Source organism: Pinus tabuliformis, chromosome X, assembly GCF_031772625.1.
Source record: "Pinus tabuliformis cultivar Carrire ecotype Pingquan chromosome X, CPIR1, whole genome shotgun sequence".
NCBI classification, from domain to species: domain Eukaryota; kingdom Viridiplantae; phylum Streptophyta; class Pinopsida; order Pinales; family Pinaceae; genus Pinus; species Pinus tabuliformis.
This window is the reverse complement of record NC_142308.1, coordinates 194,668,404-194,812,582: the sequence shown is the minus strand read 5'-3', so window position 1 is coordinate 194,812,582 and position 144,179 is coordinate 194,668,404.

The window sequence follows — 144,179 nt, the reverse complement described above, 5'->3', positions numbered from 1 at the left end:
TACATATGTGAAGTGCGTAGTTAAGGAAAGTTGGATGAGGTTAGGTTACTAAGCAAACCCCGAAATTTGGCTAAGTGTTGGATCAATGGAACTGATGTGAATAGTGACAAAACTTTACTATGATCACACACTTGAAAACTTAGGGATACAAAATAGACCATCTATAACATTTAACATATACTTTTCTTAATGCAACAACCTTTGTGGCAGATTATGACAATTGCGGCTCCAATGGTAGACTTTCGGAGGATAAAGGTGACACTTCTATAAGATTGTGTGAAATGAGTATGAAACATGTCTATGTGGTGAGGACAACCCATTCTCATAAATATTTCCCCTTGAATAAAAACAAAACACCCTTTGAATGACTAGCAATAACCCCCATGCCCAAAGATGACACATTCTATGTAGATTTAAAAGCACGAATGACTCTTAATATCGGAAAGGGGAGCTTGAGATCATCAACTTAAAAACAAGTGAGTAAGCAACGATCAATGTTAGGTCCCTATGATACTATTGATTACCCCATTACTATTGTAGTTGTATCCCTTATTAATATTTTTGTGCCCCTATTGTCCCCATATTTTTATTACTGTGCCCCGTAGAATCCCTTTATTGTTATTTTTGTGGATTTATATTATTATTGTTAGGTTAGTTGGGTTATATTGTGACTCCTTAGACTCCTGTATATAGAAAGGAGGTTTTGTCATTTGAATCATCCAAGAATTGTTCATTTGTGTAATGTAAAGGAGGTTTCCCCCTCGAAGAGGCTGAATTCTAAGGCGTTGATCTCTCTTTTCTATCTTTTTGTGAGCTAGTTTCATAACATTTGGTATTAGAGCTTTGGATTCTAGGGTTTCGCTGCTCCAAATAAGTCATCGTGGCATTTTCACTATAAATTTTTTTTTGCGATGTTTCAAAAGCGAAAAAGAAACCCATTTGAGAGGAAATCACACTAAACCTCAGGTCCAAATTCACAAGATTTTTGCACTATATTTGTGGAGATATGATACGAGGAAGTTGGTCTTTTTGCAGACCCTTGAATTATATTCCAAACAGGTGACCTGGGGAAAATTATCATAACTTTCACTCTGAGCATCAGATTGAAATTTTGTAAGAAGGTACATAAAGAGGATAGACTGTAGTTTCTTGTATATATTTTTCAATGGAAAAGGTTTAAATAGTGACATGTGGAACTTCATACAAGTTTGGTCTTCTCGAAATGTCTATAATTAGGTCATCTTGGGAGATTGTGCATAACTCCTTTTTCGAGAATGCAATTTGGATAAGACTGGTGGCATTGGAAAGAGGACGTAGAGGGATACTACAGGTCGCAATTTCAAAACTGGATGATACGGAATTATAGAGACACATCAAATTCAGTATCAAGCTCCTACAATGTGAGAAAAGGTGTGTAATTGTTTTTTTAATTTTTGCATAAGATTGGTTTGAAAAATTAGTTCGAAGGAATTCAAAGGGCATAGTAAAGCATTATTATCAGTAGTTGATGCCCCGAGGAAAGAAAATGAAAACACCTAGTAAGCAACCTAAAATCTCTGACATGACTCATGAAGAAGAGGAAGAAATTAAACATGATATATCAAAATTATGAGACCAAGTGCAATAAGTATCACTTAAACAAAAAGCAAAAAAATCTTAGATGGATGGTTTAAAGAAATATGTAGGAGCTGAGATGGATGGTTTAAAGAAAGGTGTAGAAGCTAAGATGGATTGTTTAAAGGAAGGTGTAGAAGTGAAGATGGATCGCATGGAAGCTAAGATGAATGGCATGGATGCTAAAATGGATGGCATGGATGATAAGATGGAAGAATTGAAGATAAATATGAATAAGTTGCTAGAGGACATGATTACTAATGGTGAAAGGGTAGTAAAGGAAACTCATGATGAGAACAAAAGAAATTTTAATCATGATTTCATAGACTCTAATACTGGATCGAAGAGCCACCATATTCTGAAAATCAATATGAGATAGTTTGACGGCAAGGATCCCGCAACATGGATATTACAGATGGAGCAATTTTTCGATCTCAATAATGTGCAAAGCACACAAAAGGTACATATTGCAACTTTATAATTGGAACGAAATCAGTTTGTGTGGTATCAATGGATTTGCTCTCATAAACAAATTATCACTTGGGCATTTTTTATGGAAGAATTGACAGCACATCATGAGGATACAAAAAGCAACACTTTTTTAGCTAATTGATAAGTCTCAAACAAAAGGGTTCAATAATGGAGCACATTGAGGAGTTCCAAAAATTGAACATAAGGGTAAAAAATATTCCAGAGTGGCATAGGATTGATGTGTTCATAGGGAATTTAAAGGATAATATCCAACATCAGGTTCGCCTTTGGAATCTTGATTCATTAGAGAAGGCATTCAGGTTAGCAAGAAAAATGGAAAGCAAAATTATGGCAACCAGGAAGCATACCAGTCACAACTATAAAGATGGAAGTGTTGTTACCCGTAGCCTTCCACAACTTATAAGGTTGACACCACAACAATTGGAAGAAAAAAGAGCAAAAGGGCTTTGTTACAGTTGTGATAGAAAATACACTAAAGGTCATAAGTGTGCTGAGAAGAAATTATTCTACATAGATTGTGAAGAGGAAGAAGAAAAGTAGCAAGAAACGTCAAAGGAAGAGGATATACTCCAGGAACAAAGCCTAGATAAAGAGGAAATGAGTCTGACCATATATTGTAATACATTGGTTGGAATTACCACTCCTCAAAGCATCAAGATGGAACGACAAATCAAGAAGAAAAAAGTAATAGTGTTGATTGACTCATGAAGTACCCAGAATTTTATTCATTGTAAGGTAGCAAAAGAATTGAATTGCTTCCTAATCTAGCACGAGAGTGTCAAGTGACGGTTGCAAATGGAGGAACGATAAATTTCTCTGGAAAGTGCCATAATATCAAGCTATCCATGGGAGAATATGTATTGACTAGCCCAATGCTTTTGATTCCAATGGGAGGTGCTGATGTTGTACTAGAAGTCCATTGGCTACAATCCTTGGGTACAATAGCTTTTAATTTTCAAGAAAATTTCATGAAATTTTCAATGGAAGGAAAGGAAGTTGAATTAAGGGGTATTGGAGGGAAACCGGGAAAGATAATCATCTCCAATGGTATGACAAAGCTTCTAAAAATTGAATAAAGATGTGTAACTACATAATTATGTTCACTAGATGTTTCCACATCGGAATCATCTATTTCTCTAGATCTCCAAAAAGTGTTGGACAATCATTCGAAGGTATTTGAGACTCCCAAAGGTCTCCCACCTATTCGTGATCATGATCATGTTATTCATCTAATTCGAGGAAGTGTTCCTCCAAACATCAGGCCGTACAGATATCCTTATGCCCAAAAGAGTGAAATTGAACGTATGGTTGCAGAAATGCTAAAGGCTAGTATAATTCAACCTAGTCAAAGTTCTTTCTGTGCTCCAGTAGTATTGTTGCACAAGAAGGATGGATCATGACACATGTGTCTGGATTATAGGGATATCAACAAGCTCATTATTAAAGATAAGTTTCCCATTCCTGTCATTGATGAGTTACTGGATGAATTGCATGGATCAATTTACTTCACCAAGTTGGATCTTCAATCAGGATATCATCAAATCAAAATGAAGACTGAAGACATTATGGAAACAACATTCAGAAATCATGAGGGTCATTATGAATTTTTGGTCATGCCTTTTGGCCTTACCAATGCACCTTCCACATTTCAAGGTTTGATGAATTCCATTTTAAAACCATTCCTGAGAAAATTTGTGTTAGTTTTTTTTGATGATATACTAATCCACAACAAGTATTGGAAGGATCATGTTGAACATGTTGACAGGGTGCTACAACTATTTGAGGAGAAACAATTATATGCAAAAAGATCCAAATGTTTCTTTGGAGTACAAGAGGTGGAATATCTGGGTCATATTGTATCTCATGAAGGAGTTAAGGTAGACCCTAGCAAAATTAAATCCATTAAGGAATGGAAAATCCCCACATCCATAAAGCATATTCGAGGATTTCTCATGTTGACAGGGTATTATTGCAAGTTTGTCAAGAATTATGGGAGAATAGCAGCTCTTCTAACAACATTATTGAAGAAAGATGCATTTTCATGGACTCCAGAAGCAACAAAGACATTCTAACATCTTAAGGAGACAATGTGCCAAGCATCGGTTTTAGCTACATCGGACTTCACAAAAACCTTTATTGTGGAATGTGATTCTTAAGGAAATGGAATTGGTGTTGTTTTAATGCAAGATGAAAGACCCATTGCTTTTGAAAATCATCCAATCAAGGGAAAGTTTTTACAAAAAACTATTTATGAGAAGGAAATGTTGACAATACTATATGCACTTAAGAGATGGCAACGCTACCTAATAGGAAGACACTTCAATGTAAGAACGGATCATGATAGCCCTAAATACCTTTTAGAACAAAGACTATCCTCCGAAAAGCAACAAAACTAGGTCACAAAGATGTTGGGTTATGACCTTGAAATCATCTCCAAAAAAGGGAAGAAAAATATGGTGGCAGATGCACTCTCAAGAAAGGATGAGGATGTGGAAGGATTGTTGTGCACCATTTCTATTATTCAACCAGATTGGATAAACAAAGCAAGGGAGGAATGGAAGAATGATGAAGAAGTGTGGGCATTTATTTAAAAGTTACAACAAGATTCCAGTACATCTGATACACTTAGCTGGAAAAATGATTCGTTATGGTACATAGATCGTTTATACTTTATAAGAATTCACAACTCAAAGAAAATATTCTTATGGAATTGCACAGTTCTCCCTTAGGAGGGCACTCAGGATTTTTAGAAACTTACCACAAGGTTAAGAAGGAATTTTTGGGATGGCCTTAAATTGGATATTCAAAAGTTTGTGGTGGAATGTTTGGTTTTCCAACAAAATTAAGTTGAAACAATTAAGACCCTAGTTATATTACAACCTTTATCCATTCTAAGCCAATGTGGGGAGGAGGTTTCAATGTATTTTATCACAGGTTTACCCAAGTCTAAGGGAAAGAGTGTCATCATGGTGGTAGTTGACAGACTTACCAAGTATACACACTTTTGTGCATTATCACATCCATTTAAAGCCAGTACAATTTCTACTGCATTTATGGAAACAATTCAAAAGCTACATGGAAACCCAAAGATTGTTGTAACTGATAGAGATCCCATTTTCACTGAAATTTTTGGATAGAATTATTTTCTTGTCTTACTACTCAGTTAGCTCATATCTCATCTTATCATCCTCAATTTGATGGGAAAACTGAGATAGTGAACAAATTTTTGGAAAGACATGCTAGTTTATTTGTATCTGATAAACAACCATAATGGGTCAAATGGTTGCCTCTGGCTGAATGGTGGTATAACATTTCCTTCCATACAACAACAAAATTGACCCAAATTATGGAACCTTATGGGTATCAGCCACCATCCATCACATCATATTTAAGAGAAAATTCTAAGGTTCAAGCAGGGGAACATCACATCGAACATCAGCAACAAGTCCTCCAACTCTTAAAGGAGAACCTCATGTTGGCACATAATAGAATGAAACAACAGGCAGATCAACACCGCAGTGAAAGAAGTTTTCATGTAGGTGATTGGGTATTCCTATGGCTACAACCATATAAACAAATTTCCCTCAAGCAAGCTAAGAAGGATAATAAATTAACAACAAAGAATTATGGTCCGTACAAGGTGTTGCAAAAGACTGGTACTATGGCATACAAATTGGAGCTTCCTGCAGCGTCTGGACTGCACCTAGTTTTCCATGTTTCATGTTTAAAGAAGGTTATAGGCGACAAGCTCCCAGCTCAAACGATATTGCTAGAACTTGAATAGGAAAGAAAAATTATATTGGAACTGGAGGTAGTCACAGAAACAAGAACTCGGCAGCTACGAAATCAATCAATTTCAGAGTATCTCATCAAGTGGAAGAACTTATCCACTGAAGATTCCACATGGGAGGATGAGAATTTTATACAGAAGCATCCAGAACCACTCAAGCATTGAGGACAACACTTTTTTTGAAGGAGAAGAGCAGGTTAGGTCCCTATAATACTAGTGATTACCCCATTACTATTGTAGTTGTATCCCTTATTAATATTGTTGTACCCCTATTGTCCCCATATTTTTATTAATGTTCCCCATAGAATCCCTCTATTGTTATTTTTGTGGCTTTATATTATTATTGTTAGGTCGGCTGGGTTATATTGTGACTGCTTCGACTCCTATATATAGAAAGGAGGGTTTTTCATTTGAATCATCGAAGAATTGTTCATTTGTGTAATGTAAAGGAGGTTGTCCCCTCGAAGATGATAAATTCTAAGGCGTTGATTTCTCTTTTATATATTTTTGTGAGCTGGTATTGATAACAATCAATCACAATATCCATAATAGGCTCCGAAATTCAAGTGGAAGGCAAAATTTTGGAGGGTGTCGCAGCTACTGCAACAGAGCCTTCACCTTCTTGGTAGCTTATTTTCCAACCAGTGTCTTGAATTCTATGAACTTGGAGAATGTCTCATCTTTCTTCCACATGAACAAGATCCAACACTTCTGTGAGAAGTCATCAATAAAAATGACAAATTATTTGTGTGTGATAGTGGAGGTTGTCGAGAAAGGTCCATAAACATGATAGTGGATCCTTTCAAGGATTGTATGTGCTTTTTTGTCCCAATCATGGAATGTGGATTTTATGTACTTCCGCAACGTACATCCTTTGTATACATCCTACTGCTTAAGTGCTCCTTTAGGGAGGCTACTGGTTATTTTTTGTATAATATTTGAGGTACCATGATGCAAATGGCCAAGTATTTTGTGCCAAAGTTCATCAACATCCCGACCTGCACTTTCTCTGCCTTAGTGCTTAATGAAACATAGTCTTCCACATCTAGCTTATATAGGTTCTTCACACGAACCCCAATATGCTTCACCTGTCCCGTGGCTATGTGTCTCAGGAATGATTTTCCTTTGATGAATATCACTTCACAACCATTGTCTTTCAAAACTGCAACAAAGATGAGATTTTTCTTTAGGCCTAGGAAAAACACGACATCCTCGAGCTTAAGAGGGGAGCCTAACTCCCTCCAAAAGGTGACTATACCAATACTAGTCACATTGTACCTTTTTTCATCCCTTAGCTTATTGTGAATCTAGAGATCTTTCTCCTCCAAGTCACTGAAAAGATATTTACACCTTTTCATGTGGAACGATGCAGTTGAGTCCAAGTACCACACACTCCCCATCATTGTGTTGGACATGCATACGGTAAGGGTAAAGTGAAGCTCGAACTATGAAGCCAAGGTTTCATATGTTGCTCCTCCTAAGGTCTTCTTTCTTGCATTTTTGTGTGGACACTTCATGGCATAGTGCCCGCATCCATGACAATGGAAGCATTTAATTTTTTACGGATATTTCTTCCTTCCCTCTTGATTGGATTATAGTTTGGTTTGAGATTTATTCCCTTTTCCCTTATTTCCCTTTGAAACCAATCCAAATTTTTATTTATCCTTGTCCTTGGATGAGACCCCATCTCTGGTATTACACCTTATTTCCTCCTGTACCAAATCAGACCATTAGTGTTCCCAATTCGATAGTTTCTCCCTTTCATTCACTAAATCTTGGTAGTTATGCCAGCTCTAGGGAAGGCCCAGAAGGGCTAGGCTTACCATGTCATTATTTGAAACAATAACACCAACTATTGCAAGCTCATAATGAACTTGTGTGAACCTACTCGGATACTGCGGGATATTTTCATTCTTCTAAATCTTGATATTTCAAAGTTTATCCTTGAGCTCGAGCTTCCTGTGGTTAGTGCTATTCTGGAATAGATTTGTCAGTGTGTAACAGATTGCATAAGTATTTTCTTTCCCATGGAGATTGGTGACAATGTGGTCTCTTACTCCCTCCAATAGGTCTCATTCATACTCCCTCCAATATTATTCTCCTCACCTTGGTTACATGTTTCTTCCACTGAGCAAGGTTTTCAACATCATATTTCACTAGTTTTGCAACATATCCCTTGATGTATTATAGAAATCCATTGTGATCGAATACATCCTCCATGCGATCCTTCCATGTAATGAAATTAGAGTTGCATTCCAAGGCATACTCTAGCCTCAACCCATTGAAAGTCATATTCTCAGCTTTGAGGAGATCCTGCTACACTGAACTGCAAATTTGAACCTCACGAGGAACAACTTTGAAATTCCTGCTCTAATGTGAATCTTGCTCTAATACCATGTAGAAATTATGGTATATATTTTCAACTACTCATGAAGTTTTAATCAAAATTACAAGACAAAAACCTAGTCTACTAAATTATGGAAGTTAATTCCCAATTTAGAACACAAATTTTATACATGCAATAAGAAATAACACATATGCGCACTGTATATTTCTTTGGGAAAGAAATATGGTAAAACCCCCAATCTATGCTTGCATTAATATGATGAACATAGATGCATTACAATTGCTTTCCTCAACTAGCACAACCTACAAGTGAATAACTTCTCTCTCTACTCATTGAGAAACTCTGACCCAGACTTAGTCAATTTATGACTTTTCTTGAATCCCTATTTCGTTGCGCAATTCCTCGAGAAATTTATACCCTATTATTTAGGAAATTTTCCAAAATGGATTGCGGAATTCCCAAGGTTGATCATCTGATTACATGCAACAATTGTACACTGAAGAGTAGTCTACAACTGATGTTACACTACCTTGGAAACTCTACCACAGCTAGGGAACTCAAATTCTTTTCATGCACTAGTTATTTTTAGATGATTGATTAGTTAACTAGATGATCAGTGAGTTTCACTGAAGTCCCACTGCAAAACTAACCTTCCACGAGTTCCTCCAACAATTAGAACTAGTTTACCTGAATGCAGCTCAAGATAACAGACAATGATTGATACAAATTAGCAATCACAGATGCTTAACTAAACTCTAACTCCTCTAACTAAAATTTAATTAGTAAACTAGGTGACACAAAGCATGTCACACAAGTTAATTGCATCCAAGTTGTATGCTGATGTGGGAATTCATTTTTTCTCAATTTATTAAAGGAAAAATCAAACTAAGAATTTATTGCTACATTTTTCAACAATCCTTTAGGTGAATCTGATCCATGTTGTCGATGATAGTCAAGAGTTCAAGAACAATAATGTGCTTATAATAGCAACCAACATATAGGAGTAGCATTCAAAATAAATGAAAGAGTAAAAAAACTCATATTAAAACAAAATTGATGGAGACCCGAAAAAGTACTCCAACTATGATACTACTTATCCACATTCAAAAAAAGTTCCTCCATCTCTCCTCTCATGGAGCACACCTTTATTGTTGGCCTCCATTGCCCTAAATCCCATCAGTTTTTGTTGACCTCCATCACTCCACTTCCTAAAGAAGCCATCAACAATGTAAACATGGACCTCTAATCCTTTACCTTTAACTTTCTTCCTAGTGCCTCGTATTGAAAATTTGAAGACAAAATATTTATTTTCTCTTCAAAAATTGTCTTAAAATCCCCATCTGTGTAGCAGTCTTGAATGCAATGATAGACAAGTTGTCTCTAATCACATCAGTAGATATGAAAGTAGCAAAATAGGAATTGATGTCTAATAAATCGTGTCAGTAAAGTTGTCACGTTCTTCTTAGTCGACTACCCCCACAAAACAAGGAGCTCAACAAATCATTGTCTTTATATGAGAATACGTGAATTGTAACTAAAATTAACAACGTCGATATAGGTGTAAGACCGTCGTTTCCTGCAAACTGGCAGACTTATGGTGCATATTGAGTGTCGATTTTGCAGTTTTTGGATAATATTGATTTAAATTGATATGTTTATGTCTTACCTGTTAATTTTCTTAAATAGGTTTCATCTAAAGTGGCCATAGTCTTAATATAAATTTTGTCTTTAAATATTTTTGTCTTAAATATAAAGTTTTGTCTTAAACTATTTTTGTATAAAACTATTTTTGTCTTAAAGTTTATATTGAAGACAATTCAATTGATATTAAATTTTAATGTAAAATAACTAAAATAAAAAGTGTTTTTTTAAGAAAAAAGATTTCTTTTGTCTTAAAAAAATGCCTTAAAAGTGCGCTGGGTGTAGTAGTGGTATATAATCTTCCCACTTGATGGGTTGGTTCATGACATACCTGCATAACATGTCTTTAATGACCTAGTTGACCCTCACTTTTTGTTCATCGGTTTGTTGATGGTATGCAATGTTGAAGTTTAGTGGTATAACCATTCTAGAAAGCAAGGCTTTCCAAAAATTTGAAGTGATCTTTGTGTCTCTATCTAATATCATTGTCTTAGGTACACCATGAAGTAAAAAAATTTGCTTCCTGAAGACATGTTCTTCTTGTCCACCTTTGTAGGTATATTTTAAATGCATAAGATGGTTATCTACAACTACCATGATAGAGTTATGCTTCCTCATTCTAGGTAATCGGGTTATAAATCAATCAACATTAACTGCCACTTCCACTATGGTATAGGTAGGGGGTCCAACAATATTATTGGATGTTGGTGCTCTACCTCCACCAACTGGCATCCTTGACACATTTCCAAGTATTCAACAAATTTCTTCAATCTAACTAGAAAATTTCCTACTTAGGAGGAGATATCAGCTTCTAATGTCCTAGATGTGTTGTGTACAATATTTTTTATATTTATTCAATATTAATATTTTAATTTCATCTTCACTTGGAATAAAAAATATGTTTTAACACACCATGAATCCTTTTTCATTAATTTTGTAATCCAACTACTTTATTTGAACACTTTCATTCCTGAAGTTGTTGTGCATTTGATGATAATTTTGATATATTATCGCTTCCTTTTCTATTTTTTCAGCATTGAAATTTGTTTGAATTTTGTTTAATCTTAGCTCACATATCTATTTCAAACTTGGCTTAGAACACTGTCCACCTTGTTTTCTTCACTCTTTATTTGTTTGATGTCAAAACCATACTCACTTAGGAATGCAATCCATTTTGTGTGCCTATCACTCATGTCAGGTTGGCTAAAAAAATATTTCAGGCTTATATGGTCTTTTACTAGAGTAAAATTTTCACCAATCAGGTACCGACTGTACATCTTAAGTCCATGGATAACCAATGCTAACTCCAAATCATAAACTGCATAAAACCCTTCATTTTCTTTTACTTTTCGATACTCATAGGCCACCATGTGTCCATCTTACATAAACACCATTCCAAGTCCTCCAAGCAAGCGTCAATACATACCATCAAAGCCTTTGCTGGGTCTACTAGTTTTGACATAGGTGCCATGAGAAATAAATGTTTCAGCTTCTCAAAACATTCTTGATATTTTTGTGTCCATAAAAAATTCACTCCATTCTTCTGCAATGAAGTTATGCGATATGCCAGTTTTGAGAATCCCTCTATAAATCTGTAATGATACCCAATTATTCCTATAAATGACCTTATATCAATCACATCTTTCGGAAATAGCCAATCAAGGATGGTATTCACTTTGCTAGGATATATTGATATTCCATCTTTTGAAATTACATGGCCAAGATATTATATCTTGTCCTTGTAAAATTTGCACTTGCTAGATTTGGGATATAATCAGCGATCCCATAGGGTCCATAGAAACTATTTTGAAGTTCTTCTCATGCTCTTCTCGATTCTTGGAATAGATTAAATTATCATCTATAAAGATCAATTCAAACATATGTAGGAAATTATTGAACATATTTTCCATCAAACACATGAAGGTAGCAGGTGAATTCGTAATCCCAAAGGGTAATACTGTAAATTCATAGTGTCTATATCTTGTTCGGAACAATTTCTTTGGTATTTCTTCCTCTTTAATTCTTAGTTGTTGATAACTAGATTCGAGGTCTATTTTAAATAACATTGTCACCCCATTAACTTGGTCAAGTAAATCATCTATCCTAGGTAGAGGATATTTATTTTTAAGATTCATCTTATTTAGATGACAATAATCAATACACAACCTAAAAGTTTCATGTATTTTCTCAAGAAAAGGAACTACAACACCCAATGGTAATACATTGGTTTTCTGTACCCATTGTTTAATAATTCTTGCAAGTGCATCTTCATTTCCATAAGCTCTAACATGCTCATTCAATATGTAGCCTTTGATATTAGGGCTACCCCTCGTATAAATTCTATGGAAAATTCTATCTCCCTTTCTGGTGGCAAACCAAGAATTTCATTCTGAAACACATATAGGTAGTCTTCTACAATTTCTAATTCACTTACAGATTTGGTTGACCTGCTTTATGACTGGTCCTCTACTTGAATGGAAAAAAGTTGGCATCCCTTACTTCCAAACATTTTTAATTGGAATGTTAATACTCAGTCCATGGAAATCGTCTTTAGTATGCCCTTTATAATCCAGGTTTCACTATTTTTTGTTGTGTCGACAACGCTTTTCTCAAGGAAATCCACAATTTCCCAATGGCCTTCTAGCTAGTGAATCACTACCAAAACATGATAGGATATATTCACGTTCATGCTGGTCTTATTTCCATTTAAATTAACTTGGAATGTATTTACCCAATTTGTAAACTTCCCTTTTATCTCATGGAAAACTAAACCAAAGATGGATTTCTCTATTTTCATATTTCAACTTACACTATTCTATAACTTTGGGGCTAACATAACTTAAGTTAGAACCAGTGACCATTAGTATTTAAATAGATTGGTTAACAATAGTAACTTCTATTTCCACCATGGTGGATTGATGCTTTGCTTCATGTCCTTCGAAAGTTGCATTGAAGCATTGTATATTTCTAGCCATGGAATTGACTGAAGAGGCCTCTTTTAGGTTTTGTTGATTTTGAAGAAGCTGGGTATTATAGGGACACTTTTGTAATAGATAGATTACTCTACAACCAAAACATTTTAAAGGTTCCCTATATTTACCGTTACCTCCTTTAATGTTGATTTCTACCTGTTTGGACCCAACGTGGGGAATGTTTTGTTTCCCTGATGCTTGGTTATTGTTTTTGCTAAATTTTCAGTTATGATTACTTTTACTAGGTTGTTTAAAAGGCCCAAATTTTCGACCTTTTCCACAATGAGCCTTTTTTTCCTTCTTATTAGACCAACAACTCAGATTTTTATTTCTTTGCTTGGCCTATTACTAACATATTATTTCCTTCATAATTACTTCATCCATGGTATTTGGATTGGCATACTCAATTCCATCTTTGAAAGGGAGTGGAAGGAAGTCTACAAAGCACTACACCTTTTCTTTCTTGTCTTTTAGGTATGCTACATAGCCTAATAAAGGAATAAATTTGGATACTAGTTCATCCATTGGTATATGGCCTAGTTTTAAATCATGGAATTATTTAGCTCTATCATTAAAGTAAAATTCAATCGAGTAATTCCCTTTAAACAACCACTTGAATTCCTCCCATTCAACCTCCCTACCTTAGAAATTTTGAATTGCTCCCATTTCCCCCCACCACAAAGAGGATTTTCCCTACAAATTGTAAGTATCCATCTTCCCTTTTAACTATGTAGAATAATCATACACTTAGAAATATATGTTGATGTTGAGAAACCATGCTTAAGTGGCTTCTTCCATCTATTGATCAAAATTTGGGGGTTTGGTCTTTCTAAATTCTCCCTGGAGTTTTAATTTTGGTGTATTCCCTAATTTTTCCCACACTTTTGAGAAGCTATGCTCCTATACTTCTTCAAACATTTTCTCCTTACTTTCTGCCATCTCCTTGGCAATTTTTGTGCAGATGTTTCTCCCCAATTTTCTTCACCCTTCTCTATTTCTACCATCCTCTGATTTGATTTATCGATTAAATACTTAATGAGTTTCTTCTATTCTGCACTAGATTTTAGGAGTTATTCATGTCCTACATGAAAGTTTACCACTTATGTCTGCAAGTTTTTCTCACCATGTCTAACAACTGTCTAGTAGGTATTTGTGCTTGTTGTGCCAAATGCGCATAAACCTCTTCTTCTCCAATATGTGAGCCTCCTTTTCGTTCAACGATTCTGCTCACCTTTACAATTCCTCTCCTACTCTCTATAATAAAAAACATTTATTAATTAACAAAAGTGTAGTAAGCTTAAAGGCCATAATATTGTAGCTTGTTTTTCTTTGATACCATATGTAACATCTCCCTATTATAACTTAGAAAAATTATCTAATTGAATTGTAGTTTGATGCCTTATTTTGTTATTAAACAAGGTACCAGGTGGTCAATTATCTATTGGTTCTTGTATATAGTCATGGAAAACCCTTCACAAATCTTTGATGTATGTCTACCAAGTCCTTGTCATCATTTCTCACGTTGGAATTATTAAAGATATTTTGTACATTACAGCTTATCTTTCACTTGTATAAAAGTTTGTTTATCAATATTATCCTCCTCCATTATATTTTTATATCACTTTTTCTCTTACCTCTATACATATGAATGTGTTTAGTTTCCTATATATAGATATATTTATATATATCTACACACACACACACCCACACACATATATAGATATATATTCATTAACATTCACATATATTAACCCATATACATATATTATGCACTCCTTATGGACCATCACAACATTACCTCTTGGCCTTCACAACTATGTTTTATATTTACAATAGTTCCATGCCTTAGTCTCATGTCGTTCAACCTTGCAAAAATATTCCACATTACTCTTATATATACATGGGGCCTTCACTAAATCAACCTATCACATATTACATACATTAACGTGAGACTAAAAACACCCTTAATTTGACTACATATTGGAAAATACCTTTAAAAATCACATTATTTAACCCCTTACCAATATGAGTCCAATATACCTTCCCAATTTGGAAAATCTCTACATTGATTATATATTTTACGAATCTATTTTTTCATTAATATTTTTCATACCCCTTTGTATCTTTATGTTATCTTAGAGCACCATTTTCTATACCTTCCAATATAATAACCTTTTACCCCCTATTATATGATCAATATAATATGTCATTTTTTCCTCGATTGATACCCCCCAATATGAACACACATGGTATCGTATTTCTCCCCTAGTGAACCCACCTTATATATATATAACCATATATTGTTATGGGTTCCCTGCGGTCAGTTCATATTCATCCATTTTTTGGTTGACATGATGACAAACTTTGTTATTCTTAATAAAAATTATGATATAACACCATCAAAGATAGTTACCCATTAGAACAACATCACGTCATCTCCGACTTGTGGCTTGTGTCCCAACCGCTCTTATGGAACCCTAGCCAGTTATTGGTTTGAACCATGTAGATTGAATCTTTCTAAATGGATAATGTAGAGTATTTGAGAGATGGTTAGGGTAACTACCCTACAAAACCTCACCCTTGAGGTTTCATTGTGTTGATGGGTTTGTAATGAAAGGGAGATCTACAACTTCGTTCAAACCTTAATGCAACAAGAGGTATTTTCTTCAATTCCTGAAGGGTTTACCATTGATTTTTTATGTAGTGACTACTTAACATAGCCTCTCAAATTCCATAAGGGTTACATCTATGTCTACAATGATGCACATGGTCATCTCTTGTAATCTTTCTAGAATTTTGCATGATTCTTTGCTTTTCTGTTTCTTGAGATTCATTCTATTTTGAGGTCATTCTCCACTGTAATGCTAAGAACATCAGTTTGTTTTACATGTATTTCAACTCTCTATATAAATGAAAGGATTTGTTAGTCATGACACTTGTTTCTCCACATATTACCTTGAAAATGATTTTTAGCCTACTTTAGGGATTTTTATTGATTTCTTCTTGAGTGTGGGTTTTACAAAACCCTAGTTTAAATGCCTGTTTCTTAATGTTATTTTCACTCATTTAGATCTTTTTCTGACCTCCTTTCTAAGAATTATTATTATGATGTCACTTTGTTTCCCTAACAAGAGATATAATGACACGATTTTATCACCTTAAGTAATTAATTTTGTTGAAAACCCTTATGGTATGATTCTTTTATTGGTCATATTTTTTATGGAGATATTGAGTGAGAGTAATGCTCAATTTTATTTCCTTTTTCAAAAAACCCAGTTCAAATATCTCTTTTGTAATGTCATTTTCCCTCATTTAGCTCTTGTTTTGACCTCCTTTCTAAGAATTATTATTAAGATGTGACTTCGTTTGCCTAACAAGAGAGATGGTGACATGATTTTCTCACCTCAAGTAATTAATTTTATTGAATACCGTTATGGTATGATTCTTTTATTGTTCATATTTTTTACAAAGAGAATGAATGGGAGTAACTTTGCTCAGTTTGTTCTGTTTTTCTTTTTAATAGGTATGCATCTACAATGACTTGAGTATATAGTTTAGAGAGGAATTGGCTAAGCTTTTTCTTGATTTCTCATTCCACTCTAGAGTTACATTTTCTCATATTATATTTCTAATTTAGGATAGGTCATTTATGTCATCACAACCCTCTCCCTTAATTATGGTTATTTTAAATTATGAGTTAGGGTTTACAAAATTTGACCGTGGGCTGGACCTAGGCACACCTCCTATTGTTTAAAATTATTTTGGTGGTTACCTAAGGGGAAATTTCTGAGTCATAAATCAATGTGTTTTATAAACGGAAGACTAATATTAGTGATCTCGAGAGAGGGTTTCTCCTCATTGAGGGTTTTCTCCCTTTCTTTGATATGTTAATTTTATATGGCTAAATTATTTCGACTAGGAATGTAACACCTTGAACATTACAAAGAGAACATTTATGGGTTAACATATGTCACATGAAAATATATATATATATATATATATATATATATGGTGTATAGTTTTATTTTTCATTCGATAAGGAATGTGATCATTATTACAAACATCCATATTCATTTCTTTTAACTATTGCTCAAGCCTATAGTTACACTTCCCTTCTTGAAAATTTCTTCTTTAATAATGATTATATATGCTTCCTTCAATTTTTGATGTATAAAAATCATGTGTTGCACTTAAAAACTTTTATACATATTTCAACATTTCTACTCCAACATGCAACGTGTGTATTAGAAAGTTTATAATATATATATATATATATATATATATATATATATATATACGGCAGAGGGCCAATGGACTCTATAACAACGATTTCTTATATATATATATATATATATATATACACACACACACACACACATATGACACACGACAAGTGGGCCCTATCATTTGGATTGCTTCTCAGTCTTTTGAACCAAAAAAAATCACTTGTTCCTTGGAGGTCCGCATATATAAGTTGTACACTATCACCAAACACTAACCTTATTATTGCTTACAAATATAATTATATATTTATATATTTGTTTGTTTTTATTTCTATATAATTATATGTAAGATTTTATTTTTAGTCTACTGTTCTAGAACATGGTTTCTGATACTAGAAAACCCCAAAATTAGTACATGTATATCTATAAATGTCTAGTGTTCCACCTGATTTTACCTTTGTCTCAAGGAGACTGTATGGAAATTTCCCTACATAGTTTTTTTTCCTTTTCTTTTCAAAATTATCATTTAGTAATGCTAACAATTTTTATCTAAGACCCTACAACCATTATCATTGTTAGTAAGACCTTTTTTCTAACACCAATACGCATTACATTCAACAACTATTTTAGCTAGACAATAACCACATTTTCTAAACACTAACTCTCATATTCAACACTAACGACATATTCGTTTAGCAATTTATGATTTTTCAACCCATTAATTTCTACAATTACTATCTTCTTCATAATTTACTCTGAAATTCTCTGTTTCTCTATTTATACTACTTACTAATTAATTTCTCATATACTTATGTACATAATTTCTATAATATATTAATGTTCTTCATGATCCTCCCAAACTTGAACTGATTCTTTATCTTTTGCGCCACCCCTAGCTGTTAGGAAAGCCATGAAAAAGTCTGGAGTAGGATTCACCTCCTCAATCCTTAGTAGTGTTGTTCTAATCTTCGAGGTTACACTAGTCTTTCTCTCCCACTCGTATTCTCTCTTAAAGTTAATTTTCCAAGTCTCCCATGGTTCCATGTACAAAATCCACCACATGAAATTTTTCTCTAGTTATTTAAATTTTCTAAATAGTGGTCTATCTCTATCCAAAACTTATTTTCTTTCCCTCTCGTAAACATAAATAACAATAGCAAAATGAGGAATTTTCTTCCTTTTTTTTCTTCCCAACTAGGCATAGCTTACTTCAACCATTTTCTTAACAATTAGGTCTTAATCTATCATCTTATCCTTTAATGTATTTTTGAGAACATTAGTGCACCAAAAAAAAAAAAAATCATTATTGAAAATAGTATTTGCATCTATGTATTTTATCCCATTTCTTTTCATTTTTCCAACCAACAGATAAATAAAAGTCACATGGTAAATTTTCCAGGAGTATTACATGGATGATATTCTCAGCAGAGAAGGACCACGATATGATAAAACATTTCTTGGTTATGTGGGAGATATTTCATACAAATATCTTCCAATCCTTAAGTCACTAGAAAATAAGATTAAGGAAAACTATGAAGGTGATGCTAACATCATTCAAAGCCTCACCCAAAGTGAAATCAAGGGAAAAAAATTAGGATGAGATTGGAAGAGCTAATACACATAGATGTTATGTTTATGTCCTTAAGAGGTCCCTATACAATACAATTAGAATTAAACTAGCCACAAGGACAAAAAAAAGAATTGAATCATCTCCGAAGCATAATAAATTTACAAGAGCTACTTCAATAAGACAATGCTTTTCAACTAGTTATCCAACTATATTTCTTGGTCATTGCTTTCATGCATAAACTTTGGATATAAAGCAAGAAAGTGTAAAACATATGACAATGATGATTATAGAGGCACTTCCTAACCCTTTAGAAGAAAAAATGTAGGCAATCAAACTAGATTATCTAATGCCTCATTGCAACAATTAATTTAAGATGAAAGAAATGTTCCATCCAACAAATATAGTCAGAATGCATCTTTAGTTGTGAGAGTGGAGGAGAATAGAAAATATAGATATAAGAATTGCATTCCTCGTCAATTTGGGGCAAGCATGGATGATAGAAAACTAACCAGCCAAGATGGTCATTCAATTGATCCAGCTGGTTTCTGTGAATATGTTGGAAATATTTTTTGAATATTGTTCTTGTATCTATGATCATCATAGATTGAATGATAAATAATATGATATTTACATATCATATTGTAGGATGTTAAAAAGAGATGATGTTTGTTACCATTTCTTCCAAATCTCAATGTCTATTTCTCTTCCACTGCCATTCCAATGAATAACACAAGGTGTTTCCTTTACATGAATTGACATGTATTGAAAGCTTGTGGTTTTTTGTGTTAAATATTGTGTAGTGGAAGTAGGAAAGAGTAAAATCATCTTCTAAAGAAGGTTCTTATTGAAATGTGCATATCATTCAAAGGAATGCAGGGAAAAATTTTCATTCCATCCTACAAATTATTTCCATCTATTTTTGAATTATCTCACGAATTTTAACTCAAATGATCGTGCTCTTGAAGCCAACAATTTTCAAGTACTCATTGCATTTTCAAATTATTGCCATTATTTACAACCTTTGAGAGTACCTAGTTGGAATATTTCATACATCGAATAAAGTGGAAGAGAAACTAAAAGAAAATCAATGGTATTAGGATATGTGCGAAGAAGAACCTCCAATTCTTGATTTTGAAGAGCTAGTTGACCAAGATGGAAATATGAATGAGTTGTAAGTAAAACGTGATATGAGTGTGCCTAAAGAATTTCTCTTTGAATATGAACTTTTATTGGTTACATATCATGGTGACCATGAATTTCATTAGAATGAGGCTTTAGAGACGTAGAGGGAGGATTTCATCAATGAGGGAGATGGTTCATATAAACTACAACAATCATGATCCAACAACCTATTGTTCAAATAGCCTCTATGGACACACCTCCTCAATGGAATAAGGTTTTTCTAACCTTGATGACATTTTAAAGATACATATAATAGTTAAGTAGATTCAACATAACTACATTGGACAATATTCATATACATATGATTTTCTGACCTATGGAGTAGGATGGCCATATTTCAAATTGAACAAAAACCCTTAGTATGAAGATTAAGAGTGCAAAAAAAAACTTAGAGGGAGGAGTCTTGAGTGGTAGAAAAAGAAAAGCATTTGTCAGGAATTGTTGAATTTTTTTGACAAAGGGAGCATCCCACGCTAATGTTTCCAAAGGGGGAGAGAATGCATACATGGTGAGTAGTTGAAAAGAAGTATTGAGAGAATAGAGATAGGGGAGTAGCTATCATAAGAAGTAATTAAAGTATTGCCATCAATAAAAAAAAGTGAAATTATTGAGGATGGTTGTTTTATGTTAAGTTTGTCCAAATGAAAGAGAAAGTTACATAGTTAAATAACATATTTTGAGACCTTTCTAACGATATATGATATATTTTTTATGTGTGATTTAGACACAATATATTTAAATTCATTTTTACTTCAATTACCAATATCAAATATTGTAAAGCGTATTTTGATTACAATGATATGTGGCACTCCCTCTAACTTGTCATGTGTGGGAAGAAATGATATTTTGGATATTCATTATACATTATACCAATTTTCTATGTCAACCTAGCCAATAGATAAGTCAACCTAAGAAATGGGCATGCCAATCATGCTTTTGGGGCTCTAGTGTAATATATATATATATATATATATATATATATATATATATATATATATATATATATATATATATATATATATGCGTTTTAGATGGAGGAACCATGGGTTCACTCGCTTAACCTAATTTCAATCTATCTATTCAAGTGAAGGAGTGGTTCTAAGGTGCGGATGAACGAAGTGAAGAGAAGTTATGTTAGAGAGCTTTTCAATGGGAAGCATTTTTGGCACTCTTTGTGAAGGTTTTTGGTCTTGGTCAGAAGGAAAGTTGAAGAGCTATTATAAAGAATATGTTTTGTCCATATTTAACGAAACTTGTAGAACTTTCAAAGGCAAAACTATAGTCTCGTTGAGGACGCGTTTCATATACGTTATGGGAAAAAATTATACTATTTGATTTTTTACTTCAACCCTACTTTAAAGTTGAAATATTAGAATTTTTAAGGCAAAATCAAGGTTTAGTTTGAGTTCCATGTTGTAGTGCGCTGAAGGCCAAATTTAAGTCTAGTTTTAAAGCTTATTTTTGTTGTTCTGAATTCAAGTCTAGTTTGTGGCCAAAGTTAGAGTCTTGTTATAGACCAACAGTTTGGTTTCACTTTTTAGGTGGTTGCGTTGAGATGGAAAAATGTAATAGGGATCTTTAACGTTTGAGTCTATGTACCTAGGGATGAGTTAAGGGAGTTTTTAATTGAAGTAATTGTGTTGTTAGGGTGAAGATAGGGCCAAGCTCTACTGTGGACATTGGTGTAGTAGGAACAAGGGTATAATGGATAATTTGTGTGGTAGCCTTGTGGGTTATATAAGGTGAGTGTTTAGTATAGACGTTGATAGGTCATAGGAAGGAGACATTTAAGGTTGTAAAGTCTTGGTTTTTTCAAGTATGTTGAAAATCGTTATGTAGAAATAATACATATATAGTGTTGGGTACAGGCTGCCAAATGGGCATACCTTATCTTTGAAATATAATAATACTTATCAATGGAAATTGAGTAGTGAAGAACAAGAGTTAAAGAAGTTGAATTTTCATATGGTCAAACTCTTTTTGATCAAATACAAAGAACTAACATGGAGCAAATAAAGTCTAAAGAAAGAATTTAAATAGCCTAGTTGAAGAAAGAAAAGTTAGGGTGTAAAGGTCAAGTAGCTATAATCGAACTTTAAATCACAAACCTAAGAGCTACATGGTTATATGAAAATTCAATGAAGAAATTATTGAGGACAATAATTAATTAGTGACAGGAGTAAGGAACAACTTGAAGATGTAGATTGGTATATAGAATTTGTTAAGTTGGTGCTCAACTAAGGTGGATTGGTGTCCCTTGTGTGTTGGTGCCTACATTTCTTAAGTTAATTTTTAGCTAGGGGAAATGAATCTCTTGTAGGTTGGTTACTATGAAAGTCTTAAGTTGGTGGTTATTTTTTACAATGAATTTTACAAAATATTTAAAATGACAAAATGAATTTGTTTCTTATGTAAGTATTTGTGTTTCATAATTTATGTGTATCAAATGTTTTAAAAGATAAAAACTGTTAAAAATCATGAAATATTCATTCACATCGTGCCCCTTAGTATTTCCAAAAAAAACCTCCCTCCTACACATATACATCCTAACTTCATCCAACACAGACATATATAAGACAACATAAAACAATGCAAGATAGATCTAGAAATCATGAGAGTGTATACAAAATATAGAAAGTGAAAAAAATATAGGTTTGTGCCATGGAATTATAAGGAATGTACACCTATAGCATCAATCTAGATAACTATAAATTCGTAAATTAAATGCCTAAGTAAAATAATTTGTGTATCCCTTATGTAATTCAAGTGAAATTTATATGACAATTATGATCCAAACCCCACACATTGATATTTGATGAGATCCCATGAATCAATATTCAATCAATAAGAAGTGGGGTAGAAGAGATACTCTATGGTTTTTTTCTCATATATGCAACATCCTTTACACATGTTAGCCCTCGGGTAAGGATCAAGTTGAATTAGGTGAGTATGTCCAAGGAATATAACCATTTTCTGTATAGAAAAAACATTTGCATACCATATGCTATGGGATGTAGGAATTTTACTACCACTCTCACCTATACTGACCAAAAAAATATTCAAAGGTGGTATGCTCTATAATTAACTCAAATATAACCCAAAGTATTATCATATGTCAGATTATTATTTGATTAAAATCCCTTTGGTGAAGAGGACCCAGAAAATTTAGGTTACAAAACCGAGTGTGATTTGTGTATATAGATTTATTACTACAACCTTTATTACTTTTTATTATGATGACACATAGAAATAACTCTCACATAAAAAAACATTTTACTATCGTTTTAATTTTCAAGTGATCACAACTATAGATGAAAATTTTATCCTACTTTTTAAAGATCTTAATATAACATCTATGATGTAGTGATTATGATCATACTCAATAATGGAATCCCATATATTTGGATTAAAAATGGCATAAGCAACCACAATAAAATGGATAATAATCAGACACTAGTTATGTAGATACTCACAACCCCTTCTTCCACACATACTATATTGGAGAGGTTTATAGCTTTTTTCAACCAAGGACATAAACCCTACTTTAGAAGTTCTATCATAACAAGGATAATATAATAGATCACTACCTCATGATCCATCTATCATCATTATTTGGGAAGCATCATTTCTTTCAATCAATATCAACGCAACATCTTATGAATACTATCACTTTTGTTTCACCTTTTCATGTAATGGCTAAACTGGTCTTGAGGGTTAATCCAAATTAGTTATGTAGACACTCCCAACCCCTTCTTCTACACATACTATATTGGATATTCCTATATATTTGGTCAACCAAGGACATAAACCCCACCTCACAAGTTCTATCATAACAATGATATTATCATAGATCATTGTCTCATGATCCATCTGTAATCATTATTTGGGAAGCATCATTTCTTTCAATCAATAGCAACGTATCATCTTATGAATACTATCACTTTCTTTCACCTTTTCATACAATGGTGAAACTGGTCTTTAGAGTGAATTTACAACTCTCAAGAATAGCATAATAGTGAGTTACGATATTCTTCCCTTTTTTACTTTTACATAAGAGTTCATCCTCACCGTAATCCCTCCCCAATGCATTTCCTTTTCATTTCCATTAGTGTCTCAACAGATTATAGATTTTATTTCGAAAATACCAATGTATTTGTAAAACTATCATCACGAATAAATGGCATCATAACATGAAGTACATCAAGAACAGGTTTCAATTATATCATCAAAACTATCAATCATGTGACCATCATCATGACTAGAAATGATAGAGTCAATGGTAAGGATAGCAATGCTTCAAGGAATAGCACCATCATTAATATATAGAGCTTCAAGACATGAATAGGCATGTTAAATGAAAAGCATACATAATCAAATACACCATAAATACTGTTAATCATGCTAATTATCATAAAAAATATTAGTGTGAATTAAGTCATAATATAATGAAGTAGTTGAATCCTCATCATAGTCTATATAAAGAAGGGACACCATCCTGACCTAGAGCATAATCTTTTTACTAACATAATAGATAAGGATTACTCATCAAAATCCATTAAGGGTATCATCATAATCAGTGTAAATATGACATATGGGATCATCCTAGAAAGAATATTCTAGCTACCAACATAAATCACACAATGTATATCTAAATAGTATATAAGCCAAAGAGTATCAATCACAACAAGAAGGAAAGGTCGTGTTTAAGGACAACTCTTAAGCCCAACCTTCCCTTCTTATATAGTTTATGATGCTAAAGACATTTAGAATTCTCATGAAAAAATATTATTAATTATTAGGTACATAATATGCACCCACACACATATCACAACTATGACCAATTAGTAATTTCAAAATTAAAAAAATAGATATTATTCACAATTTTCATATATATATATATATAGAAATATATATAACATTTTTTGTTTTATTTTCAACTTTTAGGAATCTTTGAGTCATATGAGGATGATTTCTAATTTAATGTGGTAAACATGGAAGTGACATGGGTCCCTTTTAAAATAAAATTAAAATATTCTTTAAATTAGAAAATTTTGTTGATTTTAATCAAAATAAAAAACAAATATACATATTTGGTTAGTTTTACTTAAAAGTATTATAAAACGAAGTACCATGTAGTTGATATTACAACAAAATATAAAAGAGATATGGTAAAAGTATTTCACTCTCACTGTGATATATAAATAAAATATTTCCATGTCCATATGAAATAAGATCAATTTATATGAACTTTTAAAATTATTTTAAAATAATTAAAAGAAAAAACAAATATAGTTGATATTATTTATATTTTCAAATTCCTATTAGGCATTTTATATGAGGATGATGTGCAATTTTATACAACACAATATAAAAGAGATACGGTAAAAATATTTCAATCTCACTCTAATATATAAATAAAATATCTCCATGTCCATATGAAATAAGAAGAATTTATATCAACTTTTAAAATCATTTTAAAATAATTGAAACAAAAAGAAAATATAGTTGATATTATTTATATTTTCATGTTTCTATTAGATATGTAAATCAACTAGGTAACAAAGTATTTCAATGTGGAAAGAGAAGAGGTAATTCAAAATAAAAAGATTCAATTCCTTCCTTGTAACATTATTAAGAAATAGATATATAACTAAATCACTTCTTATATAAAATTTATATATGAGAGTTAAAAACTATTAATCATAAATAAATAAATGCAATGTACATCATAAATAAAATATTTGAATATATAAAATTAAATAACATTGAACTTTATTTAAAAATATATAAATAAGAAAAAAAAATTATGTGGATAATGAAATCCAAAACTAAAATATTTCAATAACCTTTTCTATCTTTTTAACAAATTTGATATTCCCGTGATCCGTTTCCATTACATCCACCCCCCAAAGTGCAGGGATAAGTGATGACTCAACGCCTTCGCTAACCAACAAGCCACACCTTAGAAGGTTAAAATATATTTCAATTATTCTCTACCTAAAATATTTAAATGTAAACCATTTACATATTATATCTAGTTTAAAATAATAATAATAATAATAATAATACCTACACAATATATAAAATAACTGATTTTTTTTTTACAGAAACGGTTCGATGATGTATTAATTTCTGGCGGAAAGTGTCTCATTGCAGATTACAAAAAAATAGACAGAATTCAGATTTCTCTTCAGATAGGAACCAGATGTTTTCCCCCTAGTGAGTCTGCAAATTCTTTGGGCTATCATACGATTGGTCTTCTCTATCTTTCCTGATTTCCATAAACAGACAAACTGCTCTAATAAGAAACAGTAAAACATATTGAACTAATAGTGAAGGTATGGGATCCCAACCTTCATCATCATTTCTTAGCAGGACTCCTGGAGAGAGGGGAGCCGCTTTGCTTGCTTCAGCATCGGCTTCTTTATTGGTATCTCTCTTTACATGGAAGAATTCCAGGTTCTGAAAGGAATTTATAAGAGTTCTGATTCTGTTCATCAATCTTGAGAGCCTTAGATCAGTAGGACGGGAGTTGTCAACAATGATCTTGATGATGGATTGGGAGTCCCCAAAAATAATTGCATCTTTTATACCCAAGGATATGAGTTGTTTAAGGCCCTGAAAGAGAGCCAGAGCTTCGGCTTGAATGCTTGTGTTGAAGCCCGCGGCCGAGGCAAACATTAGATCAGTTTTGTTTTCAGCATTTTTGATTACTCCACCTGCACCGGATCTGCCAGGGTTGCCTTCCACTGCCCCGTCAAAAAAGAGAATGTATCTTGCCTTCTTGCTGCAAAACTCAGTAAAATCTGGCATCCATTCAGATTTGCCAATTTTTGTGAAGAGGAAGGGATTTGATAGTATCAGTGAAATTGAGTTGAAGATGATCGCCCCATGCAGCATCTTGGTCACTTAAGTCTGCTCTGTCCAGCTGATCGCCCAAACAGTCTCTTAAGTGGAATTTAATTTTTTCCCAAATGATTTTAAAGTCGCTTTTTTTGTCTTTGAAGATACGCTGGTTTCTTTCCAGCCATATATGCCAGCAAATGAGTTTAGGGAGGATGAGCCAGGCGTCTTTTATGTGGGCGTTCTGGAGGGAACCTCCAGGAAACCTTGATTGCCAATTAGCAAACAGGTCAGCGCATCGATTTGGCAAGGCGAGGCCAGCGTTCCATGGTTTTAAGGCCTCGGTCCAGAGATCAGCAGAGAAATTGCAGCGGAGCATAAGGTGGGGGGCATTTTCCTCGTCAGTTCCACATAACGAACAGCGGGAAGGCCCGCTGTAACCTCTTCTGCGTAACCTGTCGTCTGTCAATATCTTTTGATGGCATAAAAGCCAGCTGAAGACATCAATTTTAGGAATTGAGATCCGCGACCAGATCCCTTGCCATGGCTTCGGATCAGGGGGAACGTGAGGTCGAAGGGAGAGAACTTTATAACCAAGCGCCACAGTGTATCGACCAGATGAGGGCCCCCATCCCCTGGTGTCGGGTTTCCTGGATTTTAAAGGAGCTTTGCCTGCTAAGAGAGATCGGAGGGAGGCGAAATCGCTGGAGAGGTTGTGGGGTACCTCTATGTCAATCCAGTTCTTCCAGTTGCCGTTTTCCCATTGAGAGATATCCCAAAGCATTTTTAGGCCCGCTCTGTCCATCCATTCTCTCAACAACAACAGTGAGCGGTCTTCAGAGAGGGGCTCACTGTCCATGATTCAGTCATCCCAAATGCTGATAGGCTTACCATTTCCAGGAATCTAGTGCGCGTGGAGGTTGATCAAGGGGGCCGCTTTGATGCACAGTTTGTGGACTAGCGTTCCAGTTTTTGGTTTGGGTTTGTCCAGGCAGCGGGTTCTCTGTCCCCTGAAATATTTCCTCCACATCGCAACCTGAGCCCAACCTGGCTTTGAAGATATAATCCTCCACAGGAAATTTGCACCCAAGGCAATGTTTTGCTTGCTGAGGTTCTTGAAGTTGAGACCTCCTTCCATTCTGGGCAGTGTGACTGTGTCCGAGTTAATAAGGGGAATTTTTTTCTCGTTATCTTTCCCACCTTTCCAGAAGAAAATCCTGATGTATTCCTCCATTTTTCTCATAATACATGTAGGTGCCATCATGACTGCAGCTTGGTAGGTAGGAAGGTTGTTCAAGACAGCTTTGACGAGCACTGTCTTTCCAGCGAGATTGAGCCAGTTGAATCCCGAGGATTGAATTTTGAGCTTGAATTTTTCCAATAACGACATCCAATCTTTGCTGAAGGCCCTATTTTGGAAAACAGGGAGCCCCAAATATTTAATGGAATTCTAGGCAGAGGAGGCTGCAAATCCAAGGAAGTTGGAAATAGCTTGGAGGAATCTGGGGGGAGAGTTCAAGCAGTAAATGTGACATTTGCCTTTGTTAATTTTGCTTCCTGAGTCTTCACAGTAAGCATCCAGCACTTCTTTGAAATGATTAGCCGTGGACAAAGAGGCAGTGCCCAGCAGGAGAGAGTCATCCGCAAAAAGGGGGTGGTTTATATTTTTTACACCTCTTGCAATGCTCAGACCAGTTATCTCTTGGTCATTCTGCTTTTTTATTAAAAGGAAGCTTAGGATAGAAGATTGAAGGATAAAGAGCAAGGGGGAAAGAGGACATCCTTGTCTCAGCCCTCTAGTGGCTTTAAAAAAGTCAGTTGCCATCCCATTTACCAAAGTGGCAATCCAGGGATCGCTGATACAAGCTTTGATCCAATTGATGAATTTGAGTCTAAAGCCAAATTTGTGGAGGACCTAAAACATGAATCTGTGTCTTACCTGTCAAAGGCTCTTTCCAGGTCTAGTTTAATGACCATACCTTTCTCTTTCCGAGTCAGACTTGAATGAATCGCCTCTTGGACCAGAATAAAATTATCAACAATCTGCCTTCCCTCGATGAAGCCTCCCTGATTCTCGAGGATGATATGAGGAAGAATTGTTTTTAATCTGTTTGCAATAACTTTTGTTATCAACTTGTATCCTATATTGCAGAGGGAAATAGGGTGAAATCTTGAGAAGGAGCTAGCTCCTTTTTCCTTAGGAATAAGGGCCAAGAAAGCTGAGTTGGTGCTTCCCCCAATTTTCTGGCATGTTTGAGACTTCCTCACCATTCTGCACAAGTCTTTTTCCACTATCTGCCAACAGCTCTGCAAGAATCTAGCTGTGAAGCCATCCGGCCCTCGTGCCTTATCTTGCTCCATTGCGAAGAGAGCTGTTTTAATTTCGTTATTGGTGACTTCTACTTCTAGATACTACTTCTTATTGGAAGTGATCAACGAGGGAACCTCGTTCACAGTATTTAGTGCAAGCCCCTGTCCCTCATCTTCATTATACAGCTTTTTGAAATGATGATATGTTGCCTTTTTTATACTTTGGATGTCTTTATGGCTTGTATTCTCTTCCTTGATTTTAGAGATGGAGTTGAAACTTTTCCGGGCTTGAACTTGCTTGTGGAAGAAGGAGGAGTTTTTGTCTCCAACCTTAAGCCAAAGCCTATGGGATTTGACCCTCCATTACTCTTCCTCAGCCAAACTTGCCTTGAGAAATTTTCCTTGTAGCTCAGCTTCCTTATCTAAAATTTCTTTTGTAATTTCGTCATTTTCCAACATCATATGATGGATCTCAAGGCATTCTTGGATCTATTTCCTTTCCACTGCTGGGTTAGGAAGAGATTTGGCCCAGGATTTCAAGGCAGATTTCACTCTCCTGAGCTTATCCTCCCATACATAGAAGGCAAAACCATTGACTGATTGCTTCCAAGTATCCTTTACCAGCTGCATGAAGGTCTGTTCTTTAACCCAGAGGGGGCTGAATTTGAAAGGAATGGGGCCTTGATTCATGTGTGCCAGCAGATCGAGCTTGATGGGTCTGTGATCTGAAACACTGCATGGGAGAATATGCATTCTAGAGTCTAATCCAAGGAGAAGAAAAAAACTTTGAACAAAAAAATGATCTAACCTTGCAGCGATTTGCCCTGGGCCGAGTCTTTTGTTGTACCAGGAGTATTTGCCCGAAGAGGGTTTTATGTCAATCAGGTCCCAATCCTGAAGCAGGTCCTCAACCCATTCTCACTTTGGATCTCTTACAATACTTCCTCCACGCTTTTCAGCTAGAGAGAGGGTTAGATTGAGATCCCATGCAATGATGACATTCTTTAAGTCTTCCGAGTCTGCCATATTTCTAATGGATTCCCAATAGCTCTTTTTCTCACCTGCACTGGTTGGAACGTACACATTGAAGAGGCCGAAGGTTTCATTTAAATCCATGTGCTATAGTTTGGTGAACAACCAGTGGTTGTTGGTGACTTCTTTGATTTTTGAAACTTTATTTGCATTCCAAAGGGTGGCGAGTCCTCGTGACCCACCGGGGCTGAAACAGCTTGCCCTTCACTTCTTTTCCACAATTTTTTGACTGAGTGGAGGAAGGACTTAGTCTCGTGGATAAGGAGTATATCACGAAATTCAGTTCTTATGAGGCTTCTCACAGCTTCTACTTTTGTTCTTCTCCTCATACCCCTACAGTTCCAGGAGACGATCTTCATCACTTGGTTTTTGAGTGGGGAGCTCCTTTAGAGCTCTGGTGCTGATTTCTAGTCATCTTCAGAGTTTTTGCCAAGAGTTTCTCAAGGGTTGGTTGGCTTCCTTGTAGTTTATCTTTATAAGTCTCCTGTTCTCTTTCTGGCAAGCTGATTTGGGGCCTCTCAATTATCTTCTAGGTGAGGAGTGTGGATCCCTAGCTCGGAGGAGTGTGGATCAAAGTCACCTAGAAGATAATTAACAATATTTTTTTTTTTTCATTTCTTTCCTTGAAAATCATCTTAATACATGGAATAAAATAGCTTAAACATACAATTCAAACAATATTTTCTCCACTAAAAAATAACCCTTACCAAACAAGTTAAAATGTAAAACAACAATACTTGAAATATTATAATAATAAAAAATTAATTTTTCAGAACAATAATTTTGTGAACAATTGTGATGGAGCTGTTGCTTTGACCTAGCACCCGCAGCGCTAGGGATCCACACTAGGGACTGGTGAGGAGTGTGGATCAAAGTCACCCGTCCACTTATTGAGATACAACCCTTGAGGGCCCATGAAATAGGGTCCATTGCAGAATATCCGCTCCTTATCCTCCTTTTCAAAATTCTAAGAGGAAGAAGCCTTTCCCTAGGAAGTATCAGGTGACTCTGTGGCTGATGAGTGGTGCCCAATTCCTTGCTACCCAGCTCTCCGTGGTTTTGGGGGAGGGCCAGAGTCTAATCCAGTGAACTGCCGGACCAAAGCTCTCTCTCACAATGAGAGTGCAACCTGAGTCTGTCCCTCAAGAGGGAGCTCTATCTCAGGGATATCATCTAATGGCTTAACAAATTTTGCAGCTTCAACTCCTTTCTTCTTTGGGAGAGATTCCAGCAGTTTAATGAACACCTCTGCAGCATATACTGCTTACTTAGCTCTGATGGGCGAGCTTGCCCTGGCTTTGACTCACATAGTCCACGATCCAGCCCAGAGAAGGGTGGCACCGGGCAGAGGGGAGTAGGGGATCCAGAAGAGAACACCGCACATGAGGGTGACCGCGCCAGGAGCCACCAAGGAAGCCAACACGGCCGAGTCTTGAACAGGCTCGGCGGGTGCTAGGTCAAAGCAACAGCTCCATCACAATTGTTTACAAAATTATTGTTCTGAACAATTAATTTATTATTATTATAATATTTCAAAGTATTGTTGTTTTACATTTTAACTTGTTTGGTAAGGGTAATTTTTTAGTGGAGAAAATATTGTTTGAATTGTATGTTTAAGCTTCCATGTATTAAGATGATTTTCAAGAAAGAAATGAAAAAAAAAAAAAATTACTGTTAATTTTTTTTAATTTTAGTTTCATATATATATGTTTGTGTGTTATTTTTCCCCTAAATCTTACAATTTTTTTTTGAATTTACATATTTAAATTATGTATTTTATATAGCATTCAAAAATACAATTTAAACATTTAAAAAATATATTTTGAATAGAATCACTAGAAATTCATTGAGACTTGATTTTAGTAAGAAAAACCAAATTATTTTTATTATCAAAAACAATTACATATTCCAAATATAATCCAATCCCCTTACATCTTTGTTCGCACATTTTACTCTTCAAAAACATATTTTATGTCATCTTTACAACTTAATCAAGGATATTTATCTTTGTCTATGTTCATAAATCATTCAAACATTGATTGATCCTATTACAAACTTCTGAAATCTCTTATCTCTGAAGATAATAATGATCTATCAAAAATAAGAGATAATTATTCTTCTAATATAAAAGAAATGAGCACCCAAAAAATGTCATCTTTATAACCCTGTTAAATCTCTAATTTATAACCATGTTAAATCTCTAATTAAAATGAATCTAGAGTAATTTTACACTTAGAGATGATTCTGATAGTGCTTATAATATCTATATATCTACGCGCATATTCAAGTCATACTTGCAATTTTTTATCATTCTTTATTACGTTCCAAACCATCAATTGCTGTTTCCCAACTTGGAGTAGAACGCAGCTTGCCCTTGTTGCTCTTTCTTGGCTGGAGGTGTTCATGTCCATTGCTTTGATGGGATTTCTCGACGTTTTTGGTTTGAGAACTAGGCGGGATCATTTGAATGTGACCGATCCCATTGCTATTACTGGATGTGGACAGCTGATGTTCGGTGACGATGAAATTTACATTCATGGCCTTGTTCGGCGCAGACGATTCTCCTTGATAATTCTTTGGAACGCTCGGGCTCAACCTGAGGGATAGTGTCTTCACTTTGGTGGTACTCTTTGCCGACGAGCTGCTTATCATCTCCTCGACGCAGTAGACCAGATCATTCTCCATAGGACCGTTGGCAGTGCGCAAGTCGGAATCATCGTCGAAAAGCGCATGGATATTGCGGTGGGAAGCGGAAAGAGTGTCGGGGTCGACCAGCAACCTGGCGTTGCTACGGCCTACGATGATAAGGAACGTGATCATAATCAACGGGGCCATTATACTGCTCCTCATAAGAAAGCTTGGTATTAGAGACAAAGGATATGAAGTGAAAGAGCGAGTAACAGTGTTAGAAGATGGAAAATGTGATATCTGATGTATTCGGCGGAGAAGAAAAAAACCAGTCGCGATGGGAAAACTAGGACTCAGAGAGCTACAAGAGTTGGGCTGTGAAACAAAGAAACGAATGCGAGTACTTATAAGGAGTGAACGTCTTCTCTGAAGTGCATGCATATTGATTGTCTTAACGCAAACCCAAAACCCGTCACGACCGAAATCCGCTAATGAAATCCTGAGTGTGAAAGTCATTGTGTTTTGTCGGGTTGGGTGTCGCAGACTTTAAGAACGCAGTGTCAAGGTATAAAGAAGCGCCAGCCCAAGAATGGAGGGAACCAGACGGACGGACAGTTCATTCATTCCGCCTGACTTGAATCATTTTACTGACTTTCACTAAAAGTGGGACGACTCTAACAGGGATGTTGGGCGTTAAAGATTCGACAACATTGTCTTGGCAAAATACATCACAACTTTGGCATTATTTTGGGGGCGGCCGACGCCACATTGGACCCTAAATTTTGATTGATAACTTTAGCTTCCTACTTGCATAGTTTGATTCCGCTAAATTTAGATCGGTAATTTTAGCTTCACACTTGTATAATCTGGTTCGGCAAAGAGCGAAAGAAAGGAAAGTTGAAGAGATAATTAACGTTAACATCTTCTCCATTCCATAACGTAAATGCAAAAACGTGGCTTCTACATTTTCGGGAAGAGAAGGAAAAGCAATTTCAATTGCAATTTAAAAGGTGAATGCGAAACGTAGGATTCCCTCTTCCAGGAGGACTTCCACCCACCAACGTGGGCTTCACACAAGTTTGTTGGGAAGGAATGACCCAATAATAATGATTTAGTTTTCAAAGTGGAGAGCCGAAATATTGTATTTTTTGGTTCAAAATCATCTTCAATATCATCGTCCTCATCCTCCTCCATATCAATCGATGTATCAAACACACGATCCGACGTTGTGGTTAGGTTATGATTATGATGTACCAAATACATGTTCCCTGGAGAATAACATAGTCAGAACACCTCTTTCGTAAGCATTATATTTTACCATAGAGATTACATTTAAAAACTGCGAATAACAAATTAGGAACTGCAAAGATGGGTGTAATAATGCATTAGAATGTTATTTAACACTCCTATAAAACAATGCAAAATAAGAGTATATATAAAATCTAGAAAGTAAACAAGGTAAAAGGTCGTGACATGGATAAGGAAGGTACACTTATAATATTAATACAGATAATATTAATATTAATACTTAGGGGAAACTATCAAGCTACTAGGCACGCTAGAACTCCACCATTCCATACTTCTATATAGAAATATGAGGCCATTGATTTCATTACATGTCTCCCAAAGTCCAGGAAACAAATGTCATCATGGTGGTTGCTTAGAGTCATCATGGATTAAATATTTGAATTGCATGGCGTGTCAACTTCCATTGCGTCTCATCGAGACCCCACTTTCATTAGCAATTTTTGACAAGAACTATTTAAGGTACACAAGGCACAACTCCAAATGAGTACTGATTATCATCCCCACATAGATGGTCAAACAAAAGCAGTCAACAAATGTTTGGAGACCTATGTGTGGTGCTTCACTTCATGAGAACAACATCAATGGGTACAATGGTCACATTTAGCTAAATGGTGGTATAATACTAACTATCATGAAGCCACCAAGATGATGCCATATGAAACAGCATATGGGCAACTCCCACCTTCACCAATTTATTATCTCCTAGGATCTTCCAAAGTACAGGGAGTTGATAAGCTCCTTAAGGACAATGTTGCCATGATCACTCATCTCAAACGTAATCTCCATCAAGCTCAAAACTGGATGAAGCAACACTCTCACGAACACCATTTAGGGAGATCATTTAAAATGGGTCACGAAGTGTTTCTATGACTCTAGACTTATAAGTAGACCACCCTGAAGAGAACGGTTTCCATAAATTAGCCTTGAAATTTTATGGGCCTTATCACACAATTCAATGTAACCACAGGGTAGCTTACACACTAGAAATGTCCACCACTTCATAAATCCACCTAGTCTTCCATGTATCCTACCTCAAGAAAGTTGTGGGGAACAATTTCAGCGCTCAAACAATTCTACCAAAATTGGATGAGGAAGGCTCAGTTTGGGTTATACACAAACATGTCCCAATACTCGAGAAGAACATCTTCGTCACTGCATAATTAAGGAAGCCCTCATGAAGTGGAAATATGCCTCTGTAGAAGATGAAACATGGGGACCAACCACTATTTTTCAGTAGTTTTTGCAGTTTCAACCTTGAGGTCAAGGCTTCTTTTGATGGAGGAGGGCATGTTAGGGTCCGCCCCTAACCCTTTTATTTATGTAATAAGCTAAAGGGGCCTCATTAGAGTCATAATTAGTTAGTTGAGATAATAAATGCCATAAAAGGTTATCCACATTAATAATGATTGTAAGTGGTTGACGTGCATTATGGAAAAGGGGCCACAATTAGTTATAAACAGGCCATAGTTAATAAATAAGTTCGTTATCCTCTATTATGAAAGGGACCGTGAGTAGTTAGGGTTTTGTATGTCAAGAAGATATATAAATCCTTACATAGAAAACATTGATATCATTGAATATTTACACATATAAAATATTTATTGAAAATGCAACAAAAATAATAAAGATCATAGAAAAGTAGCCATGGATAATAAACACAATATTTTTACCTTTAGAAACCCAACCATGGGAGAGAAACTAGTAATCATTTCTTGAGGAGAAATTGTCTATTAAACAAGGTTTACGAATACAATTTTCTCTAGAAATGTGAGCCAATATTACAAATCGAATCACTAGTCAAACTTGGTCAATATGCTCTTAAAACTATTGAAATCGTCATTAACCCATGTGAGAATGTATTTCTGAGGACACAAAAACATCAAAACTCTCCCTTAGCAAGGGATAGATTGTACATCAAGCCAAGCTTATCTTCGAAGTATGCTAACTCCCCCTAGATAGAGGCTTGGTGAGAATGTTTCCAGTTTTATCATTTCTAGATATGTGTTAGAGCTTCACTACTCCATGCCAAAATGAAGTGATATTTTATCTCAATGTGATTCAACCTATCTTGAAATACTAAATTCTTTAAAATCTTGAGAAAGCTTGGATTACGATAATATATCAAGTTCATCTCTAGAACCTAGTTAAATAGTCCTGCACATGAAAGCTTCCAAAGAAACATTACTTCTAGACTTACAATAGCGGATGCAAAATACTCCACTTCTATTGTACTCAGTGCAATATAATTGTTGTTCTTTCTAATATAGGATATAATAGTTGATCCCAAGCTAAAGCAACACCCCAAGGTGATCTTTCTATCCATAGTACTCGTATTCCAATCAAAATTAGTTGTTCCTTGCAACCTCACTTCAATACCTAAGACATATCTCAGATCATATCCATCTATAGCACACATGTACATTGACACATGCTTTGTTGTAACCCAATTTAAACGCCTCAGCTCAACCATAGACTGGCTCAGTGTGTTCATTGTAGAGCAAATTTAGGGCCAAGTTTTAACGACATACATCTTGGATCCAATGGATCATATTGGGTCATTATATTTTTTTCATCCATCTTGATTCTTTCATAGTGGAAAAAGTGGACGATTAAGCTCACACCACCATTTTCATTGGTGGGACACAGTTTCACAAATCACATTATAAAACCTTCAAAGAGAATTTGAGGCATCATATGATGTTATATGGGTGTAAAAATTTGATTCTTTAGTGTTGCACATTTTTTTATTTTTATTTTTTTATTGACAGGGGAATCGACAATTGGGACAGCGTCGCAATTGGCATAACACGGGGTCAATTCTGGCTACCAGCACCATAACCCCTGGGAACTGTGCGTGCGTACTATAACACATCTCCAGGTAAATTTGAACTCGTGACCTTAAATACATAGCCTGCTTTACAGACGAACTACATCGCAACACAATTACCAACTCGCCTACCCGGTGGCGTTGTGTTGCATATTTTCTTTCATTTTCTACACATTGGGACTTTTCCAATGACATAAGAATCACCTCAATTATTGTATGTATGAAAAAGTTATGGAACTCGAAATCTGACCTTCCTGTTTTCACCACCATAATTTGAGAGGATGGCATGTCAACCACCATTTTCATGGAAAAGGACCTATCCACATTAATATGATGAATAAGACTCTTGAAGAGTCCCTACTATATCTATATTTAATAGTTGGGGTAGTCAATCCTAGCCACCAACAGGCTATGAGGATGTGATATAATTGGGTGACTAGGAGGAAAATGGGTTCCATTCCTTTCAAGTGCATTTGTTCAATAGACGAGCAAAAATAACCGATAGAGATAAGATATAGAGCACAGAAAAAGGTTTTTTTCATTTTAGTAGCCCATGGTCCTTATGCCATCCTTGTTTATACATACAACCATTCTTTATTCAGATAAAGAGAGCAAAGTGACCTCACCTTATAGTTGGGTTTTCTCCCGAAAGGATTTCCGAGGTCATATCATTGGTCAATAAATCTATAGATCTACAAATATAAAGATATATAAAAATGTATAGTGTAAATTTTAGAATTTTTTAACTATAATTGATCATATTTGTTGTGACAAACTATCCAGTGGAGTATCGATGGTCATTTACAAATTGTCCTACGAACTTCTTATACATTATGGGGTCCACCAAATATGAATATGAAGCAAAATCACTCATCTTCTTCAGATTTATCACCATTGGTGTAGCGATGGACTTGCCATACCAAATATCATCATTATCTAAACTTTATACTCCCATTTTCCAAGGAATATCTTACATGGCCTCTGTGACAGCTCCAATCCTAATAAATAATGCATCAATCCAAGATCCTTCATCTCAAAATTTGAATCCAACACCTTCCTCTACCTAACAATGAGCCTATCTACCCTAGTAAGGAAGAGATCATCAACACAAAACATAATGACTAAAGGATCACAATTAAAAATATGTGGTAAATTTTAGGATCCAAATCACTCTTGATGATGACCAAAATCATAAATATCCATCAATCCTAGAGTACCGTTCCCTGGGTGTCTTCTAAGTCCATACAAAGCATTATTCAATCTTCAAATAAATAACTCCTTCCCATGTATCACGAAGTTATAAGGCATCTGATATATGTACACTTCCTCTTCAATCATACCATTGAGGAACATGGTCTTTACATCCATTTGATGTAGTCACCAACCCATAATTCAACCAAAAGAAATAATAGTTTTGATGGAATACTACCTAGTGACTCGATAAAACGTCTTATCATAGTCCCCTCCCTATTTCTAGGAGAAACCTATCACCAAAAACATTTATTTGTACTTCTTGATGCTGCCATATGTTGCATGCTTGATATTTTAGATCTACTTGGATGTCACTACTAACTTCTCGTCTAGTATTGGAACTATCTCCCACACAACATTCTTCACGATGGATTGGCAATCCTCTGTCATGGAATTCTTGCAAACATATTGGCATGCTTCCTCCTCATAGCTCATAGGTTTCGAAGAAATTATGTGGCTTATCAATGCCATATAACTCAAGAACCTCTCTTGTCACTTGTTCTCCTCTAAAGTACCAATAGGATTTGCAATATCTGGATATAACTATTATTCTAAACATAAATTATTGTGTTGGATACTTCTTCCCTTAAGAAAATGTAAATCATAGTCATAAATCATCACCTTGATAGCCCATAATATGGACTTGTTATTCCATTCCATAACCCCATTTTACTAAGGGTTGTAACGAGCTAAAACTCCCCCTTTATCCCTACCTCCTTACCCAAATCACTAGGGTCCTTAATGTATACTCTCCTCCATTATCTAGCCTAAAAGTCTTGATATTCTTCCTTCTCAAGATTTATACGTGTCCTAAAATCGTAGAAGTTGTTAAACACTTCATCCTTAGTATTCATTAATTAGATCCATGTCTTCTACGAGAAATCATGAATTACTTTCACATAGTACAAGAAAACAAAAAAAATATGATACTATCGTTAATCTACATAAATCTCAATGCACTAGATCCAATATCCCCTTGGACCTATTTTGTTGCTTGAAAAATATCCCTTTGCATTTTTTTCATGTGAAAAATCCTTGCAAACACAATCATGCTTGACTAAGAGCTTTTGAATATCTATAACCATACTATTCAAAGTTCAAAAATTCTTGTAATGTAGGTAAGAAAATATTTGATGTCATAAATCACATAAATTGACATTGTCACGTACTGATGGTTTGGCTAGACATCCTAACAATCTATACAACCCTCACTCTCAAGCACCAATCACTCATATTGAGTCTATGATCAACCCCTTAAGCCATACAAGAGCCTCACCATCTACAAATTCAACTATGTAACCTATATACTACAATGTTGAAATAACAAGTAGGTTATTCTTCAATATTGGTACAAACAATACATCTCTCATGCGTAGAGAATATCCAAAATCTAGTTGAAATGGTGTTGTCCCAAATTCTGTCAATGCATACTTGGAATTATTTATAAGTTCCATAAGCAATGATAAATTCTTCTCTATCTAATATATGAGAGAATATCATCAACCTATCACGTACATAGAAGAACCAATGTTGACAAAGAAAATCTCACTAATGTTTGAAATAGTGCATGAAAAAGTGGAGATAGATAAATATTATTTCTGAAATCCATATGAGATCTCAAATCTTATGTTATGAAACCAACTCACAAAAAGATGGAAACGAGAGATCAGTGCCTTAGAATTTAGCCTCTTCGAGGGGGCAACCTCCTTTACATTACATAAATGAACAATTCTTGAATGATTCAAATGACAAAACGTCCTTTCTATATATAGGAGTCTAAGGCATCACAATATAACCTGGTTGACACAAGAATAATAATATAAAGCCAAAAAAATAAAAATAGAGGGATTATATGGGGCACAATAATAACAATATGGGCACAATAGGGGCACAACAATATTACTAAGGGATACAACTACAATAGTAATGGGCTAATCTCTAGCATTATAGGGACCAAACATACCCCTCTCCTACAAAAAGTGTTGTCCTCAACGCTTGAGTAGTTCTCGATGCTTCTGTATAAAATTGTCATCCTCCCATGTGGAATCTTCAGTGTATAAGTTCTTAAACTTGATGAGATACTACAAAATTGATCGATTTCATAGTTGTCAAGTTCTTATTTCTATTACTGCTTCCAGTTCCAATATAATTTTTCCATCCTTGTCAAGTTTTGGCAATATTGTTTGAAATGGGAGCTTGTCACCTATAACCTTATTTAAACATAAAATATGGAAAACTAGGTGCACTCGAGAAGCTGCAGGAAGCTCGGATTTGTATGCCATAGTAGCAATCTTTTGCAACACCTTCTACGGACCATAATACTTTGGTGATAATTTATTATCATTCTTAGCTTGCTTGAGGGACATTTGTTATATGGTTGTAACCGTGGGAGAACCCAACCACCTACATCAAAGCTTCTTTCGCTATGATGTTGATATGCCTGTTGTTTCATTCGATTTTGTGTGAACACGAGGTTATCCTTTAAGAGTTGGAGGACTTGTTGTTGATGTTTGATGTGATGTTCCACTCCTTGAACCTTAGAATTTTCTCTTAAATATGATCTGATGGATGGCGGTTGATATCCATGCAGTGCCATAAATGGGGTCATTTTTGTTGTTGTATGGAAGGAAGTGTTATACCACCATTCAGCAAGAGGCAACCATTTGACCCATTGTGTCCGTTTATCAGATACAAAGCAACGGAAATATCCTTCCAAACATTTGTTTACTATCTCAGTTTTCCCATCAGATGAGGATGATAAGATGAGCTATGAGCTAATTAAGTACCAAGACAAGAAAATAATTATGTCCAAAATTTTCGAGTGAAAATGGGATGTCTGTGAAAATGGGATGTCTGTAGCTTTTGAATTGTTTCCATAAATGTAATAGAAATTATACTAGCTTTAAATGGATGTGATAATGCACAAAAGTGTCCATACTTGGTAAGTCTGTCAACTACCATCATGGTGACACTCTTTCCCTGAGAATTGGGTAAACCTGTGATAAAATCCATTGAAACCTCCTCCCAACATTGGGTTGGAATGGATAAAGGTTGTAATTCAGGAGTCTGCAAAAAGAACAACTTCCTCAGATCATATCTCCGCAAATATAGTGCGAAAAGATCTGAAATTCAAACTCGAGGTTTAGTGTGATTTCCTCTCGAATGGTTTTTTTTAGCATCTGAATGTCACAGAAAAAAGTTATAGCGAAAATGCCACGATGACCTATTTGGAGCAACGAAGCCATAGAATCCAAAGCTCTCGTGCCAAATGCTATGAAACCAGCTCGCAAAAAGATAGAAAAGATATATCAACGCCTTAGAATTCAGCCACTTCGAGGGGGCAACCTCCTTTACATGACATAAATGAACAATTCTTGGATGATTCAAATGACAAAACTTCCTTTGTATATATAGGAGTCTAAGGAGTCACAATATAACCCAACCAACCTAACAATAATAATATAAAGCCACACAAATAACAATAGAGGGATTCTATGGGGCACAATAATAACAGTCTGGGCATAATAGGGGCACAACAATATTAATAAGGGATACAACTACAATAGTAATGGGACAATCACTAGTATTATAGGGACCTAACAATTAAGATATTTTTGTTCTTTAGTGGTGGATGTTATAATCATATTTTACATTCCATTAGAGTGAGAGAGGCCCAAGTCTAAATTACATTAGTTTCTAGCTCAAATTCATCCCATTTTACCCTTACTTCTAGTTATATTGCTATTACAAGGAAGTTATTACATGTTCATAGGTTGAAATTACATAACTGAGTAGTTTCTCACAAATATTTTGTCACAATTTCATAATTATGAAATAAGAAGAAAAAGGGTTCTACAGTTTGTCATTCCCAAGAGGAACAACTTGACCCACTTTCGGCTAGGGGTCCATTATTGCAGAAATTTCCTAACATCTCAAACACCTAGGTGTGTAGATACAATCTCTCCAAGGATATAATGAACCTATATAATAGCACCCTATCAAGAAGAAATGTTCTAGACTTAGCTAGATGTAGTGTCCATATTATACCATGCGAGATTTGATCTTGTGGGAAGTTAGCCCTTTTAGGAGAAGGACACTAGGTTGTAAGGCAAAGCGGATGATCATCTCATGCTTCAGATATAATTTTTATATATTTCCATTTTTTCTATAATGCAATATCGATTCCACTTCTCTTAGGCTATATGCACTCATAGTACATGTTGTTCATGTTTTTTTTGATATCGGTTTATCAATGATCTTCATGTTAACATGGTCTTCAAAGAAGGATTTTCGACGATTATATGTTGGTTTCATATGTGCACGAGCTTCGTGACAATATTAGTTATGCATCCAATATATTTCTCAAAGTCGTTAGTCCTAGATATTTCTATAAGTCATTAGTCCTAGATGTCTCTCGAAATTATTAGATGTAGATAATTGTCGAAAAATATTGATGTATTGTAAAATGTATGTAGTGGTTGGAAGGAAACCTATGCCCCATAAGTTCCGAAATGGTTTTATTCATGTATATAATTTTGAGCTTTAACGTGGTATGAAATTCGGTGTAATATTATTCATAAAGTGGAGAGAAGATAAAGAGATTTGAATATTTTAATGTTATAACTAGGTTTTTCTAATTTTTTTAGTGAGACTACTACTACTAAGTAGTAAGAAAACCATTAATATTCTCATGATTAGTTTTCCATTAGTTTTAAAGATATAAAATACATCATAAGGGAGAGTTGTAACTACATTTATTGGTTTGTTGTCTCACACTAGAGGAAGCAAACAATGGTATCGAGAAGTTTTGTTTCCTCCCTAAAGCAAGTTGATGATATTGATCTATGTTGGAGTAGGTTAAAATTGTTGATTTTCTAATTGGTATATGTAGAGTTGTAAAATTGATTTCGGGTGTGTAGTTAAAATAATACTAGGGAGAGATAAAATGAAAATCCTCTTCATGCTATGAGATTTTTTAATGGCTTCCACAAGTAATCTAGGCCCTAGACACATGGATCAATTTGTATTGGCAAGAAATATGATCTTTTTTCTATGAAAATAAATAACTTCCTACGGGTATTGGAACACTGATAATGAATGGAATATGGCTCCAAAATACCATATCAAATCAACTTGCAAGGATGAAACAAAATGAGAGAAATGCCAAGTTTCAGATTGAAATTTAAATAGATGACTCAATGTTTTATAAGATAATGGGAGCAGCTAGTGAAAAATAAGCATATAATATTATGGAGTTAGGATATCATTGTAATAAGAAAGTGAAGAGTCTGAAGCTTCAAATGTCGATGAGAGAGTTTGAAACATTCAAGATCAAGGAGGAAACAAATATTGGTTGGTTCATTACCATAGTGATGGGAGTTCTGAACTTGATAATTACTAATGGATAGATGATAAAATATAAAGAAATTATGGAGAAATTTCTTAAGGAATATTCGTAACAAGTTTCATAAGGTTGTCCTTGTTATAGAGGATTCCAAGTGTCTGTTGAAAATGAAAGCAGAAGAATTGATACGATCTATTTGTTCCACGAATCAAGAATTAGCATGGAAAAAGAGTCTTTAGATCATGTCTTCAAGACTAAACATCCATTGGTGGAGGAAAAACAAAATTAAGTAGAGGAAGAGGTGAAATATTTAGGTGTAATCATAAAAAAGAAGGAAGCACTATACTAGAATAGTTAGGCCTATTGAACACTCAAAAAATTAATAGGAAATATTTAGATAACTTGTGTGATACTTTCAACATTGATAGAGGAAAATAAAAATTAAGTATAGGAATATGTGAAATAGTTAGGTGTAATAACCAATAAAAGAGAATAACTACAACAAAATAGTTAGGTTTGTTGAACACTCATAAAAGTAATAGGTAAGATTTAGATAAGTCATGTGACACTTTAAATTAAACATATCATACACATAAATATAATTATTAATGACCTTCAGATTTCATCTACCAAGAAACCTCTTGTACTTGCCATAGCTCTTGACATTCACTTGAGTATTTTTTCCTTTTTTCTCAAGCGAATAAGTCGAGTCTGCATAACCCAAGAGGATTATGCTTCCAATATTCCCACCCTTTATTCGAAAGGGTGTATATAAGTCCAAGAAGATAGCTAAAATAAAAAAGTATAAGTAATCCAATGGTTAAATGTGCTCTCTTAAATTATGGTTTAAGGAAGACCAAAAAGTAAATGAGGTATAAGAACCCAAAGCTTTCTATTGATGGTGATTTAAGGATGACCACCAACTCTACAACTAGGCTTGACTTATTTCCTAAAAAGGTGTGAATTTAGCTAGAACTTGAAGTCTTTTGAAAAGTTTAAGTGCTCCCTAATGATGGTTTACAAATGAACACACACTGAAGAGATTCATATTAGAAGTTGAATTATTCTATAACAGATGCTTTAAGGTAAACCACCAACCAAATCACTCTCATGAGCAACTCTCAATCTACCTACAACTATGCATCTAGAATTGGTTTATTCTAATTTTAGGCTCTAGCAACTAGCTTTGGTTCAAACTATGGCTTAAGATTTCTTGATATATCTTTGAGGCTAGTATATAACCATCAACCCATGGATTGCAACATCTATCAATACTCATGAAGGAATTTTGAGGCATGAACGCTATATCTTTTTGGACGTTGAGGAAAATTACCAAGAAGTGACCCATCAAAGGTTAATATTTTCCCTTGTAGGAATCTTATGTTTGGAACCTCTATTTGAATTGTGAGTATGATTTCCACAATTATCGCAAGGGTGAAGATAAAAACACTAATATTTCACATGGAAAACATGATCACAATGTTGGTATTTGACAATCCGACTTAGTGGTTGTGGGAGAGAAGAAAGATGTGGAGCAGGAAGAGATGAACTTTCCTCAAGGAATCTAGCACTCTGAAATTAGATTGGCTTGGAATATTCTATAATGTGAAAGGACATATCCTTTTCATATTCAAGGCTAGTTTTATGCCTATTATTAATAAATGCTTCCATAGGCCTGATGATGGGCGTGAGAAGTGCAAGCTCAAGTCCAACTGCTCCTAAAGTGGCGTCAATGATTTGACCAATTATTGACTGCTAATAAGAGTATTTCTCAAACCTAAAAAATAGAATTGTTTTAAATAATAACCAATATAATTTTCTCTTTTGTGGTAGTTCATTTCAATGAAGATGTGATTCAAGTTGAAGAAACTTGATCTTTTCATATGCATATTCTAAACAAATTCAACATTAGTGATGATGAATTTGTTTATCTTCATTATACCATCAACAAAAAAGACTATTAGAGTGTTCAGTAACTCTAATAATCCATTAATTTTGGCCATTTCGTTAGCAATTAAGGATTGGCAAAAGAAAGATGAAGGGTATCAACTTAAATCGAAAATTCATCCATAAACATGTGAAAGTATAGATAGCTCCTCATGCTAGAGAGATACAAGAAAATAGATCCTATTGGTTAATCCACTCTTGATCATAGGCCTAACCAGCTTTCCGTTGGTTATTTTAACATTAGAGGAGGTATTGAATTATCAAAGATAAAGTTTCATTGTATTCTATTTTTGAGACTTAAGGATCCAATACATTTGGGGACTTGCACCTTTCACTCTATTGCATAATTTTATATTAAAACAATTTAGAGATAAAAATGAAAGTTTGTAAGACTAATTAAAGGAAAACCATGTTTGAATATGAGTGATCACAATGATGCAGAAATTTTGTCACTACTAAACTCAGGACTATTTGTTAATAACTTAAGGAAAGATGACAGACATACACACGAAATCATTATGGATAATGTTCTCTTCTTCTTCACATGATGAATAAAATATGGTCTTGAATTGCTTAATAGTAGCCAAGCTTCTTGACTCATGAATCTATGCGGCACTACATCTCTTGTAGCTTGGAGATTAGTGAAAGCACATTAAATAACATTGAGAGTACAAACAAAAATGTGAATGTTGCCTAGAAAATACAATTCAAGGAATTTATAAATTCCAAAAACCCTTCTTTAAGCACATGGAAGTGGAGGCAACATAATGAAAATTTGTCCTCATATTACAAAATTCATTTGGATTTTAAGTCAAGAGGTATGCCCTTAGTAGAAGCGGACCATGGATATCACTCTTGATGAGATTTGTATAGATGAGTCAACTTATCATTATAGGAAATTTTAGCGTAAATGTTCCATTGAAATCTTCATATAATTTCCATGTCATAATATGTAAACTAATGAAAACCCTGTAAATTCAAATAGAGGTGCATGTAAATATTTTCGAGGGAAAATAAGAAAAAACTTTTATTTCAATTGTATTTTTGGTTTATCTACATATATGTTTACTGAAATTTCAGTCGTAGATACTTACTTGGTGATGAATTAAATTACACATCAAATGAGTACCAATTATGCAGACTTTTGAGAAGACCCACATTGATAAAATAATGAACATACATTAAAGAATCGTGTTGAAATGCATTTTTTGATGTCTCTTTCATTTTTATTAATGTGAGTATTCTCAAAAGTATGAATAGAGGGTACTCATTGGATGCGGAATTTAATTCCACATCCAACAAGTGTATGCACTTGAAATTTGAGTAATCCTATAAGGAGATAAAAAAAATACAATAAAAAAAATAGTTTTCATCTATTCACTCCAAAATTCATAACTCGTATTTTTTTATTTTAACTATTACTTTATTGTTTTCCATTAGGAGACCACTTTTAGGCGAAAATTTTCTCTAATGTAACCTGCTCTAGTTAATTATTTCTTCCTAGACCTAGAAAATTCTTATATGCTTCATATTAATTGTTGGAGGTTGTGTTTCATGTTGGAGAAACCATCTAAGGAGTTACACGATGAAGTGCTCCACATTAGTAGGTATAAGTCAAGTTTCATGTCTGATAAACAATCCATAGGAATACATGATACATCAATTCATATCAAAGTCCAACAAGATGTGAAATATGTTGTATTTTGGGAAAAATCTATGAGTAAGGCCACCATCAATGATCATGGCCTACCTTGGAGTGAAACTACCATACTTAATGGAGATAATGATAATCTTATAATTACTTAAGTTTGCATGACAACCATTTTCGTAACATCTAGCCACCTCTATACTAGGTGAAATCATGGTGGGTTTCCTATATCCTCTTGGTGATGTTGTCTTGTGAAGAAAAATATGTTGTACTTTTAGAAGTAGCACACAAGTCAAGGAGTTTTTGAAACAACAATAGACATCCCTAGAAGTTTCTAGGTTCAAATGTGAATAAATGATTTGAACTTCACCAACCCTAGAATAAAATTCCATGTTGGCAAATATTAAGGCACAAGAAACAAAATATTTTGGCTCAAATAAAAGGATATGATAAATAGTATTGTGGTGGTCCATGGGAAAGTTTTCAAAATCTTCCCAATGCATCAAAGGTTAGGCTTTTCAATGCCAATACCATATTCACAATCTAATGGCTTCCATTCCAGACATTTTGCAACCATCTTCCAAGGAAGGGGAACACATGCATTGAAATGAATATAGTGCCTTGCTGAAATCCTCATTTGTTTTACTATTCATCCTCTTCTAGTTCCCTTCAATTCTTTATTATTGAGGGCTGTATTGTTAAGGAAAATGACTTTGTGCTCTCCCATCATCTCTTATATTTCTTTTTTTCTCTAGTAATAGTGATGGCAACATCATCTAGTAGGCGGGCCTAAAATTAATTTGAAATTGGGAGAGAGACAAATAAAATCTAACAAATACAATGGATCAATTGGGTGACACCATGAAAATAACTACATAAAAAACTAGGAATTTCAATGGCATAGTCGTGAGCATCTAATAGAAAAATACCATAATATTTTATTGATATGACAATAGGATTTGTGTCGAATGACATTTGACCCCTTGATATATGGTTCACCAAATTCTTACCTTAGTCCATACAAACATAGACCACAAAATTCTTTACATAGTAGGCGAGTAATATAGTAATAAATAGAGTGGTGTCATTCCCAGTATTTAAGTGTAGGAGAATAAATTGTGAGGGGAATAAAGAAAAGGAGACATAGATTTGACATACTGGAGAGACACCACAAATGATATTAGTAGAGAATATGAATGCCAAAAACCCAATTAATATGAAGGAATTTCCAAACTACCCATTACCAATTAAAGATATAAAAGTTCCTCATTTTCTTAGACCCTCTCCCTTTTTCTCTTTTTTGGTTAGAAGCATAGGGTAATAAATGAATTTCCATAAAATTCTATTCAATTATTATAATAATTAATAACTTTGGACACAACAAAACAAACTAGTAAATGTGCAGTGAGTAGGGGCATTAGGTAACTAATCATTAGGACAGAAAGGAGGTAAATGAAACAACATGGTTATTTTACAAGGAAATATTAGTATTAAATATGAGAAATAGAGAGATAGGCTTAGAATCATGGAGAACAGAGGTGCAAAGATGACATGCTCTACTACCACTATTGAAAACACACCAAATAATAGGCTCATTTCAATAATCTATGTGATACTTTTACTTAAACATATGATACATATAAATACAATTATTAATAACCCTTGGTTTTCATCTACTAAGAGGTCTCTCATAAATCCAATGATATTGGAATTCTCTTAAGGTTTTTAACCTTCCTCTTAAGTGAATAATCAAAGTTTACATAACCCAAAATGATTATGCTTTTAACAAGGATAATTAGGTGAAGCTAGACACTCTTTGAATCAAAGCAGGACAGGTAGAATATGGATGGACAAGTCCAAGGTATAATGCTACTACTGCAAACAATATGGATAGTATGAAATAGTGCAGAAATAGGTAGTCATATCAAAATAAACGTAGAGATAGTTTCTTCAAAACTAAACAAGGGACATCTAAATAAATGTTCATCTCATTTGAAATAACTAAATAAGATCAAAAAGAGAATATTTTTTGGAATGTAGTGGCCAAAAAAATCACATGAATGGTAATAAGAAGTTGTTTCCTAGTCTTAATAGCTCTGTTCAATCTAAAATTAATTTAGTAAATTATCATCATGTCTACGTTATATGAAAAGGTGTTATTTCTATCCTAAATAAGAATTATGAGAAGAAATATATTATTGATGTCTATTATTTATCAAATCTTAATCATAATATATTAAGTATTAGATAGTTGAGTCAAGATGGCTATGATATTATATTCAAAGACTCCATGTACACAATATTAGATAAGTTACCCAGTATAGGATTTAATGTAAACACCAAAATTAGCAAGAATAAAATGTTCACATTGAATATGAAAAGTGTAAACATGTCACATTTATATGCACAAAATGTTTCAAGCATAGACGATACTAGGTTGTGGAATTTTTGGTATATATTCTTTTACATGTCTTAATATCTTGAAAAAATAGTTAATCGTTGAGGGATTTCCCATATTGAATGAGAAAAACATCGCTTGTTAAAATTTCATTCTTATTGAGAATAAAAAATATAGCTTTCCAAAAACCTCCCACAAAGCTAAGCAGCATCTACAACTTGTCCACACAGATCTATGTGGACCCATGCAAACTCAATCCATTGGTGGAATATTTTATTTGCTAGAATTTATTTAAGATTTTAGAAGAAATGTTTTGGCATATTTTCTCAAAAATAAATAAAAAAAACATTCATAAATTTCACAAAATTTAAAGATGTAGTAGAAAAATGAAAGTGAAAAGAGTAGGACACAAATTATTTTGTAAGATTTTGTAGACAACAAGGAATTAAAAGGAAGAACATCACTAGATATACTCCACAATAGAATGAGGTGGCTAAACATAATAATAGTACAGTTATGAACATCAAATGGAGCGTTCTCAAAGATAGAAATATTTCCAATGATTTTTGGGTTGAATATGTTGCTTGTTTACTCTACATATTGTATATAAATACAACAAATAGTGTCAAAGTTAAAGTACCTTAAGAAGCATGGAGTGACACAAAGTGTAATGTCCCTCAATTTACATGTTTTTTGTATTATACAAAGACTACATATTGTATATTGCAATCATAAGAACGTTCTCATGAGAAAATATGTGAAATTATTAGAGGACAAATATTATAGTTAATAAGTGAACGTCACAATGCATAGTAGAAATAAATCTCTCCCAATAATAGAAGGAAATTTTAGGACAACATCTCCCTCCACTAAGACTTAAAAGGTTACAAGTGAAAGGATAAGATGATAGATCTTGTTATATGGTACAATTATTATATTAAAGAGAAATTCGAGAAATAATTCTTCTAGCAATGAGTAAGAATATTCAATCACAAATCATAGAACAAGGAGTTTAAGGGAAATATATGAGTTGTGCGATGACATGCATTAGCAAGCTAAATTATCCATATTATCCAATCAACCTACTTATTTTGAAGAAGTAGTGAAATAAGAGATTTGGGTACATGGCATGAATGAAGATATTGAAGATATTGCGAGGAATGAGATATGGGATTTTGGGTGTCTCCTAATATATAAAACCAACATTACTATTAAGTGGGTTTCAAAGGAATAATTAAATGAGGAAGGAGAGGTAGAATAATATAAGAAAAGAGTAGTCTCTAAATGATTTGGTCAATAGCATTGTATTAACTATGATAAAACTTTTTCTACAATAGCAAGGATGGATAATACTAGGGCTATAGTAGCCATTACATCCTAAAACATATTGTTAGTTTACTAGATGCATGTGAGGTTATCCCCCTTGAAAGGTAAACTATAAGATGAGGTGTATATTGATCAAGCATTAGGATTTAAAGTAAAAGGATAAGAGCTCAAAGTTTACAAATTGAATAAATCCTTCTCTACCTTGAGATATTCCCCAAGAGATTAGTTTAGTTGGATTGACTCATATTTCCTGAATAATGGATTTGGTGAGAGTATTAATGAGCCTACTCTCTATACTAAATCCGAGCAAGGTTAAATACTTATATTTTGTATTCATTTTTATGACATGAAATATATATACAAAATTTGATGTTACAGCTTGGTTTGTCGAAGTAATTTTTAGAAATTGAAGTCATGAAATCTTATTAATGGATCCTCATTTCAATAGAAGCATACTAAAAATATCTTAAAAAGGTTCATGATGGGAAAATGTAAACCAACAAAGATCCCTGTTGCAATAGAAAAAAATTGAGCAAGCAAGATGATGGATTGTTAGTCTATTCAACATCGTATAAAATCCTTCTAGGTAACCCCATGTATCTTACTATACATAGACCTAATGTTATTTATGTAGTTATTTATATTTCCAAATTGATGGAGTCTCCCTAGGAAACCCACTCGAAATTTCGAAAAGAAATCATGAGGTATGTTTTAGGTACAAATGAATATGGATTATAGTACATAAGTTTTGAAGAAAACAAGAAATATACCAAAAAAAAAATAAAAAAAATTCTAGTGGTATTGATGGGAGGAAAAGCACGTCAAGGTATATTACTCATTTGGCAACAAATTTGATCTCATGGGTTTCTCAAAAACATATAATTTTCTCAATATTTTGTGCACACGTAGAATATGTAGCAACTACTACAAGATCATGTTGTAGTAGGGAAAAGGCCTTTGAATGAACTTGTACATGTTTATATGGTGAAAACCTCTATTTTCTCTCACTAATCATGAACCTCATTTGAAGGTTCGAAACATGGGCGCATCAAATTTTGAATGTGTTGGATCTAGAATGTGGAACTAAAAACGATTATGTAATTGGATCGTTAGAGAACTATGTGTTTCATAAGAAAAGAAAGAACAATGACACTGACTATCATTTGATTCACAGTTTTCAGCAATGGGGGAAATATCTCTTCAATTTGGTGGATCTAGTGATCAAGTAGCATATATCTTCACCAAGTAATTGAGAAGGATTCTTTTTGAGTTTGAGAGGAAACAAACCTACGTGTTATATAATAATTCATGGCTAGTATTAAATGATATTATTTCATATTCCAATAAGTTGAATCGACCTTCCTTTTGGAAGGTCAGTTATCTATAGTTGTGAATCACTCCTTAACAAAATATATTATTTTCTTATGCCTTGGTCCATGGGGATTGAAAATCTAACACATTCGCTAATCAAAACTAGTCAGAAAAGGGGTTTGACAATGTCGCCACAACAAGGTACTTCGGTTTGCTATAACAATGCTTTATTAATTATAAATACTAAAAATTAATGCTCTAAAGCACAACTAATATTCTCCACAGGTTTGGAAACCAAATAGCAAAGATCCATTAACAACCACACAATGGTTGGGCCTCCATGTGCAAACTTCCATTGTAAATTAACTCACCAGTGCTAGCAGAAAATATAAGGTATAGTATGGTTTAATTAACACTCAATTTCACCACACACCATACACACGCTACACAAACTAGTACAAACCACCCACACATAGCACAACTTATGGTCTTCACAGAGTCGATAATTTTAAACGCATTCAACACATACATCAATAACTATAGCACAGGGCGTAATTTTGGACAAATATATGAAAACTCAGAAACGCTCATGAATCACATACCACAGTACCATATATCAGTTGTGATTACACACATCCTTAGACTCTAAATCAAACATTTTAAACACTTCAACAACCACTAAAAAAGCCATGTGAAGCTATAACTTCGTAAGCATAGGGTTGAATATGTTCAACTCTATAATATATTTGAACAAAGAATAAATCTCCTTCCTAAGGCGTATAATCACCACATTTCTTGACACAGACATAGTTGAAATCAAAGCATACAACCATGACATTTCCTAACACGACCATATTCTCACTATAAATTGACTCAACAAGTGAAACCCTAAACAAATAAAATTAACATTTTAGACAGAAAAATGAAAACACAAAGGAATTTAAACATTTTGATCATTAATCAAACTCAACATAAATTAAAATGACCAAATACACCATATGGGCATGTGCAATCCAAGCCCCTCAACCTTTTCCTTTTTTCGTAGCAGTCGTGCTTCTCCTCTCTTCTCCCTTTCATGCACACTACCCCTTTTCTCAAACACTCTTCGTCTTAAAAAAGAAAGGTACATGGCATAACCAAGAGTCATGATCCATTTCCTCCTCTCATAAAATAAGGGAAACTAGAATTACATTTGCATTATGAAATATTTCCTCCAACCTATTCTGTAGTGAGCTCACATCGTAATGTAAATATTTACAAAAAAATTTAAAATTTCTCCTACCATCTCATGTGGCCATCCAATCACATTGACAAGGTTTAGTCCAATCTTCATCGGACTTTGTGCTCCATATATGCACCTGAATCAAATGAATGCAAAACAAAGATATAATGAAGCAAATGATATCATATTAGTTAGTTAAAATGTTTTGTGGTTTGTTTCTTAATTCAAATAATCATTGTCTCAATTTATAGCATATTAATTATATATTATAGAGACAAATAAAGAGAACAAAGACAATAATGTAAAGATTGGGAAACAAGGCTATAATCAAGAACAAACTATAATATCAGTTACTTACAGTTTGTCTCCTTTTTTACCTTATTATTTAATGATTTTTACTTTTTTCACAATTCAAAATTTTTTATATGTTTAATTTACACACAAATAAAGAGAACAAATATGACGATGATTTGCAAAGTTATAATTATGAATATAATGTCATAGCAGGTACATAATGTGTCTTCTTATTTTCCTTATTATTATTCAAACATTAATGCTTGTTACTACCATAGCATTCTATATTTGTATTATAGGAACAAATAAAAATAACAAAACTAACATTCAAAATAATTTATGTATTTATTTTTTAAGGTTACATTGCTAATGTTTTTTATCATTGTGAGATTTGTATTGAATATATATTATATTAGATAATTTGATCATAAGAAGTATTACTAATATTTAAATGGTGTTTTAATTACTCGAGTATTCATAAATATGATAAAATAGATTATTGTTTCATATATAAATAGTGGAAACAACACTCAAGGTAAGAGTGTTGTTTGAGTAGCTTTTTTAGTGATTTTTGTACCATCAGTAAATTGATTTGACTAGATTATTTTTTATTGTATTGCAGCTCAAATAACTAAAAGGGAATTATTTATTTTTGAATTAAAGTGCATTTTTTATCATAGGATCAATGATGAAGCAACAAACAAAAGACATATTGAGAAAATAGGAACTGATGCAGCTTACACAATAGAGAAAAACATATTTTGGATTCATCGACATGAAAATTAAAAATTGAAATTTGTTTCAAAAATGAATCTCTTGAACTTGTAATTTGGACAAAAAATGTGAAACAAAACACAACAAGAGTTCTAAAAACATTGGTTTTAGAAATATTACAAGATCCACTTGTGTTTATGTGGATTTATTCAGACTGTAAACCACAAAAGGGACATAAGTCCATTGGCAGTCCAAGAATACGTATGCACACTAAATCATTGAAAAAAGTGTAGGAAACGCATACTCAATATGATGCAACCAATACTATTATACTGGATTGTTCACTTGAGATAGTGAAAGAAAATCAAAAACAAAATGTGATTCCTTCCCCTCCATAGATGGAAAGAAATAAAGGAGATAATTAGTTGATCAGTGAGATATAAAGAAATAAAGGAGATAATTAGTTGATCAGTGAGATATGGAGAATCTTGAATAAATTAAATAACACAACAGATGTGTGAACTCCTTTGAAGGATGTTCAATCACACTTAATACTATTGTAATATGACTAGTATCTATTTCATGTTATTATATGTATGGCATCATGGATTATTACTATCTTTTTTAACACTTTTAAATTTAATTTCACTTCTATTTCATAATAATAATAAAAGAATTGTTGATAGGGTTTGTCATCAGTGGAATAAGATAATTTTATTTTCTTTACCTTTGGTGAGATATTGTGTTGATAACATTTTTCCTCTCAATTGTGGTTTAAGCTATCATCGTACCTATTAGAAATTAGTAATGTGAAGAATGATTCAGTACATTATTATAAACTTTTATATTCCATATATGTTGAAAAAATATTTTAGGATGTATGTAGCACCAACAATGGGCATTGAATTTTTACTGTAAGAAGCACGAGAAACAACTAAAGTAGAGACTCTAGAAATTAGCATATAATTAATCACCTTTTAACCTTAAAACTTTTGTTATATTGCATGTGGAAATTAATAGATAATTAGTTCTTTTACTTGAAACCATTGGAACTTTATTTTTCAATTGGAATTAAAAAAATCATTAGATGTCTCAAAATCAATGATTTAAATGGTGGGTCAATGTGATCCTATAAGACTTGCTTATTCCATACAAATTAAATACAGGTATTAGGTTGTATGTATAGAGTAAACATATCATTAGTTTGTTCACTTTAATCGGGCCATTGTAATTATATTCTATGATTACCATAAACTCATTGTAAAATTCCCTTTGTATACAAATGGAAATAATTCATAATAGATACTAACATCATTTGTCAATTGTTATGTTTTTATGTCCTTAAGCAATGAAGTGTTGAGGTGGAGATATGTTAATATCATACATGCGGTTGCAATGCAGATGTAGATGGGCATTAATATAAGTCAAAGGATGATGTTAATATTTTAAATGGAAGGAGTTTGCTTCCAATAATAAACTAAATATGAACAAATTTTTTATATTCAAAGAGAAACAAATTGGCAATTTTGTGATAGGTCCTATTTTTTAATGTCTTTTTAGCTAGGTGTGTTAAAGTGTTTCTTAAAAATTTATGATGTTGCAATATTGCCATTAAATATCACTCACAACTAGATCCTACAGGTAGTTGAAAAATCAAATATTGATATAGAGGAATTTAAATTCACATGAGAGAGGTCTCATTTCCATTCTCAAACAATATTAGACGCAGGGTTAACATTACAGTTTTATGAGAAAAGGTTGACTAATGTGTGGTCCCAATATGGAGATAATTATAAAAAAGAAAATGTATTGTTAATAGATATAAAAACGAATAAATATCAATTCATCGGATAACGATCAAACCACATGTTGGTAAAAGCCTATACAGAAAAATATCAAGATACTTGACTTATGGAGGTTTTATTCCTCTTTCTTATGGCACTTCATCATATCAAAGAGAAGCGTGGTACATTCAAATTTACAATAGAACATGTACTTCATTGTAATGGATGGAGGTAATTTCCTTTATAAATGTTTTCACAAGTACATTCCAATTTTTCAATACAATTTGGGCATAGTTTTTCCTTAATCAATTTGTATGATTTTAATTTTTTTAAATATATAGGAATTTTCAACTATATTAAAATATATTTTTATTATTATTTAGAACTATTTTTGTGATAACATTCTTGTTCTAATCTGTATGTATATGTGTGTTGTTAAATGAATTATTTTCCATTGAAATCATCTTACATGAGCATCGAGTCATGTTTTTATTTTTATTGACTTATATTTACTTATGTGCATCAATACTCATATATAAATGTGAAATATAAGCTTTGAAATAGAGCTCATTGAAAACAAAAGTGCAATTCTTTGTAAAGAAATTATAATAATTTACTTGATAAATGTTATGCACACTATTCACTATTCAGTGTAATGGCAAATGTGTCAAAGTTGAATACCTTGAACCTTTTGTGGCATAAGATATGTGATTTTTCAATCCATAATTTTCATAGATTTATATACTTAAATCAATTAATGGTTTTAATTTCAATCATACCATATTAAAAATCAACAAGGCGGGAAATTAGTTATTGACTTTTTACCTCTAGAATTCTTTCATATGAGTCCATTAATGTGATATGAATTTTTTTGACATAAACATTATTGTAGATAATTTTTCATTTCTTAAAAAAGACATAATTAATAATATTTAATGCTAATTTGACTATCAAGGATTGATTGGACACTCTCATAGATAAATTAGGTCTTTTAACTTTTTCAACTATAAGACATCTCATTTCGTTATTTAAAGATATTTTTTTGTAAATTTGTATTTTAAAAAAACAAAAATGATATCATATGTTCCAGAATTATATTATTGACTCTCACTTATTTATTTCCATTACTATGACTGTATAAATGTGATATATAATAAAACTATACTCCTATGGATTTCTTCCAAAAATAATCCTAATAGTTTCTTGACAATAAGTATTAAGTTGACTATTTACGCTAAGGGGTCATGGGTCATGTGTGGATACTTCAAACTCATTAATTTGTAGGATGCTCAAATTTTAATCCATAACTATTTTTATATACTCGTAAGTCAATTGTTTGTGTATGTAATCATTTCATCTCATCTCATATAAATTAATAAACTATCCATTTATTTACCTTTATTATATAAATTAATAAGGAATCCATTTATTGACCTTTATTTCCTTACCACGTAGTTTAATATGAGTGTATTAATTTGATATTGTAATTTTTTGAAATAAAACTCTATGTAAAATAAAACTCTCTTCTTAATAAAACATGGAATAATTAATTCACAATTTGTTAAGTGGACCATCTACATTCACCAAAGACATGCATCATAAATGGTTGTATTTAAAGTTTTTAAATCACAAGAAATTTATTTTCCCATCCATTTAATATTTTGTCATTTTCAATTATTAAATAATTTACTTGTAATCTAAACAATATCATAGAAACCAAGAGGACTTGAAGCTATTTATTGTATTTTATTTGGGTATATGCATTGGTAGAAGTTTACAAATTTGATGTATTTTTTAAATGTAGCTCCTAATGTAAGTAAATATATATTTTTTACAAAACAAATTAGAAGCAATTGGTAATGATTTACAAGTGGTCTATATAAAGTCATTTATCAACTTTTATTTTCCTATCATGAAGTTTACTATAACTGTATCAATGTTACATTATTTATTATGAAATAAAACTCCATGTAAAATGAAATGATTTTAAGGAATAATTAATTGATAATTAATGTTAAGTATATTCTTTAAGTTAATTCAAGATATGTATCATAAATAAATGTATTTAAAATTTTTGTAACATACGGCAATAGATTTTCCAATCTTTGTGAACATTTTGTAAAATTCAATTAGTAAATAAATTATTTATAATTGAAATAATCTGTTATGAAACCAACTCAAGAAAAGATAGAAAAGATAGATCAACGCCTTAGAATTCAGCCTCTTCGAGGGGGAAACCTCCTTTACATTACATATAATGAACAATTCTTGGATGATACAAATGACAAAACCTCCTTTCTATATATAGGAGTCTAGGGAGTCACAAGATAATCCAGCCGACCTAACAATAATAATATAAAGCCACAAAAAAAACAATAGAGGGATTCTATGGGGCACAGAAATAACAATATGGGGGTAATAGGGGCACAACAATATAAATAAGGGGTATAACTACAATAGTAATGGGGTAATCACTAGTATTATAGGGACCCAACATGCCCCTCTCCTTCAAAAAAGTGTTGTGCTCAACGCTTGAGTAGTTCTGGATACTTCTGCATAAAATTCTCATCCTCCCATGTGGAATCTTCAGCGGATAAGTTCTTCCACTTGATAAGATACTCTGAAATTGATCGATTTCGTAGCTGTCGAGTTCTTGTTTCTATGACTGCTTCTGGTTCCAATATAATTTTTCCTTCCTCGTCAAGTTCTGGAAATATTGTTTGAATTGGGAGCTTGTCACCTATAACCTTATTTAAACATGAAACATGGAAAACTAGGTGCAATCGAGAAGCTGAAGGAAGCTCCAATTTGTATGCCATAGTACCAATCTTTTGCAACACCTTGTATGGACCATAATACTTTGGTGATAATTTATTATCCTTCTTAGCTTACTTTAGGGACATTTTCTTATATGGTTGTAGCGTAGGAATACCCAATCACCTACATCAAAACTTCTTTCACTGCGATGTTGATATGCCTGTTGTTTCATTCTATTTTGTGCCAACACGAGGTTATCCTTTAAGAGTTGGAGGACTTGTTGTTGATGTTCGATGTGATGTTCCACTACCTGAACCTTAGAATTTTCTCTTAAATATGATGTGATGGATGGTGGTTGATACCCATAAAGTGCCATAAATGGGGTCATTTTTGTTGTTGTATGGAAGGAAGTGTTATACCACCATTCAGCCAGAGGCAACCATTTGACCCATTGTGTCTGTTTATCAGATACAAAGCAACGAAGATATCCTTCCAAACATTTGTTTACTATCTCAGTTTACCCATCAGATTGAGGATGATAAGATGAGCTATGAGCTAACTGAGTACCAAGACAAGAAAATAATTCTGTCCAAAAATTTCCAGAGAAAATGGGATCTCTGTCACTTATATAATCTTTGGGTTTCCATGTAGCTTTTGAACTGTTTCCATTAATGCAGTAGAAACTGTACTGGCTTTAAGTGGATGTGATAATGCACAAAAGTGTGCATACTTGGTAAGTCTGTCAACTACCACCATGATGACACTCTTTCTCTCAGACTTGGGTAAACCTATGATAAAATCCATTGAAACATCCTCCCAACATTGGCTTGGAATGGATAAAGGTTGTAATAGACCTAGTCTCTTAATTGTTTCAACTTTACTTTTCTGGCAAACCAAATATTCCACCACAAAATTTTGAATATCTTATTTAAGGCCATCCCAAAAAAATTCCTTCTTAACCCTGTGGTAAGTTTTTAAAAATCCTGAGTGCCATCCTAAGGGAGAAGTGTGCAATTACATAAGAATATTTTGTTTTAGCTGGGAATTCTTACAGAGGTATAAGCAATCTTTGTACCATAACGAATCATTTTTCCAGCTAAATGTATCAGAAGTACTGGAATCTTGTTGTAGCTTTCGAATAAGTGCCCACACTTCTTCGTCATTCTTCCATTCCTCCCTTGCTTCGTTTATCCAATCTGGTTGGATAATAGAAATGGCACACAACAATGCTTCCACATCCTCATCCTTTCTTGAGAGTGCATCTGCCACCACATTTTGCTTCCCTTTTTTGTAGATGATTTCAAAGTCATAACCCAACATCTTTGTGACCCACTTTTGTTGCTCTTCAGAGGATAATCCTTGTTCTAAAAAGTATTTAAGGCTATCATGATCCGTTTTTACCTTGAAGTGTCTTCCCATTAGGTAGGGTCGCCATTTCTTAAGTGCATGGAGTATTGCAAACATTTCCTTCTCATAAATAGCTTTTCTTAAAAACTTTCCCTTGATTGGACGACTTTCAAAAGCAATGGGTCTTTCATATTGCATTAGAACAACACCAATTTCATTTCCTGAAGCATCACATTCCACAATAAAGGTTTTTGTGAAGTCCGGTGTAGCTAACACCGGTGCTTGGCACATTCCCTCTTTAAGATGTTCAAAGGCCTTTGTTGCTTCCGGAGTCCATGAAAATGAATCTTTCTTCAATAATGTTGTTAGAGGTGCTGCTATTCTCCCATAATTCTTAACAAACTTGCGATAATACCCTGTCAACCCAAGAAATCCTCGCAGGTGCTTTATGGATGTGGGTATTTTCCATTCCTTAACGGCTTTAATTTTGCTAGGGTCTACGTTAACTCCTTCATGAGATACAATATGACCCAAATATTCCACCTCCTGGACTCCAAAGAAATATTTGGACCTTTTTGCATATAATTGGTAAGGACAAAAGGCATGACCAAAAATTCATAATGACCCTCATGAGTTCTAAATTTCGTTTTCGGAATGTCTTCAACCTTCATTCTGATTTGATGATATCCTGAACAAAGATCCAACTTGGTGAAGTAAATTGATCCATGCACTTCATCGAGTAATTCATCAATAACGGGAATGGGGAACTTATCTTTAATAGTGAGCTTATTGAGCTCCCTATAATCCAGACACATGTGCCATGATCTATCTTTCTTGTGCACCAATACTACTGGAGATGAGAAAGAACTTTGACTCGGTTGAATTATACCAACCTCTAGCACTTCTGCAACCATACGTTCAATTTCACTCTTTTGGACATAGGGATATCTGTATGGCCTGATGTTTGGAGGAACACTTCCTGGAATCAGATGAATAGCATGATCATGATCACGCATAGGTGGGAGACCCTTGGGAGTCTCAAATACCTTGGAATGATTGTCCAAGACTTTTTGGAGATCTAGAGAAATAGATGATTCTAATGTGGAAACATCTAGCGAGCATAACTGTACAATTACACCTCTTTGCTCCTTTATTAGAAGCTTTGTCATACCATGAGAGCTGATTATCTTTCCTGGTTTCCCTGTAATACCCCTTAATTCAACTTCCTTTCCTTCCGTAGAAAATTTGATGAAAATTTCTTGAAAATTAAAAGCTATTGTACCCAAGCATTGTAGCAATTGGACTCCAGTACAACATCCGCACCTCCCATTGGAATGGAAAGCATTGTGCTAGTCAATACATATTCTCCCATGGATAGCTTGATATTATGGCACTTTCCAGAGCAATTTATTGTTCCTCCATTTGCAATCATCACTTGACACTCTGGTGCTGGATATAGGAAGCAATTCAATTCTTTTGCTACCCTACAATGAATAAAATTGTGGGTGCTTCCTGAATCAATCAACACTATTACCTTTTTCTTCTTGATTTGTCCTTCTATCTTGATGGTTTGAGGAGTGGTAATTCCCGCCAATGCATTACAAGATATGGTCGGATTTATTTGTTCTTCATCTAGGCTTTGTTCCTGAAGTATATCTTCTTCTTTTGACCTTTCTTGCTCCTTTTCTTCTTCCTCTTCACAATCTATGTAGAATAATTTCTTCTCAGCACACTTATGACCTTTAGTGTATTTGCTATCACAATTGTAACAAATCCCTTTTGCTCTTTTTTCTTCCAATTGTTGTGGTGTCAAACTTATAGGTTGTGGAAGACTAGGGTAAACAACACTTCCGTCTTTATAGTTGTGAGTGGTATGCTTCCTCGTTGCCATAATTTTTCTTTCCATTTTCTTGCTAACCTGAATGTCTTCTCTAATGAATCAGGTTCCCAAAGGCAAACATCATGTTGGATATTATCCTTTACAGACCCTATGAACACATCAATCTGATGCTCCTCTGGAATATATTTTACCCTTATGTTCAATTTTTGGAACTCCTCAATGTGCTCCATTACTGAACCCTTTTGTTTGAGACTTATCAATTGGCTAAAAAAAGTGTTGCTTTTTGTATCTTCATAATGTGCTATCAATTCTTCCGTAAAAATTGCCCAAGTGATAAATTGTTTATGAGAGAAAAGCCATTGATACCATACAAACTGATTTGGTTCCAAATATATAGTTGCCATACGTACCTTTTGTGCATTTTGCACATTATTGAGATCGAAGAATTGCTCCATCTGTAATATCCATGTGGCGGGATCCTTGCCATCAAACTTCCTCATATCGATTTTTAGAATATGGTGATTCTTCGATCCAACATTAGCGTCTATGGAATCATGATTAACATTTCTTTTGTTCTCATCATGAGTTTCCTTTACTACCTTTTCACCATTAGTGACCCTTTCTTGTAGCAACTTCTTCAATTCTTCCATGTTTGTCTTCATATCTATCTTCAAATCTGCCATGTCTCTCCTCAAATCTGTCTTCGAATCATCCATCTTAGCTTCCATGCCCTTTATCTTAGATTCCACGCTATTTATCTTAGATTCCATGCCATTTATATTAGATTCCACGCCACTTATCTTAGCTTCTGTTAGGTTTTGTGAGCGTGACATTTGTTGCACTTGTTCTTGTAATTTTGATATATCATGTAGCATTTCTTCCTCTTCTTCATGGGTAATGCTAGAGCTTTCAGGTTCCTTACTAGGTGTTTTCATTTTCTTTCCTAGGGGCATCAGTTACCGATAATAATGATTTACTATGCCCTTTGAATTCCGTTAAACCAAGCTTACACAAAAATTAAAAAAAAAAACTACACACCTTTTTTCACTTTATAGAAGCTTGATATTGAATCTGATGTATCTATGTAATTTCAGATCATCCAATTTTGAAATTGCTATCTGTAGTAGCCTCCTGCATCCTCTTTCCAATGCCACAAGTCTGAGCCAAATTGGATTATCCAAGGAAGAGTTATGTGAAACCTCCCACAGAGACCTGTTTTTAGACTAGTTAAGTAGAGCGAACTTGTACGACATGCCACGAGTCACTGTTTCAACCTTTAAATCTAAACCACATAAAAAAGAAACTAAAGTCCATCCTCTTTCTGTAACTTATTACGAAATTTCAATCCGATCCCCAGACAGAAAGTTATGACGATTTTCCCCAGGTCACCTGTTTTGAATGTAATTCAGGAGTCTGCAAAAAGACCAACTTCCTCAGATCATATATCCGAAAATATCAGGCGAAAAGCTCTGAAATTTGGACCCAAGGTTCAACACAATTTCTTCTCAAATGGGTTGTTTTTGCGACTTCTGAAATGTCACAAACAAAATGTTATAGTGAAAATTCCACGATGACCTGTTTGGAGCAGCGAAACCCTAGAATCCAAAGCTCTGATACCAAATGTTATGAATCCAGCTCAAGAAAAGATAGAAAAGATAGATCAACGCCTTATAATTCAGCCTCTTCGAGGGGGTAACCTCCTTTACATTACATAAATGAGCAATTCTTGGATGATACAAATGAAAAAACCTCCTTTCTATATAGAGGAATCTAGGGAGTCACAAGATAATCCAGCCGACCTAACAATAATAATATAAAGCCACAAAAATAACAATAGAGGGATTCTATGGGGCACAAAAATAACAATATGGGGGTTATAGGGGCACAAAAATATAAATAAGGGGTATAACGACAATAGTAATGGGGTAATCACTAGTATTATAGGGACCCAACATAATCTAATAGAAGTCAACAAGACACGAAGCACGTAATAAATTCTATTTAGTTATATGCATCGATACATGTTTATGGGTGTAATATATTTTAAAAATAAATCTCTTAATATATCTAAAGGTATGCTTTTTACCCAAAAAAAATAAAATCAATTAACGAAGAGTTCTAAGTGGTTTATTCTATTTTCAATTGATAACTTTTTCTAATTATGCATTTTTGAATCAATTACTTGTATAAAGAACCATGTCATATAAGAAAAGAAGTCAAGAAACCATTTACTGATTTGTATTTACCTATCATGTGGTTTAATATGAGTAGATAAATGTGACATTGTTATTTCCAAAAGAGAACTCTATGTGGAAAAAATGATTTTCCTATCAAAACATGGATTAATTAATTCATAATGAGAATTAAGTAGACTATTGAGGCTCGTTCAAGAGATGGGTCATAAATGGTCTCTTTAAAATTCTTGCACTATATCACATGATTTTCCTCTCAATATTAACATTTTATAAATTTCAATCCTTAAAAAAATTATTTATAATTAAAATAATCTCATAGAAAGTAACAAGAATTGAAGCTATTTATTAAATTCCATTTAGTTATATGTATTGGTACAAGTTTATAAATGTAATATATTATTGAAATATAATTCTTAATTTAAGTAAAGATATATATTTTATAAAAATAATTATAATTAATTGATATGTTTTAAGTGGTTTATTTAGACCACACTCAAAATTAGATGTCATATATGAATGGCTTTTAATGCATATTCAATATTCCAAACAAATATATAAAAAATAATATATTAGTAGTTATATTAGTTATTTAATAATTAAGGAGCAAGGGGACTTGCATAAATTTCAACTAAAATACATTACTCTTGTTTCACATTTATTTCTTCCTCATTAAAAATTCTTATCATTCTTTTGATTCTAGTGAATTTAATGGTAAACCATCATTTTTTGTACAACTAGTTAGCAATATTACATTAGGAATATTCATGGTTTTTGATAATGTTGACAAAGAGATATCAATATCTAGACTTCCATCAAGTGTACTAATTTTTGAAAACCCTTGCCTCCACTACTTACTTGTCTAGGTTTATTGGTTCTTAAAGGCCATTAATTTGTTTTTACTTCGATTTGTGATAGTGTCCATGATAATGGAATGCATTGAACACCAATTTAATAACTCTCATTTATTGTACTTGGACTTGAGTTGATATACATCAATGGTACCCAAGTTTCTTGAAATACCTAGATCTATAGTTCCTAACTTTTATAGTCGATGCGTGGATGCTATGAAGATGAATGCTCACCTCCTCATTAGTGTTGCATTAAGGCATGAAGTGGTAGCAAATTTAACACAAAAACATTTTACTAAGTTTTTCGTAGACCAGTTTCAATGTAATACAAGGTAGAGGCCTCCTTTCCACTTAAAATAAGATTTTAACATCACCGATATTCAATCAACAAATCCCTCAAAAGTTGTAGGAAAGGGGGTTAGAGTCAAGAGGAACAAAGTTCAAACATTAATGACTCTATTCTATTATCCATAATTATAATATATTTCTTGGATGTTAGATATACTAATCAGATTTAGTTTAAATTAATTTCTTCTAAGAGTTTTCTTTCACGCTCCTATTGTGCATTTATACTATTGTACATAACAACCCCATGTTTGACCTATTTATTGTCTTTAATTGGTTTGTCATTACTAATACTATTTTTATCATCAATTAAGTTAATATGGTGATTAGCAAAAGAATCAATGTTGTTGAAGTCCTTTTAATAGAATTTTTCCAAATTTAACGAAATATGTGTTGTGGGAGTTAAATTCTAAAGAGTGAAGTCAAAAAATCCTATTTGAATAATGCAAAGTTAGGGTGTAGAATTCAATTGGCTATGATTGATCTTGAAAGAAAAAACCTAAGAGTTGAATAGTGAGATGAAAATTCAATGAAGAATTTGTTCACAAATAGAAGTTATTAGTGACCGATCCAAGGAACAACTTGAAGACGTAGCTTGGTGCTCAACTAGGGAGGATTCGTGTCTCTTGTATGTTGGTGCCTACATTTGTTAAGGTAATGCTTAGCTAGTGGAATAGAATCTCTTGTAGGTTGGTTCTTATGAAAGTTTTAAGTTGGTGCTTACTTTTTACAAGGAAGTTTAGAAAATATTTAAAAAGAAAAAGAGCATGTGTTTCTAATGTAAATATTTTTGTTTGATAATTTATGTGCATAAAATGTTTTAAGACATAAAAAAAGTTAAAAATCATGAAATACTCATTTACCCCACCTCTATATATTTCCAAGAAAAAAGTCCCTCCTACACATATACATCCTAAGTGCACCCCATACCCCACACACACATATATAAGACAACATACAACAATGCAAGATAGATCTAGAGTCTTGAGAGTGTATAGGAAATTTAGAAAGTAAATAAGATATAGGGTTATGCCAAGGAATTATCAAGAATGTACACCTATAGTATTAATATAGATAACTAGAAATTCGCAAATTAAATAATCAAGTAAAAGAATTATTGTATCCCATATCCAATTGAAGTGAAATTTCTATGACAATCATGCTCCAAATCCCACACATTGATACTTGATGAGATCACACGAGTTCATCCTGAACCAAGAGAAATGGGGTATAAGAGATACTCGAAGGGTTGTTTCTCCTCTTTGAAACCCCGTTTACACATCTCGGTCCTTGGGTAAGGATAAAGCTATATTAGGTGATTATGTTCAATGAATATAACCATTTTCTCTATAGATAACAAATTTCCATTTTTGGCATTATGGCTAATCTGTTGTCCTTGAAGGGAATATGCTCCTTATGTAAACTTAGATATAATATGACGGTCACGGAACTAATGCGTATGACAAGGATGTTGGTATAGGTATTTAAAAAATGAGGAAATGTGGTGGTAGCTTCAGTACATGTTTCACTTGAGAAAATATGGGATTTGTCAAGTTCGAAAGTGTACACGACCCTTGTGAAGAACAATCACCTTATTATGGAGGTCGTGTGAACAAAAGTCACATACATAATCTAAGTCATGGAAAAGTAGATACCAAGTGTCATTACCATGGTAATTTACCATATTAATTGTGGTAGAAATGTTTATTTGATCCCATTAATGAATACTAACAACATTACCAAAGGATTTTCCTAAGGTATTGGAAAAGGAAAAATATATATAAGGAGATAGAGATAAAGGAGGTATGTCTGTAATCTATTGAGTCATTCATGTGTGATATAATTTCGACCATTAGTGCACTAGGGAGTGAGGAAAAGGTTCATATCTAAAAGATTTGAACTTGTAGAATATATGATTGATTGAATTTTTTGTTTGAATAACTAATAAAGCAATATTTGTGATTATGGTAGAATTATGATCATGGCTATATCTCGTGAGATATGTAGCCTTTGACAATATCTTTTTAGAGACTTGCATTTGACAAGTGATTCACAATGAAGTTTTGTTTCATTAATTTAAATGTCTATACACACTTTTTCTTCTACATAGTCACGGACATAGGCAAGTATGCATTGTAGTAGTCACATATATATTATGAAATAATTTGTTTAGATTTCTTCCTAATTTTTGTTTTGGTATTCACTATCTTGAAAGGTATATGCATGGTGTATGCATGATAAGTGCATATATACACAAATCTAGTTAAGGACCGTCGCATATGGATTCTAAGTTAAATTAGGGTTTGAATTTTTTTCACAACTGATGATGCTTATTGTATTTTCTATTTTCTCCTAATGATGTGTTGATCATGATAATCTATGTCTGGCAGTTATGATTTCCTTGATTTTATTGTTTCTTCGTATGTTGATTAGTGACGATATTGTATTTAGTGAGTGATTAGGTATTGTTATTGCTTAGTATTTCTTTGATTCAATGATTGATACACTGATTTAGTTTGATAGTGTTTCAAGATTCATAGAATTGGTATTTGTAGGCAGGTGTTATGCACAGTAAGTTTGTATATACATGGGTATACTTCAGAACGGTCACATATGCATTTTTATGTTAATATTGATCAGGGTTTGCAATTATTGTACATTGTTTATGTGATGATTTTATGGTATCTAATAGCGTGATAATTAATGAATGGTTGAATATTGGATGTGTGACAATATTTTTTAGTATTTTGTTGATCTAATATTCATATCAGTGATTGGTTTGATTCTATACTTAGTGGTTCAATGTTTCAGTGATTCAAATTTTGTGATTTAGTATTTTCATTTGGGCTTATTGGTGTTGTGGGTGCAGTGGGAAAATTCGATGAGAGTTGTCTTGCATGTTTTTATTATTGATTGATAGGTGGATCTACTATGAAATATTATGAAATATGGTCCACAAAGTACTAAGGGTTTCAACCTTCAGTCAGGGAGTAGGACCTCCCTTCTAGCAAGACTTGGTGAATGAGATCTGGGGGTTGTAGCTCCCTTCCAATGGGTGTTGGAGAATGATTGGAGGTTGTAGCCTCCTGTAGAGAGGTGATTTGTGTTCTGGAAAGAGTAAACACTAGTAAAATATAATTATTTAATTAGTTTTCGTTATAATAAAAGAATAATATAGAGAAAACGATAATGGTGGTTTTCTTCCACATTGAGTTTCCACCAAAAATCCTAGTGTTAATATGGGTTGATGTGTTTCTTATGTGTTATGATTTATTTATTATTTATTGCATCCTATATGTCTAACGAACTAATAATTTACTGATTAAGTTAAACATCTAATGGATGTTTAGAAAAATTAAGTAATCTGAGCATACACAGTTTTCATTCACTAAAGTCACATACACATGCAGGTTACATTAATAACAATGGCGTACATAATTCTAAATGTGAAATTGGAAGTTAAAATGAATTAAAAATATTGATCATCCTCCACCCCCTCAAGTATTTTTCCTAATATTTGGTATCAGAGTAGGTCCCTCAGAATATTTTTGATCACTTAAAGGGAGATCTATCAAGATGAGCAGTCCAAAGAGAGTATCTTCTACCAAGATACCTTTGTTTAATCCAACTAGCTTTATGGTTTGGAAAGTCAAAATGAGATCATATTTACAAGAAATAGGAGCCAATATATGGGTAATTTGTGAAGGTGGATATCAATATCCATCCTCCATTCCCACAGATGACGCAAGAAAGAAAAAATATCAGAATAATGCAAAGGTTGTAAATTATATCTTGGGAGAATTGGTTGAACCTAAGTCTGTGAAAGTCATCTAGTTGGGCACCACAAAGGTAATATGGGTTAATCTTGTTCAAATATATGAAGGTAACTCTAAGGTAAAATTTTCTAAACATAATTCTCTTAGAATTCATTACGTGTCACTTAGAATGAATGGTGATGAAGGAATTACAACTTTTTTCATTACGGTAGACGAGATTGTTAACACTGTGAAAGATCTGGGTGACGAAATAGATGATATTGTTGTTGTTGAAAACATTTTGAGATAACTAACATGAAACCTTGATTCTAAAGACTCTCCCATTAAAGAAATGCAAGATTTGAAGAATATCACCATTAAAAAACTACAAGTTATGTTGACAGCTTATGAGATGAGAGAATGGGATGCATTAAATGTTAGAGAAGAAACATTCAAAGCCATGAAAAAACGAAAATAAAAGGAAGTGACTAAAGATAGAAGTTATATTTCATATGAAGAAGAGTTTTATTTTGTGAAGAAGCTCTATGTAGGAACGGTTAGGTTCATAGGTAAGTTTCCTTTCAATTTTTTTGCTTGGGGAAGACTAGGTCACTATGCTTCTAAGTGTCCTTATAAATAAAATCATGGAAAAGGAAAGAATGTTTCAAAGAAGAATATTAAAACAGGTTTTGCTGGCAAGAAAAAAATTTATACACATGAAGATAGTGAATATTGTTCCAATAATGAGGATGATGAATTAGATCAATATTTTCAATTACTTATGGAATTAAAGGAACAATGTACATATGAGTATGATGATAATTATGACTTTACGGATGCTCTAGAAGAAATTAATAGACTTATGGTCATAAACAAGAATTACCAAAAGGAAATCATTATGTATAAAATAAAATAACCTAGTTGAAGAAATAAACCAGCTAGATATTTGTTTAGAAAATGCTAAATTAGTAGAATCATCTTTTAAGAAATAACTCCAGCAAAGGGAAAAACACTATGAAACTTTAGAACTTGAAATTATGGGTCAAAGAAAAGAAGTAGAGAAAACAAAGGCTCTAAATCTTATATTTGCTAAAGGATATGCGATGGAGGAGCATCATGGTTCCTAAAATGTATACATTTAGTAGAACCTAGGTGGTCTTATGTTTTCAAAAGAGTAGTTTTCCTAAGTATTTAATTCATGTAATTTCGAATATTTTGAGTGATTTAGGAGACACATTTAGAATAGAAGTTAATTAAATATTGTGAGGATATTTGTAAATATTCTCAAATGTAGGAGAACATGAGCGATGATGAGTAATTGGTATGTATTGAGATATTGTAAATCTTACATAGTATTTCATGATTTATGGAGGATCCTTAATATTAGTTGAAATTTGAGATCCTCAAGGGATAAGGAAGATATTTTACGAACTAATTGACGACTTAGAGGATTCTTAGGATTTGGTTGGGAAGATTGAGAATCTGAACGAGAGTTGGAAACATAATCCTTCTGTATAAATGTAAACCTCAAAGGCATAATGCAATAAAGGTCGAATGGAGAATAATCCTTAGATAGGAATTAGATAGGAGAGTTGGATTGTGAGCCTACAGGCATTAAAATGAGAAAGGGCCATTGATACGAACCATGTAAAGGCCGATCAAGCCAAAGCTAGATTGAAAACAACTTTTTATTTTTATCTGTACTTTTTTTTAATGAATAAGGAAATTGAATTCATTGTGACTGTGTGTGTCATTCCTTTTATGTGTTGAGTGATCCTTAATTAGGAATTTTTGGTTTCTATGTGATAAACAATCATGAATGAATTCAAGTTGAATTTCTGAAAGTCTTTCTGAGTGACAAAATACTTACCATCTAGGTAGAACTCGTGTGATTCTAGTTTGGATTTGATAGATGTATGTACAAGTCAAGTAGAGAACGAATTACGAAATCTAGAAGAAGGAAATTAACACAGAGAGCATTATGCAATCCAGCTGAAAGTGGTGTTAAGGAAACAAAGGCATAGTTGCAAGGCAGAGTAAAGAAATCAGAGAAAACTTGGCACATTATTTCTAAGTAGAGAAAGCAATTGGCAGAGTTGAACTTGGTAACAAGTCAATCTGGAGGTGAGAAGGAAATTTAGTGGAAGTTCCAAGTTTGGTGGAAAAGTGAAACAAGCAAAAGTGAAATGTGTAACTACAGAGGTTAGGAGTCTATGGTTGTCCTGATCGGGGTTGAAGCGTCTTACGAAATCCTAGCTGTCGAACTCAATTTCAACCACTTACGTCATAGTCAACAACAAGGGTTAGGCTTATTTTTAACATGTCTATTAGTTGGAGGGCCATAGACCATTGCATCATTGTGTTATGAAACCAACTCAAGAAAGATAGAAAAGATAGATCAACGCCTTAGAATTCAACCTCTTCGAGGGGGAAACCTCCTTTACATTACATAAATGAACAATTCTTTGATGATTCAAATGACAAAACCTACTTTCTATATATAGGAGTCTAAGGAGCCACAATATAACCCATCCAACCTAGCAATAATAATATAAGCCACAAAAATAACAGTTGAGGGATTCTATGGGGCACAATAATAACAAAATGGGGACAATAGGAGCACAAAAATATTAATAAGGGACACAACTACAATAGTAATGGGGTAATCACTAGTATTATAGGGAACCAACATGCCCCTCTCCTTCAAAAAAGTGTTTTCCTCAACGCTTAAGTAGTGTTGGATGATTCTGTATAAAATTCTCATCCTCCCATGTGGAATCCTCAGTAGATAAGTTCTTCCACTTGATAAGATACTCCGAAATTGATTGATTTCGTAGCTGTCGATTTCTTGCTTCTGTCATTGCTTCTGGTTCCAATATAATTTTTCCTTCCTCATCAAGTTCTGGAAATATTGTTTGAACTGGGAGCTTATCACCTATTACCTTCTTTAAACATGAAACATGGAAAATTGGGTGCAATCGAGAAGCTGCAGGAAGCTTAGATTTGTATGCCATAGTACCAATCTTTTGCAACACCTTGTACAAACCATAATACTTGGGTGATAATTTATTATCCTTCTTAGCCTGCTCGAGGGGCATTTGCTTATATGGTTGTAGCCGTAGGAATACCCAATCACCTACATCAAAAATTCTTTCGCTGCAATGTTGATATGCATCTTCTTTCATTCTGTTCTGTGCCAACACAAGGTTATCCTTTAAGAGTTGGAGGACTTGTTGTTGATGTTCGATGTGATGTTCAACTACTTTAACCTTAGAATTTTCTCTTAAATATGGTGTGATGGATGGTGGTTGATATCCATAGAGTGCCATAAATGGGGTCATTTTTGTTCTTGTATGGAAGGAAGTGTTATACCACCATTCAGCCAGAGGCAACCATTTGACCCATTTTATCTGTTTATCAGATACAAACCAATGAAGATATGCTTCCAAACATATGTTTTCTATCTCAGTTTTCCCATCAGAATGAGGGTGATAAGATGAGCTATGAGCTAACTGAGTACCAAGACAAGAAAATAATTATGTCCAAAAATTTCCAGTGAAAATGAGATGTCTGTCACTTACAATAATCTTTGGATTTCCATGTAACTTTTGAATTGTTTCCATAAATGCAGTAGAAACTATATTGGCATTAGATGGACGTGATAATGCACAAATGTGTTCATACTTGGTAAGTCTGTCAACTATCACCATGATGAAACTCTTTCCCTCAGACTTGGGAAAACCTGTGATGAAATCCATTGAATCCTCCTCGCAACGTTGGCTTGGAATGGACAAAGGTTGTAATAGACCCGATGTCTTAATTGTTTCAAATTTATTTTGTTGGAAAACCAAACATTATGCCGCAAACTTTTGAATAACTAATTTAAGGCCATCCCAAAAAAATTCCTTCTTAAACTTGTAGCAAGTTTTTAAAAATCCTAAGTTCCCTCCTAAGGGAGAAGTGTGCAATTCCATAAGAATCTTTTGTTTTAGTTGGGAATTCTTACAAAGGTATTAGCAATCTTTGTACCATAACGAATCATTTTGCCAGCTAAATGTATCAGACATACTTGAATCTTGTTGTAACTTTAGAATAAGTGCCCAAACTTCTTCGTCATTCCTCCATTCCTCTCTTGCTTCGTTTATACAGTCTGGTTGGATAATAGAAATGGCACACAACAATGCTTCCACCTCCTCATCCTTTCTTGAGAGTGCATCTACCACCACATTTTGCTTCCCATTTTTGTAGATGATTTCAAAGTCATAACCCAACATCTTTGTGACCCACTTTTGTTGCTCTTCAGAGGATAATATTTCTTCTAAAAAGTATTTAAGCCTATCATGATCCATTTTTACCTTGAATAGTCTTCCCATTTCTTAAGTGCATGGAGTATTCCCAACCTTTCCTTAGGGTCACCATTTCTTATGTGCATGGAGTATTCCCAAAATTTCCTTCTCATAAATAGCTTTGTGTAAAAACTTACCCCTAATTGGATGACTTTCAAAAGCAATGGGTCTTCCATCTTGCATTAAAACAACACCAATTCCATTTCCTAAGGCATCACATTCCATAATAAAGGTTTTTGTGAAGTTTGGTGTAGCTAATACCGATGCTTGGCACGTTGCCTATTTAAGATGTTTGAAGGCCTTTGTTGCTTCTGGAGTCAATGAAAATACATCTTTCTTCAATAATGTTGTTAGATGTGCTGCTATTCTCCCATAATTCTTAAAAAACTTGTGATAATACCCTGTCAATCCGAGAAATCCTCGCAGATGTTTTATGGATGTGGGGATTTTCCATTCCTTAATGGCTTTAATTTTGCTAGGGTCTACCTTAACTCCTTCATGAGATACAATATGACCCAGATATTCCACCTCTTCTACTCCAAAGAAACATTTGGATCTTTTTGCATATAATTGTTTCTCCTCCAATAGCTGTGGTATCCTGTCAACATGTTCCACATGATCCTTCCAAGACTTGCTATAGATTAGTATATCATCAAAAGATACTAACACAATTTTTCTAAGGAATGGTTTGAAAATGGAATTCATCGAACCTTGAAATGTTGAAGGTACATTAGTAAGGCCAAAAGGCATGACCAAAAATTCATAATGACCCTCATGAGTTCTAAATTTTGTTTTCAGATTTTCTTCAGTCTTCATTATGATTTGATGATATCTAGAACGAAAATCCAACTTGGTGAATTAAATTAATCCATGCAATTCATCGAGTAATTCATCAATGACAGGAATGGGAAAATTATCTTTAGTAGTGAGCTTGTTGATCTCCGTATAATCCAGACAGATGCACCATGATCCATCCTTTTTGTGGAAAAATACTACTAGAGTGTAGAAAGAGCTTTGACTCAGTTGAATTATACCAGCCTCTAGCATTTCTGGAACCATACGTTCAATTTCACTCTTTTGGGCATAGGGATATCTGTACAGCCTGATGTTTGGAGGAACACTTCTTGGAATCAGATGAATAGCATGATCATGATCATGAATAGGTGGGAGACCTTTGGAAGTCTCAAATAACTTGGAATGATTGTCCAAGATTTTTTGGAGATCTAGAGAAGTAGATGGTTCCAATGTGGAAACGTCTAACAAACATAATTGTGCAATTACACCTCTTTATTCCTTTTTTAGAAGCTTTGTCATACCATTAGAGCTGATTATATTTCTTGGTTCCCCTGCAATACCCCTTAATTCAACTTCCACTCCTTCCATAGAAAATTTCATGAAAAGTTCTTGAAAATTAAAATATGTTGTACCCAAGCATTGTAGCCATTGGACTCCTAGTACAACATCGCACCTCCCATTGGAATGGAAAGCATTAGGCTAGTCAATACATATTCTTCCACGGATAGCTTGATATTACAACACTTTCCAGGGAAATTTATTGTTCCTGCATTTGCAACCATCACTTGACACTCTGGTGCTAGATACAAGAAGCAATTCAATTCTTTTGCTACCTTACAATGAAGAAAATTGTGGGTACTTATTGAATCAATCAACACTATTACCTTTTTCTTCTTGATTTGTCCTTCTATCTTGATGGTTTGAGGAGTGGTAATTCCTGCCAATGCATTACAATATATGTTTGGATCCATTTCTTCTTTATCTAGGCTTTGTTCATGGAGTATATCTTCTTCTTTTGACCTCTCTTCCTCCTTTTCTTCTTCCTCTTCACAATGTATGTAGAATAATTTATTCTTAGCACACTTATGAGCTTTAGCATATTTGCTATCACAATTGTAAGAAAACCGTTTTTATTTCTTTTCTTCCAATTGTTGTGGTGTCAATCTTATAGGTTGTGGAAGAGTAGGGGCAACAACACTTCCATATTTATAGTTGTGAGTGGTATGCTTCCTCGTTGCCATAATTTTTCTTTCCATTTTTCTTTCTAACCTCGATGCCTTCTCTGATGAATTAGGTTCCCAAAGGTGAACATCGTGTTGGATATTATCCTTTAAATTCCCTATGAACACATCAATCCTATGCTCCTCTAGAGTTTTTTACCCTTATCTTCAATTTTTGGAACACCTCAATGTGCTCCATTATTGAACCCTTTTGTCTAAGACTTATCAATTGGCTAAAAAAAGTGTTGCTTTTTGTATCCTCATAATGTGTTGTCGATTCTTCTGTAAAAATTGCCCAATTGATAATTTGTTTACAAGAGAAAAGCCATTGATATCATACAAACTGATTTGGTTCCAAATATAATGTTGCAATACGTACCTTTTGTGTGTTTTGCACATTATTGAGATCAAAAAATTGCTCCATCTGTAATATCCATGTTGCGGGATCCTTGCCATCAAACTTCCTAATATTGATTTTTGGGATATGGTGGGTCTTCAATCTCACATTAGAGTCTATGAAATCATTATTAACATTTCTTTTGTTCACATCATGAGTTTCCTTTACTACATTTTCACCATTAGTAAGTATTTCTTGTAGAAAATTTATCAAATATGTCTTCAAATATGCCATGTATCTCTTCAAATTTGTCTTCAAATTCATCTTCCAATCGTCCATATTAGCTTCCACACCCTTTATCTTAGATCCCACACCATTTATCTTAGCTTCTATTAGCTTTTGTGAGAGTGAAATTTGTTGCACTTGGTCTTGTAATTTTGATATATCATGTAGCATTTCTTCATCTTCATCATGAGTCATGCTAGAGATTTCAGGTTTCTTACTAGGTGTTTGCAATTTCTTTCCTTGGGGAACCAATTACCAATAATAATGCTTTAATATGCCCTTTGAATTCCTTGAAAATAAATTTTCAAACCAAGCATAAACAAAAATTTAAAAAAATCTACACTCCTTTTTTCACTTTGTAGGAGCTTGATATTGCCTCTAGTGTATCTCTATACTTTCAAATAATCCAGTTCTAAAATTGCAACCTAAAGTAGCCCTCTATATCATTTTTCCAATGCCACCAGTTTGATCCAAATTAGATTCTCCAAGGAAGAGTTATGTAAAATCTCCCACAGTTACCTGATTATAGACTAGCTCAGTAGAGCGAACTTGTACAACATGCCACGAGTCACTGTTTCAACCTTTGGCTTTGAAACATATGTATAAGAAACTATAGTCCATCCTCTTTCTGTTCCTTAATACAAAATTTCAATTTGATGCTCAGAGAGAAAGTTATGACGATTTTCCCAAGGTCACCTATTTGGAATGTAATTCACGAGTCTACAAAAAGACCAACTTCCTTAGATCATATCTCCGTAAATATAGCGTGAAATGCTTTGAAATTCAGACATGCCGTTCAGTGTGATTTCTTCTAAAATTGGATTTTTTTAAGCCTCTGAAACATCACAGAAAAAACTAAAATGACCTATTTGAAGTAGCGAAACCCTAGAATCCAAAGCTATGATACCAAATGTTATGAAACCAACTCAAAAAAGATAGAAAAGATAGATCAGCGCCTTAGAATTCTGCCTCTTCGAGGGGGAAACCTCCTTTACATTACATAAATGAACAATTCTTCGATGATTGAAATGATAAAACCTCCCTTCTATATATAGGAGTCTAAGGAGCCATAATATAACCCAGCAAACCTAGCAATAATAATATAAGCCAAAAAAATAACAATAGAGGGATTCTATGGGGCACAATAATAACAATATGGGGACAATAGGGGCACAAAAGTATTAATAAGGGATAAATATACAATAGTAATGGGGTAGTCACTAGTATTATAGGGACCCAACACATTTCTAATGTTTATCATTAGACTAATATCACATCGCATCATTCATGAGTAAATGAGCCCTAGCTGAGAGAAATTGTGATATGCGATGTGTGATGATTGGGTGACTAAAAACCATCAGATTAGATGGTAAGATCAATGGCGTAGAGTGAAGCACCTGTGAAAAAAGGAAAAGTCAATGTGACAAGTCAACGTGGGACCGATTTCTGTTCAATTGTTGTTCCATTATTGTTCAATTACTAAGTGGAATTGAGAAGTGTATGGACATGAGTTTATTTTATTTGGACTCTGGTTTTGTGCATTCAGGTGGGACTGGCATTCATTGGTGGATTATATGCTAAACCATTGTTTGGTGATTGGTTGGGTTTTTGTTTAAAACCCACCAATGTAAATGCTTCCAATTTGTAGAGGCGGGCCATAACCCACAACCTCATGTAAGGTGATTATGGAAACCAAGGAAATCGCCTTTAGGCAGTTTCTCCTGTGTCAAAGTGGTATTATAGTAGGGGAAGGTTTCTTGCGAGTAGAAATAGGAATTTGCATGCAAAAGGAACAAGTAAATGTTTTTGAAGAACTCAGGGTGAGAACGAAACATTGAAAGAAAACTCAATGAAGGAGTAATTGTTACTGACAGTTAGAGATATACCAACATAAAGTTGGGAGATTGAAAGAAAGAATTAGATTCTAAATCTAATTGACAATATCTGCATGTTGAAAATTTGCACAGTGAAAGCATGAATATCTATTGAAACAGATTTGTAGGAGTGGTGATATCTCGAAGACAGGCGATGGTATGAAAGTTTGTCTGATGATTAACATAAATTGAATGAGTGAAATTTTGGAGTAGGATTAAAGTAGTTAAACTGTAAGAGGGAATTTTGCAAGTTCTTGAAGTAGCAGAGTTTGAAGATACAACTAAAGGCTGCATAAAAGAAAAATCTATTCAAAGTACAGGTGAATGGTAGAACAAGATCATGCCGAGATCTTGAAGGTGAGATGATTGTTTTTATTTTAATTTCATTTGAATATTATAGAGTTTGAGGTTTTTATATTGTTGCATAGATAGCAGCATAAGAAGGTGAGAATATTGAAGCAACCTAGAGCAAGGAGTGATCAATTGGTTCGAGAGGAAAGAACCAGATAAATGCTAATAGACTGAGCTCACAGGGGAGAAGGTTAGTGAGGCATATGTAGCAAGAAGGAGACTTGTTACTACAGAGTTTTGTTGCAGCTCACAAAGGCAGTTCCACAGAGGATGTGGGTAGAATTGCTAAGGGACGAAGGAAGTTGGTAAGGGTTTCTAAGTGAAAGAAGAGGTGGCCAGAGCCTAGTATTTCATTGTGAGACGATAGTTGTTTTCTTAAAGTGCAGATGAGTTGAGGCCTAGAAGGAGTAGAGGAAAATTATCTAGGAGGTTCTAGATAAAGGACCAGTACTTGCCAAAAGACCAAGTCTAGAGGAAACCTTGGTGAGGTAAGGGGCAATAGGGAAAACTTTTTGTTACAAAGGCTTGCCAAACTCATAGTGAAGTGAGTAAGGAACTCGTAGAGATGGAAATCATGATGACTAGTGATAGTCATAGCATATGTTTTGAAAGAGATCACAGGAAAGTAAAAAAGAGGAAATATGTCAAGGCAAATGGCATGAGAATGAGTGACAAAAAATATTATAAATAAATGGCTGAGATGGCAGTTTAGCTTGAATTATTAATGGAAATGTTGCAAAGAAAGAGAAGGACCAGAAATATGGTTATGTCATGAGGAAGGAAGTGAAGTGGTAGAGGCTATAAGAGAAGAGGAATCAGCAAGAAAATATATAGTTAATAAAGCAGCTGAGGGAACTTGAAAAGATTATAGATGTCAAATTGGAGATAGAGAAGCTCGAAAGAGTTGAGCTACAACAAAAGAAAAATGCTGGAGAAGGTGTCAAAGTTTTGGTATGTGAACCAGAACATGGACAATTAGTTTTTGAGAGTGATGAAGAGAGAGAGGAGTTGAATCATATGAATGATTCAAAGTAGCCAAAAGACTTGATGACTAAAGCATCAAATGAGACCATAAGGTCTTGTGTTTTAAAAACTGATAATTTTTCTATGGTTGTAGGTTTGGAGGAAGATAGAAAGTCTTTTAAAGTTGTCTGAAACATGGAAGAATACCTTCCAGAGGATGACAGTTTTGAAGCAGAGTATGAAAATGAGACTGGAGAAGGAATAGTTCGCTATATTGAACAAGTGCAAAGAGGCATAATTAAAATAGATGGTGTGGAAATGAGACTTGTTGATAGTCTGAAGGATTCTCTAAGTTTGAATCAACATACTAATGTGCTCAAAGACGAGTTAAAGGAATAATCAGAGCAACATACTGAAAGGTTTCCAGAGGAAGAAGAGGTACAATGGCCTTATATTTTTTATTTTGATAATTGTCCTATCATTGTAGATTTTTTTGTAGAAACTGGAACATATTTGGCATAGGTGGATAGCCAAATGAAAGAAGAAGGGAAAAGAATCTACTAAAAGATGCTAAGGAATCTTTAGGAGAGGAAGAAGGACCATCTGATGATTGGTAAATAGCAAATGAAGAAATGGTAGACTACGTTATATAGAAAGTAACACTCCAAGTAAAATCATTGAGTTATATAGAAAGTTAGACCTTCAAAGAAAAAAGCTAGAACAATAGAGGATAAATATGAAGAGTAAATTGCTAATGAAGCATGACAAAGAAATTGTCATAAATGACAGTCAAGAAGAAGTTGATAGATACAGTAAATAGAAGCACAAAATTGCCTTGGAAAACAGTGTGGCAGCAGCTGAAAAGGTGCAAGGAAATAGTGAACAAGAGAGTAAGGATAAAAGGGTGATAGTAAAAATGAAAATTCAGCAATTAAGAGTTGAAGGCAATCAAAAGACAGAGGATATACTCAACAGAGAGATTGAACTGATATGAAGGATAATTATATGAAACAAAAGAATCAGCAGTAAGAGGAACACAACAAAATAATGTGAAAGCATGTCAAGTGGAGAATTACATAATAAGGTATGGAAACCTAGAAAACAATAGCAAACGACAACAACAACAACAACAACTAAAAGGAAAAGAAATGGGCAAACATAAATTACAAAACAAAATATGGGATCCAGGAGGAAAAATATTAGAAGCACATGATCTGGAGATCATGATTATTTTCTACTTTGGGAGTCTGATGCTGGAGCATCATGGTTCCGAAAATGTATAAATTTAGTAGAAACAAGGTGGTATTGTGTTGTCAAAAGAGTGGTTTTCCTAAGTATTTAATTCACGTAATTTTAAATATTTTGAGTGATATAGGTGAGACATTTAGAATAGGAGTTAATTAAATATTGTGAGGATATTTGTAAATGTTCTCGAATTTAGAAGAACATGAGTGATGACGAGTAATTGGTATGGATTGAGATATTGTAAATCTTAGAAAGTAGTTCATGAGTTATGGAGGATCCTTAGGATTATTTGAACGTTGCGATCCTTGAGGGATAAGGAAGATATTTTAGGAATTAATTGAGGACATAGAGGATTCTTACGATTTAGCTGAGAATATTGAGGACCTAAACCACAATTGGAAATGAAATCCTTTTTTATAAATGTAAACCTCAAAGGCATAAGGCACAAAAGGCCGAATGAATAATAATCCTTATATAGGAAATAGATAGGAGAGTTGGATTGTGAGACTATGAGCACTGAAGTGAGAAAGGGCCATCGATACAGACCATGTAAAGGTAGGTGAGGCCAAAGCTAGATTGTAAACAGGTTTTTATTTGTATTTGTACATTTGTTTAATGAATAAGGAAATTGAATTCATTGTTACTGTGTGTGTCATTCCTTTTATGTGCTGAGTGATCCGTAATTGGGAATTTATGGTTTCCGTGTGATAAACCATGATGAATGAATTTAAGATGAATTTCTGAATGTCTTTCTGAGTGACAAAAGACTTACCGTCTTGGTAGAATCTGTGTGATTCCAGTTTGGATTTGATAGATGTATGTACAAGTCAAGTAAAGAATGAATTATGAAATCTGGAAGCAGGAAATTAACACAGAGAGTATTATGTAATCTAGCTCGAAGCGGTGTTAAAGAAATAGAGGTATAGTTGCAAGGCAGAGTAAAGAAATCAGAGAAATCTTGGCAAATTGTTTCTGAGCGGAGAAAGCAGTTAGCAGAGTTGAACTTGGTAACAAGTCGATCTGGAGGTGAGAAGAAAATTTAGTGGAAGCGCCAAGTTTGGCGGAAAAGTAAAACAAGCTGAAGAGAAATGTGTAACTTGCAAGGTTAGGAGTCTACGGGTTCTTCATCGGGGTTGAAGCACCATAGTCAATACTAGACACTTACGTCACAGTCAACAGCACGGGTTAGGCCTGTTTTAAACTTGTGTGTTAGTTGAAGGGCCGCAGTCCGTTAGATCACTGCAGATGCTGACCGTTAGATTAATATCGCATTGTATCATTCATGAGTGAATGAACCCTAGCCATGAGAAATTGCGATATACGATCGGTGATGATCAGGTGACTAACGACTATCTGATTGAATGGGAATATCAATGATGTAGAGTGAAGCACCTATGAGAAAAGGGAAAGTCAATGTGGTAGGTCAACGTGGGACCCATTGTTTTTCAATTGCTATTCAATTGTTGTTCAATTGTTGTTCAATTATTGTTCAATTACTGACCGGACCCAAGAAGTTTATGGACACGAGTTCATTTCATTTGGAGTGTGGTTTTGTGCATTCAGGTGGGACCGATGTTCATTGGAGGGTTATATGTTAAACTATTGTTTGGTGATTGGTTGGGTTTTTTTTTAAAACCCATCAATGTAAATGCTTGCAACTTGTAGAGGTGGGCCATAACCCATAGGTTCATGTAAAGTGATTATGGAAACCATGGAAATTCCCTTTAGGTGGTTTTTCCTGCGTCAATATGAGCCTTTAGAGGATATCATTAAGGTTTACCACTATCCTCTAATAAATATAGGTCTTGTATATAATACAAATTGTTAAGCCTTAGAACTTATGAAATACTTTGAAAATGGTTCAAAATTCTACATCAATGTTATAAGATGAAGCAATCATCAGAATAGTAGGACTCAACAAAAGAATTAAGGGTTAAGCTATATTAAGGAAAGAAAACATTTCATACAACAAAAGGAAAGATACTCATAAACGTATTATACTCCCAGGTATTCTTACTTCAATGGTCAATGCTTTACTTGTCACAACTTTCGTCATAAAGAAGTTCATTATGTTTCTTATAAAATGATTATGACTAGAGAAGAAAGAAAACAACATAATGAAAATATTCCAATGAAGTATTCTTATAATTTGATCCAGATTTAAACAGGAATGCAACAAATTACAGAGATAACCATATACACAATGATGCAGTAGAAATAATACTTCATTTCATTAATGGAAAACACTGAAATATGCTTACAATCAGAAATGGAACTAAACCAGCTAGGGCGATGGTAGCTTATCTGTGAGAAGAGATGTGATGGCTACATGCCTCTGAACTGTCTTACAATGAGGCTCGAAGGCCTTTTTATTGTTGAGAAACAATGGAAAAACCCTTAGCATTCCAAAACCTAACCCTAGGAGATGAAAAGCCAAATTGTGGGCCCCGTTTGGGGTAAATTGGTACATCAACTTCCCGGGGTCGTAACTTTGGCATATGATCTCTGTTTGACGCGTACAATAGCTCATTAGAAAGATCTATCCGAGCACTATCATTGTTGGAACATGCAACATGGTCCATGGAATGGACCATGTTGCCCCTGGATTCCCTAAAAAACGTCGTTTAGGGCCTCAAAACGGCTCCCAAAGTTCAGGATCCGAAAAACTGCTAAAAATAGTAAGTTGTGCTATAATTAAGGAAACTGAAAATGCTGAGAAAGACAATGGTTGTGGTCTAGGTGGACTTGGCAAGTGGCCACCAATATCCACCTGGATCATTCCTCCCCCCTTAGGAAGCAATGGTCCCCATTGCGTTGAGCTCCTCCATGAGATGAGGAAACTTCTGCTGAACTTGTTCCCTGGTGAGCCACTTGCCCTGCTGAAGGATTTGGCCTGCTTTGACAACTCGATACAGTTGGATATTCTGTTGGCGAGTCTTCTTGACTTGTGTGTCCATGATCCGATTAGTTGCAGTTTGTTCCATGCAATCTGGATTTAATTCTGTGGGCTTGAGCTGTTCTGCAATGTCGGATGTGTATAAAAATGGTGGAAAGTATGGCCGAAGGCGGTCCACATTGAACACTGGGTGCAGGCCAAGGAATGGGGGAATGATGAGCTCAAATGCATTGTCTCCCATAGCCTTAGTAATGGTGTAAGGACCATATCGGAGTGGTCTCAATTTTCGATACGCTTGAGTAAGGCGTTCTTTTTGCAAATGCAACCAGACTTTGTCGCCCACCTGAAACTTGTGTGGCACCCGATGTTGATCATGTCGCTGCTTGTACTTGGCATTTGATTTCTCAAGAATGTCATGGACCTGCTGGCGAATATGTTGGATGTGCTCAATGAAGCTGGTGGCCTTATCTGTTTCGGACTGGACATGAGCTGAATTCATGTGAGTAGCTGCAAGTGGCATGGCCACATCAATGGGGCATAGTGGATGGAATCCCAAACCCACCTGAAAAGGGCTATGGCCAGTGGAGCTGTGAAGAGCTCGGTTGTAGCTGTGTTGAACATAGGGGAGGCTCTTGTCCCATGTGCGTGGATGCTTTGAGTTATACATGCGCAGAATGTGCACAATCATTCTATTGACAACCTCTGTCTTGCCATCAGTTTGAGGATGGAAGGTTGTGGACTTCATGAGTTTGGTGTCCAGCATTGACCAGAGATTGGACCAAAATGTGCTGAGAAACCGACTGTCCCTATCTGAGATGATACACTGTGGGATCCCAAATTGCACCCACACTCGTTCAAAGAAGAGTTTAGCAGTGGCTTCCGCTGTGATATTCTTCTTGTAGGCCACCATAATGGCCATCTTTGAGAACCTGTCGACGACCACAAAAACACAGTCATTTCCATGCTTAGTGGAAGGAAGGCCTGACATGTAATCCATGGAGATGGATTCCCAAGGTCGACTAGGGGTAGGAAATGGGGTATAGAGGCCGTGCTTCTTAATGGTCGGTTTGGCAATGGCACAGGCAGTACATGATCAGATGTACTTCCCAACATCCTGTCGAAGATTCGGCCAATAGAAATAATTTTGCAGTACTGCCACTGTTTTCTCGACCCCTAAATGCCCAGCAGCACGACTGTAGTGTGCTTCCCAAATCATCTTGGCACGCTCGCTTGAAGGAACACAAAGGTGACCGAGGTGGCATAATAGGGCATCCTGGAGGTGAAAATCTGCAACACGCCGAACCTCCACGAGTTTCTGGTAGGTGTGGTCGAATTCTGGGTCGCTTTTGTAGAGACGTGGCCACTCAGAAGTCTCGTGCCCACAAGAGTTGAGCACGGTCGTTAGCGCCATGATCGGTGGTCGACTGAGGCAATCTGCAACATTATTGGTGTTGCCTTTTTTATACTTGATATTCAAGTGAAACTGTTGCAGGTATGTAGACCACTTCTGATGTCGATCATTCTGCAATTTCCCTTGGGTCTGTATGAACTGCACGGGTCGGTGGTCTGTGTGGATGACTGTTTCCTTCCCCAAAATGTAATGCTTCCATTGTCGGCAGGCCTGTACGATGGAATACATCTCTTTATCATAAGTGGGGTACTTCCGGACTGTGTCTGAAAGTGTTTCACTGTGATATGCCACTGGATGTTCGTGTTGAGTAAGGACTGCCCCAATAGCATAGTCAGAGGCATATGTGTCGACCTCAAATGGTTGTTGTAAATCTGGTAACGCGAGCACTGGTGCCGTGCAGAGGCAATCCTTCAACTCCCTGAATGCCTTCTGTTGAGATTCAGACCAAAAGAATTTTGCTTTTGCCCCTCCCTTGGTGACTTGACTCAAGGGCCAAGAAATATGAGAAAACCCCAACACAAACCTGCGGTAGAAGTTGTCAAGACCTAGAAAGTTGCGGAGCTCTGTTAGAGTGGTTGGAGAGGGCCAATCCCGAATGACTTGGATCTTGGCTGGATCGACATGCACCCCCTTTTCGTCAATGATGTATCCCAGATACTGAACCTGGGTCATGCCAAAAGTGCATTTCTCCAAATTGGCACACAGCTTGTGTTGCCGCAGTGTTTGGAGAACCTATCGGATGTGGTGGAGGTGCTCTTCCCAACTCTGGCTGAAGATCAGAATGTCATCCAAGTATACTACTACAAAGGAGTTGGTGAATGGCCTCAAGATGTCATCCATTAGCCTCATAAAAGTTGCAGGAGCATTTGTCAATCCGAAAGGCATGACCAACCATTCGAAGAGGCCCTCCTTGGATTTGAAGGTAGTTTTCCACACATCGGAGGGTTCGATTGTTACCTAGTGATATCGTGACTTTAGATCGATCTTGCTGAAATATTTCACCCCCTTTAGTTGGTCTAGGAGGTCATCAATCCACGGGATCGGGTACCTATTACGGATAGTGATCTTGTTTAGCACCTGATAGTCAATACAGAGTCTCCACGTCCCATCCTTCTTCTGCACCAACACGATCGGGCTTCCACAGGGCGATGAACTCGGACGGATGTGACCTTTCTGCAGGAGCTCTTGAATCTACCTCTTGATTTCATTGTTCTCCAGAATGGAGCGCCGATAAATTGGTCCATTGGGCAGCGGCACACCTGGGGTCAGATCGATGGGGTGCTTGACTTGACAGTGCAGAGGAACCCCTGCCGAGGAGGTGAAGATGTCCTTGTACTCCTCCACAATCTTGTCCATCTGTAGTTGTCATGCAGAGGGACCCCGTTTGGAGGCGGCGGCCACTGTCTTCTTCTTTCCTTGAGGGCGTATCATCAGGAAAACAAATTTCCTGGTTTTGGAAATGATCTTACTGCATTGTTTTGCAGTAATCAAAGAGATGGTGGCCGGTGGTGCCACCTCTGGTATGCTGAACAACTTATTTCCCAATGTAATAATAACACCACGGGGCCTTGATTCATACACAGCATGTCGCTTCCACAAGTATGGTTGTCCTAGTAATACATCACAAACTTCAAGGGGAGCAATGTCACACAATACCTCATCCGTGAAGGGCTTGATGTTGTATGGAAGGCGACACTACTGGCTCATGCGAAGATCTCGTCCTTGGTGAAGCCACCCAATGGTGTATGGTTGTGGATGTGCTGTGGTCGGTAAGCCGAACCGCTTCACGACCTCTGCCGAAATGAGGTTCTTTTGACTCCCACTATCAACAATGAACTGTATCGGGGAGCCCTTTACCCACATCTGGGAGTGGAAGAGACGCTCCTCCTCCTCTGGATCTTCGGGTTAATTTTTCTGGATCTTTGCGGTAGCAACAATGACGTTGGGATCCGCATCAATGATCTGCTTCCCTTTTTCATACCCGTTATCGGGTTCTGACTCAGAGTCGGAACATGCATCTGATTCCGAAACCTTTAGCTCAGCCACCAGTGACTGCTTGGCCCGACACTCACTTGTGTTGTGAGTGGAGCTCTTATGGAACTCGCACCATTTTCCAGTGTCCTTTCTTGGCTTCGTGGCGCTGTTCTTTGCTTGCGGCTTCAGCTGGTTGTCTTGGGCTGTCCCGCCTTGGATTTGTCCTTTGTTTTGTGGTTTAGGGGCACCTTTCCCCTGCTTTGGATTCGCAGATCCAAAGTCTCGCTTCTTTTGTTTAAACTTCTACTTGACCTTGACGGCATATCGGTATGCTGCGCCGAGTGAGGGGATGTTTAGGAATTGTATTTCTTCCTGGATGTACCTGTGCAGGCAGCCACGATATTTGAGTATCAAATGTTGCTCTGAATCCTTGATACCCAACTTTTTGCAAAGGGTATGGAAAAGATTGGTGAACTCCGGCACGTCTTGGTCCCTTCCCTACCGCAGCGTGGTCCACTTTATGTATTCATCCTCATAACTTTCGACAAGGTAGTACTGCTCCTTCATGGCATCCCGGAACGAATCCCAGGTGGGTGCGGCTAAAAATAGTTAGCCAGTACTTTCATCCTTCTGCTCGCAGTAGGTTTCCCACCAGTCCTTGACGTGGGGGGCTGCTTTGAGAAGAGAAAAAATAATCTTTTCCTGACTCGAAAATTCATGAACAGAAAAATAACCCTCTAGCATATTTAACCATTTATCTACGACCTATGCGTCTATCTGACCCTCGAATATGGGGATTTCAAAATTAACTTGTACCTTAAAGGGTGTGGCATTTCTAGAGTAGCTGCTGGAAGCCGATGCGCCGCTTCTGGGTAGCCGCTGAAGGATCTGGGCAAAGCTGTCCATCATCGCGTTCCGTTGTCGCTCGAGGGCTTCTTCGAGTAAGATTTTGATGGGATCTCCTGCCCCCTCGTCTTTCTTCTCGTTCGCCATGGGAGGTCGTCGGGATTTGCGAGGCTGGTCTTGCAAAGGTTAAACCAGTTCAAGCCCTAACTCCTTATATCCCGACCTTGCTGGGGACATGCAAAGAAAAACAGAGAAAAAGAAGACTGCTCTGATACCACTGATCCATATTTAAACAGGAACACAACAAATTACAGAGATAACCATATACACAATGATGCAACAGAAATAATACTTCATTTCATTAATGGAAAATACTGAAATATGCTTACAATCAGAAATGGAACTAAACCAGCTAGTGCGATGGTAGCTTATCACTGAGAAGAGATGTGATGGCTACATGCCTCTGAACTGTCTTATAATGAGGCTCGAAGGCCTTTTTATTGTTGAGAAAAAATGGAAAAACCCTTAAAATTCCAAAACCTAACCCTAGGAGATGAAATGCCAAACTGTGGGCCCCGTTTGGGGTAAATTGGTACATCAACTTCCCGGGGTCGTAACTTTGGCATATGATCTCCGTTTGACGCGTACAATAGCTCATTAGAAATATCTATCCGAGCACTATCATTGTTGGAACGGGCAACATGGTCCATTCCATGGACCCATGTTGCCCCCGGATTCTCCAAAAAACGTCGTTTAGGGCCTCAAAACGGCTTCGGAAGTTCAAGACCCGAAAAACTGCTAAAAATAGTAAGTTGTGCTATAATTAAGGAAACTGAAAATGCTGAGAAAGACAATGGTGGGGGTCCAGGTGGACTTGGCAGGTGGCCACCAATATCCACCTAGATCATAATTCCTTCTCTGTTGTTTAGAATGAAGTTGAATGTTCTATTTACAATAAATTTTCTCATGAAGGAACTGAATGCAGAGGCAAGATGAATTCATCTTATCAACATGTTCTAAAGCCATAACCTCCCAAAGTATGCAAAAATAAAATTACTTCCTATGAAAATTATGGCCTAGCATTGTATGTAGGAGATTAACAAAATTTATGGTACGTGGATAGTTGTTGTTCAAAGCATATGATAGGTGATAGAGATAAGTTTGTTTCTTTTAATGAAAATTTTAGGTTTCTATAATACTAGTGTAACCCCTTATTCTATTATGGTGCCCATATAGTCCCCATGTTGTTATTATTGTGCATCATAGAAGCCCATTATTTCTATTGTTGTGCCCCTATAATATTATTGTTATGTAGGCTCTCATTGTATTAGGAACCCTTAGACTCCTATATATAGAAATGAGTTCTTGTTATTTGTATCATCCAATAATTGTTCATTTCTGTAATACAAACGAGGTTGCCCCATCGAAGAGGCTGATTGTTAAGTTGTTGATCTATCTTTTCTTCTATTTTGTGAGCTGGTTGCATAATATTTGGTGTCAAGGATTTCAATTTTAGGGTTTCATTGTTTCAAATAGGTCATCATGGGGTTAGTTACGTCACAGTAAACAGCAAGAGTTAGGCTTGTTTTTAACCCGTGTGTTAGTTGAAGGGCCACAGACCATTGGATCACTATTGATGCTAACTATTAGATTAATATCGCATCGCATCATTCATGAGTGAATGAACCCTGGCTGGGAGAAATTGCGACATGAGATGTGTGATGATCGGGTGACTAATGACTGTCGAATTGAATGGGAAGATCTATGACGTAGAGTGAAACACCTGTGAAAAAAGGGAAAGTCAATGTGGGAAGTCAATGTGGGACAAGTTGTTGTTCAATTGCTATTCAATTGATGTTCAATTGTTGTTCAATTGTTGTTCAATTACGGAGCAAACCCAAGAAGTGTATGGACGCGAGTTTGTTTTATCTGGATTCTGGTTTTGCGCATTCAAGTGGGACCAACATTCGTTGGAGGATTATGTTAAACTATTGTTTGGTGATTGGTTGGGTTTTTGTATAAAACCCACCAATTTAAATGCTTTTAACTTATAGAGGTGGGCAATAAAGGACAGGTTCACGTAAGGTGATTATGGAAACCAGGGGAATTCCCTTTAGGTGGTTTTTCCTACATCAATATGAGCCTTTAGAGGATATCATTAAGGTTTACCACTCTACTCTAATAAATAGAGGTCTTGAGTATAACACAAATGCTTAAGCATCAGAACCTATGAAATCCTCTAAAAATGGTTCAAAAATCTACATCAATGCTATAAGAGGAAGCAATGATCAGAATAGTAGGACTCAACAATAGAATGAAGGGTTAGACTATATTAAGGAAAGAAAACATTTCACATAACAAAATGAAAGATAATCATAAATGTATCATACTCCCAGGTATTCTTACTTCAATGGTCAATGCTTTACTTGTCACAACTTTGGTCATAAAGATGTTCATTATGTTTCTTATAAAATGATTATGATTAGAGAAAAAAGAAAACAACATAACGAAAATATTCAAATGAAGTATTCGTACAATTCCTTCTTTGTTGTTTAGAATGAAGTTGAATGTTCTATTTACAATAAATTTTCTCGTGAAGGAACTGAATGCAGAGGCAATATGAATTCATCTTATCAACATGTGCTGAAGCCAGAACCTCCCAAAGTAAGAAAAAATAAAATTACTTCCTATGAAAATTATTGTCTAGCATTGTATGTAGGAGATTAGAGAATTTATGGTACATGGATAGCTATTATTCAAAGCATATGATAGGTGATAGAGATAAGTTTGTTTCTTTTAATGAAACTTTTAGGTCCCTATAATACTAGTCTAACACCTTATTGTTATTAGTGAAACCCCCTTATTATATTATTGTGCCCATATAGACCCTATGTTGTTATTATTGTGCACCATAGAAGCCCACTATTACTATTGTCATGCCCCTATAATATTATTTTTATGTAGGCTCTGGTTGTATTAGGACCCCTTAGACTCCTATATATAGAAAGGAGGTCTTGTCATTTGTATCATCCAAGAATCGATCGTTTGTGTAATATAAACGAGGTTGCCCCATCGAAGAGGGTAATTGTGAAGTTGTTGGTTTATCCTTTCTTCTATTTTGTGAGCTAGTTGCATAAAATTTGGTATCAAAGCTTTGGATTCTAGGGTTTCACTGTTTCAAATAGGTCATAATTGAATTTTCACTATAACTTTAGTTTTACGAAGTTTCAGAAGCTTAAATTAAAACCCATTTGAGCTGTAATTATGATGAACCTCTGGTCTGAGTTTTAGATCTTGTCTCCCTATATTTTCAGAGATATGATCCATGGAAGTTAGTGTTTTTGTACACTCCTAAATTATATCTCAAATAGGTGACATAGGGAAAATCGTCATAACTTTGTCCCTGATTGTTGTTGGGAAAAGTATCCAATACGGAATGACCCTATCCCACTCTAAGGGTGATAGTACCTCAGCAACAACTGAATGCAAAGCTATTCAAGATTACTTCTTTATGAGATGTAAGAGAGAGGAGAAAGGGATCCACTAACTGTTATCTTCCGCTAATGGTTGATCCAATCTTCCCTCTTTGCTGCTTGCTCCCAGCTCCTTCCTCTTTCACTGGCTCAGCTACACAAAGATCCTGTAAAAGCACAAGAAAAGGAAACTACAAGAAGCATACATCCATAATTGATTCAAGGATTAGAATAAACCAAATATACAAGCATCAATACACCATTGGGACACATGCATATAGAAGAACCTCAAATGCTTTATTAATGGAAGAAGTAAAGTTCTGAGAGTGTTACAACCATAAGAGGCCCAATCCAGCAACACCTCCCAGCAGAAAGAAATCTCCTCTTCACCTCCTTCAAGCAAATCACCCAATAGTTCTATACTCAAACCAACAACACTTCCTTACTTGCACAAAATTCCAGCCTCCTTAGACCTCATGAGAGAGCTCTATATATAGGAGTTTTGGAGAAAGGATGAGTCAGCTTGAGACTGACATGAAGCTGACTAGTGTCCTCTCCCACTTCAGTTATTCTTCAGTTCTTGAGTCCACTTGGAGTTTCTTGCTTCCACTTGGAGATCTAGATCCTCTTACTCATCAGAAGGTGAATTCCCTGATCCAAGTGTCATTTTGGAAGCTTCCTGGGCATTTGACACCTTGCAGAATGACTGTGCCACATGGCCAATCTCGCCCAGCGCAGGTAGCCTTCATTGATTTTGACATTCAGCGTAGGTACAGAGTGGAGCAGTTGATATTCAGCGCAGATGCTCAGTGGAGCAACTGACATGATCCAGAAATAGCTTGTTTTTGAGTGTTTTCAGGTGGAGAACTGATTTTCAGTGCTGTGGTTTGTTGACCTTGTTCCTCTAGGGGTAGGAACAACATGTTTATGGACTTTGGATCCCTTAGATTATTGACATTTCATGCTTCATGCTGTTAGGCACAAAAATGTCTATAACAGTTGCCCCCTAAAGTATGAGGTCGTTTATCGGGTGAAATGCTTTATCAGGAGGATCCGAAGTTCATTCAATCGTTGAGAGGTGCCCTGCAATAAAATACAATACAATACATTATTTTTCATTCTGCTTTCATGATCTAGCTGAGGCGGGCATTCCCATGCTCAGCTTTATAAATTCATTTTGGTACATATAACAGATGACCGTCTGATGATAGACTGATAATTCTCTGCTGAAATTATCATCCTTTGAGTAGGATGATCATCTGCTGCAATAATGTATATATCAAATGTTTTTATATTTCCTTAATATATATCGCAACCCGGATGGATGAAACTAGATCTGGGGTCTTCAAACTCGTTCGATCTTCACTCTAAGTACGAGTCGATCCATGTGAGAATTGTGCTGAAGTCGAACATGGAAAGACATCGCTTGATTACCGGTCAATAATGTAAACCGTTAACAAGCGCGAGAAGAATCACCGATAATGATAATGACCCTCAAGGTACTACAGTACAATTCACATGGTGTGAATATAGGACTTGGTGTCGAACACCACGCAAATCTTCTGGTCGAAGGTCATTGATGTATACCTGTCGCCGGAAGTGAGAAACTTGCCATTGAGGCATGCAAGCTTCAAAGTACTGGGGGGGGTGTTCCTGGATCGACTTCTTGGATAATGAGCTGAAGTCGACAAGAAGCGATCTGTCAAAGAAGGGCCTTAATGAATCCCACATCAGTGACACAGAACGAAGTTAATGATTTTAGTGGAGGCGAAAACAATCTGTGAGATATGATTCAGGGTGGCGATCATGGGTGGATGAAGGATAATGTATGGCAGTGGATGGGACACGGTTGACTCTTTCTGAACAACATCTCTTGAACATATACTGAAACTGAAGTGATGGATCGGTAGCATTACCCCAAATACGGATGGTTTGGCGAAGACCATGGTGATGAGACCGGTGAATGAAACAACCCAACCCGATGTGATACGGAGGACAAAGTGTCATGTTCAAGAGCGACTTGCTACCATTAAAGCTTTGAGGTTCTCCCAATTTTCCCCAGTCATTTCTGACCAGTACCTCTTTATTTTTGTCAAGCTTGAGGAGGATAACATATGCTTGTTCTATAACCTGCCCTTCGGGCAAGCCCATCGCTATGTTTTAACGAGCCTAGCGATAGGGAAACTCGTTCTCGTCTAAAGACAAGTTTGTCGCTATTTAATCATTTTAACGAGTCTAGCGACAAAGACAACTCGGTCCTTTTCATTTTTAGAGAGTCTGAAAAGGCACAGAAAGTTAACTCCAAAATTCCTTTTTCGTCATCTAATCCCTTAAGTCCGAAAAAGTATAAAACAATACAGAAGGGATGAGTTTTCGATAACTTTAACGAGCCGAATAAAACAAGCGCTCGACCTTTTTGTGTAATAATCCCTCAGGTCCAAAAAGATTAAAATCTAGAGGAGGGATAGCTCTTCAAGTCACTTTAACTAGCTGGAAGGCCAAAACTCGGCAAACTTTTCATATTTTACGAGTCAGATGAAAAGAGCTCAAAGAAGACTCGTCTTTTGAGGAACGAGTGATAAACAGGGATAGCAGCAGATTCCAGGTACAGGTTGGAATTTTCCAATCACGGCAGTGTCACAAGGATGGCTAAGTGAAATCACTCTTCGCAGCTGTTCTTCAAAATAGGTAAACAATCATATGGAGGTGAACGATTGGCCAAATGGAATGGAGGTGGCGGATGCAAACACGACCAAGGCTTTTTATGGCTAATAAATTTACGATCACAATGGTTATTTACCGGAATAGGTTCTTTTTTTAGATAAAAATGAGCTTAAACTCTGGGGGAAACATTGCTCACTGCTTTTATTTATTTTTTAACGAGCATGAAGACCGCATTAAAACTGCTCAGATCTTGCGTTTATTTTTTAACGAGCATGAAATTTATGCTAAAATTGCTCGATTATATGGTCAAATTTTGATTTTTTACCATTACTAGCTTTTCCCTTTTCAAATATAGTATTGCATTTTCAATTTCTGCAACAAACTTTGTTAGAAATGAATACTATTTGCATGAAAATGAAATTATAACCCTAATATTTCACTTTGTACTACGTAAAAAGCCATTAAAAGGTGTTTTTACCTCTCGTTTACCATTTCATTTGCATTTGGTTTGTTGGAGCTCTGGAGGTGCCTCTTCCCCCTTGATTTTCACCAGCTGATTCCAGGAGATTCTGCGGATGATTTTCGGCGCCGTCTGGACCAGGTAGGAGCTAAACCCTAGCTCTTTCTTTTCACGGTTTCATTTTCCTGTTTTTTGCCTGTTTTCCGGTCTTTCTGAGCCCCTGGGGTTTTGCCAGGGCGCCCTAGGTCCAGCGCAGGTTCCCCATTCGAAACCTGCGCTGAAGGTCAATTTGCCTTAAGGCAGTCTGACCCTCAGCACAGGTAGAGGACCTTCTGCCTGCGCTGGGCTCAAAAAGACTGAGTTTTACGGTCATTTTTGATGATTTTTTCTCCAGTTTTTCATCAAATCAGGAATTCACTCTTTCTCTTGTTTGCTTTGCAGGGAACCTTGAACAAAATGTCCCTTACATGGCGAGAACGAGAACATGAAGAGGAGGACATGATTGCCCTCCATGACCCGGTCACGGTGAACACGCTGCGGAACTGTGGCCTGCTGAAGTTCTTCCGTATCTCTAGCATGAGAGCACAGATTTCTTTATTGCAGTATATGCTTGATGCTTGGGATCCTGTTAACCAGGTGTTCCAGATTAGGGGGAAGACCATCCCCTTGACCATAGAGGACATGTACTTCTTGACTGGATTGTCAAGACGAGGTGCCCCCATTTCCTTATCAGGTACGGCCCGGGGGACTGATTCCACCAGAGATTATGTCCGCCAGTATTGCAGGGAAGGTTGTCAGCCGAGCAGAGACGGCAAGATTGTTATCTGTGAGATTACTGATCGGGCTCTCAGGTCCATTCTGTTCACTATTGGTAGGATGGTCGGCAGCACAACTCTACATGTTGCCAACAGGTCTTATATGCAGCACGCCTTGGAGTGTCTCCAACCGAAAGTATTCAACTGGTGTGATGCAGTACTTGTTCAGATGAAAAGTCAATTGACCAAGGTAAAGGACGGGAAGCTGAAGAACTTTGGATTTGGTTCTATTCTGACTTCCTTCGCCTTGGAGAAAATCCCACTGATGCAGCCTCAGTACATCATACTTGACTTGCCTTCTCCGACCGAGCCACGCATGCAGAGGTGGGTTGACCACATGTCTAGGCATGCAGGTCAACCTCAGATTACTTTTACTGAGGCCTTCTTTAGGTGGTTCGAGCGCCAGGAGATGGCGTTTTCTGAGTATCCATATGTGGGTATGGATTTCCGAGGTGATTCGGATTTGGTGCTACCGGATGGCGAGCAGTGGGGTGCCATTGGTAAACTCTTTGACCATATTACTGTTTATTGTTCTTACTCATAATGTTGCTATGCTTTATTCTATCAAGACTTTTAATTGCACTCTTGGGTGCATGCAGATATTGGTCCTGTTCGTCCAGCAGTTCGTCCGAGATCGCCAGCCGCTGCCCCGGCAGAGGAGCCTGCTAGGAGAGTTGTTATTCGCGATCTTGACGACACTGAGACCCTTACAACTGTGTAGGAGCAGGTTGAGAGCCTTACTCGTGGTCTTCCGGATGTACAGATTGACGAGTTACCTTTACAGCTGCAGCGGCATACCATTGGTGTGCCTAGACGATGGACTCGTCTCTTGCGCATGATTGCACAGGCCATGACGTACTATCATGAGCGCCACTAGGCTAGGGTGCCCCCTAGCATCTTTTTGAGTTTTAGGTCATATGACCAATTTTGTCTGGGTTACAGAACATTATGTATGAACTTTATATAAACAGCTTATATATTTTGATTTTCGGGTTTTATTCTGGTTGATTTATATGATCCATATGTACAATCTTTGACGATGTGTCCTTTTATAGATGTTGCAAATGTCTATCTAACACATAGTTTGCTAATGAGTCGGTTAATGTGTTTAAGTTTCTTGAAATATGTTGATATTGAATTGAATCAAATCGTCTTTCCAAGACCTTAACCCTTAGGAACATGTGATAAATAGCTGGATTGCGAACAGAATATATACCATTGAGTTGTATTATTACGAGCTGTGAGTCTAGCCTGACAATTAGTCGGCGTATGCCACGTGTGATGGCATCAGAGAGTATTTCTATCAACGCGCTATACTCAGTGATGTTATTCGTCGATTGCCCAATACATACACCTCTGAAACTTACTAACTCGCAGCTTGGATCAAAAATGGCCCAGGCTGCGGAGGATAGGTTCCGTGATCTACGACTCGCTCCGTCCGCATATCCAACACATGTCTCCAGAAGGTTCGACATCTACAACGAATGAAAAGGTGGATCATTTGACCAGAACAAACACTTTGGCGAAAAAAAATACAACAAAAGCATGCAGGTTACTATTTAAGCATAGTAACGCTTGAGGTACAACCCGTTGCGGGGCTGCGCCAGTGGAATTCCATCATAATCCATTAACTCGTAGGCTCCTTTTGCTAACACCCTTTTAACAATATAGGGGCCCATCCATAAGGACTTGAATTTACCTTCTCCCAATTTATCGGATTCTTGGTCATAAAGCAAGACCAAATCACCTTCTGAGAAGACACAGGGTTTGACATTTTTGTCGAACTGAGCCTTGACTCGTTTCTTATGGGCATCGTTAGCCAAAGCGGCATCACGAGGGGTTTCATCCAACTGGATTAATTCCAAGAAACGAGCCTCTTCTTCTGAAGTTCCGGGGAGGAGATCGATTGCGAGTTTAAGCGACGAAATTTCACACTGGATTGGCAAGACTGCTTCCAGGCCATACACCAGTTGAAATGGTGTGAACCCGATTGCGTTCTTTACCGAGGTTCGGTAAGCCCACAAAGCTGAGTACAGGATCAGGTGCCATCTTCTTTTATGAACCCCGATGATCCTTTGCAACATACGCTTCAGGACCTTGTTGATTGCTTCAACTTGTCCGTTGGCTTGCGGGTAATATGGGGTACAGCTGTCATGAGATAGCCCTAGATTGGCAGCTAATTCGACCATCATGTGATTGCGAAAATGCGATCCATGATCTGTAACTATAGCCTGTGGTACGCCGAACCTGGCGACTACATGATTGAAAAAGAAAAGGGCAGTTGTTTCACCAGTGTTATCCAATGTAGGCATCGCCTCGGCCCATTTGGTAAAATAGTCAACAGCGACTATAATATAGCCATGCCCCCCAGTCGAGGTGGGGTTACATTGCATGAAATCGATGCCCCACTTGGTGAAGGGCCCAACAGCAACTATAGGCTGCAAAGGTGCGGGTGGTCGTCTGGTTTTGCTATCAAAAATTTGACAAGCATGGCAACTTCTGACTGGGGTTATGCAATCTTTGAACATGGTTGGCTAGAAGTATCCTGCTCGTAAGATTCTTTGTGCTGTTCCATATCCAGATTGATACCCCCCACACGCGCCTGAATGACAATCATTCAGGGCTTTTTCGGCCTCCTCATGGATAAGGCACCTCCTCAGAACCGTATCGACACCATGACGGTAAAGTGAATCACCGACGATCATGTAGTCTTTTGCTTGGTATCGTATACGTTTTTGTTCGGAGCAAGAGGTGTTAGGCCTGAATTTTTGGGTTTGGAGATAAACTATGATATCTCCATACCACTCATCGCTTGTAGATATCGGAAACAAACTTTCGTCTACGATTGACTCTTCCGATGTTTCATCGTTGGACGACGATGGGAAAACACATAATAATTCTGCGAAAACTAGAGCTTTCTTTGATTTGGATTTTACAAATTCCAGATCAAACTCTTGAAGGATCGCTATCCATTTTGAATATTTGCCCCCTAGCAACTGTCGCGACAGTATATAAGTCATAGGGTTGCAATCTGACAAGATGGTAGTTTTCCGAAAGAGGACATAATGTCGAAACCTTTGAATCGCTTGAACAGCTGCAAGCGCTAGTTTTTCAACATAGGAATATTTACTTTCTGTATCGTTTAAGTTTTTACTTAAATAATAGATAGGATGTTCAATTCCATCGACTTCTTGAACTAAAACCATCACAATGGTCGTATCCGCTGTAGCCAGATACAGGTTAAAATCTCTTTGATAGTCTGGGCCGTACATTAATGATGCTTTTACTAGAGAATCTTTCAGAGCATCAAAGGAAGCTTGCGCCACCTGGTCCCAGACAAAAGGTACATCCTTTTTCAAAACACGAGTGTAACCCTTAGCAAGTTCTGCGTAATTTGGAATGAACCTCCTCAGAAAGTTTGCTTTCACTTGGAGTTTCTGGATCTGAAGCAAATTTGAAGGTGGAGGCAAATTAATTATGGCCTGAACCTTACAGGGGTCGAGACGAATCCCATCCTTAGAGACTACAAAGCCAAGTAAACGACCAGAACCGACGCAAAACACAAATTTTTGCGGATTGAGTCTTATCTTGTAGTGTCGGCAACGTAGAAATATCACTCTTAAATGCTGCGGATGATCAGTCCGCTTTCGCGAATGAGCCAAAAGATCGTCGAGATAAGGTTGAACAATGTTCTTGATGTCATGGAAGGAGTAATTCATCGCCCTCTGAAACGTCGCCCCTGCGTTCTTCAAACCAAAGGGTAATTTTTGATAAGCGAATGTGCCCCACGGACAAATAAATGCATTCTTGGACTGGTCCTGTGGGCGGATATTTATTTGATTATACCCGGAAAATCCATCCATAAATGAAAAGATTTCACATCCGTCGCATTCATCAATATCTGATCGATGAAGGGTGTAGGGTAGTTGTCCTTCGGACAAGCTTGGTTTACATCCCTATAATCGACACACACTCTAATCGTCCCTTGTTTCTTCATAACAGGGACAATATTTGATACCCAATCGGTTAGAGGAACCGGGTAGATGAATCCAGCATGGAGAAGTTTTTCAACTTCTGCCTTAATGGCAGCGGCTTTCTTCGGGTGCACTTGCCGAAGCCGTTGTCTTACTGGTTTGACATCAGGATACATTTTAATTTCATGTTCAACTATACTCGAGTCAATGCCTGGCATTTCATCATATGACCAAGCAAAGACATCTCTAAATTCACGAAAAAGAGCATTATATATTTCCAGTTCTGAAGGGGAACAACCTTTGCCGACATAAATATTCTCTACAACATCCGTTTTGGTCGAGATATTTATGGCTATAGTCTCTTCAATATTGGATAGGTTTCGCTCTGAATCCACCGTGTTTACAGTATTCGTTAGGAATTCAAATACTGAAGGGTGATAAAGGTCACTCTGAGTATCTTCTTCATATTCTGGAAGAAGGGAACAATGGTGGTGATCATTCCATGGTGCCCCCTCAATCATCATTGATTGTAAGATTCCTTCGTCAGTCCCATGTACTTTCAACCAAGGATCTAATGGGGTTCCATATTCTCCAGACCTATCTACCCAAACGCTTGACGAGCGTTGATTTGGGCTCGCCTCCCATGCCTGAAACATTGATTGCTACAATATTTCCAAAGGGCTTGGGGACAAAACCATTGCATGATCCGTGTTGACCTTCGTGGAAGATATCATGTTGCAGGTTGCTACAAACGGTACATTTCCTGTATAAATAGGACGTGGTAGCGCGAAAGTTCACATCAATGTGGGGTCTTTCAATAATCCTACTCCAATATCTTGAATTGAATGGTTACTTTCATGGATCATGGGAATGCTTCCCGTAACTTGTGAACCATTTGGGAGGAAACTCTGTTGGTCGACGATCGTAATCCCTCCTTCAAACGGGAATGCGATCTTCCTAAAATAAGTCGACACGACAGCTGCCATGGCATAAATCCATGGTCTACCCAGTAGGATGTTATAGTGAAGATTTCCATCAATGACTTCTACATCAATTTCTACTGTCTTTCCTCCTAGTTCAACTTTCAAGTTGTTAAGGATACCGTATGGGGTATAATTCCTTCCGTCGAAAGCTTTTAATGTCGTCGAAGATCGCGACAAGGTTGGAGATCCTACGGTTTTCCAGCAGCTCATCGACATAATACATGTCGATGCTCCCTCATCAATAATCGTTCTGTGAACAGTTTTGTTGAGGGCTTTCACTTGAATAAGGAAAGCTAGTTGAGCTGTTAACTGAGGATCATATCCTTTGTGATCAAAGGATACAAGATTGGAATCCTTAGGATCAACCCCACCAATTGCTGATAACAACGCCTGCCTTTGGGTTGGACAATTTTGTAGCACCTCGAGAGTCGACATAGCGGATGGCGATTGGGCCAAATCTTCCACTATGTTATAATGTTGTGCCGCTCTGGCACGAGGATTAAATGTCGACTTGTGTACTACACCCTTTGGCGGTTTTATTGTTAATTCAGGGATGATGGGTGGTACAACTTCTGTCGAAGTTGTTGTCGAACTACTTGGTTGATCTTTACCTTTTTCGTTCGACATCTGAGGATTCCCATAATCTTTGTTCCTTGTTGAAATCAAAGCATCATTCTGTTGTTTCGAAACCGACAACATAAGTACTTGCGACGGGGAAGCATTTCCACTATCAACCAGATTTTGACCCGGGTTGGGAAATGGATCAGTTAACAGAGCTGATGTTTGGGAACTTTTAAAGAACCTCTTTAACTCAGCTTTGAATGGGAAATTCTTCGTGTAATGATCCTCTTCATCACATATTTGACATGGATAATTTTGTTTCCCTTTCCCAAGAGGGTTTGAAGAATTTTTCTTAGGCGATGATTCACCTTGTTTTTTCTTCTTCCCTTTGTTTTGTTTCTTCTTGCTTCCTGGTTGATTGGTTTCTTTGCCTTTATCTTCCGATACGGCATTTACTTCCGAAGCAAGAATTTCTCCTTTTCCATTTTGATCCGAATTCTTACGCGCTTTCTTTGCCGAAGCCTTTATCGATTTCGTGTTTGCGGTGCCAATCACGCCATCACCGGCATGAGAGTCACTATTTGATTTAGGAGGGGGAAGAATTGAAAATTACGGTCTAGGGGCGTTAGGTATTTTGTCATAGAGCGTGCCGAACTGGGTATAAACTAAGTCCAAATACTGCGCACGAGCAATGAATTGCTCCTCTGTTACGACTCCCCCCTTGGCCACATCTTCTGTAATAGCCGGAAGTAACGACTTTATAAACCATTCAGCTAATAGCTGATCGGGGACATATGTTTTCACCATCATACGACGACGACACCACTCATGTATATGATCAGATATATGGGTGGCAGTCGTCTGTTTGAAGTTGGTTAATATTTTTGTTCCCGTTTCATACCTTATCGGTAATTGAAAATGGGTTAAGAAAGTCTGGCTAGGGAACTAAAATTGTCGAAAGAGGCTCTTGGCAATTCAATATACCATTTGGCTGCTGGACCTGTCAATGTCCTCTGAAAAAGGCGAAGCCTTATCGAATCGTCATTTAGGGTGTTCGACGAACACCACAGATGAAAAGTCATCACGTGATTCGATGGGTCTTCACCTGGATTTCCATTGAATTTAGGAATGTCAGACGGAAGTTTATGAGGAATCGCTGGCCACCAAGGGGCATAAGCAATCGGATCGTTGGTTAACCGGTGTAAATCAGGTAACTCTAAAGTTGCCACGAATGGTAACTGTTGATTCAGGTTAGGCGAAGCGTAACCAGGGTACGATGGAATCGCTTGAGCAGTGGGCCTTTGCATACCAGCATAATGTAATTGATGTTGGTATGAATGATACGGTTGGTGGACTTGGCCACTGTAAAGTGGCTGATTTTGACCGTTTTGGATATACGGTTGTCCACTATTCGCAAAGATCTGCTGCTCAGAACCTTGGTATACTTGCTGGAATTGCGGTTGTTGGTATTGTACAAGCCATGGTTGTGAAGCCATGTTTTTTTGCGCCATGCTAACCATTGGGCCAAGGTGTGGGGTAATTGTACCCGTTAGTACTTGTGTCGTCCCACCAGTCAGCGATTGTGGTTGTGACCCATGATCAAGTGACTGTTGCATTACAACCTGAGAAATCTGAGGTTGGCATCCAACAGGTATCGCTTGAACTTGTGAAACTGTTACAATAGCCGGTGTGGTTGGGATATTCGTCACAGGTACACACTATTGCATAGAATATACAACCCTTGGTTGTTGAGGTAGCATAGGTACCCAACTACTTGATGCAATTCCAGTGTAACCTGAACATTGTTGTGAACTCACGTATGGGTACCCTCCCGGAGGGGGTAATGAAAGGGCATATTGCCCCCCATACGATAGCAATCCGGAACATAAGCGGATTGATGACCCAGATTGACCTCCAAATGGATCAATTTGGCGAGTTTCAACATAATAGTTACCGGGTATTACTTCGGATGAACAAACTGGAACAGACCATACTGTCGAAATAGTCCCTTGGTGGACTCCTTCTAGCGGTTGAGAGCTAGTTGGGACAGCTGGTATGCCAGCAAACATCGTCGGAGTGACGGCAGGGGCTTCTGCTGTCGCTGTGTCATTTGACACAGTCCTAGATGATGACGGTTGTTCAGACATTTTAAGTCTATCCAAGAGATTGCCTAGCGATTCTATAGGAACTTCCACTTGTGGTGGATTAACTTCTGATGAAGGAAATAAAGTGACCCCGACTCCAAAATGAGTTGGAGTACTTGCTTGCGGATCCTCCGCCATTTCCTCTATCGCAATCAAACCCGATGGAAGAGGAAGACAGTCAGGTCCGTAAAATATTTCTGGTGCCGAAGAAGTGGTTGCTTCGACAGCGACAGTTGTTTGAGGAGAAAAACTCTCTGGACTGGTTACAGATGGATTTGGTTCAGTTATACAAGTATTTGCCCCCAGACCAGGATCAGTATTACTGTCCTTCTGCGGCTATTGAACTTCCTCTATAGAGGCAGGGTTTCCAGAAATGTTTGGAGTAACCAGAACCTCCGATGTAGTTGGAACACTTGTTCTAACTTTTAAAGGAGATTTTGAACCGGTTAAACGAGTTCGCTTTGCTCGTACTGTTTTCGATTCCGGAGACAAAGACGGTTGACTCGTAAGCCTCCGCGAACGACGGGGTTTCAATTGACTTTCTTCCACGATTGCGGATTACTCGATCAACCAAAATATTAAAAGGGAAAATTTGTGTTTCCGAAATGAATGAATTTTATTAGACTCTTTTAGACATAACTTGCTTTTTCACTTTTTAAGAGTCGAGAAAAATCTAAAGATGACTCTAGTCTCCTTCGATGTATTAACGAGCCCGAAGTGACAAATGCTCGGTTGGACTTTTTCAGTTATAGAGTTTGAAAAAGGCCAAAAGAAACTGCTCTGGAGTTCTAGGCAGAGGGTGTGCCCAAACCTTTCACAAAACCACAGAATACGTTTTACGGTATGAGTGGTCGATCTTCGTGAATGTTGTGTTCACTGCATTGCGATCAGTAGGGCGGCCGACACGGTTTCCTATGGATAAAGGCTTTGATCCTGTTGGGGTCCCCCAATATATACGCGACGGTACGTGGGAGCACAAGTCCGTATTAGTGCCACCGACTCTCAGGAGGAATCACCCACCTTCGTCGAGATCGACAGTCACTGCGTTTAACGACGCCGGAACACGTCTCTAGCTTAGACCTCTATGTGTTTGTGTTATGTTTCAAAGCGTTGTTAGGTTCATTCAATATATTTTAAGTTGATCTTTTTAAAGTTTGCCTTTCAAGGTTCACCACGAGATGTTTTGATACAAATTCCTAAATGCAGTCTAAGATGAGAAGCAAGCTTTTTCAATCTTTTCGACTTATGAAAATCTTAACTACTGAGGGAAAAGAGAGATAAAATCTTTTCACACAGATCAAAGAGCATACACTAATGCACTTTTTCCCTAAATCAACATACAAACTTATATGAAAAATGCAAAATGCAGGTATTTCTTTTCTCTTTCTTAATGTTTGTGTGACACAAAAAGAAAGTTGTTGTATAATTTCGAATTCAATTTCAAGTGAAAGCAAACAAGCTTGTCCAAAATCAAAAGACACCTTAAGATTTACTTGTTTCGACACTAGAAATATATAAACTCAAACCATATGATGAAAGCAAAAGCTCAATCAGGTATGAACAACAAATAAACTAACTCTTAAGATCAAAACGACACTTAATCACAGGTCTAGATCTAAGAGGCCACAACGAGACTAGTTCACTTTTCGTTATGGGAAACTGTAAATGGCATAAGAAATACACAAAGAGCAAACACAGTTTCTTTATACAACCGAGGCGGAATAGTGGTAAGGAAAGTTGATTTCAGATAGGCACATTGACTGGTAATAGGCAGCAAAAACAAGGGTGAAAACAGGGCAAGAAACAACAGTAAACCCCAGTAGCACAAGGCAAGACTGGTCCAGCGCAGGCAGGACACTGTCTGTTTGACCTTCAGCGCAGGTAGCCCCTTCGGGAACTGCGCTGAAATGCAGATAGCCTTCACAGCAGTTGCACTGAAGAACGAAACTTTCGTTTCTCTTGGTTTCCGGGTCACATATTGCTCAAAAATTCAGAGTTTTTGGCCAAATCAGAAGCTATCAGTCAAGGACACACTAAGGGATGACAAGGAGGATGAAAAGCTATCACTAAGAGCTTATTAGAGTCCTTGTGGATCAGCTCTTCAAATCATAAACTTGCTCAGAAACTGAGCTAGAGTAGCTGCCCTCTACTTTGTATTTGAAAAAACCAAATACAGTTCGATTCGGTACTCCCTTTGTTTATGAAATGAATAGCAAAAACACAAACAACCAACAAGATACGATCCCCAGCGGAGTCGCCAATTTGTTGTTGGGAAAAGTATCCAATACGGAATGACCCTCTCCCACTTCAGTTATTCTTCAGTTCTTGAGTCCACTTGGAGTTTCTTGCTTCCACTTGGAGATCTAGATCCTCTTACTCATCACAAGGCCAATTCCCTGATCCAAGTGTCATTTTGGAAGCTTCATGGGCATTTGACACCTTGCAGAATGACTGTGCCACTTGGCCAATCTCACCCAGCGCAGGTAGCCTTCATTGCTTTTGACATTCAGCACAGGTACAGAGTGGAGCAGTTGACATTCAGCGCAGATGCTCAGTGGAGCAGCTGACATGATCCAGAAATAGCTTGTTTTTTAGTGTTTTCAGGTGGAGAACTGATTTTCAGTGCTGTGGTTTGCTGACCTTGTTCCTCTAGGGGTAGGAACAACATGTTTAGGGACTTTGGAGCCCTTAGATTATTGACATTTCATGCTTCATGCTGTTAGGCACAAAAATGTCTATAACAGTTGCCCCCTAAAGTATGAGGTCGTTTATCGGGTGAAATGCTTTATCAGGAGGATCCGAAGTTCATTCAATCGCTAAGAGGTGCCCTGTAATAAAATACAATACAATACATTATTTTTCATTCTGCTTTCATGATCTAGCTGAGGCGGGCATTCCCATGCTCAGCTTTATAAATTCGTTTTGTTACATATAACAGACGACCGTCTGATGATAGACTGATAATTCTCTGCTGAAATTATCATCCTTTGAGTAGGATGATCATCTGCTGCAATAATGTACATATCAAATGTTTTTATATTTCCTGAATATATATCGCAACCCGGATGGATGAAACTAGATCCGGGGTCTTCAAACTCGTTCGATCTTCACTCTAAGTACAAGTCGATCCATGTGAGAATTGCGCTGAAGTTGAACATGGAAAGACATCGCTTGATTACCGGTCAATAATGTAAACCGTTAACAAGCGCGAGAGGAATCACCGATAATGATAATGACCCTCAAGGTACTACAGTACAATTCACATGGTGTGAATATAGGACTTGGCATCGAACACCACGCAAAATCTTCTGGTCGAAGGTCATAGATGTATACCTGTCGCCGGAAGTGAGAAACTTGCCATTGAGGCATGCAAGCTTCAAAGTACTGGGGGGGGTGTTCCTGGATCAACTTCTTGGATAATGAGCTGAAGTCGACAAGAAGCGATCCGACCAAGGAGGGCCTTAATGAATCCCACATCAGTGACACGGAACGGAGTTAATGATTTTAGTGGAGGCGAAAACAATCTGTGAGATATGATTCAGGGTGGCGATCATGGGTGGATGAAGGATAATGTATGGCAGTGGATGGGACACGGTTGACTCTTTCTGAACAACATCTCTTGAACATATAACGACACTGAATTGATGGATTGGTAGCATTACCCCAAATACGGATGGTTTGGCGAAGACCATGGTGATGAGACCGGTGAATGAAACAACCCAACCCGATGTGATACGAAGGACAAAGTGTCATGTTCAAGAGCGACTTGCTACCATTAACGCTTTAAGGTTCTCCCAATTTTCCCCAGTCATTTCTGACCAGTACCTCTTTATTTTTGTCAAGCTTGAGGAGGATAACATATGCTTGTTCTATAACCTGCCCTTCGGGCAAGCCCATCGCTATGTTTTAACGAGCCTAGCGATAGGGAAACTCGTTCTCATCTAAAGACAAGTTTGTCGCTATTTAATCATTTTAACGAGTCTAGCGACAAAGACAACTCGGTCCTTTTCATTTTTAGAGAGTCTGAAAAGGCACAGAAAGTTAACTCCAAAATTCCTTTTTCATCATCTAATCCCTTAAGTCCGAAAAAGTATAAAACAATACAGAAGGGATGAGTTTTCGATAACTTTAACGAGCTGAATAAAACAAGCGCTCGACCTTTTCGTGTAATAATCCCTCAGGTCCAAAAAGATTAAAATCTAGAGGAGGGATAGCTCTTCCAGCCACTTTAACGAGCTGGAAGGCCAAAACTCGGCAAACTTTTCATATTTTACGATTCAGATGAAAAGAGCTCAAAGAAGACTCGTCTTTTGAGGAACGAGTGATAAACAGGGATAGCAACAGATTCCAAGTACAGGTTGGAATTTTCCAATCACAGCAGTGTCACAAGGATGGCTAAGTGAAATCACTCTTCGCAGCTGTTCTTCAAAATAGGTAAACAATCATATGGAGGTGAACGATTGGCCAAATGGAATGGAGGTGGCGGATGCAAACACGACCAAGGCTTTTTATGGCTAATAAATTTACAATCACAATGGTTATTTATCGGAATAGGTTCTTTTTTTAGATAAAAATGAGCTTAAACTCTGGGGGAAACATTGCTCACTGCTTTTATTTATTTTTTAACGAGCATGAAGACCGCGTTAAAACTGCTCGGTTCTTGCGTTTATTTTTTAACGAGCATGAACTTTATGCTAAAACTGCTCGATTATATGGTCAAATTTTGATTTTTTACCATTACTAGCTTTTCCCTTTTCAAATATAGTATTGCATTTTCAATTGCTGCAACAAACTTTCTTAGAAATGAATACTATTTGCATGAAAATGAGATTATAACCCTAATATTTCACTTTGTACTACGTAAAAAGCCATTAAAAGATGTTTTTACCTCTCGTTTACCATTTCATTTGCATTTGGTTTGTTGGAGCTCTGGAGGTGCCCCTTCCCCCTTGATTTTCACCAGCTGATTCTGGGAGATTCTGCGGATGATTTTCGGTGCCGTCTGGACCAGGTAGGAGCTAAACCCTAGCTCTTTCTTTTCACAGTTTCATTTTCCTGGTTTTTGCCTGTTTTCCGGTCTTTCTGAGCCCCTGGGGTTTTGCCAGGGCGCCCTAGGTCCAGCGCAGGTTCCCCATTCGAAACCTGCGCTGAAGGTCAATTTTCCTTAAGGCAGTCTGACCCTCAGCGCAGGTAGAGGACCTTCTGCCTGTGCTGGGCTCAAAAAGACTGAGTTTTAGGGTCATTTTTGATGATTTTTTTGCCAGTTTTTCATCAAATCATGAATTCACTCTTTCTCTTGTTTGCTTTGCAGGGAACCTTCAACAAAATTTCCCTTACATGGCGAGAATGAGAACATGAAGAGGAGGACATGATTGCCCTCCATGACCCAGTCACGGTGAACGCGCTGCAGAACTATGGCCTGCTGAAGTTCTTCCGTATCTCTAGCATGAGAGCACAGATTTCTTTATTGCAGTATATGCTTGATGCTTGGGATCCTGTTAACCAGGTGTTCCAGATTAGGGGGAAGACCATCCCCTTGACCATAGAGGACATGTACTTCTTGACTGGATTTTCAAGACGAGGTGCCCCCATTTCCTTATCAGGTACGGCCCGGGGGACTGATTCCACCAGAGATTATGTCCGCCAGTATTGCAGGGAAGGTTCTCAGCCGAGCAGAGACTGCAAGATTGTTATCTGTGGATTACTGATCGGGCTCTCAGGTCCATTCTGTTCACTATTGGTAGGATGGCCGGCAGCATAGCTCTACATGTTGCCAACGGGTCTTATATGCAGCACGCCTTGGAGTGTCTCCAACCGAAAGTATTCAACTGGTGTGATGCAGTACTTGTTCAGATGAAAAGTCAATTGACCAAGGTAAAGGACGGGAAGCTGAAGAACTTTGGATTTGGTTCTATTCTGACTGCCTTCGCCTTGGAGAAAATCCCACTGATGCAGCCTCAGTACATCATACTTGACTTTCCTTCTCCGACCGAGCCACGCATGCAGAGGTGGGTTGACCACATGTCTAGGCATGCAGGTCAACCTCAGATTACTTTTATTGAGGCCTTCTTTAGGTGGTTCGAGCACCAGGAGATGGCGTTTTCTGAGTATCCATATGTGGGTATGGATTTCCGAGGTGATCCGTATTTGGTGCTACTGGATGGCGAGTAGTGGGGTGCCATTGGTAAAATCTTTGACCATATTACTATTTATTGTTCTTACTCATAATGTTGCTATGGTTTATTCTATCAAGACTTTTAATTGTACTCTAGGGTGCATGCAGATATTGGTCCTGTTCGTCCAGTAGTTCGTCCGAGATCGCCAGCCGCTGCCCCGACAGGGGAGCCTGCTAGGAGAGTTTTTATTCGCGATCTTGACGACACTGAGACCCTTACAGCTGTGCAGGAGCAGGTTGAGAGCCTTACTCATGGTCTTCCGGATGTATAGATTGACGAGTTACCTTTACAGCTGCAGCGACATACCATTGGTGTGCCTAGACGATGGACTCGTCTCTTGCGCATGATTGCACAGGCCGTGACGTACTATCATGAGCACCACTAGGCTAGGGTGCCCCCTAGCATCTTCTTGAGTTTTAGGTCATATGACCAATTTTGTCTGGGTTACAGAACATTATGTATGAACTTTATATAAACAGCTTATATATTTTGATTTTCGGGTTTTATTCTGGTTGATTTATATGATCCATATGTACAATCTTTGACGATGTGTCCTTTTATAGATGTTACAAATGTCTATCTAACACATAGTTTGCTAATGAGTCGGTTAATGTGTTTAAGTTTCTTGAAATATGTTGATATTGAATTGAATCAAATCGTCTTTCCAAGACCTTAACCCTTAGGAACATGCAATGAATAGCTAGATTGCGAACAGAATATATACCATTGAGTTTTAGTATTACGAGCTGTGAGTCTAGCCTGACAATTAGTCGGCGTATGCCTCTGAAACTTACTAACTCGCCGCTTGGATCAAAAATGGCCCAGGCTGCGGAGGATAGGTTCCGTGATCTACGACTCGCTCCGTCCGCATATCCAACACATGTCTCCAGAAGGTTCGACATCTACAACGAATGAAAAGGTGGATCACTTGACCAGAACAAACACTTTGGCGAAAACAAAATACAACAAAAGCATGCAGGTTACTATTTAAGCATAGTAACGCTTGAGGTACAACCCGTTGCGGGGCTACGCCAGTGGAATTCCATCATAATCCATTAACTCGTAGGCTCCTTTTGCTCACACCCTTTTAACAATATAGGGGCCCATCCATAAGGACTTGAATTTACCTGCTCCCAATTTATCGAATTCTTGGTCATAAAGCAAGACCAAATCACCTTCTGAGAAGACACGGGGTTTGACATTTTTGTCGAACTGAGCCTTGACTCGTTTCTTATGGGCCTCGTTAGCCAAAGCGGCATCACGACGAGTTTCATCCAACTGGATTAATTCCAAGAAACGAGCATCTTCTTCTGAAGTTCCGGGGAGGAGATCGATTGCAAGTTTAAGCGACGAAATTTCGCACTAGATTGGCAAGACTGCTTCCAGGCCATACACCAGTTGAAAAGGTGTGAACCCGGTTGCGTTCTTTACCGAGGTTCGGTAAGCCCACAAAGCTGAGTACAGGATCAGGTGCCATCTTCTTTTATGAACCCCGATGATCCTTTGCAACATACGCTTCAGGACCTTGTTGATTGCTTCAACTTGTCCGTTGGCTTGCGGGTAATATGGGGTAGAGCTGTCGTGAGATAGCCCTAGCTTGGCAGCTAATTCGACCATCATGTGATTGCGAAAATGTGATCCATGATCTGTAACTATAGCCTGTGGTACGCCGAACCTGGCGACTACATGATTGAAAAAGAAAAGGGCAGCTGTTTCACCAGTGTTATCCAATGTAGGCATCGCCTCGACCCATTTGGTAAAATAGTCAACAGCGACTATAATATACCCATGCCCCCCAGTCGAGGTGGGGTTACATTGCATGAAATCGATGCCCCACTTGGCGAAGGGCCCAACAGCAACTATAGGCTGCAAAGGTGCGGGTGGTCGTCTGGTTTTGCTATCAAAAATTTGACAAGCATGGCAACTTCTGACTGCGGTTATGTAATCTTTGAACATGGTTGGCCAGAAGTATCCTGCTCGTAAGATTCTTTGTGCTGTTGCATATCCAGATTGATGCCCCCCACACGCGCCTGAATGACAATCATTCAGGGCTTTTTCGGCCTCCTCATGGGTAAGGCACCTCCTCAGAACCGTATCGACACCACGACGGTAAAGTGAATCACCGACGATCATGTAGTCTTTTACTTGGTATCGTATACATTTTTATTCGGAGCAAGAGGTGTTAGGCCTGATTTTTGGGTTTGGAGATAAACTATGATATCTCCATACCACTCATCGCTTGTAGATATCGGAAACAAACTTTCGTCTACGATTGACTCTTCCGATGTTTCATCGTTGGACGACGATGGGAAATCACATAATAATTCTGCGAAAACTAGAGCTTTCTTTGATTTGGATTTTACAAATTCCAGATCAAACTCTTGAAGGATCGCTATCCATTTTGAATATTTGCCCCCTAGCAACTGTCGCGACAGTATATAAGTCATAGGGTTGCAATCTGACAAGATGGTAGTTTTCCGAAAGAGGACATAATGTCGAAACCTTTGAATCGCTTGAACAGCTGCAAGCGCTAGTTTTTCAACATAGGAATATTTACTTTCTGTATCGTTTAAGTTTTTACTTAAATAATAGATAGGATGTTCAATTCCATCGACTTCTTGAACTAAAACCATCGCAATGGTCGTATCCGTTGCAGCTAGATACAGGTTAAAATCTCTTTGATAGTCTGGGGCGTACATTAATGATGCTTTTACTAGAGAATCTTTCAGAGCATCAAAGGAAGCTTGTGCCACCTGGTCCCAGACAAAAGGTACATCCTTTTTCAAAAGACGAGTGTAACCCTTAGCAAGTTCTGCGTAATTTGGAATGAACCTCCTCAGAAAGTTTGCTTTCCCTTGGAGTTTCTGGATCTAAAGCAAATTTGAAGGTGGAGGCAAATTAATTATGGCCTGAACCTTACAGGGGTCGAGACGAATCCCATCCTTAGAGACTACAAAGCCAGGTAAACGACTAGAACCGACGCAAAACACACATTTGTGCGGATTGAGTCTTATCTTGTAGTGTCGGCAACGTAGAAATATCGCTCTTAAATGCTGCGGATGATCAGTCCGCTTTCGCGAATGAGCCGGAAGATCGTCGAGATAAGGTTGAACAATGTTCTTGATGTCATGGAAGGCGTAATTCATCGCCCTCTGAAACGTCGCCCCTGCGTTCTTCAAACCAAAGGGTAATTTTTGATAAGCGAATGTGCCCCACGGACAAATATATGCAGTCTTCGACTGGTCCTGTGGGCCGATATTTATTTGATTATACTCAGAAAATCCATCCATAAATGAAAGGATTTCACATCCTGCGCATTCATCAATTATCTGATCGATGAAGGGTGTAGGGTAGTTGTCCTTCGGACAAGCTTGGTTTACATCCCTATAATCGACACACACTCTAATCGTCCCTTGTTTCTTCATAACAGGGACAATATTCGATACCCAATCGGTTAGAGGAACTGGGTAGATGAATCTAGCATGGAGAAGTTTTTCAACTTCTGCCTTAATGGCAGCGACTTTCTTCGGGTGCACTTGCCGAAGCCGTTGTCTTACTTGTTTGACATCAGGATACATTTTAATTTCATGTTCAACTATACTCGAGTCAATGCCTGGCATTTCATCATATGACCAAGCAAAGACATCTCTAAATTCGCGAAAAAGAGCATTATATATTTCCAGTTCTCAAGGGGAACAGCCTTTGCCGACATAAGTATTCTCTACAACATCCGTTTTGGTCGAGATATTTATGGCTATAGTCTCTTCAATATTGGATAGGTTTCGCTCTGAATCCACCGTGTTTACAGTATTCGTTAGGAATTCAAATACTGAAGGGTGATAAAGGTCACTTTGAGTATCTTCTTCATATTCCGTAAGAAGGGAACGATGGTGGTGATCATTCCATGGTGCCCCCTCAATCATCATTGATTGTAAGATTCCTTCGTCAGTCCCATGTACTTTCGACCAAGGATCTAATGGGGTTCCATATTCTCTAGACCTATCTACCCAAACGCTTGACGAGCGTTGATTTGGGCTCGCCTCCCATGCTTGAAACATTGATTGCTACAATATTTCCAAAGGGCTTGGGGACAACACCATTGCATGATCCATGTTGACCTTCGTGGAAGATATCATGTTGCAGGTTGCTACAAACGGTACATTTCCTGTATAAATAGGAGGTGGTAGCGCGAAAGTTCCCATCAATGTGGGGTCTTTCAATAATCCTACTCCGATATCTTGAATTGAATGGTTGCTTTCATGGATCATGGGAATGCTTCCCATAACTTGTGAACCATTTGGGAGGAAACTCTGTTGGTCGACGATCGTAATCCCTCCTTCAAACGGGAATGCGATCTTCCTAAATAAGTCGACACGACAGCTACCATGGCATAAATCCATGGTCTACCCAGTAGGATGTTATAGTCAAGATTTCCATCAATGACTTCTACATCAATTTCTACTGTCTTTCCTCCTAGTTCAACTTTCAAGTTTTTAAGGATACCGTATGGGGTATAATTCCTTTCGTCGAAAGCTTTTAATGTCGTCGAAGATCGCGACAAGGTTGGAGATCGTAGGGTTTTCTAGCAGCTCATCGACATAATACATGTCGATGCCCCCTCATCAATAATCGTTCTATGAACAGTTTTGTTGAGGGCTTTCACTTCAATAAGGAAAGCTAGTTGAGCTGGTAACTGAGGATCATATCCTTTGTGATCAAAGGATACAAGATTGGAATCCTTAGGATCAACCCCACCAATTGCTGATAACAACGCCTGCCTTTGGGTTGGACAATTTTGTAGCACCTCGAGAGTCGACATAGCGGATGGCGATTGGGCCAAATCTTCCACTATGTTATAATGTTGTGCCGCTCTGGCGCGAGGATTAAATGTCGACTTGTGTACTACACCCTTTGGCGGTTTTATTGTTAATTCAGGGATGATGGGTGGTACAACTTCTGTCGAAGTTGTTGTCGAAATACTTGGTTGATCTTTACCTTTTTCGTTCGACATCTGAGGATTCCCATAATCTTTGTTCCTTTTCGAAATCAAAGCATCATTCTGCTGTTTCGAAACCGACAACATAAGTACTTGCGACGGGGAAGCATTTCCACTATCAACCAGATTTTGACCCGGGTTGGGAAATGGATCATGTAACACAGCTGATGTTTGGGAACTTTTAAAGAACCTCTTTAACTCAGCTTTGAATGGGCAATTCTTTGTGTAATGATCCTCTTCATCACATATTTGACATGGATAATTTTGTTTCCCTTTCCCAGGAGGGTTTGAAGAATTTTTCTTAGGCGATGATTCACCTTGTTTTTTCTTCTTCCCTTTGTTTTGTTTCTTCTTGCTTCCTGGTTGATTGGTTTCTTTGCCTTTATCTTCCGATACAGAATTTACTTCCGAAGCAAGAATTTCTCCTTTTGCATTTTGATCCGAATTCTTACAGGCTTTCTTTGCCGAAGCCTTTATCGATTTTTTGTTTGCGGTGCCAATCACGCCATCACTGGCATGAGAGTCACTATTTGATTTAGGAGGGGGAGGAATTGAAAATTCCGGTCTAGGGGCGTCAGGTATTTTGTCATAGAGCGTGCCGAACTGGGTATAAACTAAGTCCAAATACTGCGCACGAGCAATGACTTGCTCCTCTGTTACAACTCCCCCCTTGGCCACATCTTCTGTAATAGTTGGAAGTAACGACTTTATAAACCATTCAGCTAATAGCTGATCGGGGACATATGTTTTCACCATCCTACGACGATGACTCCACTCATGTATATGATCAGATATATGGGTGGCAGTCGTCTGTTTGAAGTTGGTTAATATTTCTGTTCCCGTTTCATACCTTATCAGTAATTGAAAATGGGTTAAGAAAGTCGTGGCTAGGGAACTAAAATTGTCGAAAGAGGCTCTTGGAAATTCAATATACCATTTGGCTGCTGGACCTGTCAATTTCCTCTGAAAAAGGCGAAGCCTTATCGAATCGTCGTTTAGGGTGTTCGATGAACACCATAGATGAAAAGTCATCACGTGATTCGATGGGTCTTCACCTGGATTTCCATTGAATTTAGGAATGTCAGACGGAAGTTTATGAGGAATCGCTGGCCACCAAGGGGCATAAGCAATCGGATCGTTGGTTAACCGGTGTAAATCGGGTAACTCTAAAGTTGCCACGAATGGTAACTGTTGATTCAGGTTAGGCGAAGCGTAACGAGGGTACGATGGAATCGCTTGAGCAGTGGGCCTTTGTATACCAGCATAATGTAATTGATGTTGGTATGAATGATACGGTTGGTGGACTTGGCCACTGTAAAGTGGTTGATTTTGACCGTTTTGGATATACAATTGTCCACTATTCGCAAAGATCTGCTGCTCAGAACCTTGGTATACTTGCTGGAATCGCGGTTGTTGGTATTGTACAAGCCATGGTTGTGAAGCCATGTTTCTTTGTGCCATGCTAACCGTTGGGCCAAGGTGTGGGGTAATTGTACCCGTTTGTACTTGTGTCGCCCCACCAGTCGGCGATTGTGGTTGTGACCCATGATCAAGTGACTGTTGCATTACAACCTGAGAAATCTGAGGTTGGCATGCAACAGGTATCGCTTGAACTTGTGACACTGTTACAATAGCCGGTGTGGTTGGGATATTCGTCACAGGTACACACTGTTGCATAGAATATACAACCCTTGGTTGTTGAGGTAGCATAGGTACCCAACTACTTGATGCAATTCCAGTGTAACCTGAACATTGTTGTGAACTCACGTATGGGTACCCTCCCGGAGGGGGTAATGAAAGGGCATATTGCCCCCCATACGGTAGCAATCCGGAACATAAGGGGATTGATGACCCAGATTGACCTCCAAATGGATCAATTTGGCGAGTTTCAACATAAGAGTTACCGGGTATTACTCCGGATGAACAAACTGGAACAGACCATACTGTCGAAATAGTCCCTTGGTGGACTCCTTCTAGTGGTTGAGAGCTAGTTGGGACAGCTGGTATGCCGGCAAACATCGTCGGAGTGACGGCAGGGGCTTCTGCTGTCGCTGTGTCATTTGACACAGTCCTAGATGATGACGGTTGTTCAGACATTTTAAGTCTATCCAATAGATTTCCTAGCGATTCTACAGGAACTTCCACTTGTGGTGGATTAACTTCTGATGAAGGAAATAGAGTGACCCCGACTCCAAAATGAGTTGGAGTACTTTCTTGCGGATCCTCCGCCATTTCCTCTATCGCAATCAAACCCGGTGGAAGAGGAAGACCGTCAGGTCCGTAAAATATTTCTGGTGCCGAAGAAGTGGTTGTTTCGACAGCGACAGTTGTTTGAGGAGCAAAACTCTCTGGACTGGTTACAGATGGAACTGGTTCAGTTATACAAGTATTTTCCCCCAGACCAGGATCAGTATTACTGTCCTTCTGCGGCTATTGAACTTCCTCTATAGAGGCAGGGTTTCCAAAAATGTTTGGAGTAACCGGAACCTCCGATGTAGTTGGAACACTTGTTCTAACTTTTAAAGGAGATTTTGAACCGATTAAACGAGTTCGCTTTGCCCGTACTGTTTTCGATTCCGAAGACAAAGACGGTTGACTCGTAAGCCTGCGCGAATGACGTGGTTTCAATTGACTTTCTTCCACGATTGCGGATTACTCTATCAACCAAAATATTAAAAGGGGAAATTTGTGTTTCCAAAATGAATGAATTTTATTAGACGCTTTTAGACATAACTTGCTTTTTCACTTTTTAAGAGTCGAGAAAAAGCTAAAGATGACTCTAGTCTCCTTCGATGTATTAACGAGCCCGAAGTGACAAATGCTCGGTTGGACTTTTTCAGTTATAGAGTTTGAAAAAGGCCAAAAGAAACTGCTCTGGAGTTCTAGGCAGAGGGTGTGCCCAAACCTTTCGCAAAACCACAGAATACGTTCTACGGTACGAGTGGTCGATCTTCGTGAATGCTGTGTTCACTGCATTGCGATGAGTAGGGCGGCCGACACAATTTCCTATGGATAAAGGCTTTGATCCTATAGGGGTCCCCCAATATATACGCGACGGTACGTGGGAGCACAAGTCCGTATTAGTGCCACCGACTCTCAGGAGGAATCACCCACCTTCGTCGAGATCGACAGTCACTACGTTTAACGACGCCGGAACACGTCTCTAGCTTAGACCTCTATTTCTTTTTGTTATGTTTCAAAGCGTTGTTAGGTTCATTCAATATATTTTAAGTTGATCTTTTTAAAGTTTGCCTTTCAAGGTTCACCACGAGATGTTTTGATACAAATTCCTAAATGCAGTCTAAGATGAGAAGCAAGCTTTTTCAATCTTTTCGACTTATGAAAATCTTAACTACTGAGGGAAAAGAGAGATAAAATCTTTTCACACAGATCAAAGAGCATACACTAATGCACTTTTTCCCTAAATCAACATACAAACTTATATGCAAAATGCAAAATGCAGGTATTTCTTTTCTCTTTCTTAATGTTTGTGTGACACAAAAAGAAAGCTGTTGTATAATTTCGAATTCAATTTCAAGTGAAAGCAAACAAGCTTGTCCAAAATCAAAAGACACCTTAAGATTTACTTGTTTCGACACTAGAAATATATAAACTCAAACCATATGATGAAAGAAAAAGCTCAATCAGGTATGAACAACAAATAAACTAACTCTTAAGATCAAAACGACACTTAATCACAGGTCTAGATCTAAGAGGCCACAACAATACTAGTTCACTTTTCGTTATGGGAAACTGTAAATGGAATAAGAAATACACAAAGAGATAACACAGTTTCTTTATACAACCGAGGCGGAATAGTGGTAAGGAAAGTTGATTTCAGATAGGCACATTGACTGGTAATAGGCAGCAAAAACAAGGGTGAAAACAGGGCAAGAAACAGCAGGAAACCCCAGTAGCACAAGGCAAGACTGGTCCAGCGCAGGTGGGACACTGTCTGTTTGACCTTCAACGCAAGTAGCCCCTTCGGGAACTGCGCTGAAATGCAGATAGCCTTCACAGCAGTTGCACTGAAGAACAAAACTTTCGTTTCTCTTGGTTTCCGGGTCACAGATTGCTCAAAAATTCACAGTTTTTGGCCAAATCAGAAGCTATCAGTCAAGGACACACTAAGGGATGACAAGGATGATGAAAAGCTATCACTAAGAGCTTATTAGAGTCCTTGTGGATCAGCTCTTCAAATCATAAACTTGCTCAGAAACTGAGCTAGAGTAGCTGCCCTCTACTTTGTATTTGAAAAAACCAAATACAGTTCGATTAGGTACTCCCTTTGTTTATGAAATGAATAAAAAAAACACAAACAACCAACAAGATACGATCCCCAGCGGAGTCGCCAATTTGTTGTTGGGAAAAGTATCCAATACGGAATGACCCTATCCGACTCTAAGGGTGATAGTACCTCAGCAACAACTGAATGCAATGCTATTCAAGATTACTTCTTTATGAGATGTAAGAGAGAGGAGAAAGGGATCCACTAACCGTTATCTTCCGCTAATGGTTGATCCAATCTTCCCTCTTTGCTGCTTGCTCCCATCACCTTGCTCTTTCACTGGCCCAACTGCACAAAGATCCTGTAAAAGCACAAGAAAAGGAAACTACAAGAAGCATACATCCATAATTGATTCAAGGATTAGAATAAACCAAATATACAGGCATCAATACACCATTGGGACACATGCATATAGAAGAACCTCAAATGCTTTATTAATGGAAGAAGTAAAGTTCTGAGAGTGTTACAACCATAAGAGGCCCAATCCAGCAACACCTCCCAGCAGAAAGAAATCTCCTCTTCACCTCCTTCAAGCAAATCACCCAATAGTTCTATACTCAAACCAACAGCACTTCCTTACTTGCACAAAATTCCAGCCTCCTTAGACCTCATGAGAGAGCTCTATATATAGGAGTTTTGGAGAAAGGATGAGTCAGCTTGAGACTGACATGAAGCTGACTAGTGTCCTCTCCCACTTCAGTTATTCTTCAGTTCTTGAGTCCACTTGGAGTTTCTTGCTTCCACTTGGAGATCTAGATCCTCTTACTCATCACAAGGCGAATTCCCTGATCCAAGTGTCATTTTGGAAGCTTCCTGGGCATTTGACACCTTGCAGAATGACTCTGCCACTTGGCCAATCTCGCCCAGCGCAGGTAGCCTTCATTGCTTTTGACATTCAGCGCAGGTACAGAGTGGAGCAGTTGACATTCAGCGCAGATGCTCAGTGGAGCAGCTGACATGATCTAGAAATAGCTTCTTTTTGAGTGTTTTCAGGTGGAGAACTGATTTTCAGTGTTGTGGTTTGCTGACCTTGTTCCTCTAGGGGTAGGAACAACATGTTTAGGGACTTTGGATCCCTTAGATTATTGACATTTCATGCTTCATGCTGTTAGGCACAAAAATGTCTATAACACTGATCATTATATTGAAATTTCATAGAATATAAAGAGAACAGATGGAAGTTTTCTATTGATCATTTCCAGGTGTAAAGGTCAAAACACTGACATGTGGCACTTTGTACAATTTTTCTCTACTGAACTAGTCTATAATGAGACCATCATGGGACATTTGGAATAACTCATCCTTGGAGAATTCAATCTTGATTAGACTTGTGGGGTTGGAAAGAGGACACAAAAGCCTACCAGAGGACAAAATTTTAGACCTTGGAGATTCGCAATTATAGAGATACACCAAAATCAATATCGAGCTCCTACAAAGTGAAAAAAAGGTGTGTAGTCCTTTTAAAATTGACATAAGTTTGGTTTGAAAAAATAGATCGGACTAATTCAAACGATGTAGTGAAGCATGATTTTCATTAATGAACTCCCCGAAGAAATAAAATGGAAGCACCTAGTAAGAAACTTGAAATCATTACCGTGGCTCATGAAGAAGAGGAAGAAATGAAACATGATATCTCCAAATTATCAGAGCAAGTGCAATAAATTTCACTCTCACAAAAAGTAACAAAAGCTAAGATGGATGGTTTAAAGAAAGCCGTGGAATATAAGATGAATGGCATGGAATCTAATATTGATGGCATGGAATCTAAGATCGATGGTTTAGAAGTAAACATTGAAGAATTGAAGAAAGTCATGGTAGGTTTGAAAGAGGTTTGGAAAATTTGCTTCAAGAAATGCTTCCCAATAGCGAAAAAGTAGTAGAGGAAACTCATGATGATAACAAAAGAAACATTAATCATGATTCCATATAATTTAATGTTGGATTAAAGACCCACCATGTTCCAAAGATCGATATGAGGAAGTTTGATGGCAAGGATCCCGTAACATGGATACTACAGATTGAACAGTACTTCGATCTCCATAATGTGCAAAACACATAAAAGGTATGAATTGTAAATATATATTTACAAGACAATCAGTTTGTATGGTATCGATGGATTTTCTTACATAAAAAAATTCTCACTTGGTCAACTTTTATGGAGGAAATGATAGCGCATTATGAGGATACAAAAAAAACACCTTCTTTAGCCAATTGATAAATCTAAAACAAAAGGCTTCAATGGTGGAGCACGTTTATGAATTCCAAAAATTGAATAGAAGGGTAGAATATATTCGAGATGAGCATATAATTGATGTGGTCATAGGGACTTTAAAGGAAAAAATCCAACATGTCATTCGCCTTTGGGAACCTGACTCATTGGAGAAGGAATTCAAATTGGCAAGAAAATTTGAAAGAAAAATCATGGCAACAACGAATTCTACCACTCACAACTATAAAGATGGAAGCGTTGCTTCACCTAGCCTTCCACAACCTACAAAGTTGACACCACAACAATTGGAAGCAAAAAGAGAAGGGGATTTTTTATGGTTGTGATAAAAGGTACACTAAAGGTCATAATTGTGATGAGAAGAAATTATTTTACATAGATTATGAAGAGGAGGAAGAAAAGGAACAAGAAACATGAAAAGAAGAGGGTATACACGAGGAAAAAACCCTAGAGAAAGAAGAAATGAATCTGACCATATCTTGTAATGCATTGGTAGGAATTAGCACTCCTCAAACTCTCAATAGGGAAGGACATATAAAGAGGAAAAACATCATAGTGATGATTTATTCGAGTAGTACCCATAATTTTAATCATTGTAATATAGCCAAGGAAAAGAATTTCTTCCTATATCCAACAGTAGTGTTTCAAGCCATGGTTGCAAATGGAGGAACCATAAATTTCTCCAAATAGTTCCATAATATCAAGTTATCCATGGGAGAATATGTAATGAATAGTTCAACACTTTTCATTCCAATGGGTGGTGTCGATGTTGTACTAGGAGTCCAATGGCTACAATCTTTGGGTATGATAACTTTTAATTTTAAAAAACGTTTCTTGAAATTTTTTTGGGAAGGGAAGGAAGTTGAATTGAGGGGTATCACAGTGAAATATGGAAAGGTAATTAAATCTAATAGCATGAAAAATCTTATAAATAAAGAACAATGGGGTGTAATTTCACAATTATTTTCGCAAGAGGTTCCCACATTGAAATCATCTATTTCTGCAGATATCCAAAAAAAATTGGACAATCATTCCAAGGTATTTGAGACTCTGAAACATTAGGCTTTACAAATATCCATATGCACAAAGGAGTGAAATTGAACATATGGCTGCATAAATGCTAGGTGTTGGTATAATTCAACCTAGTCAAAGTTGTTTCTCTACTCCAGTGGTATTGGTACACAAGAAGGATGGATCATGGCGCATGTGTTCGAATTATAGGGAGCTGAACAATATTATTATTAAAGATAAATTTCCCATTCCTGTCGTTGATGAATTATTGGATGAATTACATCGAGAAGTTTACTTCACCAAGTTGGATCCTCATTCAGAATGTCATCATATCATAATGAAAACTGAAGACATTCCAAAAACAACATTTATAACCCATGAGGTTCATTATGAATTTTTGGTCATGCCTTTTGGCCTTAACAATGCACCTTCTACATTTGAAGTTTCTATGAACTCCATTTTGAAGCCCTTCCTTAGAAAATTTGTGTTAGTACCTTTTGATGATATACTAATCTATAGAAAAATTTTGAAGGATCATGGTCAACATGTTCATAGGATGCTCAAACTAATGGAGGAGAAACAATTATATGGAAAAAGCTCCAAATGCTTCTTTCAAGTATAAGAGGTGGAATATTTAGGTCATGTTGTATCTCATGAAGGTGTTAATGTTGTGGGGAAAAGTATCCGACTCGGATGACCCTATCCCTACTCTAAGGGTGACAGTCCTTAGCAACAACTGAAAGTAAAGCTTTGATATTTTCCTTTATGAAAGTACAGAGAAGGAAGAAAAGATTAACCAACCGGTGTCTTTCGCTTTTGTCGATCCTATCCTCTCTCTTTGTCTCTTGTTCCCAGCTCCTTGCTCCCTTTGCCGGCCCAGCTACACAAAGATCCTGCACAAACAAGAGAAGGAAAACTACAAGAAACATGTACTCATAACTGATGCATGGATTAGAGTGAATCAGATATACAAGTAAATACAATACATCAATGCAATACAAGTATATAGGAGAACATTCAAAGCTTTATTGATAGAAGTAAAAGGGTTCTGAGAAGGTTACAACCATCAATGGCTCCAATCCAGCAGCACCTCCCCAGCAGCAAGAAATCTCCTCTTCACCTCTATAAAAGCAATCACCCAATAGCTCTAACTGTAAACCAACAGCACTTCCTTGCTTGCACAAAATTCCAGCCTCCTCAGACCTCATAGAAGAGCTCTATATATAGGATAGAAGAAGAAAGGATGAGTCAGCTTGAGACTGACATAAAGCTGCCTTGTGTCCTCTCCCTCTTCAGTTAAACTTCAGTTCTTGAGTCCACTTGGAGATCCTTGCTTACACATGGAGATCAAGTACCTCTTACTCATCACAGGGCGAATCCCTTGAACCAAGTGTCAGTTTGGAAGCTTCCTGGGCAATTGACACCTTGCAGAATGACTGTGCCACTTGGCCAATCTCGCCCAGCACAGGTAGCCTTCATTAGACTTGACTTTCAGCGCAGGTACAAGGAGGAGCAGTTGCATTCCAGCGCAGATGCTCAGTGGAGCAGCTGACATGATCCAAAAATAGCCTGTTTTTGAGTGTTTTCAGGTGGACAACTGATGGGAAGTGCTGTGGTTTGCTGACCTTGTTCTTCTAGGGGTAAGAACAACATGTTTAGGGACTGAGGATCCCTGTAATTATCGACATTTCATGCTTCATGCTGCGAGGCACAAAAATGTCTATAACAGTTGCCCCCTAAAGTATGAGGCCGTTTATCGGGTGAAATGCTTTATCTAGAGGGTCCGAAGTTCATTCCAGTGCTGAGGAGGCGCCCTGTAATACAATACAATACAATACATTATTTTTCATTATGTTTTCATGATCTAGCTGAGGCGGGCATTCCCATGCTCAGCTTTATAAATACATTTTGGTACATAGAACAGACGATCGTCTGATGGTAGACTGATAATTTTCTGCTGAAATTATCATCCTTTCAGTAGGATGATCATCTGCTGCAATGACGTACATGACAAATGCTTTTATATTTCTTGAATATATATCGCAGCCCGGATGGATGAAACTAGATCCGAGGTCTTCAAACTCGTTCGATCTTCACTCTAAGTACAAGTCGATCCATGTGAGAATTTCGCTGAAGTCGAACATGGAAAGACATCACTTGATTACCGGTCAATGATGAAAACCGTTAACAAGCGCGAGAGGAATCACCGATAATGATAATGACCCTCAAGGTACTGCAGTACAATTCACGTGGCGTGAATAAAGGACTTGGCGTCGAACGCCACGCAAAATCTTCTGCTCGAAGGTCATTGATGTATACCTGTCGCCGGAAGTGAGAAACTTGCCATTGAGGCATGCAAGCTTCAAAGTACTGATGGGGTTGTTCCTAGATCAACTTCTTGGATAATGAGCTGAAGTCGACAAGAAGCGATCCGTCAAAGGAGGGCCTTAATGAATCCCACATCAATGACACGGAACGGAGTTAATGATTTTAGTGGAGGTGAAAATAAACTGTGACATATGATTCAGGGTGGCGATCATGAATGGATGAAGGATAATGTATGGCAGTGGATGGGACACGGTTGACACTTTCAGAATGACCTCTCTTGAACATATAACGACACTGATGCGATGGATCGGTAGCATTACCCCAAAATGTGGATGGTTTGGCGAAGACCATGGTGATGAGACCGGTGAATGAAACAACCCAACCCGATGTGGTACGGAAGAAAAGTGTCATGTTCAAGAGCGACTTGCTACCATTAAGCTTCAATGTTCTCCCAATTTTTCCCCAGTCATTTCTGACCAGTACCTCTTTATTTTTGTCAAGCTTGAGGAGGATAACATATGCTTGTTCTATAACCTGCCCTTCGGGCAAGCGCATCGCTATGATTTAACGAGCTTAGCGATAGGGAAACTCGTTCTCGTCTAAAGACAAGTTTGTCGCTATTTAATCATTTTAACGAGTCTAACGACAAGGAAAACTCGGTCCTTTTCATTTTTAGAGAGTCTGAAAAGGTACAGAAAGTTAACTCCATAATTCCTTTTTCGTCATTTAATCCCTTAAGTCTGAAAAAGTATAAAACAATACAGAAGGGATGGGTGTTTATTTTTTAACGAGCATGAACTATGTGCTAAAACTGCTCGATATACCAGTCATAGAATAAGAATGCCTCCTGTGAGATAGCTATTTTTTAAGGAGCTTTATCTCACGAAGCTATGCTCCAATTTTGGCAACTTTTACCTTTGCCCCACAGACTTTCTTCATGCAAGGTCGGAAACGGCTAATCCTACGAGTTTAAAGGGTTAGACCTACAGGTTTAAAGGGAGGACCTAAAAATTTAAAAAAAATAAATAGTCGTCCCTCACTCACATTCCAAAAGTTTGCATGCCCCCAGACATAGGATAGAATTTCGAGGCTGCCCCTCCTCTCCCCTACCTCTGCTTTTCTTTGGGTGTTCACAGCTACTTGTCATCTTGCCAATCTAATGTTAACGATACTAGTCTTCTCGTTATTTTAAGGGGTCTTACGCGGTACTTGTCTTCCCGTCGGCCCAACTTTTAACGAACAGCTATTTGTGACAAGAGAAGAACACTACTCAAAGACAAAACATTGGTATTATTGAGGGAGGCTTGCCTCTTTCTTATTATCCGAAGAGGGTTCTATTTGCTGCCGCAAATCAATCTCTTTCTTCGGCGATGTCTATCATTGGGTTACTCAAATATGGTTACCCTATATCACAACAATAGAATCTCTTTCTTTGGAGGCTGCCCCTACTTATCCTTCAAAACATTTGTTTTAATGGGTTAGGCTTGCTTTTCCCCAAAGATGGTTACTACTTGTTGCAATAAGGGAATTCCTACTTGGGTAGTGCCCACCTCTTTAGACAAAGGTGAATGACTCTTTAGCCAAACACATAACTTTAACAAAAGAATACTATTCCAGAACAACCCCTCTTCCATCCACGGACGGGGTACGGACTAGTCATATTCTTCTGCGGAAATTCTACCTTATACGCAGGGTTTCTTCTGCCCGGAGCAGACCAGGGTGCATGCCCCCTGTGTTCCAGTCTTTCTTTCCGAATCACTCGCACTCATCGGGAAGGAGGACTGGGGGTGGAGGCGAATCTTGTGTGAACAGACCATTTAGGAATGGTATTTGACTATTTGCGATGCGAGATCCTGGAAATGAAAGTTGGTCTACGAGCTTGACCATCCTTCCTTCGTGTGGAAAACACATTACTCTAAAGAGTGAGGAGACTATCGCTCCCATGCAATAAATATAGTCACGTCCAAGGAGTAGGTTATAATCCAAGGGTCCTTGGACGACCATCACGTTCAAATTGACGGTCTTCCCTTTCAATGTAACATGCACATTGGGGAGGATTCCTAATGGTCGACTGGTTCCTTTATCAAAACCTGAGAGATTTCTTAACTCAGGTAAAAGCGCCGGGGAACCCAGTGCTTTCCAAGCAATAGAGGAAAGGATACTCACAGACGCCCCTTCATCAATGATAGTACCAGCCATGATCATTCTATAGATCTGGACAATGATTCTGAATGGTACACTGGCTGGTAACCGGGGTCTGCCTAGTTGATTCCAATCAAAGGATACAACCAGGTTGCTTGGTGGTGGGACCGAATATACGGCCGGGTATGACCCTGATGATGTTCCTTCCTGCGATAAAGGAATGGGCGCATTGCCCTGACGCTCATCAGAGTCGGTGCTGACGAAAAGAACCTGGATGGTGTCATCCTTATTCTCTTCAGTGAGGGTGTCGCATGAAGATGACTCTTCGGCGACAGTGTCATTTGAAGATGGGTCTTCAATGACAGAGTCATTGGACGATGAAACCTCTGAAGGAAGAACTGGGTCAACTGCCGTTTCAACCTTTAGACTTTCGTCTGGTCTGGATTCAGTAGGTTCATTCTCAATGACCGACACTTCAGCTGACCACTTGGGCGGGTCAGCTGGATTTTCAACTATCAAGGGATTAGGCGCGAGTTTTTGGTATCCAGGAGGAAGTCGTAACGGTGAAACCGGACGATCTTCCAAAACTCTCTTTGCCTCATCTAAGAATGGACATTTGTGGATGGCATGTTTGCCTTCACACAATACACAGGGTGATCTTGGTCTCGCTCTTCATCCTTCACTCTCGCTAGTTGACGGACTGCAATCAACATGAGTATCAGAGGTTGATGCTACCGGATTGTGCAACCTTGGGGACCAGTCCCTTAGTATCCGGGGAATACAAGGACAATCACGATGGAAGTGGGTCCCTTTGCAAATGACACATGGCGATTTAGGCCCGGTCGGTGTAGTGTGTGGGTTTTTGTCAGCTGTCTCCTGCTTGCCCCCAGTCGCCTTTGCCATAGGCTCCTTCTGCTTCTTTTCTTTCTTCTTCTTTTCCTTCTTCTCCTTGCGAGGCTGACTTTTGCCAACTCTACCTTGCGAAGATGAAGGATCAGAGGAAGTATTGTAAGAAGTGGAAGGCTGGTGGGTAGTTCTAGATTGTTCTGACTGTTGATTCGACTGCTCAGGATTAGTGGCGATCTGGACTACATTAGTTGAAAAAAACCATACAGGGAGGCCGATTGTCAATCCTGGAAGTGACAATGTTGCCATATGAGGCGCACCAACATCTCCCCAAGAGGAGAAGGGATTTGGACTTCCGCCAAGGTTGCCTCCTTGGTTGGTGGGCTCCATACTTTTCAACTGAAAGATCAACGTGGGAATAACATGTGATTTTGTTCCGCTTAAAATAAATTTTATTAACGACGCTTTCAGACACAAACTTGCTTTTTCATGTTTTAAGAGTCGAGAAAAAGCTAAAGATGACTCTAGTCGCCTTCGATGTTTTAACGAGCCCGAAGTGACAAATGCTCGGTTGGACTTTTTCAGTTATAGAGTTCGAAAAAGGCCAAAAGAAACTGCTCTGGAGATCTAGGCAGAGGGTGTGCCAAACCTTTCGCGAAACCACAGAATACGTTTTACAGTACGGGTGGTCGATCTTCGTGAATGCTGTGTTCACTGCATCGCGATCAGTAGGGCGGCCGACACGGCTTCCTAAGGATAAAGGATAAATGCCTATAGGGGTCTCCCAATATACACGACGGTACGCGGGAGCACAAGTCCGTATTAGTGCCACCGACTCTCAGGAGGAATCACCCACCTTCGTAGAGATCGACAGTCACTATGTTTAACGACGCCGGAACACGTCTCTACCTAGACCTCTAGATGTTTGCGTTATGTTACAAAGCGTTGTTATGTAAATTGGATTTATTTTAATGTTGATCTTGCTTAGCAGTTTGCCTTTAAGGATCACCACGAGATGTATATATACAACTTCCTAAATGCAATCTAAGATGAGAAGCAAAACTTTTCAATCTTTCAACTTTGAAAACCTTAATCTACTGAGGGAAAAGAAAGACATCAACTTTTCACACAGATCATAGAACACACACTAAATGCACTTTTCCCTAAATCAACATGCAAACCGTCAATAATGCACATGCACAATGCAGATATTTATTTTCTTTATCCTCAATGTTGATGTAAGACAAAAAGGAAACTGTTGTATAACTTTGAATCTAATTTCAAGCGAAAGTAAACAAGCTTGTCCAAAATCAAAAGACACCTTAAGATCGACTTGTTTAGACACTGGAAATGTATAGATTCAAACCACAAAATGAAAAACAAACAAACTCAAACAGCCATGAACAGTAACAAAACTAGCTCTCACTACAACAAAACAGGCAATTTGCGCCAGATTTAGCACCAGATTCTAGTGCATTTTTTTCTCAATTGGGATGAGCAACCTGGCGCTAAATCTGGCTCTATTGTACAATTTTTAAAGCGTCCTTTTTTGCACCAAATTTTGCATCTTTTTTATGCCAAATTTTCCATCATTTTCTGCATCATATTTTGCACCAAGATTTTCATTTGGTTTTACAACAGGTTTTGCTTCTAGTTTTGTGCCTTTTTTTGCATCTATTTTTGCATCATTTTTTGCTTCCTCTTTTGTGGAATTCTTTGCTTCTATTTTTGTGTCATAATTTGCATCGATTTTTACACCATCTTTGACATCTTATTTAGCGCCTTTTTTTACATCCAATTTGTGCCAATTTTTGCATCTGGTCTTATGCCATCTTTTGCTTCTAATTTTGTACTTATTTTTACATCTATTTTTGTGCCAATTTTTCTTCCTTTTTTTACACCATCTTTTCCATCCAATTTTGCACCATATGTTGAATCTGATTTAGTGCCAAATTTCGCATGCATTTTTGCACCATTTTTTGCATCCACTTTTGCATTTTATTTATCTCCCTTTTTTGCATCCTATTTTGCATTTAATTTTGCATCATTTGTTGCATCCAATTTAGCATCATTTTTAACACCATTTCTTGCATCCAATTTTTCATCCTTTTGAGCATCTAAATTTGCATCCTATGTTGAACCATATATTGCATCCACCTTTGCATCCCATTTTGTGTCTATTGTTACGTTCACTTTTGAGCCATTTTTTTGTCTACTTTTGCATTTGTTTTTGCACCAAGTTTTGAATGATTTGTTGCATCATTTTACATCCAATGTTGCATCTCAATTTGCATCCAAAATTGAGCCATTTTTATGCCCATTTTTGCACCAATTTTTCTTCTTTTGTGTCCAATTTTGCACCATTTTTTATGTCCAAATTTGCATCCTTTTTGGTATCTAGTTTTTCATCCTTTTTGGCTTCCAAATTTGCATCCTTTTTTCTGCCACATTTTGTGTCCACATTTGCATCTCATTTTGCACCTAGATTTTAGTTGGAATTTTCATCTAGTTATGCATCATCTTTGACATCCTTGGTTTCACCATTTTTTAGTCCCATTTTGCATCTTGTTTTGTGTCTTTTCTTACATCCTTTTTGCATCCTAATTTTACACCATTCTTTGCATCGTCATTTTGGTGTCCATTTTTGCATCCTTGTTTGCACCCAATTCGGTATCCTTTCATATGCCCTATTTTTTTCCCTTCTTTGTGTCTAGTGTTGCACCCTTTTTTAATTTTACTTTAAAAACCTTTTTGTGTCATTGTTTGCATATTGTTTTGATGGCTAGTTTAACATCCAATTCTACTCCCAATTTTTCATCCATGGTTAAATCCACTTTTGGCTTCTTGTTTAGAGTTTTACTTTTATTTCCATTTATGACCACCTCTATGGGTTCATTTTACTAAGTTCATTTACATAGTGAAATATATTAAATTTTCTAAATATCATTTTGCTGTAGGATTTAATGCATGGTTAGATGAAAACAAAATCCTCTTAGTTTATCTCAGAAACCTCGGACAAACCAATTAAGAGAAAGGTTGTTCTAAGGCTTAGGATTCTTAGTAGATCAAGATGTAGAGTATAGATTAAGAAAAAGAGAATGAATTCTTGTGAGTCCTCGCATGCAGGTCTTCTTGGAGTTTTTCGTATAGCCAAGAAGCGCTCCTAGCTAGCTCCAAAGCTTGGTCCTACACATAAGAGAGAGAATAAAGAAACCTTCACAACATAATATCTTAATAATCAAAACTATAAAAAACATATAAATATTATTGAATAAATAAATATAAACCAAAAACCCATGCATACATTAGTTAAATAGAAGAAGTAAAGAATGAATAGAAACATATGGAAGGAAGAACAACTGATCTATATGAATAAAGGAGTTGGAGGAAAGTTACAACAATCAGATATAGTTGCAACATCACCTCCCCCAACTCATAGCTCCAAAACTCTCCCTCTCAAGACAGATCTCAAGAGCATGACAATACAAAATTCCCATCATTTTTTCAATGGCCAAGCCTCTAATATATAGGAAAGTGGAGGCTATGAAGATTTCCAAAATTCCTCATTAGTTCAATTTGGGAAAAATCTTTTGGGTGAATAATGTTTCCTCATATAAAAAAGGAATTTTCCACTTTTTCGATGCTTTTGTGCTTAGGAAAAAGCTTCCCCATGCTTTATGGCTCTTTCCCACTTTTGTATGCTTTTATTTTTTAGGAAAAAGATAAAGATGAGGATAAAGAGATTACATTCCACCATATGTTTCCGAAAGTGACCAAGAATGTCAAATTCAAATTCTAGTTTGCTTATGTTTTATTTTTTTTTTAAATATATATTTAGTTTTAGTATTTTTTTTTCTAGAAAAATATATTTAGTTTTTGGTATATTTTTCTATAAGAAAAATTATATTTTGTTTTTATAAAAATGGATTTTAAACATTCCATTCATGCTAAATTTGTGATTTTATGATAGGAGTTTAAATTATATATAGTAAAGTAACTTAATGTCATGTGTCGTGTTGCTGAGATGGGTGTTATACATCTCTTTCTTGCTAAGTTATAGAATGTGCTTGGGTTTTCTTAATGCAATAAAACTAATTATGTTCTTCATGATATCTTGAAATGTTCATCTTGAACCAGGCTAATAAAACAATAAAGTTAAAATAGGTTTTCCTTTGTCCTTTATAGATCTTTGTCCCCATTAATCTTGGTCTTAATAGATTAATTGTCTTGTGGTGACCTTGAGTGGTCACTTCCATTAGTTGCATGCTTTGTAGTTTTCAGTTAGTGACATTTTTTAGGCTTGATAATATGTTATTTAATTTATCAAAATGTGTTATTGTCCATATTATTGTTAAATATTAATATTAAATATGCTAATTTTTAAGCATGTTTTAGCAAAACTTTCCCAAAATGTTTATAGATTGTATTTTATAATGCAATGATTCTTTGCTTGATGAAATTGTTTTGGATATTTTTTTTAATGATTCATTGATTGATGAAATTGTTATGGATATTTTTTTTAGTATATTAAATTGTATGTGATAAAGTCAAAAATCACCTCTTTTTTAGATTTTCACTGATCAATTTCCCTTAAGGCCATCAAGTTCACCATTTGGTCCCAGGTTAAGGAAATATAGGAGTCATGAAGTGGAATTGTCCAAGCACTTAAATCTTGAGACATGTTTCTTTTTAGTCACTTTATACTTTCTTTCTATGTAAATTTTTGATGAAAATAGTCTTGGAACATGAGGGGTGTCAATAGTAAGCGAAAACAAACTCCTAAAAGAAAAATGGTATGCAAAGCACCCATAAATAATGTTGATATAAGAAGCAAAAATATTAAGTGAGGTTCAACCTCATATAATTAGAAAATGGGGGAGGAATTTCCAAGTAGTAGTGATTGATGCTTAGAGATACTTGGGTGGAATGGTTATTATTTGAAATGATTAAGACATCAAGGTTACCAATATGTTTACCTCTTTTCGCATTATGACAATACAATTTTAGTTAATTGACATTGAGGACTACTACCATGTATCCAATGTCTATGACTCCAATATCGCAAATGGAAAACCTCTATTTCTCAATTCTATTTCTAGCACAAGTAATTTATACTCCCCATCTCCATGGATTGTTGGGAGTGACTTCAATATTATAAGTGTCTCGAGGAAAAGAAAGAATGAATCGAAATGTTTAACAAGATATTTTGTAAGCTATACCATTAAAGCCACAAAGTAGTCTCCATTAAAGTTGTCAAGAAATGAATCTCCAACCCACACATGTGGATCAATGAGATGTAATACATGTGTGTGTGGTTACGAACTCAATACACCTCTATAATAACTCCACAAACTTATGTATTTCACTCTGTCACATAAATTGATAGTAGTGTGACATAAGTAAACCAAGAGTAGACATGAAAGCCTTAGGAAACAAACATTCCTTAGATCCTCAATTAGGTGCTTAAATGATGAAGTGAAAATGCAAGGAGAAAAGAAGAATTCATGATTTAACCATCACATACATGTGATCAAGTGTGACTAGGAGTGTATATATTCATATATTTTCCAAAGAGGGAGTGAATACATGAGTTACCATTTATTGGCCCTTATTTTTCTTTCTTTTTCATTTTCTTATATATAGGACTTAGAGAATAAGGTTTTCATAAGTTTGGCACAACTCATAGATATAAGATTTACATGAATTTTCACTTCAAACTTAGAGTTTAGACTTAGATAAATCAATATAGTGTATGTTTAATGATTTTGGCTTTCACTTTTTTATTGTATTTCATCACAAATACAAAAGGGGAAATATTTTGCCACAAATCTATGAATGCTTAATCATAAAGTCGTCATGTGATGAAAACAAATTAATGATGTTATTCTCTACGAAAATGATGGGTATTCTTGAGAAAATCTTATGCTTGTGGATGTTTCCTCCCTGGTTGAGAGGGAGTGAGGGTAGACACCATGTTATCCATGTCTCATGTACTATGGCTAGGATTAACAATCGTAAGCCTAGTAAAGGCACTAGTAGGGATAACGGTGGATTGAATAAACATCTGGGACCAATATTCTTTGAGAATTTGGACATTGACTAGGACTAATCGCCATAAGTCAAGTACATTAATCCAAGATAAGAATAGTCATGAGGATTGACATTTTCTGGTGTCAAATATTATGATAGTGGAATAGGAAATGATCATGTGAGGACATACTTGGTAAACATCTTGGTGGGGTAAGTGCCTTGAAAGGCAGTGGTGTCCAAATTTATGCCTCCCAACATTGTGCTCTGATCTAATGGAGAGATAAACTTGTTAGTCAAGGCCTTACTATTATGAAAATTTTGGCTATGATGATGTAAATCATCATTGATGCTTATCAATCTAGATCCCTTCTTATATGAATATTTCAACTTGAGAGTACTTTTTTGTCTCATTATGAGTACCTCGCTAGTTTAGAGGGAGGGTCATCATCTTCATTATTGCCATCATCACCACCATCAATGTGATCATTATTGTCATCATTTCATTATCATCATAATCACCATTCATGTCTTCTTCATGATCATCATCATCATCATGATTTTGTATATTGTCGTCAATTGTTCATAATTATAGGTATCATAAGAAATATCACCAACCTTAGGACACATGACATATGAAAGAAAAATAACCACTTTATTTTTTAGAAGTGATTGATGATCATCAACATCACTACCATTATCATCGTCATTATAATTGTCACCATCCCCATCATCATAACTAATATAAGTTTTATCATAATTTTTGTCATCTTCATCATGAACATCATAATCATCGTTCATGCCATTATTGTTCTTGATTATGACCAAGATGAAAATAATGATAATGATGATCAGATGATGATGACTTGGAAGATGACGCCAAAGATAATTATTATGATTTTTACCATGATAACATTTAAAAATTGGGAGGAATGGCCAAGGTCATTAGCATCATCATCATTGTCATTGTAACTCCCTTCGTCTTGATCATCATTGTCATTATCATAACAATCACAATTCATGTCATCGTCATCATCTTCATTATCATCATCGTTATAATTATTGACATTGTCATCAGTTGTTCATAATTTTCAATGTCATAAGAAATATAATCAATGCAAAAGATATGATGTGTGTTGGAAAATGGATGCAAAAGTAAACAAGAAAATGGGGGTAAAAATAGACGTAATTTTGGATGAAGAGTGGACACAACATAAGTAGATGCAGAACGAGACAGAAAAATTGAACAAAAGTGGATGAAAAAGTAGATGCAATAGTTCATACAAACTTGAACACAAAATAGGACTCAAACATGGATGAAAAAGTGGAAGAAAACATGGGCACAATAGTAGGCATAAAACTTAGCATGAATTGTGGTGAAACAAATGTGGATACTCCAATGAATGTAAAAAAAAGGGACACAGACTTGAATGCAAAAAGGAGGAAAACTTGGATGAAAAAAGGGATGTAAACATGGGCCAAACATGGGTGCAATAGTGAACACAAAATTAGTTGCAAAACTAGACAAATCAAAAGTGGATGTAAAAGTAAATTCGAAATGGGATGCAAAAAACATAAACAATATTTGATGCAAACTTGGACACAAAAGAGGATGCAAATATGGATGCAATAGTGGAAGAAAATGTGGGTTGCAATGATAGGCATAAGATATGGCACAAATAATAGCACAAAAAAGGTGGATGTAATAATAGACACAAAAAAATATGAAAACTTAGATGCAAGACAAGATGTTATAAGGGATGTAAAAGTGGATGCAAACACGGGTGCAACATGAGAAACACAATTGGATGCAAAATATGGATGAAATGGAAGTACATGCAAAAGAAGATACAAAATGAGATGCAAAACCCAACACAAAAGTGGATGCAAAAATAGATGAAATATTTTATGCAAAAGAGGATGTGAAGATGGATGCAAAATTGGAAGCAAACGTGGGTACAACAGTATGTGCAAAACATGGAACAAATTTTGTCACAACAAAAGTAGATGTAATGATAGATGCAAAAAAAGAAGCAAATGAAGATGAAAAATAGGATGCAAAAAGGGATGTAAAAGTGGGTGTAAACATGGGTGCAACAATGGATGTAAAATAGCTTTTGCAACTTATTTGAAAGAGTAATTTTGTCCCAACAATTAGACTTGTAGCATAAAGAACATGGTTAATACATATGATTCGACCAAAAACTAGTTACTACCAAAATTCAACCAAAAAAAATATTACTGCATAAAAATAGAATTAAAAACAAAAAAAAATAAAAACAAAAATTTCCCAAATTAAAAATAAATAAATGATAAACTTTTTTTTACCAAAATTTAGTGATTTTTTTAGTGCTAATACTAACATCACCATTACAACAAGATATTTTTTTAGTGCTAATACTGCCATTACAACAAGATATAAGAGGGATATAATGCAAAAAGTTTAATAATAATATGTATGTAGAAGATGGTCTTCAGACTAGTGAATTCATGATAATCAATGGGACTACAGTCAAAATAATTGGATGTTATTTACTTTTTTACATAGATTGTCAAAATAATTGCATAAATCGATTTTTTTTAACCAAAATTTAACAAAAACTTTGCTAGTGCTAACATTAGAACCACCATTACAACAAGATATATTTCTAGTGTTGACAACACCATTATAGTAAGATACCTCAAGAGAGACAGAAAATTTAAAAAGTATGATAGTAATATGTATCCAGAAGATGGTAGTGAAACTAGTAATTGTTCATTCTCATTATCATAATCATTGTCATCATCATCACCATCATCCTTGTCATCGTTATTGCCATCATTACATTATCATCATAATCACCATTCATTCCATCATCATCAGCTCCATCATCATCATCATTATGGACATTGTTTGCAATTGTTTATAATTATAGACGTTGTAAGAAATATCATCAACCCAAAAAATGTGATCAGTGCTAGAAAAGGGTTTTTTAGGACACATTGATATATGTAAGAGAAATAACAACTCTATTTTTGAGAGATGATCGATGATCATCATCATCACCACCATTATCATCGTCATTGTCATTTTTATCATCCCCATCATCATCATTAATGTAATTTCTATCAACATTGTTGTAATCATCATCATCAGTCATGCCATTATTGTTTTTGATGATGACCTAGATGAAAATGATGATGATGACACCAAAGATAATGCTTATGATTATGACAATGACAACATCTAAAATTGGGAAGATTCGCCAAGGTCATTAGCGTCGTCATCATCATAATCATTGCCATCATCATCATTAATGTCATTGTAACCATTATCGTCTTTATCATCATAATCACAATTCATGTCATCGCCATCATCTTCATTTTCATCATTGTCAATATTATTGACATTGTCATCAATTGTTCATAATTGTCAATGCCATAAGGAATATCATCAATGCAGAAAATATGATGAGTGTTGGAAAAGGGATGCAAAAGCGAACATAGAAATGGGGGCAACAATAGAAGTAAAATTGGATGAAAAGTGGATACAACATAAGTAGATGCACAACAACATGAAAAACCTAACACAAAAGTGGATGCAAAAGTAGATGTAGTTGTCAATGCAAACTTGGATGCAAACATGAAGGCAAAAGTGGAAGCAAACATGGGTCCAATGGTAGGTGTAAAACTTGGCACAAACTGTGGTGAAACAAATGTGGATGCAACAACGGACACAAAAGTACATGCAAAAATGGATGAAACAAAAGTGGATACAATAGGGGATGCAAAAACATACACAATATCTGATGCAAACTTGAACACAAAAGACGATGCAAATGTGGATGCAAACGTGGAAGCAAATGTGGTTGCAATGGTAGGCGCAAGATATGGTGCAACAAAAGTGGATGTAACAATAGACAAAAAATATGCAAAATAAGATGCAAAAATGGACGTAAAAGTGGAAGCAAACATTGATGCAACAGGCAAAACAAAATTGGATGAAAAAAATGGATACAATGGAAGTAGATGAAAAATTAGATACAAAACGAGATGCAAAACCCAATGCATAAACCTGACACAAAAGTGGATGCAAAAATAGATGCAATATTTGATGCAAAAGAGGATGTGAACATGGATGCAAAATTGGAAGCAAACGTGGATACAATAGTGAGTGCAAAACATGGTGCAAATTATGGCATAACAAAAGTGGATGTAATGATAGATGAAAAAAAAGAATCAAAGTATGATGCAAATGAAGATGTAAAAAGGGATGCAAAAAGTGAAATTTAAAATGGGTGTAACAGTGGATGCAAAATTGTATGCAAAAGTGGATGCAATAAAGTCGATGCAAAAGTAGATGCAAAATGAGACACAAAACCCAAGGCAAATCCTGGTCCAAAATTGGATACAAAAAGGGATGCAAAAATAGATGTAGTAGTTGATGAAAACCTAGATGCAAATGAGGATGCAAACGTGGATGCAAAATTATAATCAAAAGTGGGTGCAAAAGGAGGTGCCAAACTAGGCGCCAATTGTGGCACAAAAATATTAGATGCAATAGTGGGTACAATAATAGATGCAAAAGAGGATGTAAATATGGATGCCAAACAAGATGGAAAAGTGGATGCAACAAAAATAGATGCAAAATTATATGCAAAACTAGACACAAAACTCGATGTAAAACGTGGTGCAAAAGTGATGCACAAATGGATGAAAAAATGGATGCAAAAAATGATTTAAAAAAGGATGCAAAAAAGGATGCAAAAGTCGATGCAAAAGTTGATGCAAGTGTAGGTGCAAAAAGTGGATGCAAATGAGGATGCAAAAGTATGTCAAACAAAAATAGATGCCAAAATTGATGCAAAACCTGGAACAAAACCTGGTGCAAAGGATGACACAAAACTTGGCATAAAATTTGGTGCAAAACGTGGTGCAAAACCTATTGCAATACCTGGTGCTAAACTTGGTGTAAGATTTGGTGCAAAACTTGATGCAAATTTTGTGTCAAGTTTTGCACCATATTTGATAAATGGATGCAAATAGCACCAATAATCGCTGGTTTTGTTGTAGTGTCTTAAGATCACAAAGACACTTTTACAGTTCAGGATCTAAGAGGCCACAGCTATACTGGTTCGCTTTTCACAATGGGAAACTGTAACTGAAACAAGAAATACTGAAAGAACAATCACAGTTTCATCACACAACTGAGGCGGAATAATGTCAAGGAAAGTTGGTTTACAGCAAGTACAATGACAAGCAATCAGCAGCAAAACAACAGTGAAAATAGGGCTAAGACACAGTGGGAAACCTCAGGAAGACATAGCCTAACTGGATCAGCACAGGCTCTGGTCTGTCAAATTGACTCTCAGTGCAGTTCTCGAAGGGAGTACCTGTGCTGGAATGCAGACTGCCTGTGGACAGCCTGCACTGAGACACGAGAGTTGCGTTTACAAGGATTTCCGGGTCATAAAAAGCTCAAAAATTCACTGTTTTTGCTGAAACAAAAAGCTATAGGTCAAGTACAAGCTAAGGGATGATCAAGAGGATGAAAAGCTATCACAAAGAGTACAAGAGTCTTTTGTAGATCAGCTTCTTCAAATCATGAATCTGCTCAAAAAATGAGCAAGAGTAGCAGCCCCTCTACTTCGCTTTTGATATAGTCAAAAGCTTTTCGATTCGGTACTCTTTGGTTCAGGAAATGAATAGCAAAGATACTACAAACACCAACAAGATACTAGGGTCCCCAGTGGAGTCGCCAGTTTGTTGTGGGGAAAAGTATCTGACTCGGATGACCCTATCCCTACTCTAAGGGTGACAGTCCTTAGCAACAACTGAAAGTAAAGCTTTGATATTTTCCTTTATGAAAGTACAGAGAAGGAAGAAAAGATTGACCAACCGGTGTCTTTCGCTTTTGTCGATCCTATCCTCTCTCTTTGTCTCTTGTTCCCAGCTCCTTGCTCTCTTTGCCGGCCCAGCTACACAAAGATCCTGCACAAACAAGAGAAGGAAAACTACAAGAAACATGTACTCATAACTGATGCATGGATTAGAGTGAATCAGATATACAAGTAAATACAATACATCAATGCAATACAAGTATATAGGAGAACATTCAAAGCTTTATTGATAGAAGTAAAAGGGTTCTGAGAAGGTTACAACCATCAATGGCTCCAATCCAGCAGCACCTCCCCAGCAGCAAGAAATCTCCTCTTCACCTCTATAAAAGCAATCACCCAATAGCTCTAACTGTAAACCAACAGCACTTCCTTGCTTGCACAAAATTCCAGCCTCCTCAGACCTCATAGAAGAGCTCTATATATAGGATAGAAGAAGAAAGGATGAGTCAGCTTGAGACTGACATAAAGCTGCCTTGTGTCCTCTCCCTCTTCAGTTAAACTTCAGTTCTTGAGTCCACTTGGAGATCCTTGCTTACACATGGAGATCAAGTACCTCTTACTCATCACAGGGCGAATCCCTTGAACCAAGTGTCAGTTTGGAAGCTTCCTGGGCAATTGACACCTTGCAGAATGACTGTGCCACTTGGCCAATCTCAGCCAGCGCAGGTAGCCTTCATTAGATTTGACTTTCAGCGCAGGTACAAGGAGGAGCAGTTGCATTCCAGCGCAGATGCTCAGTGGAGCAGCTGACATGATCCAAAAATAGCCTGTTTTTGAGTGTTTTCAGGTGGAGAACTGATGGGAAGTGCTGTGGTTTGCTGACCTTGTTCTTCTAGGGGTAAGAACAACATGTTTAGGGACTGAGGATCCCTGTAATTATCGACATTTCATGCTCCGTGCTGCGAGGCACAAAAATGTCTATAACAGTTAAGGTAGATCCTAGCAAAACTAAAGCCCTTAAGGAATTTAAGATTCTGACATCCATAAAGCATCTGCTAGGATTTCTTAGGTTGAGATGGTATTATTGCAAGTTTGTTAATAATTATTGAAGAATAGCAGAACCTCTAACAACATTACTAAGGAAAGATGCATTTTCTTGGACTCTAGAAGAAGCGAAGGCCTTTGAGCACCATAAAGAGACAATGTGCCAAACAGTGGTCTTAGCTATGCCAAACTTCACAAGAATGTTTATTGTGGAATGTGATACCTCGGGAAATAGAATTGGTTTTCTTTTAATGCAATAAAAACGACCCACTGCTTTCGAAAGTCGTCCAATCAAAGGAAAGTATTTACTTAAAGGTATTTATGAGAAGGAAATCTTTGAAATGCTACAACACGTAAGAAATGGATCATGATATTCTTAAATACATTTTAGAACAAATATTATCTTCAAAATAACAACAAAACTGGGTCACAAATATGTTGGGTAATGACTTCGAAATCATCAACAAAAAATGGAAGCAAAATAGTGTTGCAGATGCACTCTCAAGAAAGGATGAGGATGTGGAATTATTATTTTGTGTCATTTCTATTATCCATCCAGATTGGATAAATGAAGCAAGGGATGAATGGAAGAATGAAGGATAAGTGTGGGCACTCGTTCAAATGTTGCAACAAGATCCAAACACATCTAATACATTTAGCTAGAAAAATGATTTGTTATGGTACATAGATCACTTATACCTTTGTCAGAATTCCCAACTCACACATAATATTCTTATGTAATTTCAAAATGCTCCCTTAGGAGGGCATAAGGATTTTTCAAAACTGACCATAGGGTTAAGAAATTATTTTTTTGGGATGGCCTTAAATCTGATATTCAAAATTTTGTGGCAGAATGTTTGGTTTTCCAATAGAATAAAGTTGAGACAATTAAGACCCCGGGTCTGCTACAACCCTTATACATTCCAAGTCAATGTCAAGAGGAGGTTTCAGTGGATTTTATCACAAGTTTACCAAAGTCCAAAGGAAAGAGTGTAATGATGGGGGTAGTTGATAGACTTACCAAGTATGCACACTTTTGTTCATTATATCATCCATTCAAAGCCATTAAATTTTCTACTGCATTTGTGGAACAATTAAAAAGCTACATGGAAACCCAAAGATTATTGTAAGTGACAAAGATCCAATTTTCACTGGAAATTTTTGGACAAGATTATTTTCTTGTCTCAGTACTCAGGTAGCTCATAGTTCATCGTATCATCCTCAATCTGATGGGAAAACTGAGATAGCGAACAAATGTTTGGAAGAATATCTTTGTTTCCTTTTATCTGATAAAGAGACACAAGAGGTCAAGTGGTTACCTCTGGTTGAATGGTGGTATAACAATTCCTTCCATACTACAACAAAAATGACCACATTTATGTCACTTTATGGCTATCATCCATCATCCATCACATCATATTTAAAAGAAAATTCTAAGGTTCAAGCAATCGAAGATCACATCGAGCATCAACAACAAGTTCTCAAACTCTTGAAGGATAACCTCACTTTGGCACAAAATAGAATGAAACAACAAGCATATCAACATAGTAGTGAAAGCAGTTTTGATGTAGGTGACATGTTATTTATGCAACTACAACCATACAAACAAATTTCCCTTAAGTAAACTAAGAAGGATAATAAATTTTCACCAAAGTATTATGGTCCATACAAAGTGCTACAAAAGATTTGTACTATGGCATATAAATTGGAGCTTCATGCATCTTCCCAATTGTAGCTAGTTTCCAATGTTCCACACTTAAATAAGATTATAGGTGAGAAGATCACAGTTCAAACAATTTCCAAAAATTCATGAGGGAGGAAAAATCATATTGGAACCTAAAGCAGTCATGGAAAAAATAAATCAACAACTATGAAATCGATCAATTTTAGAGTATCTCATTAAGAAGAAGAACTTGCCTGCTAAATATTTCTTATGGGAGGATGAGAATTTTATATAGAAGCATCTAGAACTACTCAAGTGTCGAGGACAACATAATTTGAAGGAGATGGGCATGTTAGGTCCATATACTACTAGTGTAACCCCTTATTTTTATTAGTGCAACCCCCTTGTTGTATTATTGTGCCAATGTAGTGCCCATGTTTTTATTATTGTGCCCACTTGAAGATCACTATTATTATTATTGTGCCCCTACAATGTTACTTTTAGGTAGGCTCTAATTGTATTGAGACCCCTTAGACTCCTTTATATATAAAGGAGGTCTTCTCATTTGTATCATCCAATAATTGTTCATTTGTGTATTGTAAAGGAGGTTCCCACTTCATGAGGTTGCTTTTGAAGTTGTTGATCTAACATTTCATCTATTTTGTCAGCTAGTTACATAACATAAATTAACAAATAAAAAATGTGATTTTTCGTAATAATTCACCTACTACCATTAAAGGAAAGGGATATGTGGTATTAAAATAAAATGTCAAAATTGAGAATGTATTATTTTTTTATGGGATAAGACATAACTTGTTAAGTTTTAGTCAAATTTGTGATCAACGGCATGATGTTATTTTCAGGTCAAAGAATTGTGAGGTAAGAAGTTTTTATACATGTAAGACTATAATCAAGGGAATCAGAACTCGAGGAAATGTATATCTCCTAGAAGGTGGAAAAGACGACTACCTTTTGAGAATATATGAAGAACGTTTGCTTTGGCCCAACATATTGGGACAACTTAGCTTTTCTCAACTATAGAAATAAGGAATGAAGGGAGTAGTTCATGACTTTCCAAACATATCTCCACCTAAAAATAGTATTTGAAAATCATGCCAATTTGGTAAGAAATCCATATTTCAACTTAAATCTAAAGAATTAACTTCAGATAAACCCCTTTAACTTTTCAATATGAATTTATGTGGACCTACGAGAAAGAAGTCTCCTCATGGTCACTAACAGTTCATGCTATTAATTGATGAATTTACAAGAATGTTTTGTGTTTGTTTACAAAAGTATAAAGATGAGGCATTCAAAATATTCTGAATATTCAAGGATATGGTGGAAAATGAATTGGACTTAAAAATCAAATGTCTTAGATTTGATAGAGGAGGAGAGTTAATATCAAATGATTTTTTCAATTTTTGTGAGCAACATGGTATCAAAATAGAATTTTCCATAACTAAAACTCCCCAACAAAATGAAGTAGCAGAAAATATGAACAAAATAATTTAAAAAATGGCACGATCCATGCTTAATGTGACAATAACACCTCATAATCCTAGGAGAAGTAGTACATAAAATTGTCGATATACTTGAGAAGGCCCATGTTCGAGTAAATTGTGATAAAACACTATATGAACTATAGAATAGAAAACCTACAACTTTCAAACACTTTAGAATTTTTAGAAGAAAATATTTTGTAAGGAAAAATAATGATAAGCTTACAAAGTTTGTATCAGGACGAGATGAAGTAATACTTCTTAGAGAAAAAAGAGAAGATCCATAAGAAGGAAATGAAAATTGATGTGTGTGAGAAAAGACTCCATCAAGGTACATTCAAAAATATCCTCTTGAATCTTAAATTATAGGTGATAAAGAAGTATAAATACAAACTAGAAGAACATTGTTTGGATCATCTAGACACCGAGACTTATTATCCACAATGGAACCTGAAAATGTGAATCAAGAAAGAAAAGATAAATGTTGGGTTAGGGTAATGAATTAACAACTTGATGAAATAGAAAAGAACCATACATGGGAACCAATACGAATGTCTCATAACAAAAAAGTAATTGACTAAGTGGTTGTTTAGAAACAAATTGAATGAAAATCGAGAAGTAATTTGAAACACAACAAGACTTGTATGCAAAGGCTACACCCAATGGGAATGGATAGACTTTGAAGAGACATTTACACCTTTAACTAGACTTGAAGCCATAAGATTGTTTCATGCATTTTCTAGCTATTGTAACTTCAAGGTATATCAAATGGATGTTAAGTTTGCATTTTAAATGGTGACATACAAGAAGAAATTTATATTGAAAAACATGAAGGATTCATACTTATCAATGATAAAAACCTTATTTGCAAACTTAATAAGGTATTATATGGGATAAAACATGCTCCTCATGCATGTTATTATCCTATTGACAGATCTCTTCAGCAACAAGGAGTCAAGAAAGGATTTACATATAGCAATATATATATAAAGTATGACAAAGACCAAATTTTGGTAGTAGTGGCCTATGTTGACGACAACATATTTGGAACTAATGTTGAATATATGGGTCAAATATTGCTTCATCCATCCAAGATGAAATTTAAATGTCTTTACTTGATGAGCTAACATACATTCTCTATATTTAGGTTCATCAAACTATGGATGGTTTCTTCCGTTTTCAAACCAAGTGTCTCAAGCATATTATGAAGAAATATGGACTAGAAGACTAGAAACATCTATCCACACCAATGGTAACATGATTTAGTCTCAGTGAAAATGGTGACTCTCCTTTAGCTATTCAACTTGAATAAATATCTACGATTGGTAGCTTGATTTACCTTACTAGTATAGGAGCAAACATTATGCATGAAGTCATCATAGTTGGAC